The sequence below is a fragment of the Lotus japonicus genome, chromosome 1 (genome assembly GCF_012489685.1).
Source record: "Lotus japonicus ecotype B-129 chromosome 1, LjGifu_v1.2".
NCBI lineage: Eukaryota > Viridiplantae > Streptophyta > Magnoliopsida > Fabales > Fabaceae > Lotus > Lotus japonicus.
The window spans coordinates 86,101,914-86,246,092 of NC_080041.1; the positions used below are offsets into that span (position 1 = coordinate 86,101,914).

The 144,179-nt window shown below is 36.9% G+C and overlaps 9 protein-coding genes, 1 long non-coding RNA gene and 1 pseudogene across 15 annotated transcripts in view; 5 read left to right on the forward strand and 6 right to left on the reverse strand.

Annotated features, from left to right (window-relative positions):
• Positions 1-1,854: 1,854 nt before the first annotated feature.
• On the reverse strand, positions 1,855-5,305 carry LOC130727016 (probable receptor-like protein kinase At1g80640). 2 transcript variants are annotated; one of them, XM_057578354.1, is made up of 10 exons: positions 5,054-5,305; positions 4,805-4,972; positions 4,456-4,703; positions 4,228-4,360; positions 4,075-4,138; positions 3,908-4,004; positions 3,716-3,815; positions 2,803-2,921; positions 2,616-2,705; positions 1,855-2,410 (listed from the first exon to the last, which is right to left on the reverse strand). In XM_057578354.1, the coding sequence occupies exons 1-10, from the start codon at positions 5,172-5,174 to the stop codon at positions 2,231-2,233; spliced, it is 1,320 nt and encodes a 439-aa protein (XP_057434337.1). In that variant the 5' UTR covers positions 5,175-5,305; the 3' UTR covers positions 1,855-2,230. The 2 variants fall into 2 exon arrangements, with proteins under 2 accessions (XP_057434337.1, XP_057434329.1); XM_057578346.1 differs by having other exon boundaries at positions 4,456-4,709.
• A 2,332-nt stretch (positions 5,306-7,637) lies between these two features.
• LOC130709872 (uncharacterized) lies at positions 7,638-19,124 on the reverse strand. Its single transcript, XM_057559007.1, has 4 exons — positions 18,264-19,124; positions 17,794-18,187; positions 17,407-17,682; positions 7,638-7,677 (listed from the first exon to the last, which is right to left on the reverse strand). The coding sequence occupies exons 1-4, from the start codon at positions 18,544-18,546 to the stop codon at positions 7,638-7,640; spliced, it is 993 nt and encodes a 330-aa protein (XP_057414990.1). The 5' UTR covers positions 18,547-19,124.
• Positions 19,125-40,710: 21,586 nt separating this feature from the next.
• On the forward strand, positions 40,711-44,145 carry LOC130727182 (uncharacterized). Its single transcript, XM_057578377.1, has 5 exons — positions 40,711-41,283; positions 42,971-43,033; positions 43,169-43,231; positions 43,336-43,404; positions 43,492-44,145. The coding sequence occupies exons 1-5, from the start codon at positions 40,966-40,968 to the stop codon at positions 43,729-43,731; spliced, it is 753 nt and encodes a 250-aa protein (XP_057434360.1). The 5' UTR covers positions 40,711-40,965; the 3' UTR covers positions 43,732-44,145.
• Positions 44,146-48,773: 4,628 nt separating this feature from the next.
• Positions 48,774-56,670, reverse strand: LOC130727214 (uncharacterized). The gene is made up of 5 exons (XR_009015241.1): positions 56,463-56,670; positions 56,221-56,338; positions 50,539-55,374; positions 50,297-50,414; positions 48,774-49,450 (listed from the first exon to the last, which is right to left on the reverse strand). It is a non-coding gene; the product is annotated as an uncharacterized LOC130727214 (long non-coding RNA).
• A 1,563-nt stretch (positions 56,671-58,233) lies between these two features.
• LOC130709893 (uncharacterized) lies at positions 58,234-59,157 on the reverse strand. Its single transcript, XM_057559025.1, has one exon. The coding sequence runs from the start codon at positions 59,155-59,157 to the stop codon at positions 58,234-58,236; it is 924 nt and encodes a 307-aa protein (XP_057415008.1).
• Positions 59,158-89,500: 30,343 nt separating this feature from the next.
• LOC130727295 (homeobox protein knotted-1-like 3) lies at positions 89,501-93,076 on the forward strand. 2 transcript variants are annotated; one of them, XM_057578410.1, is made up of 6 exons: positions 89,501-90,571; positions 91,098-91,218; positions 91,576-91,769; positions 91,885-92,016; positions 92,397-92,533; positions 92,621-93,076. In XM_057578410.1, exons 1-6 carry the CDS (start codon positions 89,942-89,944, stop codon positions 92,625-92,627), a joined length of 1,221 nt encoding a protein of 406 aa, XP_057434393.1. In that variant the 5' UTR covers positions 89,501-89,941; the 3' UTR covers positions 92,628-93,076. The 2 variants fall into 2 exon arrangements, with proteins under 2 accessions (XP_057434393.1, XP_057434388.1); XM_057578405.1 differs by having other exon boundaries at positions 92,710-93,076.
• Positions 93,077-95,424: 2,348 nt separating this feature from the next.
• LOC130727328 (uncharacterized) lies at positions 95,425-105,157 on the forward strand (annotated as a pseudogene).
• Positions 105,158-105,244: 87 nt separating this feature from the next.
• Positions 105,245-108,437, forward strand: LOC130727335 (uncharacterized). 2 transcript variants are annotated; one of them, XM_057578442.1, is made up of 4 exons: positions 105,245-105,566; positions 106,099-107,064; positions 107,150-107,910; positions 107,999-108,437. In XM_057578442.1, the coding sequence occupies exon 2, from the start codon at positions 106,104-106,106 to the stop codon at positions 106,926-106,928; it is 825 nt and encodes a 274-aa protein (XP_057434425.1). In that variant the 5' UTR covers positions 105,245-105,566; positions 106,099-106,103; the 3' UTR covers positions 106,929-107,064; positions 107,150-107,910; positions 107,999-108,437. The 2 variants fall into 2 exon arrangements, with proteins under 2 accessions (XP_057434425.1, XP_057434424.1); XM_057578441.1 differs by lacking the exon at positions 105,245-105,566 and having other exon boundaries at positions 105,719-107,064.
• Positions 108,438-132,126: 23,689 nt separating this feature from the next.
• LOC130709926 (uncharacterized) lies at positions 132,127-133,029 on the reverse strand. The gene has a single exon (XM_057559061.1). The coding sequence runs from the start codon at positions 133,027-133,029 to the stop codon at positions 132,127-132,129; it is 903 nt and encodes a 300-aa protein (XP_057415044.1).
• Positions 133,030-133,615: 586 nt separating this feature from the next.
• LOC130727333 (alkane hydroxylase MAH1-like) lies at positions 133,616-135,327 on the reverse strand. Its single transcript, XM_057578440.1, has one exon. It carries the CDS (start codon positions 135,317-135,319, stop codon positions 133,817-133,819), a length of 1,503 nt encoding a protein of 500 aa, XP_057434423.1. The 5' UTR covers positions 135,320-135,327; the 3' UTR covers positions 133,616-133,816.
• A 4,221-nt stretch (positions 135,328-139,548) lies between these two features.
• Positions 139,549-144,179, forward strand: part of LOC130727311 (uncharacterized) — a 9,183-nt gene continuing 4,552 nt past the window's right edge. Inside the window, exons 1-10 of one of the 3 annotated variants that reach the window (XM_057578418.1) lie at positions 139,549-139,705; positions 140,561-140,656; positions 140,741-140,927; positions 141,010-141,172; positions 141,503-141,639; positions 141,780-141,883; positions 142,027-142,122; positions 142,611-142,704; positions 143,703-143,823; positions 143,907-144,106. In XM_057578418.1, the coding sequence (XP_057434401.1) occupies positions 140,654-140,656; positions 140,741-140,927; positions 141,010-141,172; positions 141,503-141,639; positions 141,780-141,883; positions 142,027-142,122; positions 142,611-142,704; positions 143,703-143,823; positions 143,907-144,106 (1,105 nt within the window). In that variant the 5' untranslated portion in view covers positions 139,549-139,705; positions 140,561-140,653. Of the gene's footprint in view, positions 139,711-139,764; positions 139,904-140,560; positions 140,657-140,740; positions 140,928-141,009; positions 141,173-141,502; positions 141,640-141,779; positions 141,884-142,026; positions 142,123-142,610; positions 142,705-143,702; positions 143,824-143,906; positions 144,107-144,179 lie in introns of those variants that run through there. The other 2 variants (XM_057578433.1, XM_057578424.1) reach the window with 2 other exon arrangements.

Here is a 144,179-nt window from a genome sequence, read left to right on the forward strand (position 1 = left end):
GTTCACGGCGGAGGTCGTCGGAATCGGAAATTTCTTTGTGGGTTTTGTTGCGGACGAGGAGAGGAGCACAACGGTGGTGTTGGTTTGTCGAGATCGTGAGCGGTTCGCCGTAGATCGGACTTTGAAGGCGGCGGTCCTAGGTTTTCATGGTGGTGATGGCTTCCACGTGGTGGCCATGGTGGCTGCCCTTTAGGTTCGCGCGAGGATGATGAGGAGGTGATGGTGTGACCGGCGGTGGCTCTCATGGAAGAAGAAGAAGAAGGAGGCGCAGTGATGGTGGGCAGTGGCTCTCATGGAAGAAGAAGAAGAAGAAGAAGAAGAAGAAGGAGGCCCAGTGATGATGGTGTGGCCAGCGGCGAGCTCGCGTGAGGAAGCTCGCGGCGGTGGTGGCTTGGCCGAAGAGCAGTGGCGGCGACCATGAAGAAGAAGATGAAGTGAGAAAAATGGAGAAGAATGGAGAAGAAAGTGAGAAAGGGAGAGATGTCGAGATTGAGAGAGAATCTGGGGGGGGAATTTTTGGGTAAAAAAATAATATTAAAATGAAAAAGAAAATCAACGTCACTAGTTCCGTTAGTCAAACTAACGGAACATAACAGAAGGGCCCCGATCGCACGTTTTTGAAACGTTGGGGTGCCTGACCGCTACGTTTAAACACGGGGGGCCCCGATCGCTCATTTGTGAAAGATCAGGGGCCCAAAGTGGAATTAAGCCTAGTTTTTATTATTCACAATTTATTTAAAAAATTCAGATTTTCTAATTTTTGCATATTAAAGTGCCATTGTGTGTTTTTTGTTTTTTTATGAATATGTTAAGAAATATTTAAAAATTACAATAATAACATAAATTACTAAAAGTTTAAGATAGTATTATTTAAAAAGAGTTGCATATATTATCATTTTTATGTTTAAACCTTTTTTCTGAAAGCTTTAAGTTTAAACCTTGTTTTTGAAAGCTTTAAGTTTAAACCTTTATTTGGCGGTAGATCTATGTTTTAGGTAGATTTGTTTTGAAACAGATTGTTTCGGTCTTTTTGAAGCTGAGGAAAGCGGAGGATGGGATTTCTTATTTATTTTCCATTTTTCGGGATTGTATAGACTTGACCTCTTGTTATGTTTCTTTTAATTTTACCTTTGTTCATAGGAGTGACAATAAGGTGATTGATCACCTTGCAAGGAACTCTGAAACAATTCAAAATTCAGTTTGGATCGAGGAAATGCCAACCGAGGCTTCCTCAATAAAGAGGACATGAATGACACATAGCTCAAGAAGGAAACTCTTATTCATAGGATGACATTGAAAAAAAAACCCCTCAACTAAAGTGGGTAGGCCGGTAGGGAAGCCCCTTCCATGAGAAGGGACTTTTTCCCCTTTTTTTTGGTCAGAATAGAGAGAGACTAATTTTTTTTGTCCAAGCTTCCAAACAGATGGTTCCTATAAAACTAATATATTTTTGTCCAAGCTTCCAGACAGATGGTTCCTATAAGGCACTTGACTTGCTTCTTGATCCAGCAGTTGGGCCATTTATGTTAAAGATAAACAAAGTGGGTTATGACTTATGACCACATGTGTAGCCTGGGAATCACAAAAAAAACTTGATAAACTCATCGACAAAAACCAACATATTTTTCATGGACAAATAAAACTAATAAATTGTCAATCCACACCAAAATTAATCTAAGTCAACCCATCATAAAATTCCTTCAGCAATAAATAAAAAAGAAGCAGGAAAATATGTCAATGACAGGCTGAAAATGTAACACCATATTAGTTGTAAATTTCTTTTTGCCAAGTTATTAGTTGTAAGTTCAAATATGTCATCTACAAATCACTTTGAAGCCTAGAACTTTCATTGGATCTTAAGAAAGCACACTCTGGTTTGGTTTTCTAAAGAGGTGCTGTCTGAATTCATTATTTAACGGCCGGAACAATGCTTTTACATTACAAGTGAGTTATTATTTTTTAAGTGTGAAAATCTCTATACATAGTACCATTGAGCACATACATTACCTAATAGCTAGTTAATCAGTGATTTTGAGTTTGAGCCTGAACAAAGAGTTGCACTCAAGACTCAAAAGAAGAGCTTTGTCACTCAAGTAGGATTGTCTCTTACATTTGTTATCCCCGATCCATTGCTCTTCTCGCCACCATATATGCCAGCATCATAATCACAAATCATGTCCTGGATTGACAGTGGATTCTCACCATTTAGCGTGTATCAAATTGCTAGGCTTCAATCAATGACTGGAGTCAGAGGTGGATCATCAAGAGAGCCATGTAGTGTCACTTGTGAAACTCTCAGTGTTCCTCCAAGCTCCATGGGAACAAGAGGGATAAGCGAGTGCAGAACATCTTTTATCAAAGGGCGGTAACTGGGCTCTGGTTGCACGCACAGCACTGCTACCGCAGAAGCCTGCAAGATACAAAGCCCACAAAACTGAAGACCATGCAAAGTTCATAATTGAGACAATTTTGCTTTTACAATTGATTCTAAAGTCACAACCAATTCAGGGGATAAGTTTATATGAGTAGCTCCTAGGTTTCGGAGATTTTTATATAAAAATGGAAGCTGATTCAAACACATTCGGTGTGTCTGAGTTCTGACTTCAAGGACAAACCTGGTATAAGTGCTTGAGATCCATTGTATTCTTAATCACTGGATCAACAATGTTTGGGAGCTTGGACCTATCTGTGAGTTGCGGCATGGCCTGCAATCATAAATGGTTATGTCACCATCATCAAAATCCATTCTTGGAAATGCAAACTGATTGAATTAGACTTCATGGGACTAAAAGCAGCCCGTACCCATGTGACAATGGATTGGCACTGAGATGGTGCTAGTTTTTCCACAGGCATCCTTCCTAATAAGAGTTCCAGGAGAACAATCCCAAAAGCATAGACATCACTTTTATCAGTCAATTTACCTGCAAAATTATTGAATTGCAATCTCCTTAATAAAAAAATTTACCTGCAAAATTATTGAACTGCAATCTCCTTAATAAAAAATTCTAGAGGTTTTGGTATAGATGCTATGTTTCACATTGTCACATGGATTAAGCTTGTACAGGTGTAAGCTATTTCTCCATAATATCTACTGTATAATATTATGTCAATGGAATAATGATCCATTTCATTATATAATATCTACTTCAATTAAAAAAATCTAGAGCCACCACCAAATTATTTCTTGTTTCCCATTTATCAAACAAGAATTAATTTCCAATTCGCAATTATTTGCTGATACTTTTATTGAGCCATAACTTTCTGCTCCCAACCTCCAGAGCAAACTAGACTTATCAGCCTATGAGATTGTAACATGTTAGTCATATCATACTGAATGTTTGCAAAATCTCTTACAACTGATTCTGCAGGAAAAATCAATTCTAAGGTGAAGTTTATATGAGTAGATTCTGAGTGTCATAATTGATTATGAGGGGAAAAATTGATTCAAACATGCTAAGAGTCCATTCAGATTAATATAGATGATACGTTAGATGGGCAGGTATATCTGCCCAAGATGAGAACAAAATGCATCGATCATATGTTTCAAATTCAATACCACCCTAAACTCATGATGTCATTGAATTCAATGAGGCTCCAAAAGAAACAATATCTTGGGTATGGTTTGTTGAAAGATTAATAACAATACATTAAAGATATGGCAACTTGTCAGACCAATGTAAATGGCGTGAAATCATAAACAAGTTAGTTGAGATACCATCTAAAAGATATTCAGGTGCTACGTAGCCCAAGGTGCCAGAAAGCTTCATGTTCTTGTTTTGGGACCCATCAGTTATGGCAAGGCCAAAATCAGAAAGCTGAATCCACCACCAAGAATAACCATTTATGAAAACAATTTAGAATAGAAAGGGGAAATCAATTTCATAGCAATTTCAATACAGATTCTTACCTTGGCATTGAACTTTGCATCTAAAAGAATATTAGAAGATTTCATGTCTCTATGTATTACTGCAGGGTAACAGTGCTCGTGCAGATATTCTAATCCTCTGATTAGAGTCCAAAAGTATGTTAACAAACATGCAATACAAAGATTGAGAACTTATTAAGGAAGATTACCTTGCTGTATCTAGAGCAATCTTCATCCTCATATGCCAATTCAATGCTGAACCATGAGATGGTCCTTCAATATCAAATTTTGGACAAAAAGAAAACAGATGAGTATAATTTCACAATTGAAAATAATGTGTCTTCTCCTATGAAATATTTTACCATGTAACTGAGCTTCCAAGGATCCATTTTGCATCAACTCACACACAATAAACCTCGTATCGCCATTAATGCAACAACCTAGTAAAGAAACTATGTTTGGATGCTGAATTTTTCTTAACAAATCCACCTCATTCTGCAAATTCATCAAACTATTCAACACAAAATAGAAAAAAAAAAAAAAAAAAAAACTAAAATAACACAAACAGGAAATGTATAATAAATCTTTACCTCAAATTCTCTTTCAGCATTCTGATTTTCGCAGTGTAGCTTCTTGACAGCAACATCCAATTTATCATCCAATCGAGCCTTGTAAACGCGGCCGAAACCGCCCTCGCCCAAGATGTTACTTTCATTAAAATTATTGGTGGTTTTCTCTATTTGCTCATAATCTATTACTGGAACAGAACCCTTCATAGTACCAACCAGCTTGACAGAACTGAATTTACTCAAAATTGGTGCTAATGTTAGCCCCTTCTCTGCATCTTCACATTCAAAATCAGAATGTAGGTAGAAGTTTGTTGAAGACAAAAAAGTAAAAATCTGAGAAATGGGATAGTGCAAAATTGATTATAAATACCCGGGGTTTGAACATTGTTCCTAGTGGATTTTGTTCGATACTTCCTATGATAAATCCAGAAGCATAACGAGCTCAAAATGACAGTACCAAGTGCAGTGCTGGCTACGAGGATTATTACAACATTCTTATTCAGTTTTTTTTGGTGGTGGTGCTCCTCCACCTGAATAACTGATAACAAGGTAGAAACAAAATACTATTAAGCTAACGTAACAGAGATTAAGTAGAGAATGAGAGATGATAAATGAGTACCTGAGGAAAGTGGAACTTGTGCGGAGGAAACAAGAGGGTCTGCGGCAGCGACGTGAACCGAAATGGGTTGGTGGAGAATGGGAGGAAGCATCAGAAGCATAAGAAGAAGCTTCATTTTCATGGTGTATTGTTGTGTGTCCTAATTCCCAAAGAAATAAGAATACGTATGGATAAAGATATGCAGAGGGAAGAGAAAGGAACAAGAAGCACAAGCAAGACCCAAAGAGTGTGTGTATGTGCTAACATTTTTATTATGTAGACATCTAACATTTTTATTATGTAGACATCAATATAAAAAGAAAATAGAGAGAAAAGAAAGGGATATGAAAAAAGGTTTATCTAAATAATCTATGTGGGCTATGAAGTATTAACCCATAACTTAATGAATCAATAAGATTTTTTTATAAATAAATAAAATATAGAAATTTCAACTCACTTATTTTTAATGTGATTGGATGATGAGTTATTTAAATCAAAATTTATCATAAGTCATTTAGACAACCCATGAAAAAAATAGTGTATTTGAGTGTTGTTTCTCTTATGTGTATATAAGAGATTGTTGTAATTTCTAGTCACCTGTGGCGTGTCTCCTTCTGGCATATTCAAAGAGAGGCTAATTTCGTGCGCTAATAAGCTAGTCTCGTTGTGATGTGTCTCCAGATTCCTCTCCAACAGTGTCCTTTACCCCTAATGAGCTGCATCTACTTTTTGTTTCTGACCGATGTTGTTGTACCGGCTTAGTGTAGTTTGTCTTTTAGTTCAGTTCTTAATAAAAACTCTTATGTGCGTATAAATCGGGACTAATTTTAGAATGATTTTTATCCAATAAATCCTTTTAGCTTAAATATAGTTTTTTTCCTCTCTAAATCTAAATTGGCCCTTTAAAAATAAGTTTAACGATTTTGGTCCCTTTAAAATGCTTCATATATAATAAGGAATTATGATGTCATTCTAAAATATATTTTGGTCCCTTTCCGAAATAATAACATAGCTTATATGATCTTTTTTTACAAGTGTTTAATATATGCGGTGGACCTAGTCAGATAAAAGAGGTCATCGAATGATAGTTTAAATAGTAAGAGTCGGGGACATGTGGGTTAAGGAGGAGAAGGTTCATGGATCAATCCCTAAAAAATGCAATTTATCTTTCCAACAGAAAAAAAAAAAAAAGTCAGATGAAAGAGTGTTGAGATGGACTTTTTCATGGGATTGTTACTAGCCTGGCACTGCCACCTTCTTTTTGAAATTCCAAAACTGCTCCCATTTATCTTCAAAAAATCAGTATCTTAAAAACTTGTTTCTCAAATTTTTGAATTTGTGGTATGTATATGTTTAAATTTTGGTTTCTAAAACTTGGTTTGTTAAAAGCACATTGTCGGGCTTGTGAAAACACGGTAATAAGAAGTTGAAAAAAGAAATTAGTCAAATTACCGTGTATTTAAAAAATGTATTATTGAGTATACGAAGTTTGGATAAATACCGAGTTTTTAGAAATCATATAGATGAGTTAAAACGCATTACCGACTTTTTTTTTTACAAAAAATGGTAGAACTAAAGAAAGCACCTCTAAATTAATGGGTAGGACAATGATGGCAGGAGGCCAGCGGAGACCCACTCCTAGAAGGAGTGCCGGGGAATCTCTTTGAGGGTACGGACTTTTCAAAAATCTAATGTGTAAGAAGTTGTAAAAAATAAAGTATTTAGTTTTTCTAAAATTTGATATATGAGTTACTAGATTTTAAATCTTGGTAATATTAATGTATACTAGTGGGTTTTCAAAAATCTAATATCATTAGTAAATTTCTTGAACTTAAATTTCAAAAGTTTAAATCACAAAAGGTTGTACCGAGAATAAGAATCTGGTAGCAATTTTAATTATCTAGTATGTTGTTAATGTTGAGAATTCAAGTGCGGAGTTGGAGTTTCACATTGGTTAAGTTTGAGTGAGGAGAAGACTTAATAAAAGATGTGACCCATGACGCCTTAAGATTTTGGGTTAAGATGTGAAGTTGATATCTCCTTGTGTCTTGCTCCTCGGCCCTGGACTCCCCCTATCTCCCCCAAAACTTAACAGTGAAAAAGTGCAGTGAATTTTAGAACCCGCTAAACAATGAAGCATAAGGAACTTTAGGAAATTAATATTTTAAGTAGAAGTGGTTAAATCAACTTCCCTTTTTCACCAGTTTTGATTCCTTGAATTTTTTTCATCAGTTTTATCTCATATCTTCTCATTTGTCATTTTCATCTTCCTCCTTTTATCCACCACATCACACTCACCCCTCTCCCCAGTGGCGGATCCAGGACCGGGGGTCAGGGGGTTCAAAATTTTCAAATGAGCACATCGATAAAAATATAATTAAAAACAACTGTAATATACTAATATGTTTATACATCAGAAATTATACAAATCATAGTTACATTGTCCTTTACACGATTTCATATTCTGAAATCGTTGAACAATAAGCTTAGAGTTAATGTTATTGAATACATCACTCTCAATGTAAGTAACTAAACAATCATTCATCCATGTATCTCCAATTCGGTTACGCAGTCTCTTCTTCACAATATTCATTGCAGAGAAAGCTCATTCTACAGTTATTGTTGCAACATGCAAGTTATCATGACTGAAATAAGCATTAGAACCACCAACATATTGAGATATAACCAGGTTTATATCCATCACATTCTCATGGAAAAGAAGTTCCAGAAACCTATCTCTATTTGATTACAACTGAGAAGCAAATCCTCCTGACTGACTTCTGATGCAACGATATTTCTCAATGTTTGTAGAACCGGACCAGTCATCAAACCGGTAGGCGTACCAGTTTAAGGTTTAAAGGTCAGATTGGGGTTGAACCGATGTCGAACCGGTGGTAATTAAAAGATAGTTTTTAAATAAATATATAAGATATGAAAATAAATATTCTTTTTTACCACTATTTTTTTTTGGTTTTAAATATATATATATAAGAAACAGGTTAACGTAAACAAAAAAAAGTTCCTAAGAAATTCTACTTTGACAGCCCAATAAAATTTGATAGTGTGATATGGCCCATCCCACAATAGATTCAACCCTAAACTTTCTTAACTTTCATATTCACACCTTTTTTTATTTTAGCCGCCACACTACCAGCGAAAATGAGAAAAGAGGCTTCCACTTTCCATTGTCTTCTAGATCTGACTTCCACTTTCGATTTCCTTCTCCTTTCTACGCCACTCACCACCCTATCTCCTCCCCTCCAACGTCTTTCACAGAGGCTGAGCGCGTGCCGGCATTGGAGTCGTCGACGGACTATGTGATGAGGAGAAAAACGGTCCAGTTATGGGTGTCTTTTTCCTCCAACAGCCAACAACCCAACGTTAAAGGCTAAACTACTTCTGTCCTCTTCAATACTTATCATAACAAAGCCTTAATACTCAGTTCATTGTCCTCAAAAACAGTTGGTCGGGCAAAGGAATGTAGGCATAGGTGTGAGAGAGTAAGGAGAAAGGATATGGGTGCAGTAGGAATTTTTTTTTTTCAGGAGGTTCAACTGAACCCCCTAGGCTCCATGTGGGTCCGCCCCTGCCTCTCCCTTATACTTCTGATCAGCCACCTGCAGCCGCAACCTCCATTCTTCAATTTACCCAACCTTCCCCTCTCTGTCCTCCAAACCTCACTATTCACTAAAGGGATGTGTTGGTTGTATGGCCAAATTAACCCCAATTCCATCCACCATATCCACTGATAGTGAAAGAAAAAAAAATACACAAACCCTTCAACTAGTGAAATATTGCCAAGGGAGAAATATTGAGAGAAAGAGTGAGAGCGGTGCTGGCAGAAAGGGCCACCACTTTGATAAACGGTGGAGATTTAATTCAAGGCAAGGATCAAAACTAAAATTTCTCTAATTGTGCGGGATCAAAATGCAACTTTGCTCCGGTGAAAGATTAAAATTAAATTTCTCTATATTTAAAGGGGCCAAAATGATATTTAACCCGATCAAAATTTATGAAAGTTCAATTATCTCTATGGTTATAAATAAAATTTTAAATTGATTTTTATCTTAAATTGTATTTTTCTGATATACCAAAAAAATTATTTTTTTTAACATCTAAGTTGTTTTTTTTACAAGAGGAAAATGTATCTTTATTCAAATATCTTTTGCATTAATAAACATAAATCTGATCCTTTAAAAAAATCAAACATAAATCTTATATCGGTTAAAAAATATATAAATATTCACAATAATAAAATTCATAAATAGATTATATGTATCTAGATTTTGTTTTAATTTAGTTAGATCGATTTGTATGATTCAAAAAAAAAAAATAGATCGATTTGTAAAACTACCTTAGAAGTCTGTAACAAAAAAAAACTATCTTAGAAGTCTTATCCAATTCAAGGAAAAAATCATTATTTTTATTTCAGTTTATTTGCTTTTTTCGAATATCTTTTAAAAAAAAAAATTTTTTTTTGAAACTTTCGAATATCTTTTTACCGTAAACTATATACTAAAGATATGGATAAAATGATCTTAACAAATTATTGGATGAAATAAACATTAATTACCTAACTATTGTGAACAATTTAGGTAGATTCTGTTTGGATTTATTTACGAACTTCTATCCAAACTCCAACGTCGCTTGCACCAATTATATATACTCTTACCCATCTCTTCACTAGCTCTCATGAAATTTCAGCTACTCCTTATTGATATTGATTTTACAATTTTACTCCTTTCTTCATCTGATTTCTCTTCAATTTGATAGACATGTGTGGTGGTGCAATTCTTCATCTTGATCATCAGGATGGTGTTAAAAGCAAACCTTCCATAAACTCTCACCATCCCAACACGTCAATCCCCATTCCCAAATATATACCTCCTCACTCCCGCCATAGCTGCCAGAAGGAGAACACGCCGAACGCAGCTAACAAGATCCAACACGCGCGCATCACACCTGATCCATGCCCCAAAGTGAAGAAGCTTGTAAGAGGTCAAGTTAAGAACGTGAAACGCACTAAGAAGGTAACTAAAACTACAACGCACAAATCGAAACTCAAGAAGAAGATCAAGAAATCTCTTTTACTAGAGAGAACAAGTGGGTTGTACGCGGGATCCTCTACCGACTTGTCACCCTCTCCTAGCTCCGTTCCGATACCTTCTTTCATAACAAGATTGCAGTTGTAAGCCGCACTAGTGAATTTCTGTTGGAGTCAATATGAATTCATGTTGAAGTTAATGTGTTATAATTTTGCTTATTCAATTCATGTTGTAAATCCTAAATTCTCCATCAATACTTGTATACATACATAGTTGTGTTTGCACAGTGCTTATGGGTGATTAGGGCCTCGATCTTCTCTTATTTACTCAGCGGGAAGGTCAAGTGTAATTTGTGAATAGCTAATTGTTTAAATGTTCACATGCACCTTCAGAGATTATATATGTTCAGATTTGTAATAATTTATTGATAACAATACATGACGTTTATTTAGTAGTAGATAGTTTCTATTCAAAATCAGAACAATGTGAAGGAATCAATTTAAGTAGGGGTTTGTTGAATAAAAAAAAATCTGAGAAATGGGCTAATGCAAAATTAATTATAAATACCCGAGGTTTGAACATTGTTCCTAGTGGATGTAATTTGTTCGATACTTCCTAGACTGGGCGGGACTTAAGTATCCCTTATTCCCGCCCAAATCGAGCATTTAGATGAACGAAAGCAGCCATGGCAGGGTTTGTGGAACAACGTCGAAGCCCGCCCTTCTTTTGGATGGGTCCACGCGCCAGCTGGAAGATTCCTTTAGTTTTGTCTTATATGTATAGAGGCTTGGGCCCCGGTTGTCAGGCCCAAGTACAGAGAAAGTCCACGTTATGATCATTCCCTCTATAAAAGGAGAGGTCAACCCCTTGTAAAAAGTACCTTTTGAACATTTAATGAGAATATTCCTTTTATGATATTTTTAGTACTCTGCTAGGGTTTACTTTCTGTCAGTTTCCGACGTCAGATCTCCCTAGTACAGAACATTGGCGCCGTCTGTGGGTCTTGCTTCGATCTACTACTTGACATAGAAGGTGCGATTTAAGATCCATGGAAACTCGTTCGTGTGGTGGGGGCCGCCGCGATCATCGCCGGAGGGGTGGTGGTCGTCACGGCGGCCGCGGCGGTGGACGGTACAACAATCGTGAAGTACCTCAAGAGCCGGAGCAGGAGGCTTCTTCGGCGGGGGTTCACTCGGTGGCGCAGTCACCGACGTCGTTGGTGAAGGCTGCTCCGGGAAAACCTTCAGATCTGATCGCTAGATCAGATCCAGGAGTCAGGCGACGATCAGCACCGCCTGAATATGTGAATCTAGACGACTACAAAAGCAGCGTTCCGAGAAAAGCACCAGAAGTAGTGACGGGAATCACTCCGGCGGCCTTGCAACAGATGTTGGATACTTTGCAAAAAGTGCAAAGTCAGAATGAACAATTGCAAGCCCAGGTGGAGTATTTAACCCAGCGACAAGACTATAAGCAAGAACAATGGCTCGAGGCTGAAGACGTTGTTGAGTTCCAGCCTTTTGTAACCGCCATCACAAGGGTGGGCATACCAAAGCATCTGCAAACGATGGCTTTGGACGCCTTTTCAGGCGACTCAGACCCCATGGAACACTTGCGTTACTTTAATACGAAAATGGTTATTGGAGGAGCAACAGATGAGGTGAAGTGTAGGTTGTTACCATCAACATTCAAGGGGATGGCGATGCAATGGTTCATCCGTCAACCGCCCTTCTCTATCGACAATTTTACTGATTTGTCCACAAAGTTCTTAACTCAATTCTCCGCCAATAAAACTACCAAGGCAACCATGTTTGATCTTATCAGCATACATCAACAGCCAGGGGAGAAGCTCAAGAACTACATGGCGCGATTTAGTAAAATGGCGGTTCAATTGGAGGAAGACAATTCGGATGTTTGCCTAGCGTCTTTCAAAAATGGCCTTCGGGCAGGAGATCTGAATCGAGACCTAACAAGGCGACCGGCGAAGGATATGATGGATCTTCGTGCTCGTGTTCAGGAATTCATATTGATTGAACAAGATGATCAGAAGAAACAAGAAAGAGAGGAAGGGCGCAAGCAGTCTCAATCTGGCGGTGTTTCACAAGAGAAACCCAAGGCGGGGAAGGAAACCAGGGTAGCGCAAACCCCCCGTGTACCAAGACCGGGATCATATCAAAACTCCAAACCCGGATTTCAGAATACATGGCACAGAAATTCTCAAGGTCCCACGGCAGCCACAACCGGTCAGCATGGTGTTCCGCCAACTCCAGCGCCACTCACTAAGTTGAATGCACCCTTGAGTGCCATTTTAAGGGCAGTTGGGCAGACAAACATTGTACAGTATCCGGCACCACCACGGCGACCGCCAGCTAATGTGGATACCAATAGGTGGTGTGAGTACCATAAAGCGTTGGGACATACGACAGATAATTGTTGGAACTTAAGGCGGGAAATTGATCGTTTGATTAAGGCTGGTCATTTGGCAAACTTCGTTAAAGACACAGCAACGCCAGAGGTCGCTAGGATCACCCAAGGGGACAAAGGCAAAGGCAAGGAGATAGTTGAAGAGTTGGGCGATCCTGTTGGGGAATGTTCATCTATTGCAGGAGGATTTGGCGGGGGTGCAATTTCAAGTAAGGCTAGAAAACGCTATGTGGCGGCAGTACACTCAGTACATGAGGCGAGCGAAAGCGAGTGTGGGGTGAATCACTCCCCTATCATATTTACCCCTCAGGACTTTGCGCATGTGATTCCCCATGACAACGATCCAATTGTGGTAACAATCAGGGTTAACAATTATGTGACGAAGAAATTGTTTTTAGACCAGGGGTCTTCGGCGGATATCATTTATGGAGATGCCTTTGATCGCCTGGGTCTAAAAGAATCAGACTTGAGGCCGTATAAAGGAACCTTGGTAGGATTTACATGGGACCGTGTCACTGTACGGGGATATGTGGAAATACCAACTGCCTTTGGCGAAGGAGAGTTTGTAAAGAAATTTCAAGTGAAGTACTTGGTCTTGGCGTGCAGAGCCAATTACAATGTACTCCTGGGGCGAGACACCCTCAACAAACTATGTGCGGTCATTTCAACTGCTCATTTGACTGTTAAATATCCAGCCTGCAATGGAAAGGTTGGGGTATTACATGTGGACCAAAACGCAGCAAGAGAATGTTATTTAAAAAGTGTGGCGCTCTATGGGCGTAAGGCCGCCAAAGAAAGTCACAGAATCACGGAAATCTTTCCACAAGAAGGATTTAGTTTGGATCCAAGAGACGATGCTGATGATTTCCGCCCACAACCTTTGGAGGAAACCAAGCAAGTACAAATCAAGGGTAAATTTTTAAAAATTGGCAGCAGTTTAACAAAGGAGCAAGAAGAAAGATTGATCACCCTGCTGGGTGACAATTTGGATCTCTTTGCGTGGACCATCAATGACGTACCAGGGATTGACACCAACGTGATCACTCACAAACTGGCCATACGACCAGGGGCGACCCCAATCATCCAACCAAGGCGAAGAATGAGTGAAGAAAAGAACAAGGCTGTACAATTAGAAACTGAGAAACTGATCAAGGCTAGCTTCATCCGTGAGGTGCAGTATCCAACATGGCTCGCCAATGTTGTGATGGTCAAAAAAGTCAATGGGAAATGGCGGATGTGCACAGATTACACAAGCTTGAACAAAGTGTGCCCCAAAGATTCGTATCCACTTCCCAATGTTGATAAGCTTGTGGATGGAGCTTCCGGGAATGAACTTTTAAGTCTCATGGATGCTTACTCGGGCTACAATCAAATCATGATGCATCCCTCGGACGAGGAAAGTACAGCATTTATGACCAATCAGGCGAATTATTGTTACAAGACAATGCCTTTTGGTTTGAAGAATGCAGGAGCTACGTACCAACGGCTCATGGATAAAATCTTTTCAAAACAAGTGGGCAGGAATATGGAGGTGTATGTGGACGACATGATCGTAAAGTCCGCCAGGGCTAGTGATCATGGCGGCGATCTTAAGGAAGCGTTTGCTCAATTAAGAACATATCAAATGAAGTTGAATCCTGAGAAGTGTTCTTTTGGGATCCAGGGAGGAAAGTTCTTGGGATTCATGTTGACATCGAGAGGAATAGAAGTGAATCCTGATAAGGGTAGGGCGATCTTGGAGATGAAAAGTCCAACAAGTGTCAAAGAAGTTCAACGTTTGACAGGCCGAATGGCCGCCTTGTCACGTTTCTTGCCAATGGCGGGTGACAAAGCGGCCCCATTCTTCACATGCTTAAAAAAGAATTCAAAGTTTCAGTGGACAGAGGAATGCGAACAAGCTTTTACCAAATTAAAAGAGTCATTGGCCACATTACCAGTACTTTCCAAGCCAACACCAGGTGTTCCATTAGTGCTCTATCTAGCAGTTACTGACAAGGCGGTGAGTACAGTGTTGCTCCAGGAAGAGGGAAAAAAGCAGAAAGTTATATATTTCGTGAGCCATACTTTACAGGGGGCAGAGTTGCGGTACCAAAAAATTGAAAAGGCTGCATTGGCGATTCTGAAAACTGCGAGGCGCCTCAGGCCTTATTTCCAAAGTTTCCAAGTCAAAGTTAAAACTGATGTCCCCTTAAGACAAGTACTTCAGAAGCCTGATTTATCAGGGCGATTGGTTAGCTGGTCAGTGGAATTGTCAGAATATGATATACAATATGAGCCTAGGGGCCAAGTCACAGTTCAAAGTTTGATCGACTTCGTGGCGGAATTAACACCCACGGAAGGCGAGAAGACTCGAGGAGAATGGATCCTATCTGTGGATGGATCCTCTAATAACACTGGAAGTGGGGCTGAGATAACAATTGAAAGTCCAGACAAAATGATCATTGAACAGTCTCTAAAGTTCGAGTTCAAGGCGAGCAACAATCAATCTGAGTATGAGGCTTTGATCGCCGGCTTAAGGCTAGCCATTGAGCTGGGGGTCCAAAAGTTATTTATCAAGGGAGATTCGCAGTTAGTGGTTAAACAGGTGAAAGGCGAGTACCAAGTAAAGGATCCGCAACTTTCCAAATACTTGGAAGTGGTGCGCAGATTGATGATGGAGGTCAAAGAAATTAAGATAGAACATGTCCCGAGGGGACAAAATGAGAGGGCAGATGTGTTAGCGAAATTGGCAAGCACAGGGAGATTGGGCAATTACCAAACAGTCATTCAGGAAACCCTGCCTCGCCCGAGCATTGATTTGGTAGAAATAAAGTTGAAAGCAGTCAAGTCAGTAAGTGAGGGCGAGCCTTCTTGGATGGAGTCAATCAAGATCTTCCTAGAAAACCCTCCAAAGGATGACGATGTGAACACAAGAGCAAAACGAAGGGAAGCCAGCTTTTACACAGTGGTGGATGGTGAGTTGTATCGGCGGGGAATTATGTCCCCTATGCTCAAATGCGTTGACACCAAGGACGCCCATGGAATAATGGCGGAAGTCCATGAAGGTGTTTGTTCAAGCCATATAGGCGGGAAATCCTTGGCGGTAAAAATTGTGAGAGCTGGATTTTATTGGCCGACAATGAAGAAGGACTGTCTGGAGTATGTTAAGAAATGTTAAAAATGCCAAGTCTTCTCTGACTTACACAAGGCTCCGCCAGAAGAATTAACAACCATGATGGCGCCTTGGCCATTTGCTATGTGGGGGACTGACATTTTGGGACCATTCCCAGTAGCGAAGGCACAAATGAAGTATATCATCGTGGCGGTTGATTACTTCACTAAATGGATAGAAGCCGAGGCAGTGGCAACTATCACGGCCGCCAAGGTCAGGATTTTCTTGTGGCGAAGAATTGTTTGTAGATTTGGGGTCCCCATGGCATTAGTAATGGATAATGGAACACAATTCACAAGTAGTGTTACCCGGGAATTTTGTACAGAAATGGGAATCGAGATGCGATTTGCCTCTGTAGAACATCCACAAACCAATGGGCAGGCTGAATCGGCTAACAAGGTTATCCTGAAAGGTTTAAAGAAGAAACTGGATGAAGCAAAAGGGCTTTGGGCGGAGGAACTACCAGGCGTTCTTTGGGCATACAACACCACTGAACAGTCAAGCACAAAGGAAACCCCGTATCGTTTAACTTATGGGACTGACGCCATGCTCCCAGTGGAAATTGAAAACCAAAATTGGCGAGTGGCTCGGTTTAATGAGAATGACAACGGGGAAAATTTAATAGCAAATCTAATCATGCTGCCCGAGGAACAACGTGAGGCTCACATAAGGAATGAGGCGGGAAAAGTGAAGGTTGCAAGAAAATTCTCAACGAAAGTAGTGCCAAGAAAAATGAGGGTAGGAGACTTAGTGCTCCGAAAAAATACAATACCTGATAAACACAACAAACTTTCACCCAACTGGGGCGGGCCTTACAGGATTATAGGCGATGTTGGAGGAGGAGCTTATAAGTTGGAACAACTAAATGGTCAAAAGGTTCCACGAACATGGAACGTCTCTCATCTAAAGCAGTATTTTAGTTAATAGAAACAACCAAAGGTGAATGAAGCCGCACTCTTTTTTCCTTTCTTTGGAGAGGTTTTTAATGAGGCGGCATGTAAAAAGAATGGAGACAATTGTTCTCATGTATGAAAGAGAAATGAAGATTATTTCAACAGAAGTTACTTTTTAATTTTTTAATTTATATTACGAGTTTATGCAAAGTAAATCGTATCAAGGTATATAATACCGCGAATAAACCTTTCGGAATAAGAAAGTATCGCCATCCAATATTGCAAGTCTTGGCAATTCTAGTGGCCACTAGAAACCAAGCCTTGTCGAAAAATCGACTAAGGTATATAGACCTAAGTAACAACAAAAGTTGGTAACAACTCAAGATAACAACGACTAAACTTAAAGTGGTCTTCATTAAAGGTAAGAAAAAGGGGCGACGCCCGTACATGATTGAGATTGATGACAAACAAAAGGGCAAGGCCCAAAGAAAAAATTGACTTAAACAAAATAAAAATAAATTACAAATTCAAGCTACATTATCATTGTTGGCGTCGTTTCCCTGGCTTGCTCCAATTTGAGGGTCTTCCTTCTCTTGATCCTTATCCTTGTTCCGCTCATTCCTATCCCCGCCATCACTTTCTTCTTCTTCAGACTCACTTTCATCATTGAATTGAGGAAGGAGGTCGAGGCTAATGTCGTCATCACCAACCACTTGACCATCCTTGATCTCCTTCAGCCACCCAATGCGGGAAAGATCAAAGCCCGGCTCAACCACACTAATCTGCTCTTTGGCCGCCAGAAAGCCTTGAGCAAACTGAAGAGAAGCACGCCCTAAGATGGAAGCATTCAGGCGTTCGTACTTCTTTTCCAGTTTTTGGCACTTGGCTTGAACAGCAGTGTGCTTATCATTGATTGCTTCTTTTAGAGACTTGGTCTTCTGAAGAAGCAGGTCAGAAGCCGCCAGATCAACAGTTAACTTAGTGCACTTTTCCTCAGCAGATGTCAGCTTCTTATTGGCGGTCTCAGCATCAGCCTTAGCTCGCTCATAGGCGGTTTTATAATCGGCTGCCTTCTTCTCGAGACGATTCTTGGCTGAAATCACTTCTTTCACGCACTGGGCCATTCCTGCCACCGTGCTGGCAGCGGAAAGTGCATGAAATATGGCCAAGGAAGCAATGTTGGGGGGACCTTGACCGGAAATGTCTTTGTGGACCCGATTGTCAAAAGTACGGGTCATGAAGTCCAACCCGTTGAAGTGAGGATCATTTAAACTCAGCAAGGGGGGAGGTGCCTCGCCACCAATGGCTGAGCTAGTGCCAGCTTGGCTAAATGGAGTTGGCGGGCGGTTAATCAGCAAGCTTGAATCCTGGTGAGGTGGCGGGACAGCGTCGTGTCCCTTCTTTTTCTCTGCAGGCTGCCTTTTGGAAGCCTCGCCAGTTGATTGATGAGAAGGTTTACCACCAGCAGCGCCTGAGGTTCTTTGGCGTTTGGGGTCCCTGACGGTATCAGAGCCCGAGGCATCTTCATTCTTTTTCTTCTGTTCATTATCGGCGGCCCTTTTCTTGGCCGCCGCAGCAGACTGGGCGAGGTAATCCTTCAGCTTCAAGGGGTTAGTGTCAACCTTGCCTTTTCCCATCGTAGCTACATGGAAAGTATTAGTTAGATAAAGCACATGCACAAAAAGAAAGGCAAATTATGTGCAAGATTATAGACTTACTAAAAAATTGATTTAAAGTGCCGGATTTCGACGCCTCAATCAAGTCATGACCAGAGATTACTGGTAGTGTGCGAAGGTAATCGGCGATGCCTTGCTCAGATTCATCCAAGGCGTCATATGAAACGGATATTTTCCGGCGAGGGTTTTTTGTCCAGTAAAAAGGGAAGAGGGGATTATTGTCAGAATCTCGGAACAAGTTCTTTATCTCGGGCGATTCCATAACTTTGAAATATTTTTTCTGCCATACTTTGTAATGGCTTTTAAGGGCGGTGAACCGGCTCATGTTCTTACGGGCCAAAAGGGGAACCCATTTCACCGAAGTCGGTTTAGTGGTGACTGACTTATAAAAAAGGAAAAACAAGGGGTAGGTCGGAGTGAAACTCAAATGTTCACAAAGAATTTCAAAGCAGCGGATAAAACCCCAGGCGTTGGGTTGGAGTTGGCAAGGCGCCACATTTAGAAAAGAAAGAATGTGACATATAAAAGGCGAGAATGGAAGCTTGATATTCAAGTCTAAGAAGAAATAACCATAAACAAAAAAGAAATCAGGCGATCCATCGGCTGGCTCTTTGCGCAAAAGAACGCAATCATCCTCGCCACATGGAAGAACATTCAACTGAAGGTCTTCATTATTGGAGGTGGCGGGGTTTATTTTCGTGAACCCTTGGGCAGATATTCGAAGCGAATTAATGCTCCCAACGCTGCTCCAGATAGAACGCCAGAGACACTTATCTTCAACTAAATGCGCGTTTGAGCGCCATTCAGGTGAAGACAACTCTCCATTAGAGGAGAGAATTGAGTCTACGGAGCCGGCGGGACCGGAATCCTCGTGAGTGGAAGGAGAGGATTGAATTTCGATAACGGTGGGGGCAGAAACTTCCCCCTCCGTGGAAGGGGAAGTGAGTTCTAAAGAGGAAATGCTAAAATTTTGTGTCGACATACTAGGTAATTTCATAAAAATAAAAAAGAAGATGAACAGGTCCAAACACAAAAAAAGAAGAAGACACAGTGTCAAGAAAAGAGAAAGGGGAAGGACTCACCGGAGGAAGAAGCGGAGGATTGAGTAAAGAGAACGTCGGTGTAAGACCTGGATTTTCAGAACAAGCTAATTTCCGACTCACGCGTAGAATTAGTGTAAGCGTGACAGGAGTTTGATATTTGAGAAAGATTAATGAAGAAGAAAGTTCAGGAATTGCTTGAGGAATGTTGCGTAGTCATTTTAGGAATTAGAGCGAGTCGTCTGCACACCCGCCTTATGGCAAGCGTGTCCAGAATAGGCTAATTTCGCTTTAGAGCAACGTTTTAAGTGAGATTTCGAATCCTTGGAAAATTTAAAGATTTTCTTTATTTTTCCTTCGACCAGCGTTTCATTTCGGAACTCTAGACTGTACGCACGATAGTATTCACTTTTCGGAAGTCCGACGACGCTAATTTCCTTGCTTCGAAACCCTAGATTCGAGCGATGGATGAAGACTTTTTCTATTCGGGACTTCTAACGAAGTTTCCGTCCGCGTTGCCAGATTTGTTTCGACATTTCCAATCTTTCTTCAGAAGGAAGTTTTGTCGTCTGAGCATCACAGCAAAAAGTAGTTTAACGGGACAGATTAACTTACACCGCCTTTGGGATTTTAGATATCGTTTTTCCCAAATCATAGATAATTGTTTTGAGTTCTGGAATTCTGACGCCAGAATCTCTCTTAGAATTCCTCGGTGGACGTGCTGCAAAAATCGGAATCGCGAAATTTTCATTTTCCCGCGATTTCACCTGCCTATAAATAGCTCGAAAAAGCAAAATCTCTTCATTCTCACCCATTCAAGGCCGCGAGCAAGGAGAGAGGAGGAGAGGAGAAATTTTCGCGAAAACTTGACCAATCTTCGTGCAGTTCGTCCCTACTTCTAGGTATTGAGGTAACTAGCATGAATCCTACCTCTGTTTACTGTTTCTGTTGCGTTTCTGAAGTCGTTTCTGTGCTCACAGTTTTGAGCTTTTTCTAAAATTGTCCGATTTCCTTGATTTCTTGGTTGGGTTATGTTCCTTATGTTCCCATGAGTCTAAAACCTCTGTCAGTAATCGCCGATTGCGATTCAGTTGTCCAAGATCTGAAAAATTGATTCAAAACCCCATTAGTCGCACATTTCGAAACTTTATTGTCGAAAAGCTGTAATCTGACTTCGTGCCTTTAGGATTTGTTGTCACGGATGTCATGAGGATCAATGCTGTCAAATTTGTTTTCCGAACTGATAACTTTGAAGTTTTGAGCCTTTATTTTGGACCAAAATGCCCCTGGATAGTCGTATTTCGACCCGATTGTCCGAAAATTGTTCCGACAATTTCTTTGCCTTAGTTTTACCCTAAAACTACCTTGTGAATTGATTTAGATCGAAGAAAAAGTTCGAAAACCCTATTTTCCATAGTGGCCGAAACCTAATTGCTTGGGTACCGTGTCCAAAAATAATTTTTGGGTCTCTATGACCTGAGCCATTGCGTAGCTCTTTCAATTGTCGAAATTTTGGCGCCGGTTTCGTGTCATTCTGAGTTCTGTAGCTCGAGTTATGCTCGTTTTAGCGAACGAAGTCTCCGTTGTCAATTTGTGCCTAAATAGGAACTCTGAAGCTTTAGAGGCTTTCTTTACGATTTCGATTAGTATTAGTAGATCGTGTTGCTCCTAGTGAAGCTTGTGTTGATGATTGTGTTTTCTTTGTTCTAGGTTCGCAATTTCCATGCCCAACTTCTACTCACGAAGGTAAGGGTAACTCGGTTTTAGAGCGTCTTTGAGTCTTGCATGCTTTTATCGCACTGCCTGTGTTTGAGATGAAGATGTTTATATTGATTGGCAGATGATTATGATTATTATGCTGAATTTGGAAAATGTTTTCTGAGAGGCTTCGGCCGTTTACTGGTTTCTGTCGTTACTGCTTCCTAGTGGATGGAACATGTGGTTACTTTGGATTGGTCCTTGGGTGGGCTTTGTTATTGTCTGACTTGGCATATAGGGCTTGAGTCAAGTGGCGATGAGGAGGTGTGTCCTATCATTGTCCCATCTTGCGAGGTGCTAAGTGGCGATCAGGAGGTGTGTCCTATGATTGTCCCGTCTTGTGTGACGTTAAGTGGCGATTAGGAGGTGTGTCCTATGATTGTCCCGTCATGTATGACGTTATAAGTGGCGATGAGGAGGTGTGTCCTATCATTGTCCCATCTTGAGAGACGATATTGATCGATCCATTTTGTTAGCAGCATATAGTTGCATTATAGGGAACTAACACCTGACCCTATGTTGTTGGATTTTCGTATTGGTTTATTGATATCTGATTTGATGTTACATTGTTGAGGTTATTATTATCTGAGTCCGATTTATGTTTAAGTTGTTGATATATGAGTTGAGTTATGTTGCTAGTTATTTACCATGCCAGGTAATTAAATTCGAACAGCATGATTTTTCTCTTTTATACATGGTAATTGCATGGAGTTAACCCTTTCTATTTGCTACTTGTTGTTTGGGCGCTTAACGCTATTAGGCGATGGAGATCCTTCCGCCGAGGCATAGCTACTCGAGTTGGAGATCGAGTTGTAAGCGGTGGAGTAGAGGTATGAGAAGCAGCTTTGCTTCTCTTCTTGTGGATTATGTTGGAGTCTCTTTTACTTTATGAGAACTCTGTTATTAAAGTCTTGCTTCCGCCACTGTTAAAGTGCGCATGTTCATTCTGAACCTTACTTATGGTATTGTAAACTATTATTACTGTATATCGGGAAACAAGTTATCTAAATAAAGTTATGGTATGTTTCCAACCTTTTAGCCGAAGTGTTTAGTTGTTTTACAGAAAAAAAATTCCCTTGGTTTTTAGGGATTGCAGATTGGTCCTTAGACTTTGTTAGGTTACTAATGTGACTCCTCAGTTGAGAAATTGGGGTGTTACAGTCGGCGATGGGGGAGCACCGCGCAATGACGACGGCCGGAGTGAGCAAGGTTCACCGGAGAACAAAGAAGAGAGGGAAAGCTGCGATGAAAAGTTTTCGGAACGAAGGTTTCCAGAAAAGTGAAAAGTGAAAGGTGAAAAGGGTATTTATAGAAGAAAAAGGAAGAGAGAGAATGAGTGGGAAAGATTGTGAAAGGTCGTGGGATCGTGGGATTTGAAATTTGAAAAGGTATGAAACGAAAAGACATAACTCCTCGAGACGCACAACTGCATTTATGGCAAATGATAACAAAATCCCGGAAAAGAAGGATACGTGTGTCAGTTGAAAAGACGTGATTGACAGGTGTGATAACGGCGATGTATCGACAAAGATAAAAAATGGCGACATATAAAGGAACATGAAAAGGGCGAGAATTCATAGGCAAGAATGCGACGACAGGCCCATGACTACAAAGAATGGCGATATACTGTAAAGACGTCTCAGCTCAAGGAACCTAAGTCTCATGTCACCTACACAAATGAAAGAACGGCGATACAATTATCAGAAGAACGAGGTAAATGATAAAGGCAGGCGATGAAGCAACGTATAAAGACATTTCGACTCAACTTACTTAAGCCTCATGTCTTGGGGGCATGTGGACTGGGCGGGACATAAGTATCCCTTATTCCCGCCCAAATCGAGCATTTAGATGAACGAAAGCAGCCATGGCGGGGTTTGTGGAACAACGTCGAAGCCCGCCCTTCTTTTGGATGGGTCCACGCGCCAGCTGGAAGATTCCTTTAGTTTTGTCTTATATGTATAGAGGCTTGGGCCCCGGTTGTCAGGCCCAAGTACAGAGAAAGTCCACGTTATGATCATTCCCTCTATAAAAGGAGAGGTCAACCCCTTGTAAAAAGTACCTTTTGAACATTTAATGAGAATATTCCTTTTATGATATTTTTAGTACTCTGCTAGGGTTTACTTTCTATCAGTTTCCGACGTCAGATCTCCCTAGTACAGAACACTTCCTATGATAAATCCAGAAGCATAACGAGCTCAAAATGAGAACAGAGTGCAATGCTGGCTACGGTGATAATTATTACAACATTCTTATTCAGGTTTTTTTTTGTGGTGGTGTGTGTTAAGTTCAAACACATCATAACGTTGTTAAAATCTTATTTTAATCACAAATTTTTTTATAGAAATATTCCTACTGAAAACCAAACTAATTATAACACTTGAATTTCAGGAGAAACTCAATTCATGTTATACTCTTCAACGTTCAATCATCACAAAAAAAAAGAGAAACTTCAGAATTCACAAGACTGTTTGGCAAGCAAACTCATTCAAGTCAAGACACAACTCTCTGACCGTCCAATGCCACACGTCATCAGTCAGAAATATTGAAGACAAATTTTGAGCGCCAAAGTTAAAGTCAGATTGCAACCAATTGCCCTACTTTCAAATCAAAAGACAACCAATTGACTTACATCCAAATCCGATCACGTGAAGACTAGTTCACTTTAGCTAAAGGCACGTTGACCAACAAGGGAAAAGGACAAGTCGTCAACATCATATTTATCAATTGTCTCATGTCTGAAAAGAAGCCTAAGTCTATCGTCACCTACTAGCTGACAAACATCACCTTTCCGGCTAAAGGATAGATTTGCCTCTGAGCTTGCATTTAATGAAGCTACCAACCGAAGCCATTTGAATCAACGGTTTGATCTCATTACATAACGGCTAGAGCAACAGTCAAATTGTGTCTCACAACGGCTACAACACTAGCAAACGAGTATATAAGGCGCTCTTGAAAATTAAAGACCGAGAGAATTAACTTCTGAAAGACTAGAACTCAAGCATTCATTTCAAGCTTCTTCAAAACATTCAAAGCTCAAGCAGAAATTTCCTAAGAGTCAAACCAAAGCTTTTATTTCTGCAAGTGAAATAGAGAACCTCGTACCTTAAAAGAGTCAAAGTCAAATCTGACCTAAGTGAATCAAAGTCAAATCTAAACCCAAACACTTAGAGTTCCAGTGCCATAAATTCTCTAACATTACTCTTGAACGAAGAAAAACCCTGTAGAGTGATATAATCTTTTTAAGATTGTGGGAGAAGTCCTGAACAATACTTGTAGGAGGAGTCTTGTAGAATACTTGGAGAAGTCCGTGATAATATTTGTAGGAGATCGAAGTCCTTGAGAATACTTGTATTGGAGAAGTCTTTAATACTTGCTAGTGAAAATCTTGGTGGTGGCCAAGTACTGAACGTAACCCAATCATTTAGGGTGAACCAGTATAAATCTCTGTGTGTTGATCGTCTGCCTTACTTACTTGCTTATATTTCTGCTACACTAAACGGTTTACAAAAACTCACACAAAACGTTTTCTTAAGAACTAATACTCTTTTCACAAATCAAAATTTTAAAAAGCAATTTTCAAGTACACAATTCAAACCCTCATTTTCTTGTGTTATTTACTTGCATCTCAGTGCCCCTCCACCTGAATAACTGATAACATGGTAGGAAAAAAAAAACTATTAAGCTAACAGAGATTATGTAGAGAATGAGAGATGATGATTGAGTACCTGAGGAAAGAGGAACTTGTGCGGAGGAAACAAGAGGGTCTGCGGCGGCAACGTGCCGACGTGAACCCAAATGGGTTGGTGGAGAATGGGAAGAAGCATGAGATCGAAGCATAAGAAGAAGCTTCATTTTCATGGTGTATTGTTGTATGTCCTAATTATTCCCAATGAAATATGAATACGTCTGGATAGTGATGTGCAGAGGGAAGAGAAAGGAACAAACAAGAGCACATGCAAGACCCAAAGAGTGCGTGTGTGTGTTTATTTTAGAACAATATAGATTTCTGCATTATTTTTTACGTAGACATCAATTTGTAAAGAAATTGGAGAGAAATAATAGATAATTAGATATAATGTGATTGAAGGAAAGGGATATACAAAATTAGCATATCTGACTGTCAGTGGCGGAACTTAGTGTGTGCACAGGGGAGCCTCGGCTCCTCCGAAATTTTTGGAAAAATTTAATATAGTACCCTTCATATTTTTTTCTTGAAACATAGTATATATATCATAATTTGCAAACATATTCTTATACACGGCTTTGTTCCGGCGGTAATTCCATTTGCTTTTTCAATTGAGATGTTGGGTTCGAATCCCACCAATCTCAATTTTATTTTCACTCCCTTTTACTCTTTTAGCAAGCTAGGTTTTTATTTTTATTTCTTTTTCACTTCCTTTTTTTTTGTTACAGTAGGAAAGTTTTTTCACTTCCTTTTAGCCAACTTTAAGTATTCATATACATCTTTTTATTTATCTTTAATATTGATAGTTGTTTTTATGCTATTAATTATTAGTAGATCTATCATCACACAAGGTCAAAATGAATTACAATGATATTTTTATTTTTTTTCTTCTTTTCATAGAAAAGTGAGAGTTTCAAATATAATAGTTTAGAACACAAATATTTGTATACCATAAAAAACAATATACAATTGAGACAAATTTCTTTTAGAAAACTAGTCATCAAAAGTAAAAGAATAAATTCTTTTTTCCGACTCGTAAGATTAATGAAAAAATGTTATTTAAAGGTGAAAAATGCATCAAGAATCTAAGAATTGAAAAAATGATAAATAAATTTTCAAAATGGTTGACATTACTTATAATAAATTTTAATATTCAAGTATATAAGTTAGTTTAATCTTTATTTTCTTCGGTATAAATATGGCTGATAAAAACATTTTAATTTATGTTTCAAAATTTTATTTCGGCCCCCTTGAAAATTTTCTCCAAGTTCCGCCACTGCTGACTGTTGTGTGTATATAAGAGATTGTTACAATTTCTATTCGTATGTTGCGTGTCTTTTTCCGGCATATCTAAAGAGAGGCTATGATTATGTTTGGCATGTCATTTCAGCTAGCTTATAACTTATTTGACTAGCTTAAAAGCTCTTCAAAAGTGTTTGGTGAAGAAGCTTATTTCAGTAGCTTAAAGCTTTAAGCTATAAGCTATCTCAGGTTGCTTATAGCTTAAAGCTTATATCTTATTAAATTTATTCTCATTTTTATCCTTATCATTTTATTAAAATTCCACCATTACCCTTATATATTTATATATTTATAAAAACACTAAACATATTTTCCCCTCACACTTACGTATGCAGTTCTCGCTACCACTTCCACCACACCGCTGCGCACCACAAGCATTAAAAAATATTACATTAATAAAAACAAGTAAAAATTAATATTATATTTTTAAGATTATACATAACTTGAGTTAATAAAAATATTTAAAGTGATAATAATTTTAGGTAAATTCTGTGGTACCCTCAATTTTTTTTTGGTATGGTACTCCGACTATATGAAATTGTGAAATTGAAGGGTAGAGAAAGAGAGAAGCTTAGACCTTTTAACTTTTATTGGAATCTTAGACTTTAAGTCGGTTGTTGCAGCTCTTTTTAAGTTAGAATTTAGTGGTGTAAGTAGAAATGTACGCGATGTTAGAACAAGAGAGTTACTGACCACAATAAGGGTGAGATATGGAAATTGTTGTCTGGTGAACGACAAGATAATGAGATAATCTACTAAAATGCTCATGAATGATGGTGCTAGAGCCTTTTAGAAGTTAAAAAAATTGGAGATAAAGAGGTTTTACGTCATTTAAGGTATGATACCCTCATTTAAATTAAGGTACCACAGCAAGCACCATAATTTTAATATCAATATTATATAAGTATTAATGTGAAAATAAAGTAATGTTAAATATAAAAATAATTATACAAGTATGTCCTTTTACAATTTCAGCTTGTTTAACAGCTAGTTTTACCAAACATTTTTGTTTAATCACGTAGCTTTTCAGCTTTCAACTTTCAGCTATCAACTTTCAGCTATTAGCTAGCTTCTAAACTTTCAGGTAGCTTTTCAGCTTTCAGCTAGCTTATCAGCTAAACATGTCAAACATAGTCTATATAATTCATGTGTTGATAAGCTATTCTCGTTTGGATTGTGTTTTCATACTTATCTTCAATAGTGATCTTTACACCCTACTGAGTTGCATTTACTTATAGTTTCTAACATTGTTGTGCCGGCTTAGTGTAATTTGTCTTTTAGTTCAATACAAATTTAGAATGTTTTGTATACGATAAATCCATAGCTTATATTTTTTTATTCCTCTCTAAATGTAAATTGGTCCTTTAATAAGATCTTGGTCCTTTAAAATGTTTTACATGTAGTAAGAATTTATGATGTGATATTGCTTATATGATCCCTTTCCAAAATAAAACATAGCTTATGTGATTTTTTTTTACAAGTGATTAGTTTTTTTTTGGAATGCTTTACAAGTTATTAGTACATGTGGTGGAGCTATAGTCAGATGAAGGAGTGTTTAGATGGACTTTTTCATGGGATTGTCATTAACACTACGACCTTCTTCTTGAAATTCTAAGACTACCCTCATTTAGCTTTGAAAATCCAGTATTTTAAAAACTCATTTCTCATATTTTTAAATTCTTGGAATATATATGTTTAAATTTTGGGTTTTAAAACTCAGTATGTTAAAAACACATTTTCGGAATCACGGGGTTGAAAAAATAAATTACCCTATATTTGAAAAACCGGTAGATGAGTTAAAAACATATTGTTGAGTTTTTGAAAATCTGATACATACGAAGTTTGGAAAAATAAACTATCGGGTTTTCAGACGTCCTATAAATGAGTTAAAAACACTTAAAATCTAATATCATTAATTAATAAGTTTCTTGAACTTAAATTTCTATAATGTGAATGACAAAAAGTTGTACCGAGAATAAGAATCTGGTAAGAATTTTAATTATCTGGTATGTTAATTAATAGCAAAAAAGTGCAGTGAATTTTAGAACTAAACAATGAAGCACAAGGAAATTTAGGAAATCAGAATTTTAAAGAGGGTGAAATCAAATTGGTGGGAGTGGTTACATCAAATTCTCATTTTCATCCCCGTAAGATAACTCAAGTGGTAGGAGCTGGGAACATATGCAGGGACGGAACTAGGAAAAATTGTTTGAGGGGGCAAAATTTTATATAAGAGTTTGAACAAATTTTAAAATGAGGGCTTCTATTAATAGTAACTGTAAAAAATTTATTCAAATAAGAATTCATAATGGAATAAAAATGGAAAATACGTATAGAAAATTAGAAAAAAAAAAACACAACACATCTATGATAATAATATTGCCATAATATTGAAAAACATAAGGATGCTTCCATGTTCCTGGTTATGCCACGTGGGCTTTTGGGGTTGGTAGTGTTCTTTGGGTTGTTTCTCTTAGACTTTAGGGTTTTTTTTTTTTCTGTCTTTTTAATCCCTTTGAAGAGGGTTGTGAATTATATCAATTTTCTCATCATTATATCAATATAATTTTGCTTTCTAAAAAACACCTAAAAATACATAGAAATAAATAAATACCATTAATATAAGTCAAAAACAAAATGCCACGTACTTTAAAATTATAAGAAGAACCAACTGATTTTGTTTGTAGTGTAATGTGTATAGTTTATTTCTCTTCCATCTCATTTTCATCTACTTTTTTTCATTATATTTTTCTTATCACATTATTTATTATATCTCTCATTTCTCTCTCTTCCATTCTTATCTCGTGCATAATGAAATGTCACTCGATATTTTAATTATAAAAAAAAAGCAATTTTATGGTACCCATTTAAAAAGGGAAGGGCTTTAAACCTTTTAGTTTTAATTTTCTATGATTTTTTTATTAAAAACATTTATAATTTAGTTATTTATATTCTAAATGATTAATTGAAAAATTACAAATCGTCCCATTAAAAGGGTGCTGGTGCAACACCAGCAAAAAGATACTCATGATAAAGCTCCTAACAACTATTAGGATAAACTTTGAAATTTGTTTCTGAATATCATAAAAAAAAACTAATAAAGTCAAAATCCAAGCAAAGCCTTATTATTTTAGGGGCCAATCAATACTACTCTAGGGGTGAATAGATTTTCTTTATAGGGGGCGAATACATTTTTTCTTAGGACATATACTGGGAGCTTTGTATTTTTATTGGGGGCGAAGGCCCCATTTCACCAAGGCTAGTTCCGTCCCTGAGCATATGGGTTGGGTAGAGGGATGTCCAGAGATCGATTCCTGGCAGGTGCAATTTATGTTTCCGATGTACAAAAAAAAATCAAATTCCCATTTTCACCAGTTTTGATTCCTTGAATTTTTTCTTTAGTTTTTGTCTCAACTCCTCTCATTTATCATTTTTCTCTTCCTCCTCACATCCACCATCGCACTCAACCCTCTCCCTTATACTTCTGCTCAGCCACCCGCCTCTGAACCTCCATTCTTCAATTTACCCTATATATCACTCCTCCAAACCTCACTAAAGGATGTGTGGCCAAATTAACCCGAATTCCATCCACCATCCATTGATAGTGTAGAAAAGAAAAACACAAACCCTTCAACTAGTGAAATATTACCAACGGAGAAATAATGAGACAAAGAGTGAGAGCGGTGATGGCAGAAAGGGCTACGACTTGATTCAAAGCAAGGACCCAAAAAAATTCTCTAATTGTGCAGGACCAAAATGGAAATTTGCTCTAGTGAAAGATTAAAATTAAATCTCTTTATATTTAAAGTGTCCAAAATGATATTTAACCCGATTAAAATTTATTTTTTCTATAGACAAATGTTAGTTGTTAACGTAAATTAGTTATTTCACGAGGGTTTGAATCCTAACTCTGCATCCTTCAATACCCTTCATTTTTCTAATTAACTCACCAACCCTACCCAATCAAAATTTATGAAAGTTCAATCTCTACTAATATATATATAGACTTTTAACTAGATTTTTATCCTAAAACGCATCTTTTTTTTGAACGTCCTAAAACGTATCTTTATTCAAATATCTTTTGCAATATTAACAAGCATATATCTTATAACGGTTAAAAGATATATAAAATTCGCAATATTAAAATTAAAATTCATAAATAGATTACTTTTTTTATAAGCCATAAATAGATTACATATCTAGATTTTTTTTTTATGGAAACATGTATCAAGATTTTAATTTGTTTTAATTTAATAAGATCGATTTGTAAAACTATCTTAGAGGCCGTTTTTTTTTCTTCTCATTTTGTGCTTGTTTCTTTGTCTTGTACTATCTTTTTTATTTTTTTGCTTGTATGTTTTCATTTTCCTGTTAGACTCTTTCTTACTTGGGAAATATTTGTTCCCAAGAGTTCCTTTCCTATTTATTCAATATCTTTTCTTTTAAAAAAAAAAAACTACCTTAGAAGTCTTATCCAATTTAAAGAAAATATCATTATTTTAATTTCAGTTTATTTGCTTTTTCAAATATCTTTTTACAGTAAACTACATACTAATGATATGGATAAATCATTTATCAAAAAAAAGAAATGGATAAAATCATCTTAACAAATTATTGGATAAAATAAATATTACCTTATTTTTGTGAACAATATAGTTTAGGTAGATTCTGTTTGGATTTATTTACGTTCTACTTCTATCCAAACTCCACGTCGGTGGCACCAATTATAAAATACCCTTACCCATCTCTTCACTCTCATGAAATTTCAGCTGCTCCTTGATATTGATTTTACACTTTCTACTCCTTTTTGATCTGATTTCCCTTCAATTTGATAGACATGTGTGGTGGTGCAATTCTTCATCTTGATCATCAGGATGGTGTTATAAGCAAACCTTCCATGAACTCTCAGAATCCCATTCCCAAATATATACCTCCTCACTCCCGCCATAGCTGCCAGAAGGAGAACACGCCGAACGCAACTAACAAGATCCAACACGCATCCACACGTGATCCATGCACCAAAGTGAAGAAGCTTGTAAGAAAGAACGTTAAACGCGTTAAGCAGGTGACTAAAACTACGACGCACAATTCAAAACTCAAGAAGAAGATCAAGAAATCTCTTTTGCTAGAGAGAACAAGTGGGTTGTATGCAGGATCCTCTACCGACTTGTCACCCTCTCCTAGCTCCGTTCCGATACCTTCTTTCATAACAAGATTGCAATCGTAAGCAACACTAGTGAATATCCGTTGGACTCAATATGGATTCATGTTGAAGTTAATGTGTCAGAATTTTGCTTATTCGATCCACCTTGTAAATCTTAACTTCTCCATCAATACTTGTGAAACATATATAGTTGTGTTTGCACAATGCTTATGGGTGATTAGGGCCTCTCGATCTTCTCTTATTTTCTCAGCAGGAAGGTCGAGCGTGATTTGTGAAAAGCTAATTGTTTAACTGTTCATAACTTCACATATTATGTTCAGATTTGTAATTTTATTGATATCAATACATGTAAATACATGTATGTTTATTTAGTACGTAGTAGACAGTTTCCATTCTTTATAGTCAAATGTATTGTTACTTATATATATATCAGCAGGTACGTATTTGGATAACTAATTAATTTTTTACCTTTGATTGAAAATAATTACATTATTTGAGCACCTAAGTTTAGTAAATGAAGGATGAGACTTACTTTTCAATTTAGAAACTTTCATTAAAATCAAATTGTTGGTCCAAAAACAATTATTTTATCTGCTTTACAAGTTTAAAAAAAATCAGGTTGGTCAAAAACAATTAGCTTATTCACAACAATGACATTAGTAGATCTCATAATTTAAAGTGGAGCATTCAACCTATAAGTATGTATTAATGCAATTATTCTAAGTTAAATAATTATTAGTAGCGTGTCTCTTAAGTCTTAAGTAAATCAGGTGCGTATTTAAAGGGTCTTACATGCACGATCCTCATATGATAGATCAAGTGGTAAAAGTTAAGAAATATGATATAATGTTAAAAAATGTAAGGCTTAAAAGCATTTGTTGCCCCTGATATTTCATGTTTGTGTAAAAGACACCCCCTATTTATTTTTGTCTATATTTGTACCCTTGATGATTATAAAAAGTGTAACGGGTACCCTTCTGTCAGTTTGACGTTAGAAAACTAACGAAAGGACTGACGTGGATTTTTTTATTCTCCTAATTGCCACATGTATTATAGTAGCTAAAAAAGAAAAAAGAAAGAAAAAAGAGGGGAATTTAAATATCAGTAAAATAACCAACCCAACATGAAATAAGTAATTTTTTTTAATTAAATCTTTTAAAAAACCCTTAATCAATTTGTTAACTCTAATCTTTCATCTTCATACTCTTAATTGCCATCATCAATAACTCTTCTCAGACGGGAACAACAAAGGAAAAGAGCATAAGTTAGACCAAAAAAATTAACATCTTCATATTCAACCAAAAATCATAACATTAACCCAGAAAAACTCATTCTCAACCATTCATATTCATCTTTTAAACACATGAAAAAACCCAGCAAGAAAAAGAAACAGAGCAAACCCAGCAAGAAAGAGAAACAGAAAACCCAACCCCAACCTCCCTCCCTCACGCTTCCCAACCCCAAACCCAACCTCTGAAAACCCATCAAGAGAGAATCAGAAAACCCAAAAGGCAAAGCATCGATCTTGCCTTCTCTCAGGGACCAAGAAAAATTTCGGTCATAAGAAGAAGAGGACGAGAGAAGAATGGGAAGAAGAAACTGAATGATGATAAACATGGTTTGGTTCTTGCAGCACCCTCTCTTCTTCTTCCTGAGACAGAAGAGGAGAAGAAAGATGAAACCCATCCCTAAACAAAGGCCATGCCTGAAACTCATCCATGAACAAAGGCCATGACTGAAACTCATCCCTGTGGTCTCAATCTCTTCCAGTTCTCTTGATCTCTTCCCGTTTTCCCGTTCTCGATCTCGATCTCACCTAGATCTGTTTATTTCTTCACACACATATGAAGTGTTTCAACCAAAACTCTACTACTCCAATCCTTCTCCTCTGATATGAAGTGTTTCTTCCACCGCATCCTTATCCTGAGGTGAAGAGAAAGAAGACGAAGATGAGGGGTTTCGTTTTGGAAGGGATGATGAAGAGATTTTCATGTTGTGGCACCAATTTCATTAATGGGACATGACCCAAAGGAAGAAGAAGCTGTGGAACTGGATGTGTTCAAAGAAGAAGAAGATGAATCTGGATGTATTTTCTGATTTAGGGATTTAAGAATTTTGGGATTTGGGTTTTTTTTTTTTAAATTTGGGGATGTATTCTTTATATGATTATGTACTGATTTTTTAAGAAAACCCTGATTTTTTTTATGGAACACTGATTTTTTTTCTAAACAAGAAGAAGATGCTGATTTTTTACGGAAACGCTGACTTTTTTTCTTTTTAATTATTATTATAATACATGTGGCAATTAGGAGAATAAAAAAAATCACGTAAGCCCCTCTGTTAGTTTTCTAACGTCAAACTGACGGAATGGTACTCGTTGCACTTTTTAGAACTATCGAGGGTACAAACATTGACAAAAATAGATGAGGGGTGTCTTTTGTACAAACATGAAACATCAGGGGCAACAAATGCTTTTAAGCCTAATAAATGTAAAATAAATTATCTTTCCGATATATTAAAAATGTCTCACCCGGACAACAGCCTACAAAATTTTCATTTACTTGTCCATTATATGTATTTTACATAGAAATTTATTTATTCTTAGTCCACTTCCAAAAAAAGTTGTCGATTTTTTATTAGAACTCATAGTCCCCAAATATTTTGTTGGCATCCATGGTTCACATGGTAATTGTGTCGAAGCAATATTCCATGATTCCATGATTGGTCTGGGATCGAATGCTGACGAGAGAGAAAGAGAAGCAGTCCCCAAATATTTTTGTAAATTCTTAATCTAGCTCCCTCATTCATTCCAAAAAATAATCAAATCAAATCAAAATTTGAATGTCTACTTGTAACCAAAAAATAAAAAATTGAATAAATTCACGTTTGATTAAATTTAGATTTATTTCAAATTTTGAGAATTGAAAAATATATAGATCCATTTTTTATAACAGGGATAAATATTATCTTAATAAGTTAAAAGTCGATCGATTTTTTTTATATAAACAATATATTATTAAAACTTTTTTTTGACAGCAATATATTATTAAAACTTATCTTAATTTAGAACAATAAGATAGATTAAATGGGATAGTAATTTGATCAAATGAGAGATAAGATTTTGCAAAAGAATTTTTTTTTATCTTATTTTGCAAAAGAAGTTGAAATCTTATTCTTCAATTAAATCTTTAATAGATTTTAGTTTAAATTAAAATACTTTTTTCTTAGTAGTTAATAGTTTTTAATCTATTTGGGATGCAGTGACTTTTCTATGATTCGATTTTATGATTTTACTCTCACGAGAATAGAGCTTGCTTACCACTGTACTTTATTTTAAAATAGAGTATTACACAGATATATAAGAAATAAAAATATAGTATACATAAAATTAAGAGTTTAATTTCTATGCACCAACGGTGTAAAGTTTTTTTACACCTTCAACCAATCAGATTTCAAGGATGTGAGAAATATCTCTTTTTATTTAATTTCATTAATTGACGTGGCACATTCTTGAAATCTGATTGGTTGACGGTGTAAAAAAACTTTACACCGTCGGTGCATCATCTTTTTTCTCTAAAATTAATATTAATCTTTCTTTATTTTTTCTTCTTTTCACACCAATTTTTCAATCAAGATATCGCCTAACTTTCATTCTAAATCGAAACTAATAAGTTGCATTGCACTCCACAAGCTTCATTTTAGTAAGGCACGAGTCATCCTCGTCCCCACATAACCCACTTTTATCATCGAAGCCTCTATAAAGTAAAACCCGAAAACAGATACACCAGCCAAAACCACATTTGCAAAGGATGACGCGGAGAAAAACCCAAGATACTTCTCTTCATCCCCAAACTACCCACCAACATAACCCTTAAACCTCACACCTCACGGCCAAGGAAACCACTGTGGCAAACGCACCACCACAATCAACCCCAACCATAGATCTATGACATCGAAGTGAGACAACGATAATGGGTGAGCATATCAGAGCCAAATAAAGACACATAGTCGATGCTCAATCATGGAGGGACAAGGACTACACAATAGTGCTCGAAGGACAACACAATAGTGCTCGAAGAACCACTTATGGGCTGTTGTTGTAGGGGGAAGAAACCCCTAGCTGCCACACTCAGGGAAAAGAGCGTGAAAAGAAAGAAACATTTGAGTGTTATCAAGAGTTAGTTTGATTTGGAAAAGCAACGATACTTCCACTTTTTGATATGTTGATACACCTTATTCTAACACCTTGTGTTTCAACAACATCTACATTGTTAAGACTCAGCTTCACAACTAGACGAAATATGACTTCCTTAAAATTGTATCATTAATGAGGCAATTGTTTTTTTTTTTTGACAAAGAGGCAATTGTTGTTGATGCAGCAATAAATAAACTTAGGACATTTTTTGTGAACAACATATTATTTAAAGCATATAGAATATTAATTAAAAATTCATTACTCCAATTGTTTTCCTAGTTTACCTTTTAAAGTGTACTTTTATCTCTCCTCATTTATTCTTCTCATAATGACATTATATGTAAAAACATCAATTAATGCTCCATTAAAATTTTAAGTGGACAATTATTGTGAAACTAACATTTTCTCTTTAAGTTGAGAGTTATTATGAAACGGAGAAAAAAATATTATTTTATTTCAATAATAAGGATAATTTAATTATAAGCATTGAGAATGAGTGGGTAGAAATAAACCAGCTGTTTCACAAAGGGCTTATGGCCTAGCGTGCAACATGCTCAAGTCATGTGTTACCAAATTAATAAATAAATCCTATCAAAATAATAATAATAAATAAATATATAGGATCAAGATTTTTTTAAAAACCTATTTAGTAAAATAAAATAAATGCTTGGGCCGGTCAGAAAATATTTTTAGCTCAATCGACTAGCTAGCCTATGTAAATAAGTTCAATTAATATAAAACTAGTGTTTTTTACCCGCACGCGTTGTATGGGGAATATGTTTGTTATATTCGATAAGTCAATCAATATCTTGATTATTAAAAATATATTAAACAACAAATGAAATAGTAGAGTCCGAAATGCTAAGCAAAGTGGACAAAAATACTTCTCTTGTAAGGTTGATCTAGATCAACATGAACTCGTTTCACATTCTTCTTGGACATGAAGACAATAACACAAATCATAGATTTAAGAAATCACCAATAAAGCAGATGATAAACACATATTAATCATGGGAAAAAAAAGAATCTGATAGTAGCACAAATGAGGATTGTGAAAGATAAATCATAAAGTATGACATTATTATGTTTATATCAAGTCATCCAAGTTTGTGCCAATATTGCATAGTCCCTACAAAATTTATGATATATATCAGACTTTGTACATACCTGTATAATTTGTACAAAAAAATGAAAGTGGACTATATTATACTCCTTCCGTTCATATTTATAAGAACCAAATAGAAAGTGCAATTGGTCCTTTTTATAAGAACCAACTTGAAGTTTGTGGAGAATTAATTATTTTTTGACAAGAATGCCCTTATTTAATTGAATTTCTCTCTTTCCACTTGCTATAGTATTAATGATGCATATAAATTAAGAATAATGGGTGGATGGTAACTTTGGAAAGTTGATATAAATTGAGAACAAATTTAATGCAATTATCTAGATTAGCTAAATTTCTTAAAGGGTGTGAAGTGGATGCTTGGTTCTTATATTAAGGAACGGAGGGAGTAATGTAGTATAAATTTAACATAAAACTATATTGTAAACCACTAAAACCTTGTTAAAATTTATTTTTATATGGAAATATTTTCAAGTAAAATATTATTCCCCGTGTGAGATTTTAACCTTTTAATTTAAATATAAATTTTTTTTGATAAACCAAATGTGTATTATAAATGGAGGTACAAGGGGTACCCAACCCATAATGCATAAAGAAGGAGATAAAACACATACAAGAACAAATGCCAAAACAAATCTAAAAAGAGAAGTACGGGAACTGATTGAGTCAAAACCATGCACCACTAGACTATGAAGCAAAACAGCAGACACCTTCATCCAGTATCCAAGATACGAAGGCTGCTGTACTAGACTAGGCCAGCAAAACCAGCACCAAACAGATCATCATCGAATGCCTGAGACACACAATAGAGGTTGGGCATTCCACTCATAACAAGAACACACAAAGCTCTTCAACCTGGCCTTGTTCCATTGCCACGAACGCCATTGAATCAGGTCCATAACAGCAGACACATCCTTCTCTTTGCCCCTAAATGCACAATCATTCCTCAGGATCCAAAGTGACCAAATAGCAGCCATCCAAATAGAGAACAAGACACGTTGTTGAGATTTATTACTCCTAACTTTGAATTGTAGTAAATGGTCTTGAGCAGACAAAGACGGAGCAAAGGAACACCCCACCCAACTATAGCAGCGGCTCCAAACCTCGCGAGAAAACTGACAATCAAAAAGAAGGTTAAAGGAAGTCTCTTCCTCCTGCTGACAGAAGAAGCAAATTACCTCAGCCATAGGTAGAGGAACTTGTCGTCTCCGGAGGCTCACCAACGACGCAATGTGATTCAACACCACCGGCCAAGCGAAGGCCTTGACGTTCGAAGGGACTAGGGAATTCCAAATGGCAGAGAAAGCGGAAAAGCTTGGTCCCTGTAAAAAATAATAAAAGGACTGAACAGAGAAATTTCCATCACCACTTGGTAACCAAATCCACTTGTCAGGAACACCTTGACAAAGCCGGGCAGCAAGAAGATCATGAAGTAGTGACTGTTCCCATATCAATTCACGACCCCGAAGCGGGCGCCGCCACGTAAACATCCAACGCCAAGACCCATCAAGCCATTCCCCACAATCACTCACACGGGCCAGCTTCAGCTTGGACAAATTGTAGAAGGTCTTCTAATTTCTGCTTTCATCGAGACATTAATAATGGCTGATTTGATGGAGTAATATCCTTTCACCCTCCATAAATGTAAATCAAACCTTATAGGACATCACAAACCCCTCCAATAATCTTAATTCTATACAGTCTGGATCTCACCCATCATGATCCGATTCCTACAACATTAATCCACAAACTGAAGGACTCGTGGCCTTTTATTATACCCTAATTCCCTTTAGGGGGTCATTTAGTCTGGTCATCATCCTGTGTATATGCATGTGGTCATTGTTCATGTCCCACTCCACAAATCACTTGGATATGAACTCTTATAAGGATTCATGCTCCATCAACTACCCCTGAAATTTAAGTATAAAAGCAGAAAAATATTCAACATAGAAGAACAAAATCATATGCATGAAGAGATTTTCAGCAGACACTTTGCTCAGCATAAGGTTGTGAAGAGCGTGCTAGATAAGTGAAAGGATCATTGTTTTTAAAAACTTTTTAAACTTTCTTTAAAATAGACAGTTTAATCTCATACTATCAAATAAAAGTTCGGGTTATACTTACATATAGATCTTTGATTTAACAAAGTTTCAATCTAAGGTTTAAAAGTTTGAAAAAACCATAAGGTTTCTTTAAATCCACTTAGTTTAAATATCATATTTAAACTAAAAGAAACAAATAACATTCATATATAATTAAATTTACCTGTCATTAGAGTCTCTGTTCCTCTCATAGCTTAATTGATAAGACCACCTAAACCATGCAGCCTAAAAAGGAAAGTGCAGGAGATGTAATAAAGGCGTACTAGAGCACGCATGCTAGAGGCGAGTACAATGTGTTTTATACAAATCGTCATAAGGCGGTCACTAGAATGTAAGGGAGTTAGGTTGAGCGCGTAGCAAGGCCAAACAAGCCCATTTTGCTTATGAATTAATACTCCTTGTATTTACCCTATAAAATGGAGTTTTGGTATCATGTAAAGGGACTTTTACATCTATCTAAAGGATTAGACTATTACCTCACCTTTGCTCGCTAGAATTTGGGGCCTATACCCTTCAAGAATGTTCAACTCGAAACATAACATTCTCATCAAATTTGTTCGTGAGTGTATATATACTAATATTGATCCTGTGTCATGCACGGATAAAATAAGAGTACTTTGTTAGCAAACATTAGACTTTTTCATATTTTCTCTCTCGTTTTTATTTTTTGAATACGTATATCCCTATTTAAGCTTTTTTTCTAATCTTAATTAATTTGTTATCCTAATTTTTCAATATAACAAAACAATTTTAATCTTCCAAATGTATATACGAAAAACATAAAATACAAAATTTTTGAGTTAATTTCTAAGTCAATCATTTCAAACTATTTGATATCAATTTTGTATGACATATTTTATATCATTTTGAACGTAAGATATTACATTCAATTTTTTATTTTATTATATAAAACATAACCATAATAATTAAAAAAAGACTTTGTCACCCTCTATATGAATGGTAAAAAATTCACAATTGACTTTTATTATTCTAATATCATTTAAAATCATTAAATGAAAATTAATAAAATAACTATTTTCGAAAAAAGTCACAATTGACTTTTGTTAATTTTTTTTGGTTACAAGAGGAAAAATGATATTTGTTAATTATTTTAATGTCATTAATAAATATTAAATGCAATTTTAATACATTAATTATTTTTGAAAATATGAAATTATTTAATATTTAAATTACTAAGAAAATCAAAAAATATAAATATGACATAATCTACCTACTAATCATAGTATGAGAGAGAAACTTATAAAAAAGACATAAAATAAAGGGGTAACACTCGTCGAAATTGTCACTTTTTTGTTTCAAAAATAATATAGGATATGATATGATATGATAAAATTGAATTTATTTCATTGATAAAATTAGTTGACAATGGTCTAATATAAATTTATCATGATTGTCTTATTGAAAAATGGAAGAATACTCGTGTTTAAAAAAATGTAATTCTAAATAATTCGTTAATTACTACAACATCTAGAATTACAATTTTTTTTTAAACCGCGAGTATTCTTCAATTCTTTCAAGAAATATATAACTAGGATTAGTTTGATTATTTAGTCACATACTCACACATAAAACATTGGAGGTGATTAATTTTCGATGTATAAAAAAACATTGGAGATGATCATAAAATTTGAGTATTTACTAAGATACATATATTTCTTTAAAAAACTAATTTTGCACATATCCACTAGTTTGATGTCATGCTTTTGGCCAACACATCAATTTTTACGACAAATCCTTGGCTTATTCCCCATCATCTCCGGCTATAGTAGAGTACTACATGTCCTTCAATCAAGGGCCAATATCATTGTACTCATGGTGGCTAGCCAAGTAATAAGAGTGAGTAGTAACATAAGTCTCAATGAACTCAATGAGTAGAAATTACAACAAACAATTTCAAAGAGTAATGCCAATCACAAACAACATTTTCAACAAATCAAAATCAATCATTTCCCACTAAACATTGAAAAACAAAAATTGAATATAATTTGAGGATTAGAACCAAAAATAAGGAAAGTGAATAATAAATATTAATTCGTAATGAAGGTGGCGCATGTCAGCAAAAGTGGTTCCGAAAGAGAAGAGAGTAAGAAAGAGCATAAAAGAGTGAAGACCCCACCATGACCACACCCACCCCTACCTTCTTCGATCATCTCTCAACCCTTCCTTCCTCTGCTCCATTTTTATTCCTCTTCACCGCCACAAAATTTCACTACCTCTTAATTATTTATATATTATCAATCACAATTCACACATATATATAAACCTCTCATTCCCTTTCTCTTTGTCATTTTCAGTTTTCACCCTCCGCCACTCTCTCTTCTCTCTCTCTCTTACATGACTATCATCTTCCACCGATGACTGTCAACGATTACTGGGTGCGAGTTGCCATGGCGGACGACGCCGTCGTCGCCGAGCTTCTGATTCGCCTCAAACAGCAACGTGCTTCAACCAAATCTCCGGTTATGGCCGCTCTGCCGTTCTCCTGGGGGCAAAAACAGCCACGCTCAAGATCGAGACTAACCGCTTCCGTCTCTCGCTGCGACGCTGCCGGCGCCGTTTCCACCAGATGCAGTCCAACCACTCCTCTCTCATGGAGCGGCGGCGCTTCTCCCTCCGCCACCGCCGATGGTTACGAAGACTCCAGCCGCCACCACCACGCCTCCAGATCCAAGGTACTCTCTCTCTATACATCTATCTATCTACATGAATTTGTCAACCTCCGCCGTCGGAGCTTTGTGGCTCTCGGCGGTTGAAACGGCGGCATCATGAGATTCTTACCTTCGTAAAGACGTTTTCTTACAGTTTTGACAATTTTGCCCTTGATCTCTTTTCTCACAGTCACAGGCCTTAAGGCCAGTAGCGTTTTTCGTTTCCCAATCGCAAATCGTTTTCAGTTTTGCGCTGACACCAGACGATGACGGGGCAAATCTGTCAATTTCTCCATTTTTTTGTTTGTTTTTTCAACATAGAAACTGACTCTTCTTCCTTCCATCAACTGCTTCTGGATTATCGAGTTTGATGATGCGTTTGCGGTTTACATGTGTTTGTTTCTTCGAATCTGAACTCGTTTTTTCATCATGGTGACGACGGAAACTGCCCTGAGAAATTTGTGGCGTTGATGTCAGCAATGAAAAACGAGTTTGGCGTTTTGTTTCTGCTCGCACCGGTTCGTTGAGTCATTGACGAAAATACCCTCCATGGGTACAATTATCTAAAGAAGATTCCACGACACGCTTTTCTTCTGCTGACTGACAAAAGTTGAAAATCTGTATTCCTACTACTACGAGAAAAGAATCAGCAACCCTTTTTACTTTTATTTTCTATTATAAGTAAAATATAAAAATCGCACTGGGAGCGTGAGGGGTATTTGTGTCAATTTACATCATGGGTGGTGGGTCCTTACGCCCTTATGGTTTGCGTCGTGACGGTTGTGCGGTTCGTTGAAGTTAGTGTCCCGAGTTAGTGGCTGGTTCTATACAAATAGACTTGGATTGTTGGATTCATCGCAGTCGGTAATCCTGTATTCGTCGCAGTTAGGGTTCTTTGTCATCCTATGATCCTAAATTATGATAGGATTTCAGAGAATTCTAACTCCAACGAATACGAATAGACCGTATGCATTTGTTGCTATAGTACCCACCCCTTTTTTTTCAAAGCATTAAATAGTTGTAACCAATGGTTTGAATACATTTTGCATTGATGGGGAGAGGGATTTCTCGTGTTAGAGATGTGATAGGCGCATAGCACACACAGACACGCATAATTCAGAAGCAGCTACACCACAGAAGGAACCATTATGATGAGGTAGATAGGGAATCACGAGGGTGACAGTGAAAGCGTTTAACGGTAGCTAAAGTTGGTGGCATAAATAGGAAAATGAAATCCCTTAGCTTATGGATTTGGTTGGGTATGGAGTGGTGTTGAAAACAGGCACCGCCCAGCTTCTGCGGCACGAGGCCCACTTTCACTCGAGTGTGTGTGCACCCTAGCTCACGTGATCCATGTCACGTGAGGAGCAGATTCTCACGTGCTATCACGTGAGTAGTATGTTATGCTATAATGCTAGCTGTCCTGTGCTGATTTGTTTCTGTGTGTATGAATTAACAATATTCAATGGGCCTGATGGTGGGTGAGGGATGGGTATGGCCTTCGTTGTCATTCTCACTCATCTCAGACGTGTCCCATTCTTAATGCATAAATCAGGTGCGGTGGGACCAACAATTTACCTACTGCCTATAAATTTTAGATGTTATAATATAAGATGCATTGCATTCCTCAAGTTGTGATGGCTGATTTGATTTGTGTCTATTGATATTGTCACTGTTTTGCTAATGCTTGATGATCGAAACAAAATTTCAGGCTACTGCTACAAGTGGATACACCGGCAACTCTGCCTCTGCCAAGAAGTGTAGAAAGAAGAAGGTAAAGCTATTCATTTCATCTTGGTCAATTATGATTTATGGGTTGAGTTCTGCCATTTTCAATGGCCTCTGATTGGCTGCTGATATGTTACATATGAATGTTGATCATGAATATTATTTTATTTGTCATCTCCAGACATTTGCACAATTACAGGAAGAGGAGACCTCCCTGCTGAAGGAAAGGGTATGTTTAAAAAAGGTATCTTTCTGATCTTGTGCATATTTTTTTAATAATCAAGAATCATGATTAAGATGCCATGTTTGATTAATTGATTTAATAATAATGTCACTATTGTCTTACAGGAGATAGCAACTACAAAAGCAAGTTTTGAAGCAGAGAGGGTTAAAAATCAGAGTTTGAAGAGGATGAAGGTCTATACACTTTTCTCAAACTGTATAGAATAATTTTCTGAAATGCCCATTTTGTTTCTGACCTCAATTCATTTTGTATGTTCTCAGCTTGATGTAGGATCAAAATCTCATGCCAAACCTAGTCCAGCATCTGCTGCACTGAAGAGTACACTTGCTGGTCAACCCCACCAGAGAATAGCCCCTGTGACACGTGTCACCCAGGATGACACTCATTCACAAGCATCAGAAACCAGGCCAAACGGGATGGAGTCAACAGGGGATAGCTTTTTCTTGATACCTGATCTAAACATGATGCCCTCTGATGATGCTTCCTTCACTGTGGTATGAATTAGTTCAGAGACTTGAGACCTACCTGCTTGTTATCATCCTCCAGAATGGAGGAGGACTCTTGGAACGGTTGGGGAAAAACAACTCTGAACAATGTACAGGGCCAGAGAGAGCATTTTGAAGGCTCTAATCCAATGGAAAACGTCCTGCAGGAGAAACATCTCTTCATGCTACTACCAATTCTCAGTGAAAGGATAAGAACTGGTGGTTGATGGTAATGGAAATTGTTTCTCAAGTTAGTTCTAGCCTTTAGGCTTAGAGTAGAGAGATATATCAACGTGATTCCTCATTCTGAAATTGCTTTAGTTTTAAGGGGCTAAAATAAAGCCTCTGAATTTCTGATTTGGGGATTCTTCAATCATGTAAGATGTAGAACCATTCTTTTGTGGCTTAAAGCTCTTTTGGATTCCTTTACATGATGGTGTTTTACGTTAATCTAGTAAAAATTTATTGGCGCACCTTCATTTCTTTAATATCTAGGGATTTCCTATGTTGTGTCTGTGAGTCACCTCTTTGAGGATGTTTAGGGTTAATGGTCGAATTGGTCCCTGTGTTTGTAGTAAATTTTGATTTTAGTCCTTCCCCGGAAAAAACTTGTCGATATCTCCCTGCAGTTGCAAGAATTTTGGTATTAGTCCTCGCCGGAGGGCGGAGCTCCGACGATAGTGCCCAGTGGCAGCTCAGAGTTGACGTGGCTTTATCCACATCATTTTTAATTAAATTTTAATTTCTAGATATTTATTTTCTAATTAAAATAACAAATAGAAACTGAAAAAAATTCAAAAATTGAAATTAGTTTCATTAGAAAGAAAGATAAAAAAGAACCTAGAAACCCTAAAAAACGATAAAAAAATGATGTGGATAAAGCCACGTCAGCTCTGGCATGCTATTGGGCACTCTCGCCGGAGCTCCGTCCTTCGGCGAGGACTAATACCAAAATGCTTGCAACTGCAGGGAGATATCAGCAAGTTTTTTTCGGGAAGGGACTAAAATCAAAATTGACTACAAACACAGGGACCAATTTGACCATTAACCCAGATGTTTATTGGTTTGAGAATGCGTTATGGGAAAGCAATATCTGTTCTCGAGGAACACAGAAAACAATGTCGGCAGCCCAGCCCACTATGTATGACTTTTGTAGGATTTTTCCTCACTGCCATGATGGTTGTGGTGTGTAAGATTCGCTGATCGCGGTGGTGGATTCAAGTTCTTCTCAAACTGAACTATTTGTTTTGTTGGTAGTAACTAGTAAGTATTATTCTATTTCACAAATGGCTTTCCCAACAACTTAGAAATAAAATTCCCTGGATCATGAGATGTGGGATAAAAAAGTATAATATCCAATTGGATGAACATAACACTAGTGGTCACGTGCTCTGTATACACTGGGGGGACAGCTATGGTCATGTGAGGAGGAGCTTGATCTTTCACATATTCATTTACCTAAAGTTCAAATTCAAATTGAACACATTTGTAAAATATAAACAGAATCCTGAGCCAATACAGACTATTCTCCCATGTCGGTTATAATGAACCCTGATGAGTGATGACCCTTTCATAACTAGTATTTTTCTTTTCCATTTTGTTGTGGTTTTGGTTGTTGGCTGGCAAATATGCCTTTTGTGTAGACTTATTCTTTTGAACAGTTTTATGGGGTCCCTCCCTCTAGAAACAAAAGCTTGCGGCAAAAAGAAGGTCAAGTACTTTACCGTCCCGTAAAGAGGAGTGTGAACCGGTTCCTTGTCATTATGTATGGGATGACAAGAAAAGATGCTTGCAATTGCGTCTAATCTTGGTCAAAACTCAAAAAAGCAACGCCTCCTGATTTAAACTGTGTCTGTATCTCATGGTTCTTGCTCGCGTGCATTGTTGTTTTTGCAGGACTAAACAGAACTTATAATGCTCATCATTGTTAATTAGCAACACTATTGCGTGAATTGTTTGTTATGAAATACTAGTAAATTGTACATATGACAAACTGCATTAGGTTTTATATTGAATAAGTTAAAGATTTGAACCTGAAAATTTTTGTGCTTGACTTCGATTTGCTTCCTTTGCCGTTAGGGGCTATTTGGTCTTAGACAAAGTTCGATAATTATTCCTCAAAATAAATGGCAAAGGCTTTCGTGGCTGTACTTGTAACTCCAAGACTTGGAAGGTTGTAGACTGTTAAGTTTTTATATGGCCGACGAACAGGTGGCCTACATCACGTCAAAGCTCTAGCCAACTCTCCAATAAAAAATTCAAAGGCTTATGTTGCTAACTTAGCTCCAAGCCTTGAGAGGCTGTGAATCATTAGAAATTATTTGGTCGACCGAGCTGTAAACATCTCGCTAGAGTACGAGCAACCACCCAAGCTATTTTGAAACTAAAACGAAGTAGGAAATGTTGAAGATAATTTATAGCATCAGAAGACACTAACTCACGATCAGAGCTCTTAACCAAGTTCAAACTTCAATTTTTTTTTTTAAATTTCAATGCTCATTTGATTAAAGATAAGGCAGCGTCTACAAACAAAGCATTATCAATCTCAGTTGGAGGTATATCCCACCATAACTGGTCTTGATACTTACAAGCCAAAGAGGAAAGCAAATGGGCAGGCATATTTGCCTTACGAATTACATGGAGAAAAGAAATATCATAGAAACTTTCAGCTAGAGGCTAGAGCTAAGCAATCAAGAACAATATCCTGAATAGTCCACAAGCTTGATTCAGCTCTTATTGCTTTGATCACTGCAAGAGAGTCTGATTCAAACAGCACACTATCCATTCCTAGATCCAAGGCTTGTTGAATGCTCCATCTTAAAGTCACAACCTCTGCAATGAGCGGGTCCAGTCTTTGTTCTTCCAATTGTGTGCCCGCCACTAGTAGAGTTCCAGTGTGAGAGCGTGCCACAAAACCAAAGCCAGTGGAGTTTGTTCCAGTCCATCCTGCTTCAACATTAATCTTGATTCTCCCTTCTCTTGGTGCCTTCCATGCTCCTGTCGTCTCTTCTTTGCTACTTTCTCCCTTTGTTCCCTGTGCTTCTTGCCATTCTGAGAGCCAATTCATCGTTGGTCCCATTATTGCACTCGGGTCTGGTTTTGTCTCATTGAACAGGGCATCATTTCTTGCTTTCCAAACCGCCCATGTTCCTTGAAAAATTTGAGCAGTTATCTCAGTTGGTTGGCTGTTGCAGATATTACTCAACCAGTCTATTACATTTGAATGTGTCGAGTTGATCCTCACTCCTAAGGGATGAGCAAACCATGAGGCTCGAGTCCATGGGCAATTGAGGAAGAGATGAGCTTGAGATTCAGGCACTTCTTCACCACATAAGATACATTGTTCTTGAACTTGGATGCCTCTCCTTTCCAGGTTCGCTCTACACGGCGTGATATTATTCACAGCTCTATAGATAAAGTGCTTTACTTTGTTGGGTACTTTGACTCTCCATAGCTTCATCCAAGGGAAGTTTGTGGTGTTGGGTCCACTCGCAGTGTCAGAAATTCCGCTGCTTTGGCATTGATAGTAGGCTGATTTAACTGAGAATCGTCCATTTCTGCTCCACCACCACATCATTCTGTCCTCAGTATCTCTCCAGCTGAGTGGAATAGTTTTGATGATGTTTGCTTTAGCGGGGCTGAACAAGCTCTAGAGCTTTTGACAATTCCAGCGCCTTCCACCTTCTTCTATCAGATCAGCTACCTTGTAATTTTCTGTCTCAGGTATAGGAGGTGATATGATGTTTCTCGGTCCTTCTCCAGGTAGCCAGGGGTCTTCCCCGATTCTGATTTTTCTGCCATTTCCCACTCTCCGTTTGATGCTAGCTCTAATGAAATTTAGTGTTCCCCATATGCTTCTCCACGCAAAGCTTGGTTGATGGCCTATATTAGCACTGAGCAAGGTTTTAAATATCGGTCGCGGACACGGTTGCGGTCGCGTTTCGGTTTTCACAGTTGCGGTTATTACGGTTGTTGCGATGTGTGTTGCGGCTGTTGCGGTGTGAATGATTCACAACTTATACTAAAATTCTCATGAATTAATTTTCTTATTAATATAAGATATTTAAAGAATAAAATGAATTAAAAGTAATAAAATATGAACCAATATAATAAATTTCTCACCTTAACATAATCAATAAGTATTCATAGTTACGAAAACCAAATTGACAAGGTTTTATTGGGCCAGATTTGATCAATGAATTATGCAGACCCATTTTATATGACTTGAGGCTCTTTTATCTTATCCCCTCACACCTCCATTTGACTCATTTACTTTTAGGTGTCACTGTGTCTGTTTCTTATCCCTTTCCTTTCTGCATTTCCTCTCTCTTTAGCCGCTACTTGACCAACCAAAACTAAAACACACGGCCACACCCTAGATTCGCAATACCACCAACAAAAACCACAGATCTGGCAGCGAGAAGACAGAAAATGTGAAGATCAAGTGATGTGAAGACCACGAAGCAGAAAAATGATGGTTGAGTTGCAGCTGTACCTCCTTTCCAACAATGAAAATGGAGTTTGGAGCAGAGGGAGCCTCTGTTGCGGGGAAAACGGAGTAAAGTTGCGTCCGTTGCGGCCGCGATACCGTTCCGTTGCGAACGATATATGTGATTTCCCTTCCCACCGTGATATCGTCCTGTAACGGTATCGGTGGCCACCGAAACCGATATTTCGCGGACGATATTCATGTAACGGAGCGATATTTAGAACCTTGGCACTGAGCAAGTCCTTCCTGGGAAAGTATTTTGCTTTCCAGGTTTTGTATAAGAGAGAGTTTTCAGAATTGAGAAGTCTCCAAGCTTGCTTTTCCAAAAGAGCTTTGTTGAACTCTTCTAGGTCCCTAAATCCTAGTCCTCCTTTGTTTTTGGGTTTGCAAAGATGCTTCCAAGCCGCCCAATGGATCTTCCTTTCAGTCCCTTTTTGGCCCCACCAAAAGTTTGCTAGGTTGCCTTCTATCTTTGAGCAAATTCCACTTGGGATTTTGAAACAGCTCATGATGTAATTAGGGATAGATTGAGTCACAGATTTGATCAATGTTTCTTTTCCCGCCCTTTGATAGTGTCTTCTCTTTCCACCCTTGGAGCTTCCTCCAAACTCTTTCTTGTATCTTCCCAAAGATTGCCTTCTTTGAATGTCCAATAACAGTAGGGAGACCCAGGTAATTATCATGGATAGTCACAACCTTTACACCCATCCTATCTCGGATCGTTTCCATACTGGTTTCTGGCACGTTTCGGCTGAAAGAAATTTCTGACTTGTCCAAGTTAACAAGTTGACCTGAAGCCTTCTTATACTCTTGTCACGACCCAAAAATCCCAAGCCGTGACCGGCGCACGGACTATCACCCCAAGTCCGGCAAGCCTTTTACACATAACCCATTTATAACCAATTCGCCATGATAAATACGTCCGCATAAATTTATAAAAAAAACGACAAAGTCTCCTCTGTATTTCAGTAATCTCAAAATAACACAACCTGCTAAATAATATTCTCCAAAATCCAAAATTTCAAGAAAAGGTACAAAACCAAAATTCGACGTTCAATGTCAACCTTTAAAATTAAAAGATACAGTCAACCCCAAACTAAATTCACCTATGACTCCCTATAGCTGCAGATAACTAGAATCAAGAGAAATAAAATAGCAATGAGGCCACCAGCTGATGGAGGCCTACCAGCAAGACCACTGACAATCTGAATCCAGGAACAACTTGTTACTCAGCTGCTGAAGAATCTGTGGATAAAATAATAAAGGGGTAAGTCACAAAGACTTAGTGAGGATTTAACAACCACCATGAACAGGAAAGGGGAAACATATGAAGCACGAGTTTTTCACTATCAGATCAGAGTGTATAATATATATAATATTAATAAGAATCATTTCAAATAAGAGATGATCAAACTGTCAAGTTTATAAATAACCATTTCAATGAAACTGAATAAAAATCATGTCGATAATATGAAAGCATTTCAAAATCAGAAATATAATTTAATAGGGTCACACATGTAGAACCGTGAGGCGGCTCCATCTCGTTGATAGCCCTCTCCTCCTAAGGGATGGCCTCTCCGATAGGGGCGGCTTCATCTAACGGATAGCTCTTTCCTCTCTCATATCACATGTCGCATCGTATCATATCATCGGGGGAAGCTACATCTCGTTGATAGCCCTTTCCGTGCACTGGCGGCTCCATCTAACGGATAGCCCTCTCCTCCCGGAATCAAGCTAGCTAGGTGCACCTAGGTCGTTACGTCCGTTAACGGCTACGGGGTTCTATCAAGGATCCCCAAAACCGTTTTCTCAAACCAGTTCACATCTCGTCAAAAGTCTTATAATCAACTTTCCAAATTCACAATCACAGTTTCACATAATTTCCAAAATCAAAGCAATATAAATGGTTTTCTCATGTCAGTTCATAATTAGATTCCAAATCAACTTCCTAAAACCAGTTTCCAGATAATTAAAGAATGGTAACGGTAAAACATGTTTCCCCAATTTAATAAATAGTGATATGATAAAATAATCAAATCAGCAATTATATAATTATTAAAAATAAGCCACAATGATTGGAAAATCACTCACCACTACAATGAATCAACCACTATAATGAATCAAGTGGATTGCTCCAGCCACATCATAATACTCGAACCAGCTAAATCCAAATGCATCCATTTGCATCTTTCTTGTGTATCATCTATATCTAATTATAACCAAAATAAAATAGATTTTACTTTAGGTTCATGTGAGAGAGCACAGCAAGCTAAAGCACCATGATTTATGGTCTCACAATCATTAAAGAGACAACGCACAAATATAGAGTGCACCTGACATTGTATCCTTCCATGACTTTGTATCCTTCCATGCGCTGCAACAATTTGGTTTGAACAACAATCGGTTCTAGACATTGCAAGGGAAAATATTCCTCACCAAATCATAGAAAACTCCATTCTTCTCAATAGCTCACCAAATCAATGGGAAATTAACGGGCCACAACAGATCTTTGTGCCAAGGGCTTCTCCATCTAAGACATACCTTCCAACTACGGCACAATGCAATGCATAATCTTTGCCATGCTTGGGTGCTACTGTTGAACTCCCCTCTGAACGTGACACAACTAAAGAAGGATGGAGGTTGGAGTGTGTCCAGGGAAAACAGTTTTGCTGCTCTTGATAGCGAAGACGTTATGTGTGGGGAGATCGTAACATGCGTGGGGAAGATTGAAGGGGATGTTAGGTTTCTTTTTGTTTTTGTAATTGACAATGGTAATTGGGGTGTGGGGCTGCAACGTGGGTTAGGGTAAGTTAGGTTTAGTGAATCCTTTTTTTTTCTTTTCCAATTTTCTAATAATAATATAATTATATAAAACGGGTTGTTTCAATCTTCCCCCCTTAGAAAAATTCGTCCTCGAATTTTAAAGTCTTGTGCATCACTCTACCTTGGTTTCAAAGTCATCTCTTCACCAATTGTTCATTGCCAGGGTACTATCATTAAACCAAGGTCCTTAGAATGTAGGCATCTCACCCTTTCTATCCACTATTCCTACCATAAACTCCATATAAGATAAAGGTTCATCTAACAATACATTCTCATTACAAACAACGAGGGAAGGATCATAGAGATATTTCTGAAGCATATAAACATGAAACTTTGTGAACTATATAAAATTCGGTAGAGATGTCAATCAATAATTCATAGGGCCAACTACTCCTATATATCAAATGACTCAATCAATCATGGACTCATTTCCCTTTTTACCAAACTGCACCACTTCTTTTATCATAAAAACACTTAAAACATAGGGTCACCAACTGCAAACTCAAAAGGGTGTGGCCTCCAATCAACATAATAATTTTGTTTACCTTGACCTGTACCCAAATGACCTAAACTAGTCTAACTTTCTCTATTGCATCTTGGATAGGGTATGGACGTACAAGTTTAGTTTCTCCATATTCAACTAATCTATCGATTCCTACATCCCCTACCATATATACAAAGCCTCAAATTGTACAATATTAATGCTAGGCTGATAGTTGCTATTATAAGCGAACTTCGTTAAAGACAAATTATGCTCTCAACTCCTTCTAAAGTCTAAAAACACATGCACAAAATATATCTTCCGAGATCTGAATAATCCTCTTAAATCAGCCATCAATTTAAGGATAGAAAGTTGTACCCAAATTCAAATGGGACCCCACAACAACTTTGACAGTCTTCTAAAATAATGCATTCAATTAAGCTCCTTGATCTGAAATTATAAACAAGTTTACACCATGCAAACAAACAATCTCAACCAAGGTAAACCATACAATGTTGTAGTGTAAGTACTTTTATAGGCGAAAGTGTTCATGCTCAACCAGTTAATCCATAATCACTGATACAAAATCATAACTCATTATATTCCAAAGCAAACCTCTCACCAAGTTCGAAACAACACCTTCTCATTTTCCCTATGGTATCTTAATAGACTGAAGCAACATAACTCGCTTTAATGCTCAACCTTCACTTGCTAACATGCTGAACATTCATAAATCAATTTTCGATGTCTTTCTTCATTCTTTCCCATAAACAAAATTTCTTCATATCCTAATGCATTTTATTAAAACCCAATGTATGATTTTAAAAAATAATGATAAGCATCCTATGTTATTTTCCTCCTCATACTAGTATTAGGCTCACACAACACAACCAACATCAAAGTCATAAAATGTCATCGAGAGTCTACCTTTAAACGTGGAACCTTTCCACATTAGAAATCCTCTACCACCTTCGTCACCTACGAATCTTGACCTTGATCATATTCAACATCATCAACCAAAATAGAATGAATTTTTAGATGAGCCAACAATGAGTTGAAACAAGCAACCCAAACCAAACTCTATTATCAACAAGCTTCTAGTGTTTTTCCTTATCCTTAGGAATATACAAGACTAATCAATAAGTACAATCACTAAATATTTCAAGAGTGATTTAAAGATGTAGCTCATTAAATCCATATAACAACAGTGGCATCACTAAATCCAAAAACATGACTAATATCTCGTTATGGTCACAACATATTCTGAAAGTTTTCTACTAAATTATATCCTTCTTGATATTCCTTTGATGGTACCTAGATCACAAGTCATATTTTCTTTTCTAACTATTGAGCTCATGCAACCAATCAACAACTCATCTATATAAGGTACTATTTTTTTTTTTGCCACATTCTCCAACCGCCTGTAGTCAACACATAACTACACAGTTTCTCTTTGCTTCTCCACAAACAAGATTGGTATTAGGAACCAATTTTTATGGAAAACTCTATTCGCCTATTGTCTATTGATTAGTACATCAAGAAATTCATCACAAAGTCGCACACTATTTCTTCTATTTTTTCTTTCCAGCTGCTTGAGTATCCTTTTACCCAAAGTCAAGTATCTATGACAACCTTTCCTTAAGAACCTTCTAACTTCGCCGCTGAAATTGGATTGCATTGTTCCTAACTTCACTCTCTCTAAATGAGAAAGATGACTCTCTAGGTAATTCAAACTTCACTACTTTGTCCTTGACCTTAACCACCAAATACTTTACTGCTCTTCTAAGATACTTCATGACCTTCTCATCACATTTCCTTCAAAGCAGCTAAAGGGTATAATAACAAGATTAATAATAAGTATTAAGTAATATTAAAACTTTAAAACAATAATACCAATGTGTTTTTTTGTGTATATTAAACAATACATGTCTTTCTCAATATTCCCCAAAACAGCGCGATAGAAGTATTAAGCCAAGAGTCAATTTCACTAACATGCTGAAACTAATCCAAGGTAATTACATTTTCTATAAGAGACAAGGCAACTTTATGCCAACTGTTCCAACAAAAATTGTAACAATGATCTTACACCACACATCCACACTCTCATTTTTATAAACTCACCATCTTCCTTCAATTGAAGTTTCAAAGCCAATTCAAATTAGACTAATCTGGTTACAGAACTTCTCTTGATTCTATTCCCGAAGATTATGAATGCCCAAAGCATCATTCGCGTCACAACCAATTCCTAAGGCCAACTGCCACCAAGTGTTGTAAGGGTCAGAGAAAATGCTAAAGACGCTGCTACTAAGGCTTATCCACGACTAGAGGAAGTTGCACCACAATCACAAGACAATCCTCCATAATATTACTTGTCTGACTGCGCTAATATCACACCCTACTATCTCCAAAGAAAGCTACATGATGATCTTTTGACAAGCAAAACAAGGTGTAGATCTCATGCAAAAATGCATTTGACGAAAAATGGATCGTAAGGACCCCTTAAATCTAGTCTATGACTCTACATAAAGTTTTAAGATTATCTACTATAATCAATTTTCTCCAGCAGTTCAAACTTATAAGTCAAGTCATATCAAACAATTTAGAAGAAAAAGATTTATGAGTTTCTAGGAAAATTCGTTCACGTTATCAGAGGTGATCCAATCGCTCACGTACCATAAAGTCATTAGATCAATCATGTGCTACAATCCTCCAACTGGATGACATTAACTTTACCGCCCTTAAGTGTGAGCATCTTAATGCTCTCTATAGCTTCTCCAGAGCATTAATAAACCTTTGTGGATTCTGCCTTGCACTAGTACTAGAAAATTAGGAGATTTAAGCTGTATGTGACTAGTTAATATGACCTCAATCTGTCTAGTGGCACCTACTTGTTGTTACTTTCCTCTATCTAACCTCTAGTTGACGCTCATAAATTTTCTTATGTGGGTTCCCTTGTTGCTGCCCAACAACCAGTCCAACACGTTATTTCAAATCATGTTAAAATTCCTTCGTACCAAATGTAAGCTCTGACATCCTTGTATTTCATTACCTCAACATAAGCACGTTAATATTGGCTACAAAACCGAGCAACCAGTGCCTACCGGCAATGGTCCTTGGCCTAAACCAAAACGCCGACCACGACCTCCTAAGAGAGGGTCCTAATAAGTTAACTCATCATATGATGAAAATCCTAATTTAGGTGGCATCCCCACTGAACACAGAATATTCATGGAATATATGACATGACTCGGAACACAATGAATGAGGAACGAACTCAAATCACACTTGGAAACAACTTTAGGACTCTCATGAGGCGTTAATAGCATCTCTAAAGTAAATTGTGCCGCGGTTCACCATTTACTAGAAAGATTCTATCTCTACCTCATGTCTGCAGCTAATAGGACCTACAGCCAAGGCTCTGATACCAACTTTGTCACGACCCAAAAATCCCAAGCCGTGACCGGCGCACGGACTATCACCCCAAGTCCGGCAAGCCTTTTACACATAACCCATTTATAACCAATTCGCCATGATAAATACGTCCGCATAAATTTATAAAAAAAACGACAAAGTCTCCTCTGTATTTCAGTAATCTCAAAATAACACAACCTGCTAAATAATATTCTCCAAAATCCAAAATTTCAAGAAAAGGTACAAAACCAAAATTCGACGTTCAATGTCAACCTTTAAAATTAAAAGATACCGTCAACCCCAAACTAAATTCACCTATGACTCCCTATAGATGCAGATAACTAGAATCAAGAGAAATAAAATAGCAATGAGGCCACCAGCTGATGGAGGCCTACCAGCAAGACAACTGACAATCTGAATCCAAGAACAGCTTGTTACTCAGCTGCTGAAGAATCTGTGGATAAAATAATAAAGGGGTAAGTCACAAAGACTTAGTGAGGATTTAACAACCACCATGAACAGGAAACGGGAAACATATGAAGCACGAGTTTTTCACTATCAGATCAGAGTGTATAATATATATAATATTAATAAGAATCATTTCAAATAAGAGATGATCAAACTGTCAAGTTTATAAATAACCATTTCAATGAAACTGAATAAAAATCATGTCGATAATATGAAAGCATTTCAAAATCAGAAATATAATTTAATAGGGTCACACATGTAGAACCGTGAGGCGGCTCCATCTCGTTGATAGCCCTCTCCTCCTAAGGGATAGCCTCTCCGATAGGGGCGGCTTCATCTAACGGATAGCTCTTTCCTCTCTCATATCACATGTCGCATCGTATCATATCATCGGGGGAAGCTACATCTCGTTGATAGCCCTTTCCGTGCACTGGCGGCTCCATCTAACGGATAGCCCTCTCCTCCCGGAATCAAGCTAGCTAGGTGCACCTAGGTCGTTACCTCCGTTAACGGCTACGGGGTTCTATCAAGGATCCCCAAAACCGTTTTCTCAAACTAGTTCACGTCTCGTCAAAAGTCTCATAATCAACTTTCCAAATTCACAATCACAGTTTCACATAATTTCCAAAATCAAAGCAATATAAATGGTTTTCTCATGTTAGTTCATAATCAGATTCCAAATCAACTTCCTAAAACCAGTTTCCAGATAATTAAAGAATGGTAACGGTAAAACATGTTTCCCCAATTTAATAAATAGTGATATGATAAAATAATCAAATCAGCAATTATATAATTATTAAAAATAAGCCACAATGATTGGAAAATCACTCACCACTACAATGAATCAACCACTATAATGAATCAAGTGGATTGCTCCAGCCACATCATAATACTCGAACCAGCTAAATCCAAATGCATCCATTTGCATCTTTCTTGTGTATCATCTATATCTAATTATAACCAAAATAAAATAGATTTTACTTTAGGTTCATGTGAGAGAGCACAGCAAGCTAAAGCACCATGATTTATGGTCTCACAATCATTAAAGAGACAACGCACAAATATAGAGTGCACCTGACATTGTATCCTCCCATGACTTTGTATCCTTCCATGCGCTGCAACAATTTGGTTTGAGCAGCAATCGGTTCTAGACATTGCAAGGGAAAATATTCCTCACCAAATCATAGAAAACTCCATTCTTCTCAATAGCTCACCAAATCAATGGGAAATTAACGGGCCACAACAGATCTTTGTGCCAAGGGCTTCTCCATCTAAGACATACCTTCCAACTACGGCACAATGCAATGCATAATCTCCGCCATGCTTGGGTGCTACTGTTGAACTCCCCTCTGAACGTGACACAACTAAAGAAGGATGGAGGTTGGAGTGTGTCCAGGGAAAACAGTTTTGCTGCTCTTGATAGCGAAGACGTTATGTGTGGGGAGATCGTAACATGCGTGGGGAAGATTGAAGGGGATGTTAGGTTTCTTTTTGTTTTTGCAATTGACAATGGTAATTGGGGTGTGGGGCTGCAACGTGGGTTAGGGTAAGTTAGGTTTAGTGAATCCCTTTTTTTTCTTTTCCAATTTTCTAATAATAATATAATTATATAAAACGGGTCGTTTCAACTCTCTTATTACATTCATCAAGCAATCAGCCTCTTCCTTTGTGGCTCTACTAAATATGAGGCTATCGTCGGCGGAGAACAAATGGCTAATATGGGGAGCACCGCGAGCAACCTGAATCCCATGAAGTTTCTTTTTCTGGATTTGATCTGAAATAAGTCCCGAGAAAGCTTCCACACACAAAATGAAGAGGTATACTGAAAGTGGGTCTCCCTGACGGAGACCCCTTGCCGGGGAAAAAGGAGGGGTAGGCTCACCATTAATAAGTAGTGAGTATGAGACTGAGGACACACACTTGAGGATTATATCAGTGAAGGGAGTTGGGAATCCCATGGCATTAAGGACCTGCCGGAGGAAACACCATTCAATTCTATCATAAGCTTTGGACATTTCAAGTTTTAAAGCTAAATATCCCTTCTTGCCTTTCCTTTTTTTTCTTCATGTAATGGAAAACCTCAAAGCCGGTTAGTGCATTGTCTGTGATTAGCCTTCCCGGGATGAACACACTCTGCTCTTCTCTTACAATATCCCCTAGAAACTCTTTCATCCTATTTTCTATGCATTTCGTCACAAGTTTCATGATGACGTTGCATAGGCTAATAGGTTTGAATTCGTTTGGAAGCTCAGGGATTTTAACCTTTGGGATAGGCAGATGAAGGTTTTGTTAATGCTTGAGGGGTCCTCCTTTCTACTCAGAATACTCAGCACCTTCTTTGTGACTTCATCTCCTACTTTTGTCCAATATCGTTGGTAAAATAGTGCCGGAAAACCAACCGGGCCCGAAGCTTTTAAGGGATGCATTTGTTGGAGTGCATAGCTAACTTCCTCAGCTGTAAATTCTGATTCCAATTCCTCTACCTGTGCATGGTTGATTCTGCCTTTGATTTTTTGACAAACAACATCTACATTTCCTGGTTGGATGCTTTGAAAAATGCCCTCAAAATATTGCTTAAAAGCTTATGCAACTCTGTCCTTCTTGTACACCCAGTTTCCCCTTTGATCCTTCACACGAGATATCCTGTTTCTTTTGTTTCTTTGGTTTGCTTTCCCGTGGAAAAAACCTGTATTCTTATCTCCTTTCTGCAGCCGTAAAGGATCAAAGGGGATATCTACACGAGCTTATGCAACTCTGTCCTTTTTGTGAGTTCTTTTGCGACTTTCTTCGTGTTCATCATGTTTTCTGCGGTTGGTGGTCTATTCTGAGCTTGTTTTAGTTTCTGTTATGTATCTGCTATCCTCTTTTTTATGCTTCCATACTCAGTTCCTATGGCAGTAATAGTCTCCTTTACCCTTTCCAGCTTGCATTCAAAACCCTCACCACCCTGCGTCCAGGCATCTTTCAGATGGTAAGCCATATTGTGATCCCTGGTTAGATGCTCCTTAAACCTAAAAACTCTCTTCTTTTTTCTATTATCTTCATGTTGTTGCCGTGAGACATGGATTAAAAGAGGGGAATGATCTGATTCGTGTCTATGCATGTGTCTCACAGTCGTTGTTGGCCATTCATCTATTAGGGATTGAGTGGCAACACCCTTATCCAACCTTTCCTGAATATTGGCCTCATCTTGTCTTCCATTGCACCACGTGTATGATTGTCCTAAATAGCCCAAGTCCACCAAACCACATTGATTGAGGCATTGAATGAAGCTATCTAGTTGCTCCACTGTTTTATCTACTCCCCCTCTTCTTTTTTTTTTTGAATTTGAAGTAATTGCATTGAGGTCACCAAAGCAGATCCAATGACCATTTACCTCTGCTTTAAGTTGAATGAGCAAATCCCAAGATCGTTTCTTATTTTGTTCCTCTGGAAATCCGTAAAATCCTGTTATGAATGTGGTATTATTCTCCACATCCACTAATTTTTCCAGGATGTGATTCAGAGAGTACGAAATAATTTCTAGGTTTGTGTCCTCCTTCCAGAACATGGCAAGGCCTCCGCCCCTTGCTTTACCTTCACCTCTACAGTCCACTGCTAGTATATTTCTGTACCCCATGTTTGTTCCAGTTCTTCTGATTTCGCTTGCTTTTCTACGTGTCTCCATCAAGAAGACTATTTCAGGATCTTCTGTGGTGGTGAGCCTTTGCAAGGTTCGAACTGCATTAAGGTTCCCAAGCCACCTGCAGTTCCAGCTGATTGTTTTCATGGCTCTCGGCTGTGCTGGTCCTCCAGCACTGTCGATATATTGTCAATGACCATGGTTGTTCTGTTTCTCTTCTCATCACCATACTGCTGAATTCCCTCTTCATGTATCTCCATTTCTGTCCTTTTCCCTCCACTGATACTTTGCTGATTTGTAGTAGTTGTTTCCTGGCTGGTGCGTGCTGCTCTCTTCCACGACTTTAGTCCCCTACTTGCTATCTTTTGTTGGCTTTTGGGATCTGGGGATTGTTGTTCTGCTTCGTGGACTAAGGGATCCTTGCTGTTCTCCTCCAGCACTGTTTTAGTGGTCCCCTGGGTGATGTTGAAAAGTTGAAACACCTCTGCTACTTTATCCAAGCTTTATGTCTCCGTTTGGGTATTTTCCTCCATGGTAGGGCCAGAGCTTTGTGGGTTTGTCTCCTCTGGGGGGTTCTCCACTGTTGTTTTTTAGGGCACTTCACTTTGTTTATTTGTTGTGCTCTGCTCCTTGCTGAAAAATGACTTCTTTGTAGTTGTGTTCCTTTCTGCATACCCATCTTTCCTCATCAATGTGGTTTTCTTTGGGGACACTCTCATCCAGGCACCATATGGTAGGTCTTTGAGTTCTTCTTCTTCTTGTTCATCATCTATCTCCGGGCATGACTTTATTGTGTGGCCCATCATACCACACACGAAGCAAAAGTCCGGCAATCTCTCATATTTGAAAAAGATTTTGCCTTTTCTGTTGGGGGATGGGGATTCTCCTCTTGAGGGGTTTCAGCAGGTCCACAATGACCTTTCTCCTTGCATATTTCCCCCTTAGGCACTCCTCTAAGATGTTTATTTCCATTACTTCCCCCAAGCTTCCTCCAATCTTCCTGGTCGAGGATTCATTCCTCAGATTCAGAGGTAAATCGTATATCCTTACCCATATGGGGCAAAGGTGAGGACTTATCTCTGAGGGTTGCTCTCCTCCTGTGATTTGTTGCAGAGCCGAGACGTGTCCATTAAAGGTCCAAGGTTGGCCTTTCAAAATCAGATCCTTGTCCCTCTGCGATTCAAACTTGAAAGAGAAGGTTTTTTTCCAGATCTACTATTTCTACCGCTCCTCTTGTCTTCCAGATGTTCAACGTATTTGTTTTGAAGGCCTTCACATTGAAGGATTCCAGTGCCCACATTTTCCCCACTACAGTGTTCTTGATGGGGTTCTGTGCTTCCACTTCTTCTCCCAAGTTCAACACTTCATTCTCCTCCTCTGAAAACTCCAGCCTTCTCCATGTCTCCATCGTCTTCCGGCACTAAGGTCGGACTCAAGGGAACAAACACTCCACCCAAGGGGGAGACAAAGCCAATACAAAGATTGGAATTCCGACCACTCCACACCGTTTCTATAGAGTCAAAACCCTAGCAGAGACAAAAGGGTGAGACTTTTTTTTATGAGAATCAGGATAAAGCCTACTTCATTTCAAGTTCAAACTTCATTGAACGTAGAAATAGTAGCATATAAATATTTTATGTTTGTCTCTACTCTCTAGGAGTTAGCAAGCAGTTATGTTCATGTGAACCTTATAAATAATAGATTGTAATTCGAAATCAATGTTGAAATACGAATATTAAAACACTCTGAACGCTATGGTTTACAAGAAAAAAAATGACTATCCGGAGTTATAAGTAAATGAATCTTTCATCCATCTTTTACTATTTAATGCAATTTGATTTTCCTTATTCTTACCTTTCCTTCAAATTCCTCTATCATTTTTGTATTTAGATTATACTCTCTTGAGTGTGTTAGTCCTTCAAGTTGTCTCCAATAAATTTCTTTCTAATTTATTTCTAATTGCTCTTGTAGTGCTCATTGGAGCATTGATCTTTCAAGTTATCAACAGATAACTTTTGCTCGTAATACTTTAACTTGTATACAAAAAAATATAAATAGAGGGACAAGACATAAATTATGTATATAAGATCGATTTTTTTAATTCAAACTATTGGATATACTTTTAGTAGTAGACTAGTAGATAAATCCATATATTATATGTAAAAAAATTGCGCCCAATATGACTTGAACCTATACTAAAGGTTTAGAAGACCTTTGTCCTATCCATTAGACAATGGACGCTCACTCATTTTGTTGGATTATGCTCAAACATTAAAAGACAAAAATATTCACTCTTAAAGCTCGGATCCATCGCCACACAAAGACAATAATTTGTTTCTTTAACACTTGAAAACTAGTATTCGTACCCGTGCCCTGCACGGGTGAAGGGTGAATAATGAAGAAAAATAAAATTTAGGGTGTATGTGTATCTACCCAATGTTGTGCAATGTACGAATAATTTTTTTCATATAATTAAAAAAAATCACTTAAGAAAAAATTGGTAATAAAACTTTTGAATAATTTTTTAAATTGAAATAAATCAAATGGTTAAGGTTAAGATACTAAAACAATTATTTTGAAATGATTAAGGTTAAGGAACACTTTTTTGAAATTTTATTAAATTTTATTTTTCTATTAGTTCTAACATTTTTATGTAAATTGTTCCTTCCCGTGTGTGTTTTGTATCCTGAAATTTGAAAATTTAATAAAGGATGAGAATGTCAAGTGAAATATTATGTTTATCTTTTGTTCATTAATATGAAAGGGTCACACCTATTTAATAAATATGAAAATAGATATAGACGTAAAACTTCAACTTGACAAAGGTGGAGAAAGTTTACACTTGAGAAAATCTACATCCTTTAATAAACGTAGACTATATATAACTATTAATTTCTAATTCTCGTATAACATATTTTCACTATCAAATTTTCATACTTCAATAAATAAATATATATATATATATATATATATATAGACTCCTAATATTATTTTAAAAATTAAAATATGTTCTTAAATTTTAAATAGGAAAAAAATGAAAATAAGTAATTTATTCATATAGATTAAATATAGTGAGTATATTAGTCATGAAGATTGATAGCAGGTCTGGTCTAGTGGTTTGACTAATGCAGGGATGAGGCTTTAGAAGAAGAAAGTTTGTTTTTTTTTTTTCATTGAATGTGTTGCTTTAAGCAATGTCTGATTTATGGTCTTGTGAGTGTAATAGTGTCGCACCTGTTTAAATAATATAGATATGACAGTTACAAATTTAGATGACGCGATTTTAGTTAACTTGACATAGTTTCAAGGGTGAAACAGAGAAATATGAGACACTAACACAATTGAAGTAAAACATTAACATATATATTTAGCATTAAAATAATCATCTCAAAATTGAATATAGGATACATCATTTAGAGCGATATGATGTAGCACTTGAAATTCAGATAATGAAAATCAAAATGATGATTGTAATTGAGAAAAGATGCATCAAGAGAAACAAAAGAAACAGATATATTAAAATGCAATGCCAAAATCCAAGCTTGTCTACCCAGTTAGGTCTGTGGGAATTCCTTTGCCAACCTTCAAGACTTCAAGTCTTCAAAGTATAAACTAACTCATGACTTCTGATAGGTGAATTCTACCATACCCTCATTGTATGGTACACGACTGACGCGATTTGACGTGTACCAATAGGAAACCGATATATGACAGTGTATTTTTGAATTTTTGTTTCATTTTAAAACATATATGGGAAAAAGAAGAAACATCCACTTAAATGTTATTGGTCAACGTCACGTCTTGTATCATACCCCAAATAAGTGTTGTGGTATCCTAGCAAACACCCTTCTGATATGCTTTGATTCCTTCTTACCTATAATGCACAAAGTAACAACACCTATAATGCCAAAAATCAATCACGTTACCAACAAATTAATCATAATGAAATTGATGAACTATCATGGACCCAATCTAATAATATATAGGAGATAAATGGTAAATCTATAGAAACAACCTCTATCTTCCTTCGAGTTTTTGCAACATCTAGGAGACCTGTAGCTCTTGCTCCTAGTGTTCCTGCAATAAAACCAACTGAAAAATTTGCACCAAGACACTCAATGCATTTTCATCATCTCCTCCAACCAAACTAAGAAGCAAAAGGGACATGACATATTCAAACAATATTGAATAACTATTAATATATCATTGCCTTCAGATAAAAACCTTTTAGTTTTTTTGCAAACTGAACAATCTATCCCTTTCTATCAATTGTTAACAGCTCATAATCTAATGCATGACTGCTAGATACATGACAATTATCAGCTCCAATATAAATATATAGTAAAATAAAAATCAATATATAGTAAAATAGACTATTGGTAGTTAAGGTTTTTGCCCTCTTGCAAAATTGTGTGGTATATGCCTTACTTGTGCGATAAGAATCATAAGATATATATACCTTTCATCCATGGGTACACTTGAAACAGTGATATCACATTTGCCCCAATAGCATACCCTCAATGTTGGGACTTGCAAGATATTTTGCAGCAAATCATATGCAGTGCAAACCTAAGAAGCTGGGCACATGAGCATTAACATAAGAATCATAAGATATAAGGGCACATGATGAAGGAGTCACAAAGAAAAGTGTTTACTAACATGCACTAAAAACCAGATACCAATAGCATAATACAACCAAAGTCAGTAATCAAGTAGAGAAACATAAAAACAATATGAATGTATGATACTATGAGTAGATAAACCAAAAATAGAGACTAAAAGGAGAAGCACATAGAAATAGGCTAATATCTTTTGATTATGAATTGTTACTAAGAAAAAACACTGGTATCTAAAGTATAAATTAGATTACAAAACACTTATAGATGTCATTTTCTCAGTTCATGAATCTTAAAATAGATTGTGAAGCACACATGAATAAAATCTCTCAACCCTTACACCAGAAAACAATTGTAAAGTTTGTAAATATACCTATGATGAGCTATCAATACCATGTCAATACTACATATATCTGATGGATTATCAAAGGAAGGTAGAGTCCATATACCTTGTAGCAAAGGAACTTGTTGCCTTTTGAAAGACAAATATCTGATATGAGGTCTGTCATGGTTGAGAGGAAGAAGGGGGAAGTAGAGAAAGTTGTGTGAGAATTTTTTAGATGGAGAACGTGAATTCTGAAGTGTGTGATAATGATTTTTAATAATGAAGGTTTTTTTTTTTAAATTATTTTAAATTTTGAATTTTGAATTTGCCTCTTTTTTTATGAGTTGAAGATGGATGAATATAAGACCAGGTACATTGTTAACCTCAAATACTTCTTCTTGATTAAATCTAAACTAATCCACAAATTCAAGTTAGTTAAAAAATCTAAATTCAATTCCGATTTTTTTAAGTTTTTGAATTCATAAATTTTGAATTTTAAAATTTTGAAAAAAAGAATAGGATTAATGTATAATTAAAATTTCATATTGATTATTTGTTGAATTTTGATTGATTGACACGTGACCATTAAAGATAAAGCTCTATATAATTAACACGTAGGATTCTGATGAGTCTTAAACTATATAGTATTAGATGCATGTAAACCACTAAACTTCTCTACCAAAAAAAAATCACTAAACTTAAAATCTATATATCCACTATGTTATCTAATAATTTAGAGATCTCAACTTGGAGAGTGAGACACTCAATTTCAATACTCTCTTTCACATTTAACCACGTCATCTATTTTTAAAAAATCTTCATACTCTCTCTCTCTCCTTTTCCTCTGTCCGTAAAACACACGCGCCCTCTCCTTGCTTGGTTTTTTTTTATTTTACTCAGTTAGTTACGTTCTTCTCTCATTCTTCAAAATCTCTTTACCAAATCCGTTTTTTTTTTCATTAAATCTCTATTCGCTCCTCTCATTTTTTTTTTCAAATCCCTCAATTTCTCAAAAATCAAGCTGTAGAGTGTAGATTCACCGAAATTCTTATGTCTCTTTTGTTTTTAATTTTTAATTTTTAAATTCAGTCTGCCTTTAATCTACCAAAAGTCATGCTCTCTCCCATGGTGCGTTTTCGCAGGTAGAAGATGAATTCATGCACTCTACCGCTTCATTAGTATCGGTAATTCTGATCTTGGCTTTGGATTGCATTTGGGGTTTTAGATTGAGTTTTATTATTTGTGGTGATAGGTTGGTCTTCTAAATCTGAAAGTTCTCTTTTTATGTTTTTTTGCGTCAATTTGGAATAGAAAACGAAGCCCTACGGAAAGAGTCACAATGACCTCCAGCCAAACGTTAAGTGTAATTTTACCTTCAGTTAATCTAGAATTCCATAGATTTATGACTTATTACTAGTAATATATATAGATGATGTATCATATGAGAAAACATTTTTTATATGAGAAAATGAGAATAATTTTAAGACCATTGAATTTAAATAAATGGCCAGGATTAAAACATCATACTAATGAAGTCACATGCTTCCTCATCTAAAAATTATATTCTACGCCTTCACTGTTCATGCCCAAGCCAAACGTCGAGTGCCTGAGTTCGTCGTCTTCTCCATTGAAACCACCACCCACCCCTTATATAAGATGCCATCATTGACTACAAATCTACAACTAATCTCGTATTCCTCTTTGTAGATAACAATCAACCCATTACTATTCTAATGTGTTGGAGGTTCATCAAAATTTAGGAGGACAAAAACAAGATAGATGCGTGGTGTTAATTGATTTATGTGGGAATTTACTTTTCAATGTGTGGCGTTGATCAAGTAAAAGTATTCGGCACTAATTACAGGTGGGATTGGCAGGCGGTGGAAGAACAGTGAAAAGGCAAGTAATCGGAATCAGTAGCAGAGCGGTAGAGAGTAAACCTAGTTGGGAGGAAGATTGAGAGTCTAATCACGTGACTTAATTAGTGTCATGTTTTAATCTCAGCTATTTATTTAAATCCAATGGATCTAAAATGTTCTCATTTTCTCATATAAAAAAGACTTTCTGATATGATACATCATATATATATATATATATATATATATATATATATATTATAGCATAAGTTAGAGTAAAATGTATAACATAGAGAATATCACATTTATTCTCCAGAACATACATCAAAACATTTATCATGCTCATAATAAATTTATAAATTTCCAAATTTAACGTCACAACATCATATGCATAACACAACAGATTTATTTCAACTCCAAGATAAAACATAATCCAAAAATAAATAAAGAGAGTTTATAAAATAACTCTTAACATCAAGGTACAAAACTAAATGTTTCCCCGGTGTTACATAACAAAGCATGACTCTCATCACTAAAAGCATATTTAAAAGACTAACTCCTCCGACTAACCCTTGCGAGAAGTTCCATTATCCTCGGTACATGAGCGATGTCGTATAGAACATCATGCCAACAGAAGGGTGAAAACTCATATCATATGGATAAGCATAATAATAAGTAATGCAAAAGCTTATAAAAATTTATCCATAAATCCCTCATACATAATTAAGAAGATAAATCATGAAATTTACACAATCAATTAATATCACAATATGTCAATACTTCATAATTATAGCTTAGATAAAGCAAATATAAATATCTCCAATTACTACAACAACAAATTCCCCAAAAATATCGCAGTTATCATTATTTAACATCAAAAGCTCCCTATAGTAACATGTATGACTCAAGTTTTACTCCGTGCAAATGTCTTTGGTACCAAAGTGTTATCCTTAGCGGTATCCCCCGTCCACTCCAGACAGATAACCACCAATAAAGCTCGTCCTCTAGGCTTTCAAAATCATCTCCAGTTTTGTGGCGAGTCACTAGCATCCACGAGAACTAGCAAACACTGCATCTTGACAATTATGCAGTGTATTGTGCAAAACTCAACTAACATATGCATATTTAGACCATCTCCAAGTCCTAATTATTTTAGCATATTCATCTCCAGTTCAACAATACGAATCATCTCCAATTTCATAAAACATAGCTTACATGTTATCAATTACACAACTTGCAGTCACAGTAACTTAGCAACTCAAACATAACTTCAATTCAGAAACAACATCATATAATGAAATATTAAACAGATGTAAATTAAATACAATTCATATATGACAAATTCTGCAACTTATTATACAAAAACTGGATTTTTTTCCTAATTTTCCCCAAAAAAACGGCCATCTCCCTGCGTCGCGCGCCACCATGCGCGCCCCAACACCATGGCGCGCGCCACTTCCCTTGCGCGCTGCCACCCCATGGTCGCGCGTCGCCTCTTTTCTTTTCCACCCCACAAATCTTGACTCTAAATTCAAACCTATATACTTTTAGTTTAGAAAATTATGCATCGCTGAAATAACCCTACAACTGAAAAGAAAAAAAAAAGAAAAATAGAAAATAGAAAATTGCGAATTTGACCCTCAAGATGAAGGAATTCGCCCAAAAAACGTATGATCTCATGACAAAGTGTTGAGTTTTGGCTCAAAAGCCCGTTTCTACGCGAAAAACTCTGGTTTTTCGTCAAAAACAGACACTGCAATCTACGTAAATTCTTCGGGTGTTCCCGCTTTTGCAGATACTGTAGCTCCACTTGCTCCACATCACTAGGGTTCCTAAATCACGCTTTCTACCACTACCAACTACTATACCCATTCAAGAATTCAAACCCTTACCTCTTGAAAATCAACTCTAGGTTTTCTTCACTTTTCTCCTCGTCTTTCTTTCACACTTCTCTTCTCTTTGCTCCTCTGATAATCCTTATTTTCTTTCTTTCTTTCTATTTATTTCACTCATAACCCTAAACTAGTACTATTATTCTCCACTCCCAACTACTCACACTAAAACACAAAAACCTTATTTAATTTAAATCTTATCTTATAGTGTCACTCATATACAATTTAAATAAATTATTCACTCCATATATAACATAATCACTTAATTATCTAATAAAATCACTTAATTGTCATATATTATAATAATAATTAAAATAAAATAATAAATAATCTAATAACGAAAAGTTGGGTGTTACAAAAGTTACTAGATACAATTATTGATCTCACACGCAAAGAGCTATGTTCTTTGACATTCAAAAAAAGCTATGTTCTTTGAACGTTTTCAAATTTAGTTAATTTTGTTTTTGTAATCTACCTTGATTGGAGGTAACTCTCACTAGTTCTCATTAATGTTTCTACTTTCGCTCTCTAATACAACCACATTGACTTCTTTGTTTGGATGGTGCTTTCTATTGCTTGTGGGTGATATAGTGTGGGTTTTTGTCTCTTTCACTAGGTGTTTGGTGCTTGTTTTGTTTGCATCTTTTCTTTTTCTTCTTCTCTTGAATGGAATTTTGCTACTCTTCTTCTCATATTGATTTCCTATTTGGGGTGCACTCTTCTGACTGTGGGCATTAGTTTGTTCAGTTTCTACTCTCTAGACTCTAGAGAGTAGTAGAGTTTTTATAAGTAGAATCAGTTGCTTGCAGCTGAATGTGTTTTTCTTTTTCTTTCTTGGGCCGTCAGCGTCAGCTGAAGGTATTTTGGATCAATGTACATATATGTATGACTCAATAATTTAGACTGTTTTCATTGGGCCTATATATTTGTGTACTCAAGACAAAAGAAAGGCCTGCTTACTTTTGAATCACATACAAAATTCCAGTGTCTGCATCACCATTTATAAGAATCTCTAGGACTCAATTATCAAAAACAAAAAGGCTTAATTGCACTTTTGGTCCCCCAACTTTGCCCTTCTTGTGAAAACCGTCCCCGAACTACGAAATTAGCAAAAATCATCCTCAACGTTTACACTTCGTTGCAAAAATGGTCCGCCGTTAACTTCCGTTTGAAAACTTACGTTTTCTGGTTTAAAACCCAGAAATATGATGAATATTTATCTTCTTCATTCATCATTCCAACCCAGGTGGAAAAAAAAAAATCCCTGTAGTCAAATAATTCAACCAAAAATTTCATTCATCATTCAGCAAGAAGCATCAGTTGACAAATTTCAATTGGGGTTCTTAGATAACATTAGATCTGATTTGGCACTTTGCTTTGTGTATGCGAAGAGCGAGTGTGAGAATAGAAGTAAATCAAAATTGCATGCCATGGATGCTTTGAGAAAACAAGCCAGCAAGCTCATAGAGCAAGTTGCCAAGCAACATCAGTTGCAGGTTCGCCTTTCACTTCTCCGACCCATTTTTCAAGTTCGGGTTTTTATGTGTTTAAGTTCCGTGGTTTTCTTCTCAATTCTGCATCTGGGTAGGCCAGAATTTTAGATTTTGATGATGGGTTTTGACGTTTTATTTCATTGTTCTGAAATGCATTTGGAAATGGGTTTTGCTTGGTGATTTTGTGCTGTCTGAACTGAGTTTAGGTTCAGCAAAATGCATTTTTTGTTAAGTAAGGTGTTAACTTCAACTAAATTATTGAACTTGGATGGTACTGCTTAATGTTTTCTTACTAGTTTAAATTCACTGTTTCCAATTTGTGATCTGAGTTAATGCACTTGTTTTTTTGTCAGGCTGTAATAAAGCAATTCAGCACTAGTGGTTATGAGAGCTAAGATGTTGTGGTCATTGATGAGGGTGAAATGCAGATACATCAATAGCTGGAAAAGCTGTACAAGGCACCCGTACAATGAGGGTACACATTTTCTTCTCATGTTTATACTTGAAAAAAGGGTTGGATAAGTGAAAGGAAAACCTGCAACTGTTGTACGTTGCTTGGCAACTTGCTCTCTGAGCTTGCTGGCTTGTTTTCTCAAAGCATTCATGGCATGCAATTGTGCTTTCCTTCTATTCTCACACTCGCTCGTCGCATACACAAATCAAAGTGCCAAATCAGATCTAATGTTATCTAAGAACCCCAATTGAAATTTGTCAACTGATGCTTCTAGCTGAATGATGAATGAAATTTTTGGTTGAATTATTTGACTACAGAATTTTTTTTTTCACCTGGGTTGGAATGATGAATGATGAATGAAGATGAATATTCATCATATTTCTGGGTTTTTACCCAGAAAACGTTAGTTTTCAAACGGAAGTTAACGGCGGACCAGTTTTGCAACGAAGTGTAAACGTTGAGGATGGTTTTTGCTAATTTCGTAGTCCGGGGACGATTTTCGCATAAAGGGCAAAGTTGGGGGACCAAAAGTGCAATTAAGCCAAACAAAAATAAAAAATCTAGAACTCTAAGTCAGTGATCCATTTAAAAGAAATTTTATTTTTGTTTAAATAATAAGGTAGAATGTAAATTAAGTTTTGTTTTAAAAAAATATGAGTCTTGTACTCAAAATTAGTTTCATTATTTTCCGAAGGAGAAAAAAATAGTTTCACTAAATTAAAAAAATAGTTTCAATAAAAAATTACTTTCTCAAAATTAATCGACCATGTGCAGAATTAATTTAGAGAAAAAAATTGATCTGACTATCAATTATATGTTCCCAGGTTAGTTTTATAGATGCAAACGTGATATCGAATTTTATCTTACTAAACTGCTCTCATAATTCGAACTTAATCTGGTTAAGACTAAAAATATACTTAAAATTGTAGCTTTCGATGATCAAACTTTCGGCAGAGTTAAATCAATCAATTTTAATTAACTTTTGTGACCAGTCCCTTTTGGGTTGAAGCAAGTACACATTTGTTGTTGGAGTGGATACTGATAGTTGCTTCTAAAATTATTATTCATGCAGCAATATCCTGTTGTTTTAATTTATTTTTTAATCTTCTATCTCTTATTGTGATGGGCTGGATTAACATATACGCATTTGGGCCAAGTTTGGTCAGATAGCTCTTTTTAACTAACGTGATGAAGTTAAAAATAGCCTTGCTGGTGGGTGTGGTGGCATAGGGAATTAGGTAATCTCTTCAATTTGCACTGTGTTTGGGGAGAAGGGAAACAGGACACTGTAACTAACTTCAATGGAAGAAGGAAAGTGACCTGTAACAAATTAAGGCACACGCTTGAAAAGTGATTGAATAATGTGTCCAATTCACCCTAGGTATATATGCATGGTTAGAAATTAGTAGAGCAGGAAGTCTCAAGTATAGAGAGTTTAAACACTTTCCTCAACCATCATCAAATTTTGTCATATTCTAGTTGCTTATGCAAATGGGGAAACAACACAACTCCACATTGACCTTTCACTTGTCCTAGCCTCTAATAATGTATATTTTCTTTATTTTGTCATTTAAAATGATCATATATTCTCTATCAATTTTTTATTTATCATATATCCACTTTCCATTCTGTTTTTGCCACATGTCTCCATTTCATAATTTCATTCACCCTGTTATAATATGCTTTTTCACATTGACCAATTTCCTTGCCATAAGAATGATCGAAAGGTCATAAATCATAATTGTTTAAACCAGGACCGTTTGTATTTATTACTAGTATTATATTCAAGTGTGTCCAATAATGCCTAGTTGCAAAGAATCATACACTTCATATGTATTTTTTCTTCTTCTAAAAACTTATACTAATATAAATAAAGAAAACTTGGATTTCATCAGCAACAGTGGTAAAATATATGGACAGTTGGAAACTGATATGACAAGGCAGTGTTCTTTCGAAGCCTTGAATTGTCAAATTGATGCTCCAAGACATCCTTCAAAAGAAAAAGGAAAAATAAACCTTTCATCATATCTTTTTTACGGGTGAGAATTTGTGATACAAACCCTCCTAATTAGTTTTGCAATGATTTATGATAGTAGACTGTCAAAAAAAAAATGATTTATGATAGTAAATAAACGGTTTGGGGTGCCATTTTATAAACATAGAACCACCACAAATTTTAGTGACAGTTAAAAATCATCAATAATATGTATGTCTATTGAATGATAGCTAATATGTTTATATAACATTTTCCTTTAACAAAGGAAAAAAAAATAGTACTACCTTGCAATGATAGAGAAATCCAACAACTTAACCCAATTCTTCATTTTAACTCATGAGGGTAAATTTTTTGAAATAGGCACAACAAGCATCTTCAAACGTTTATGGCATTTGATTCTAATTACTTCTTCTTAGGTTTCTTACCGTGTGTTTATATTCCTGTCATGCATATTTTTAAACTAGTTTATATGTGTTTTAGTCAATTTATTTATGTATCTGATATTATTAATGTGAATCAATTTTTTTACAAACTTGAATGTTTTTTTTTTGAAACTTACAAACTTGAATGTAAATTGCACACAAATGCTCAAGCAATGCATAACCAATTTTAAACAAGAGAGAGGAGGTTGGTGTGACAAGACGTGAAAGAACATGTACAACATGAGAATCAAAATTCAAAGCTGATATTGTTCTAAACGAAACAAAAACAGAAATGAAATTTGAAAGAAAGAAAATAAAACAGGGAACCATGGAGCAAATATGTGAAAAGTCTGAGTCTGAATGCATGCTTTGTTTGCTCGTATTATCAAATATGTGCGGCTCTTGTGCTTTTTTCCCCTCTCATCTATCATGTCATGACCTACAATGCCTTGGCCCTTGGTGTGGGACATTAATTAGACCCCTGTACTTATTATAGTTGGTGTTACTGTTCTCAATATGTTTGGTTTACCAACATAAACCCAACTTTTAAGAAATTTAATTAGAGTTAGAGATCTCTTTGACGTTTCTTGAATCGGAACTTTTCCATTTTATAAAACATTGAAAAATGACTAAACATGAATGAATGATAGAAATAAGTATTTGGATCATATATGCAACACAGTTTTTTTTATAGGTAATAAGAATTATATTGAAAAGAAGTAAAATGGATAGTTCAACCCAATACAAGTAATTAAGGAAAAAAGAAATAAAGGTGTAAAATCATTTACATTGACAATGATCCACCTCATGGCGGAACCAGAAATTTTGGAAAGTTGAGACAAATTTATTATTGAGTCCCTAAATTTTGTCTTACCTTGTAAATTTTGTCTTTTTTTCTCATTTTTTTGGCCCAAAAACTTACTTGGTCCAAAGAAATATTCTCTTTTTTTTGTTTGAGCTAGGGCAATGGACCCACCAAGCCTGGTGGTGGATCCGCCACTGATCCACCTACTACCCATGTTAACCCAACCCTCCTTCGAATAAGTCTTTCGAAAAAATGCATTATTAAAACCTTCTTAGGAAAAACCCTCTTGGAAAAATTTAATGAAGGAAAAAGAGTATCATTTTCTAAAGACAAGAGAGGTAATTCCAAGGAGGTCTACAACAAACAACATCCAATTGTCACCAGCAATATAAACCCAAAGAGATATACAAATCAGAGCTTTCCTCCCAAAAAAGGGAATTGTTATTCAGACCCCCCCCCCTCCACATCTATTCGGATCCAAGGAAATTCTAGATTCTCGGAAATACTCATTTCGAACGCACTCTGGGACAACGTGTTGGTCACACTTTACGAAGAGCGGTGAAGACGAACCATGAACAAGCATCGTTGACGCTCGTAGAAGGTGCGCTAAGTTATTACCATCAAGTTTTATCGCACGTTCTAGTTACGTCTGAGACGCATGGTCAAAGTGCGGTTGAGACGCACTTGCAATACGCGACAAATAACAGAAACTTGACAGACAGTAACAGAAACAGAAACTAAAACAGAAACACACACAACCTCAAAACAGAAACATGATAATGACCATCTTACATTATTATAATAATGTTACATTGTTACATTGCAACAACGATCATCAGCGATTTGCAAATCTATTACAACATAAATAAACTAGTCATCAGCGAGATCTACAACTTCATTGCTCTGCGGTATGTTCTCTAGAAATCTGGCTATGTGATCCAGGTATGGTCGCTCCCTACCACGAGCTTCAACGGTACAATGATAGCGCCATTGTGGAGTAATCACCGGCAAAGGAAAGTCACTTGACATATGCGCCTACAAAATGATGATTTATATTGTTACTTAGCTTATAATGTTATGTAATGTGAATGTATGCTAAATGTAATAATGAAAAGCACTTTCACCCAATTGTTGTTGTTGACAAGGATCAAACATACAATCTGGTGCTCTAACGGATGTGGCACTGGATCGGTGAGAGGAAGGTATGTGGAGCACCCCTTAGGTGACAATGTCACGAACAGAATCAGGTACAATGTAGCAAAAAATGTGGCCCATATCAAGCATGTTTAACCACTTGCCCATTGTTGCAACCTCCCTCGGAGCAAGTTGCAAGGCTTGCAGTACCTGATTGTAATGTTTGTTTGTGGTATACAAATCAATGTAAACTGCCTTGCGTGACGTAAGCTCCGCTATCATTTCGCGCCGAACTTCATGCCAGTTATTTTCCCCCTTGCCCATTAAAGAAGCAATGCATCTATATCCACAATTCTCATCGTCGTCAACATTCACCATGTCAATTACATGTTCACGGAGGAATTCGGGCACATCATGAATATAGTTGGCTGAGTAAACTTTGGGTTTAGGGGCCGGTGGGGGAGCCCAGGTGACTTGCTTGGCATCCTCTGTTATGTTATGTAGTCTATTTGTAGTCCCACATCGCTTATGTAGTCTATTTGTAAGTCCCACATCACTTAGAATAAGGAGGAGGTTGACTTACTCCTACTATATATAAGCACCTCATTGTAAGCATTATACACACCAAAAGAAATATTACTACCTAGTGTAGCCGTGGACGTAGGTACACACATTGTGTTCCGAACCACGTTAAAAACTCCTGTGTTATATTTCTTTCTCTTTTCTCTCCTTTCTATTATTGCTCCCAACAACTGGTATCAAGAGCTTTAGGTTCGTGGGATAGATCCTCAGTTTAGAGGAAGAAGTGGGAGCAATGGCGCTAGAAGAAGGGAAGGTGAAGATCGAGAGGTTCGATGGCAGAGACTTCGGGTTTTGGAAAATGCAGATGGAGGACTATCTGTACCAAAAGAAGTTGTATCAACCCTTGACAGGGAAGAAGCCAAACGACATGAAGCAGGAAGACTGGGATCTGTTAGATCGACAGGCCCTTGGTGTGATCAGATTGACGTTATCCAAAAATGTTGCCTTCAACATTGTGAATGAGAAGACTACTGCAGATCTGATGAAGGCATTATCAAATATGTACGAGAAGCCATCTGCCGCCAATAAAGTACATCTGATACGACGTCTATTCAATCTCATAATGGGAGAAGGTAACTCTGTAACTGAACACATTAATAGCTTTAATACAATTATTTCGCAGCTATCGTCAGTGAAGATTACCTTTGACGACGAATTGATGGCCTTGAGTCTGTTACAATCCTTACCGGATAGTTGGGCTGCAACTGTCACTGCGGTTAGTAACTCCGCAAGGGATAACAAGCTGAAGTTTGATGACATCAGAGACCTGATCTTAAGCGAAGATATTCGCAGGAAAGATTCAGGAGAGTCTTCAAACACTTCCGGTTCAGCATTGAATACTGAAAGTAGAGGAAGAGGTAGCCAGAAGAGTCACAATCAAAGCCAAGGCCGAGGCAGATCAAAATCAAGAGGCAGAAGTCAGACAAGAGTCAGGAATGATATCACTTGCTGGAATTGTGACAGAAAAGGTCACTTCACCAATCAATGCAAAGCCCCAAGGAAGAAGAAAAATTACCAAAAGAGGCAAGATGATGATGAATCTGCTAATGCAGCAACTGAGGAAGTAGCAGACGCATTAATTTGCAGCTTGGATAGTCCTGTTGATTCATGGGTTATTGATTCAGGTGCATCTTTTCATACTATTCCTTCAAAAGAATTATTATCTAACTATATATGTGGAAAGTTTGGAAAGGTTTATCTTGCAGATGGAAAACCACTTGATATTGTGGGAAGAGGTGATATTGATATCAGATCCTCTAATGGAACTCTCTGGACATTGCATAATGTCAGACATGTCCCTGGAATAAAGAGAAATTTGATCTCTATAGGCCAGTTGGATGATGAGGGTTATCACACCACTTTTGGGGGTGGAGCTTGGAAGGTGACGAAAGGCAATCTGGTTGTAGCTCGAGGAAAGAAACGAGGCTCCCTTTATATGGTTGCAAAGGAGGACATGATAGCAGTAACTGAAGCTGTCAATAGCTCATCTATATGACATCAAAGACTTGGACACATGAGTGAAAAAGGAATGAAGATCATGGCATCAAAGGGTAAGGTGTCAAATTTGAAGCATGTTGATCTTGGTGTTTGTGAGCATTGCATTTTGGGGAAACAGAGAAAGGTTAGCTTCTCAAAAGCAGGCAGGAAATCAAAATCAGAAAAGCTCGAATTGATGCATACAGATGTGTGGGGTCCAGCCCCAGTGAAATCTCTTGGAGGTTCACGCTATTATGTCACCTTCATAGATGACTCAACAAGAAAGGTATGGGTTTATTTTCTCAAAAATAAATCTGATGTGTTTTCTGTGTTTAAAGGGTGGAAAACAGAAGTTGAAAATCAGACAGGCTTGAAGATTAAGAGTCTGAAATCTGATAATGGCGGGGAGTATGACAGCCAGGAGTTCAAAAAGTTTTGTTCAGAAAATGGGATCAGAATGATCAAGACAATACCAGGTACACCTGAGCAAAATGGTGTCGCGGAAAGAATGAACAGGACCTTGAACGAAAGGGCTAGATGTATGCGAATCCAGTCCGGGTTGCCAAAAATGTTTTGGGCAGATGCCATTAATACAGCAGCTTACCTGATAAATCGAGGACCATCTGTTCCCTTGCATTATCAGTTGCCTGAAGAGGTATGGTCTGGAAAGGAGGTAAGTCTTTCACATTTGAAAGTCTTCGGTTGTGTCTCTTATGTTCTTATAGACTCCGATAGGAGAGACAAATTGGACCCCAAGGCCATAAAATGTTTCTTTATTGGTTATGGGTCTGATATGTATGGCTACAGGTTTTGGGATGAACAAAACAGGAAAATCATTAGAAGCAGAAATGTTACTTTTAATGAAAGTGTGCTTTGTAAAGACAGGTCTTCTGCAGAATCTATGAGTTCAAGTAAACAGTTGGAACTTTCTGAAAGAGTGGCATTGGAAGAAATTTCAGAAAGTGATGTAGCCAAAAGAAACTAGATTAATCCTGAGAACGAGGATGATGAGGTAGAAGTTGAGCTGGAACAAGATCCAACAGCAGTAATTGAAACTCCTATAACTCAAGTGAGGAGATCTACAAGAACGCCGAAAGCACCACAAAGGTATTCTCCTTCGTTGAATTATCTGTTGTTAACTGATGCTGGAGAGCCAGAATATTTTGGTGAAGCCATGCAGGGGAATGACTCTATCAAGTGGGAGCTAGCAATGAAAGACGAGATGACGTCCCTTCAGAAGAATGGAACATGGTCTTTGACCAAGTTACCAGAAGGAAAGAAAGCTCTACAGAACAGATGGGTCTATAGACTGAAGGAAGAATCTGATGGCAGCAGAAGGTACAAGGCAAGACTTGTAGTGAAAGGGTTTCAGCAGAAGCAAGGAATTGACTTCACAGAGATTTTTTCTCCAGTTGTCAAAATGACCACTATAAGAGTTATCCTGAGTATTGTAGCTGCAGAGAATCTTCACTTGGAGCAGTTAGATGTTAAAACTGCATTCCTACATGGTGATTTGGAAGAAGAGATTTATATGACACAACCTGAAGGTTTTGAAGTTCCAGGCACGAAGAATCTTGTATGCAAGCTTCACAAAAGCTTGTACGGTCTGAAACAGGCACCGAGACAGTGGTACAAGAAGTTTAATGAGTTTATGAGCAACTCAGGTTTTAATAGATGTGACATGGATCATTGTTGCTATGTTAAGAAATTTGCTGACAGTTATATTATTCTTGCTTTGTATGTTGATGACATGTTGATAGCAGGATCAAATATGACTGAAATTAACAGGTTGAAGCAACAGATGTCAGAAAACTTTGAGATGAAGGATCTTGGTCCAGCCAAACAAATCCTTGGTATGAGGATTTCCAGAAATAGATCAGAAGGTGTTCTGAAGTTGTCCCAAGAGAAATATGTTGAAAAATTACTGGACAGATTCAATGTTGGAGATGCCAATACCAGAAGCACCCCTTTGGGAAATCACTTAAAGTTTTCAAAGAAGCAGTCCCCACAAACAGATGAAGAAGAAAGTTACATGTCAACAGTTCCTTATGCATCTGCAGTAGGGAGCTTGATGTATGCTATGGTTTGTACAAGACCTGATATAGCACATGTTGTGGGAGTTGTCAGCAGATTCATGTCAAATCCTGGGAAGGAGCATTGGGAAGGTGTAAAGTGGATACTGAGATATTTGAAGGGTTCTTCAAGAATGTGTCTATGCTTTAGAAGAAATGATCTCACTTTACAGGGGTTTTCTGATGCAGATCTAGGAGGAGACTCAGATGGTGGAAAAAGCACCACAGGTTATATTTTCACCTTAGGAGGAACTGCTGTGAGTTGGAAGTCTAAACTTCAAAATAGAGTTGCTCTCTCAACCACTGAATCAGAATATGTTGCCATTTCAGAAGCAGCCAAGGAGATGATATGGCTGAAGAATTTTCTCAAAGAATTGGGAAAAGAACAAGATGTTCCTCCATTGTTTAGTGACAGTCAAAGTGCTATTTGCCTTGCAAAAAATCCTGTCTTTCACTCCAGATGCAAGCACATACAGATGAAGTATCACTTCATCAGAGAACTTATCAATGATGAAGAATTATCTCTGTTGAAGATCTTAGGGTCAGAGAATCCAGCTGATATGTTGACCAAGACTGTTACAGCCGATAAGCTGAGGCTTTGCATTGCCTCAGCTGGCCTTCGAGGATAATTGAAGACGAAGGCGCTACACTAGGTGGAGAGCAGATTAGCATATTGCTTACAAGAAGTTACTACAATTAGACTCCAAGTGGGAGAATTGTTATGTTATGTAGTCTATTTGTAGTCCCACATCGCTTATGTAGTCTATTTGTAAGTCCCACATCGCTTAGAATAAGGAGGAGGTTGACTTACTCCTACTATATATAAGCACCTCATTGTAAGCATTATACACACCAAAAGAAATATTACTACCTAGTGTAGTCGTGGACGTAGGTACACACATTGCGTTCCGAACCACGTTAAAAACTCCTGTGTTATATTTCTTTCTCTCTTCTCTCCTTTCTATTATTGCTCCCAACATCCTCTTGGGTTTTTTTTTTTGGGAGTCTGAATAACAATTCCCCTCATAAAATTATACTCCCTCCTCATGCAGATACACAAAATCTCTTAAAATGTGCAACACAATGCTCTCTCTTGCATAATTATAGACTATTAATCTTCATAATCCATGACTATGAATAATTTCAATAAAAATTAAATTATAAAATTACATAATTTATGTTGATTTATTGGCCGTTAGTAGAGAATTTTTTTTTATTCATTGCAAAATAAAAACAAGAAAAGTAAAACTAAGGAGCTAACACTAAATTTATCAAATAAAAGAGTTTCAATATGGTCTGGAACAATAATATTCAACCTACAAGAAATATTGAAGTCAACATCAGGTTAAGTCAACCAGTCAACTTTATTACAATCTCTCATAATCCAATGAACGAAGACCAACCAATCCCGCCAGAGATTGATGTGCCCCAAAATGGCTAAGGATTGTGCAAAATTCACCTCCTACAAAGCATCAACCAAATTTCTACACTCAGTTTCACACACCACTTTCCTAAAGCCCCGGTTCCAAGCCCTGGAGAGGTCCCCCGTAACTTTCCCTCTCCCCAGCGGTAGCCTGTTGAAGGAATTCTCCTTCTTTTTCTTTGGCCAGAAATGGTGAAAGAATTACCCCCTGACTCATGGCCAACCAACCCCAATATCCTATAACTAGCTTCATCACGAGGCACACACTCGAAACTCATGCAAACTCATCCACAAACTATTTTCTTCACGGTAGCTCTCATCCACATTAAGCTTGACATGATTCTTATGAGAGGGTCTCTACCTGCAACTCAAAAAAGCACTACCAACATCCAGAAAATTAAGATTCAAATATCTAACTATGTTATCATGGTCTTGGTAAGTGTGTCTCCAAACTTTTGTCACACTCCACCGATCCTCGTTCAAGACAATATTCTTAGATGAGAACTGATGGAATGTGATAAAAGTTTAAAGACGCGCTTGCCATGACCATGATGACATAGTCAATAGAGAATGTGAACTCTAGAAATAAACATGAAGTAAGTTGTTATAACTTGCATGCTTTAGTTGTGGAGTGTGACTAGTTTGTGTGTTTATATACACAATTAAACATATTTTAGAATTACTATTTCACTCAAGAAAGGTACAAAGATAATAATACAAAAGTATAAAGTTTTTATAAAATCATTTATTACATTTAAAATAGGGTTAATCGTCTACTTGGTCCCTGTCTTTGTCTCGTCGTCTGAAATTAGTCCCTCCCCGGAAAATTTTCAAATTTGGGTCCTCTCGTTTGCAATAAGTCTGGAGCAAGTCCTCGCCGGAGCCCGGAGCTCCGGCGAGTGATGAATTGGCTAGCTGATTGGATAAATGAGGCTGATGTGGATTTAAAAAAATTAAAAATAAATAACAAATCAGATTTATTAATCAAATTAATAAAAAAAAATTAATCAAATGAACTAATATTAAATATATTAACAAATCTAACCTAATCTAACTAAAAAATCAATTTCCCACCAAATAAATAAAAAAAAAACCTAAATCAATTGCTTCTTCTTCCTCTCAAACCCAGAACCTTCTTCATCTCCAAAGGACCAAGAAATTCACAAAATCAATTCTCCCTCCCCTAAAATAAGCCTACAGTTGCTAATACACTTGATATTTGATTGTGCTATTTCAATTAAAGAACATGATATTTTTCTAAACAAAGAACCACGTTTACGAGAAAAAAAAACAAATCTTGGCCAAAACAGGGTCACCGACAGTAAAGAAGCAAAGGGATAGCAAACGCAGAGGAGGGGGGAACGAGATCTGGGCGACCTGGTCGTTCGCGATGGCGGAGAGCGTGCATAGGTGGTGAGGTCGAAACAGAGGGAGGGAAGCGAACGAAGATAGATGGCAGAGAAGGACATTCAATCCCGATGAGGTGACCATTGTTGGTTCATACTGGACAAAGACGCAGGCTTTCTGGGCGATGACTGCGGCTGTTCTGGAAGCGACATGGCGGATTAGAGGTACGGTGTGGGTTTGGAGCGGCTTTTGAAGGTAAGGGTGAGGTTGCGGGTTGGGGTTTAGGGGTGGGTGAGGGTGAGGTTACAGCGGGTTGGGGTTTAGGGGGAGAGGGTGAGGTTGCAGGTGGCTGGGTTTAGGGTTTCTAGTAGAAGATGATGATGATGAAGAGGGTAATTTGGGTTAATTAGGGGTTGGTTACGAGTGGGGTTGGGTTGCAGGTGAAGGTGGGGATGGGTATCTGGAATGAGTTTCTGGGTGAGGGTGTTTCTTCCTTTGTGTGTGATGTTGGAGTGAGGTGATGAGGAAGAGAAATGAAAAACTAGAGTACATCCCTAACCCACACAGTAAGAGGAACCTGACACAACCCACACTAGCACCGTTCGCACCCAGCCAGTAGAAGCAATTCGAGAGAAGAAGATGCATCAGAGAGTACTCCAAACCTTGTCCAATTGGTGCTGCAAGGAACGAAAAGAGGAAGATGAAGATGTTTTGAAATTAGATTTGAGTTTGGGTTGTTTTTTAACTGGGAAGCTTGATGATACCAGGTTGTTGTTCATACGTTACTTGTTCTTCTGAAAAAGTATGAATTCATCTTGTATTTTGGTTTTTAGTATTTTAGGTGGGTATGTTTCTGGAATTGATTTGGAATGAAGAGTTTTTTTACTTAATCATTAAGAAGGTTTGCAAACGAGAGGACTCAGATTTGCAAATTTTTCAGGGAGGGACTAATTTCAGACGGCGAGACAAAAACAGGGACCAAGTAGACGATTAACCCTTAAAAATATAAAAGTGCAATTAGTATTTCTTTAATTTTTCAATAAAAATTCAATGAAAATTCTCCATTTTATATCCTTATTTTACATAATATGACACGTATTAAAAAAAATGATATTTATCTGCTTAATTTTTCTCACATGATTAGCTTTTCCTTTTATTGGCTGTAAGCTAGCTAATTTGACTCATCCATGTAGCATCCCAATTGAGGAAAAAGTTGTAGCTAAGCTAAGGAAGAAGTGGTGGATACTAGAGTAGAGTCGATGAGTGGTCTAGCGAGGAAGGAAACAGAGGACTCTTAATTAAGTGCTTTTGTGGTCCTGGACTTGAGGAAAGCCTAATTTGGAGGCAGCTGAGAGGTAGCAAAGGAACATGATATGATGGGTGGAAAAGCCTTATATATGAAAGTTTCAAACATTACCTTATCCCAACTTTTTTAATAAAATCTGCTGATCTTAATTGAAATTTGAAAGAAACATTCTCTATCAGAAGAAGAGATAATATAATATTTTTTCTTCTGGACCTCTTTTAACCTCCAGCTTATACAAGTCATAATTAAGGCCTATAAACATAAATATAGCACTAAAAAAATGTTGTTAGTGCCATTTATATTTTAAAATTGTAGCATTTTATAACTATCACAAATACTATTATCGTCATTTAACTAATATGTCACTATTAAAGGTGCTACAACTAGTTTGTCGCAATTTTTTGTTAAATGTCAGTTATGTGTGCCAGAAATCGCTTCAACTATATATTACTAGCTAGCAACTTGTAAATGCCAGAAAAAACACTTAGTGAGTGTTTCATTTTTCATTGTACTCATAGAAAAGTATTTTTATTCCAAAAAACCATCTTGACATATGAATTTCCAAAATAAAAATGCTTTTAAACCTTGTTAACCCCAAATCCAAACAACACATGTAAGTCTTGTAACATAAAAACAAAACGCAGGTCCTTTTTAAGTCCGCAAAGAGCGTTATTAAGGTACCACTTTTGGTGTCAAATTCCCTGCTCCGAAACTGTTCCATCTTGATAATTGATAATAATATATACTAGCCTATATACTATTATCCTTTGACTTGAACAATCATTTTCCAGGACAAAGGGCAACTCAAAAAGTGTCCAAGGCAATGGATATAAAAACAACGAGGTTATGTTGATTTATAAAGAAGAAAAATATGGATACAGATCCAGGGACTGTCTTAATCTGGATAAGGGGCTCCGCCATAGTCACGCCTATATAAACTTTGAGTTATAAAACACTTCCAATGTCCAATTAATGCGTTTATAGACACACACTTTAGAAAATTTGGGGATATTAAAGTTTGTGATTAGAACTGGTGGTTGTTAATTTGTCCACATTCGACACTTCATTCATTCCCTTGGATAAGAGCATAAAGCAGTAATATATAGTTTACACTACAGTGACGAATATCCCTAAGGTACCGGAAAAATCTAATAATACTTTTTCCCTTTCCACTTTTAAAAGTCTTTGCGTGAGCATTTGGAAATGCTATTTGTGACGTGGTAACATTGTGGTGAAGTTTTTTGAATAATGGTTCTTGTATCATTGTATGTGTGACTTTAGGGACATAGGAACAACATATTAAGATTTTAATTGAGTAAAAATGTGATTGTGGAGGTTTCCAACCGTCTTAACTCCGACTCAGTTCTTGCACGAGAATTAATTTTTAACTTTCTTTTAAAACTTCGACTCAGTTCTTGCACATATGAAGAATTAATTTTTAACTTTCTTTTAAAACTTTGAAGGTTGTACCGGTAAAAAACCGTCATAATACACGATGCATATCAGCTTATAAAAAAAAGTTATCAAACTCAAGTTTTTTCTTTCTTTCCAAGAAGGTATGTATTAGGTATACCATCTAATATATATGATCACTAGAGAAAGATCCAAACCAACTAATTTTTTTCTAACATATTTTAGATGTTTGAAATATCTTAAATTTTCATGCTTAGGGAGATAATTTAAAGAGGGGCAATGATAATGGATTTTTCACTTTTTGACAAACATTCCATGGATATATATTTTAGTGACGGTTTTCAGCTACTGCTGATGTTTGTGGCAATTAAAAGCCGCTACTAAACCATATGTTTATTGAATGTCAACAAAGATGTATATTTATGCATATAACGTTTTGTTTGAAGAGACAATCATGTTTTGAGCCTGATGTTACTATTTTATGGATATTTTATTACCACCTATTTTTTCATTATTAATATAAACAACTAATGGGTTATTTGAAAAGTAAAAGCTCCATAATACTCCTATCAATCAGCATTAATAATTGTTGTTATACAACTTTTTTAGTAATATTTTTCAATAACTTCACTTTATGAGACAGGACATCCCTTGTTGAAAAAGATGTCACGCGGGAGAAAATTGAATTATTTGATTAAAAGTTTTGAATTTTGCTAGATCATATTTTTTTCAAAATAGCCAAACAACAAATGGAATTAAATTGAGAGTGTATTTAAATTTCTGTCTTTGAAGCTCATTCATGCAAATAGAGGATATTTGGTGCTGGGGTCCCAGCAGCTATGTGTTTGGATAACGCGAAGCAGTATTTGTTCTGCGCGTGACAAGTGAGGAATTTGACAAAGGAACACATGTGTAGTTCTTCCAAATAATTTGTGATGTTCTGATCTAATCTTGTCAAATACCGTGATTCAAAGAAGCACTAACAGCACGGGTCTGATGTCTACTATCTCTGGTCTTTCATGCTTCCATGTGGCTCATTTATTATCTTTTCCATCACTTCAATTGATGTTGATTCCATCTTGATCGTTCCTACCAGTATATATATTTTCTGAAAATACATAAACAAGCTTTCTCTTTCATAAGCGATAACCCTAGCTAGCAGGATGACTATGAACAATGAGAAATTAATTGGAAGTAAATGTTAGTTATCTTAGAGGCAGGGGCGTATCCAGAATTTTCTTGTTGGAAGGCGAAATATAAGATTAAAAAAATCTTGATTGAATATTATATAAACTTTAAATTATAAAGGATTATTCAAATACAACTATTCGTTCTTTTATAGTACTAAATTTACCTATTATCAACATAAAATGTTTCAACAATTTCTCTTTCGATATATACAACTAATAAATTTATAAGAAGATCATCTTCAATTTTGTTGCAAAATCGAAGTCTTAACAACTTTCATTGCATAAACATATCGCTTTGAAGATGTTGTTGAAATAGGGAATGTCAAAACAAGACGTAACAATCTATCAACAAGTGAAAATATTATTGTTTTTTCAGTTTCAACTAACTTCTGGTAATACTCGAATAAATTGGAAATTTTTCCTAAATTAGGATCTCGGGAAACATCTAAATGATAATGTCTTAGTTGGAAGACAAATTTTTCTTTTCTAGCTCGGAAAAATCATCTGCATAAAACTTCTCAACAAACTTACAAATTTTCTCATTATCAAATGATTTAAAATTTTCCTTAGGATCTAAAGCTGAACTAAGTATGAGAAGTTTCACTGTCTCTACATTAAATCTTCCATTTAATTCATATAGTTGCAAATCAATTGCAGAATAAAATACATGTATCTTATATTGATGTTCCATATCTCCACCTTGTTTCTTATGACGACCATTAGTCCATTACTCATAAAACAAAAGGTTTTCATGTCAGGAACTTTAACTTGATGAGCATCACAAAATGTTATAGCATTTTCTATATAAAAATACCTATAGTCGGTAAACATTTAAAAATTCTTGGGGGGGCGATGGCCCCTGCCTGCCCCTACCTAGATACGCCCCTGCTTAGAGGGTCAGATTAGAGTGAATTATTTATATTTTGATCAATCGGTACGTAATGATTATACTTTATTGATCTGGATATTTTGGGATGGACTAATCGATCACTACCAGAATAGGGTGATTTATTGACGATTTATTGTTGATGGTTCGAAAATCATGGGTAAAGGACTTGATTACCGACGTCTGAGCCGTCATAAAAGTATTTTTGGAAAAAATGTAAAAAGAAATTAAAAAATAGTAATCAATTATTTTAAGGGAAAATTTAGAGCGCAAATTACCGACGACCCAACTTGTCGGTAATTCTACGGGTAAGTTTCGTGCGTCACTATCGACGATTATTTTTTGAACGAATTCAAGTATTTGTTTGGCGAGAGAATTAACTGACAGAATGCAGATAGTTTTTTTCGTCGGTAACTTATAAATACTCGTATTATATTATAACATATAATTAGTCTTTAAAATTAAGTTTTTTTCTTTTCAAATACTCACCTGAGATGTTTATTTGACTTAAATCATTGTATATTATTTATATTCTAATTGTGCAAAAAATTTGAGTCGGTATTTGTTGTTATGTGAAATGCGCGAGAAACAACAATCATAAATGGCTAGCCTTAGAGATAAATTTGCATCTTTAAAGGCACAAAAGAACGATGAAGAGAAGACTAATTGAAAATGAAAATGAAAAATTAAAGAAAAGAACAAGAATTTATAAAAGTAGGAATAACCGACAACTCAAACCCTAGGTAGTTTCCCATGGAAATAACTGAACGGTAATTATTGACAAAGCATATACTGAAGGCTCGGGGGTAGTAGGTAAAACCTCACTACTAACGGTTTTTTAGTGTGTACTGGCATTTTTTAGCTGTTGGTAATATGTTGTTTTCTTGTAGTATGGTGCATGTGTTGGTGTGTTTTCTTGTCTCCAAACGTGGGTAGCTTCTTGAAGCCCACAATTTGGTAGCTGTCGGTAATTGTCTGACAATGGTGAAGCGGTTTGTGTGGAAATAATTACTTTTGACACGCATACTTAGGTTAAAATTTATAAGTATTTTCCACATCACTTGTAACCAACACTTAGCGTGATTTGAGTTACTCATGACTTGCTAGCGCTGAAACCACACACTTCACTGATCGTGGCTTGTCGCATTATGAATCTTCGAACTCCGATGAACCTCTTCCGAGTGCGTCTGCTTCATCGAATTCGTGTTATTTGTCTGATTTGATCCGACTTTCAGAATTTGACAAAAGTGAATTTTGCCAACATGTGTATATGAAGAGCAATTCATTAATAGAGATCTATCACCTTAATTGATCTCTTGCTGCGAGAGAATATCTAAGTAAATGTAATACAACAACAAAAAACTAATAACAAGAGAGGGAAGAAAATACGTGGTATAATACTAGGATAATAGAGGGGGACCCCGAATGATGAGTGGTATAGGAGGAGACAAAATGGCGTGAACAACGAACAATATTTACCGAAAGTGGGACCGTGAGGAGTGGGGACCAGTGGTGGCGTGTGACCACATTGTTGCCGTAGTACTAACTGAGCTCCTCCGTCGTCCACATTGATTGAGGCTGAGCCGGCGGAAGTCAATAGAGTTGGTCCCCACACACACACTCCTCCTCCTCCACGGCAATTTCTTCTTCCACCCGCGTGCTTCTGGTCCCCCCCCCCCCCCCCCCACGCATTTCCCTTCCTTTCTTCCAACACTAGTGGTCCAAGTTATGCTATCACAGCAGTGAGTGGTTCTCAGACTTGCGACGTATATCAACAAGCATAAAAACCACACACACATACACATAACACACGCACACACATATATATATATTTATATAATGTTTTTTTTATAGGCACATATATATAAAATGTAATTTGTTGATAATGGATAAGCAGAACATTATTTTCAAAATATTTAGAATTGAATATATACTTTGTTTTTCGTCAATTGATCAGTGGAAAAAGAATATGAAAAACGTAAAAAGATAATTGTTTTAGTTGACATTGTGAATATAATTCTTAGATAAACAATTCATTCCCACCGCTTAATTTTATTTTTACAGTCCAACCCTATATAATATTTGATCATACATCATTCTTAGTTAATTATTATTGATTAATGTTAAATATTTGTATGTCCATGTAATGTAGGATCATTTTATTTTAGTCACTCACCTAATCAAACTTGTATTTTAGTTTCTATGACTAGAGACATGTTTAATTTAATCCTCTTCGGAATATAAGTTGTTTGCATGTTTGTGTGTGGTGTAGTCTCGTGCACCTATATTTTTTTCGGTACATCGAAAAATTAAACGACGGGAAGAGAAAACTACAAGGCTAATAAATTCCTAGCCAAGATGGGAGCAGCCTGGGGAGGAGGAGCCTCCAAACGAAGGGGTGTACATTGGCGATCCACACCCATACTAGCCAAACAATCGCCACCTCGTTGGCACTCCTGGGAACATGATGAAGCTGCACACTCCATTGCCGCTGCAACAACTGCATAATTTCCAACAAATCTGGAGCAAGAGCATGAAAATGAAATGAATCACCATGCAAAGCCTCGACGATTTCCAAGCAATCAACTTCACAAACCGCAGCCCGAATCCCAGAATCCCAAAGCATAGAGAGACCAATCTTCAAAGCTTGAATCTCAGCTATGAGCGGGTTCCCACCACCACCACCGCCAATGAAACCAAAGACCCAATCTCCAGCTGGCCCTCGAAGGACACCACCCATACCCATTCGCTCCACAGTATGATGAAAGACACCATTAGTGTTTAACTTATGCATACCAACGGCCGAGGCTTTCCACCGATCGACACTAGTCGCAGAATCAACTGAATCAACACTGAGGCTCAAATAATTATCATAGTCCTTACTCTCCTGCAAAATCCACCTGGTTGCCACTTCCACTGACCAGTTGTTGTCTCCTAACACCGCAATGTTCCGCCAACGCCACAAACCCCAAATGCCAGCAAGAAACAAACTACTATGCTCTCCACGAAGCTGCGAACAAACCCAAGTACGGGGAGTGGTGGCACCGAATTCAGGCCAAGACAACGCATTAAGCCTGAGCCAAACCTACTTAGAGAAAGCACAATCTCTCAAACAATGTAAATCATCCTCCACTGAATGAGAACAACGAGGACAATTAGGCGAGGAGGCAAGATGGCAACGAAAACGATAGCTATTAACTTGATAGTGCACATATATTAGTTAGCTTGTGTGACATCTAATGATTTTAATTGAACTTTACATTACTAATTAACATATTTAATTCCTAGATTAACCTAACTAATCCTAATTAAATCCTATATCAGACTAACCGAATCCCCTCCCCCAAGAAAAAGGTTAGATTTGCTTCCTCCCTCCACGTTCTATCATTCAATGAGTGCTAAAACTTTCAGGCTTTGTTTCGTCGCTCTCTATCCATTGCCTGCCTTCTTATTGTGAAGCATTTGAATGCTCTTCAACCTCATGCTCTGTTGATCATTATCGCAATGCCTATAGCTCCTATCTATATTTCTTGCACGAAGGTACGTGGCATTTCATTTCATTTTCATTTTCATATTTATGTTATCTTGTGGTTATCCGTTGATGATTATATTAAAAAAGAGACAGTGAAAAGTTTACGTGCGGTGGTTAACAATTGCTACAAGATGAGTGGGCCACAGTCGCTCGTCCTCTCATCAATGTTATGACATGATACGATTTATGACCATAAATGTAATTAGAGGAGACCTCAATTATATAAGAGACTCTCCTCTCACCTAAGGTTCAAGTTCATCTTAACAAAGAATCCTAGGGCATTTGTATCTAATGACATATGTACTTGTGTGATTTTATAATTTTTTTTTACAATGTCAATAATTAAAGTCTTGTTTTAAACTCACTTACTCAACATAATGAAAGCAGTTTTCCTCACAAATTTCTCTAGTGAGTCACCGGGAAACCAGTGCTTGTGATAAATAGAAAACCCGCCTCATCTCATTTTCCATCCAGTCTCCTTTTTAACCATTTATACACACACATACACGCTCAGTGTAGCTCACTGCACCCTCTTTTCCCTCCCTTTTCTTCTCCCTCTTTCTCCTAGCTCACTTCTTTGTCAAACACGCCATTCACCAAACACAAACACTTTCTCCATTTCCTCTTCCTACCGTTATCAATGAACCAATAGTCACTTACACACACACAGAGATTGAGAGAGTGAGAGAGAGAGAGAATCAGTTTCTCTCTATGGCGTACAACCACCACCACCACCTCTCTCAAGACCTCCCAATTCACCATTTCTCAGACCAACAACAACAGGACCACCATAACCACCACCCTCTATTGGATGACCCCACCACCAAACCTAACTCCTCCGATCCTCACCAAACCGCACCCAATTGGCTCAACAACGCCCTTCTCCGCCCTCACTACACCACCACCACCACCACCACCACCAACGCCAACACGAACTTCCTCAACCTCCAAACCGCCAATTCCGACTCCACCGCCGCCCAATCCTCCTCCCAGTGGCTCGCCCGCCCTGTTCTACACGGCAAGGTTATCGACGGCGGCGCTGATATGTCTCACGACTCTACCGGCGGCGAGAAGACCGAGCCGGTGACTGAGGGCGGAGCTGACGGTGGTTTGATGAGCTGGCAGAATGCTAAGTGCAAGGCGGAGATTCTGTCGCACCCGCTGTACGAACAGCTGCTTTCTGCACACGTGGCGTGCTTGCGGATCGCCACGCCGGTGGACCAGTTGCCCAGGATCGACGCTCAGCTGGCGCAGTCGCAGAATGTGGTGGCCAAGTACTCCGCCTTTGGACACGGCTCTCAGGGTATGCTTGGCGAGGATAAGGAACTCGATCACTTCCTGGTATATTGAAATTTTCTCAATTTCTTCCCTTTTCAGATTAATTAAGTTTTTGCTTTCTGGGTTGCAATTGTGTGTTGAATTTGACATTTGAAATCTATCATATGCTGCATTTTGGCCATGGAATTTGTCTTTTTTAGTTATTGACTTTAATTTGTCTACACATCCTTAGATATTTGCTTTACAGTAGGTTTTTCATTCATAGCTAGTTTCTTTCAAATTTTGATTCCTGTTTTCAATTTCCTTTCACATGCTTTTTGTGATTCATTTTGTAAGCATGTGCCCTGTGCCCAGAAATCCTTGCCCACAATCTAGTGATATTTTGAACAATTTTCATGCAACTATTTTGGGCTGGGTCAGATTATTCCATACCCTTATGGATCATCATTGTATCTAGAGTTCTGTTCTTTATTTTGTCATGGTGTGTAATTCCAGCTATGGTGGAGAAAGATGGCTCGCTTGTGCTAGATTTTTTTTTTCTTTCTGTGATACAGTTGCAATTTTGACATTTTCCTGATTGTTTCTGCAGTCACACTATGTTTTGTTGCTCTGTTCTTTCAAAGAACAACTTCAACAACATGTCCGGGTCCATGCAATGGAAGCAGTGATGGCTTGTTGGGAGATTGAGCAGTCTTTACAAAGTCTGACAGGTGCAATAGTAGTCTTCTTTTGTTGATTGTTACATTTTAACAACGTATAAGGTCGGTTGCTTGAACAAATGGAAACATAACTTGCTCTAAGGGTTAGTTCCTATCATTTGATGTTCCCTCAATTATGTTCCTGGTATCAATGAAAAACCTGTAATTCACCCTCCCTAACACAAACAAGGTATTAGTTGTTTAGGAGTAATTTCCCCATAGCTACAAGGGCCATCTTGGTGTTTCCTTAAAATTTGGCAAAATTGTGGGTAGCTTTATATGTAAAATTGTATAAAAAAACCTTTTTTTTTTCCTCCAATTGTATGAGTACTAATGTGATAGTTTTTCCCACATGCTACATGATAACAGGAGTTTCACCTGGGGAAGGTACAGGAGCAACAATGTCTGATGATGAAGATGACCAAGTAGACAGTGATGCCAATCTGTTTGATGGTGGTTTGGACGGTCATGACAATATGGGATTTGGCCCTCTTGTTCCAACAGAGAATGAGAGGTCCCTCATGGAGCGTGTGAGACAGGAACTAAAGCATGAATTGAAACATGTAAGGGTTATAAAATCTCTCTTCATATAAGTTAATAGCTCTTAAAATATTGCTCGAGTCCTATCATTTTAAATCTCTCATCACATGATCAACCTCAAATTTTTCGGTTGTGCAGGGTTATAAATCGAAAATTGTGGACATAAGAGAGGAAATCATGCGCAAGAGACGAGCTGGGAAACTTCCTGGTGACACCACCTCTGTCCTTAAAGCCTGGTGGCAATCACATTCCAAGTGGCCTTACCCTACAGTACGAACTCAATACTCTGCTAACATTTTGTGGAAACCCTTTTTAAGATTCAAAATATGGTCATTCTTTGTGCATTTAGTGCATGTTTGGAAATCCTTCTAGTATTGATTCTAAAGCTATAATCAATTATGGGAGAAGCTTATTCGAATAGCTTTGAGTTTCAGAATTGATTTATGAGAAAAGAGAAACTGATCCAAACATGCTATAGCCTATAAGTCCACATGTTAGCGCAACAGTAAGCTTAGTGCATGTGGTTCTGAATTCAAGCTACTCCAAGAGACTTGCAAATGATATTTTCAAAGATAACATTACCTGCTGCCTCACTATTCACTCATCAATTTTTTTGGTTTGCTCATCTCAATCCTTGTCATGCCTTGCAGGAGGAGGATAAGGCAAGGTTGGTGCAGGAAACGGGTTTGCAGTTGAAGCAGATCAATAACTGGTTTATCAATCAAAGGAAGAGGAACTGGCATAGCAATGCTTCAACTTCTACTGCGTTGAAGAGCAAGCGCAAAAGGTATACATATATTCAAATATTAAAATGAACTCCTTTTATGGACTTAAATTCACATGAGTCAGTCCTAAATTGAAAGAGCCAATGCAGGTCATAATAGTGCTGATGGTTACATATAAATGGAGAAAACCTCAAGACAAATCTCTGATTTTTTGTTGTCATGCTTTGCATGGAAGCAGATTCATCGAAAGTCAATGAGCCAAAGTTACAGTTTTCTTAAGTTCAAGGAACAAGGTTAACAGAGATGATCGAGTTCCCACGGTGCAACAAAATCAGAGATTTCTATTAGGAGTTATATACAGAAACAGAATTGGTTAACTCCATGGATGTGTTTTAGTTACATTGTAATGTTAAATGAAATATATATTGTAGTTAGGGGTTGTGGCCTGTGGGTGTACAGTAATAAACTGAGCATTCTTCCTTGAGTCTCAGTAATTTTGTTCTTGTTCTTAAATTGGGTATATTAACCTAATGGGAAAAGTTCTGGTGTTTTGATTGTTGTTGTATACAAATAAGAATATGAAGTTCATTCTGGAGTAGAAACAATATTAGCAAGTTAAGACCTTGTAGACTTCATTTGCCCCATTGACATGATGCTTCTTCAACTCATCGTAAAGTCATAATCATGAGATGGAACAACTTTCTCGGGTGAAAAAAATTAGGAGGGTGAAACAGAGTTCGTAAATTCTTATGACAATGCCTGTAGTCTGTTGACCTATTTACAGTTTGGAAAGCTTTGGGTGAAAAAGACATAACAGATGGAAATTAACCTTATGTTTTATCGGACTCTGCGGGAGTGTACTTTTTCTTTGTAGGAGTGTCATCAAATCAAAATTTAACATTGAAAACACTCTTCATAGAAGTGCATTTTCTCTCTGGTCCCTCGTCCTTGAATTCAATGATCATGAGTGACATTTGTCCTATGGTCTCTGTTTTGATGAGTGAAGGCAAGTAATACTAGTAACTAAATTACACATGCATGCTCCATGACCAAAGACACTAATTAGTCACTAGATTTTTTACATTTTCCTTAACTAACTATTACTCGTAATAAAACAATTTCAGGACGAAATCATTGATATTGCTTGGACTATTAATTCTTTTCTTTTTGTTTTTAGAAGAAGTACATAATCTAAATTAATCATACTATATTTTACTATGGGTGTGACAAGTGATGGTGAAAAAACAATGATTCATCATTGCACTTGCACGCTTTATATATAAAGCAAATACTTAACAGATAAAAAAATCTACAAATCTGTATTAAAAAAAAATCTACTAACAAACTGAAATTAGTAATTTTTTTTGAAATTAAATTAGTATCATTAAAAAAAGTATCTAAAATACATATAAATTTAAATTTAAACATAATTTTGACTTTAGAAATAGCTGATATCATTCTAATTTGAAAACAAACACATACATCAAAATCTTAAAAGAAAGAGATAATGACATACTTCAGAGAATGTGTTTTGATGACCCGAGATTTATTCTATGTTTATCGAGTCTTTTTTGCTTCTTTATTCTTTTTTTTAAATCCTTCATTGAGTGTTGAGTCAAGTTGAGTCCCTTTATAGTTCATAATTGCATTTGCATTAGTTTAAGTATTTTTAATTTATTTATTTGGTCTTTTTATTAGTTTTAGTTTGAGGTTAATTCTTATGTTCAGATTTGAGTTGAAATCTTGTGAGAATATGAGAGTTGATTGCATATTAGGAGTTTTATTTGATGAATTGAATGGATGATTTCTGAATTATTGTGATTAAATGAGTATTTCCATGAGTTACATTGGTGGAATGATGGCTTGTTGAGATTCTTTGAAGGTTTCAGGTGTTTTTGATGGCTAATGAAGTGGATTGAAGACCAAGTAATGAGCAATGATGATAGTTGAAGAAGGAGTTACAAAATTCGGAGAGGAATCTGCTGAGCCACGCATGTGCGCCCCCTTGGCCACGCACATGCGTGGTGGACGAGCATGGGAACTGTTGTGGGGCAGATTGGCCACGCATGCGTGGTGGTTCTGCTGGAAATTGTGAAGGAACGAGAAGACCACGCATGTGCGCCGTTTTGGCCACGCACATGCGTGGTAAGCTGACCTGGAAGTTCTTCTTTGACAGATGATCCATGCATGTGCGTGGCGTGGCGGGCCGCTGGATTTCTTTCAACTCAAATTAGGATTTTGTGATTTAATCTTTGTACTTTTCTGAGCAAAACTTTAGTTCTAGTTTCTTGGAGCTTGTGGGAGGCTTCTTGGCACTCTTATTTCAGGCTTTTGTTCTTATAATTTGCATTATGAATTCCATAGCCATGCTTGGCTAGTTTCTCTTTGTACTTTGGGTGAAGTGAACCTTAGTTCTGATTATGGTTTAAACTTCTTATTTTCTTATATGAATAAAGTTTCTTTTCCATATATCTTTTCTCTGAATCAATATTCTCTTGCACACAAGTGTTTTGTTTTCTTCTTGCACAACGGAAGTTGGTGCGGATTAAGGGACTTGGGATTAGATTGATTTGTTTGCTATCACTTAGGAATAAGGGTAGGAACTTATTGTGTTAGCCTGAACTTATAAACTTCATTCTTCAATTGAATTGACTAGGCACTAAGGCATTAGGTTTGACAAATGAAATTGAATGATTTACTTGATTAAAGAATTAACAAGTAGAGGTAGAGGCTATAACATCATGGATAAAGATTCTGAACTACATATAAGAAGTTGATTTGAGAACCATAATTGAACTAAGTGGAGCTTTGCCCAGGGTACTTATTTTCTGAATTATAATTCTAAGCTTTTACTCACAAGTGTTTTTCACACAATCAAACTTCAAACATATATTGCTTTTTCCCTTTTACAATTCTGAATACTAAAATCCTTGAACAATTTGATAAACAACTATCTTTGTGGTTCGATATCTTTTTATTACTTCGATCAATCCGTGCACTTGCGGAATTGCTATCATGTTTTGGTAGAGTTGTACTTGTATGCAGTTTTAAATGTTGTGGAGATGGTTAGAAGTCTTGAGATACCTAGAGTTGTTATTGAGAGTGATTCCACGGAGGTGGTTCAGTTTCTCAATACCTCCTTTGATGACTCTCATCAGTTAGTAAATTTAGCGCAATATATCTATCATTTGCAGGAATTCCATAGGTCAATGCGGTTTCAACACGTTCATCGTAATTCATGAAGGCAACTCGCTTGCGGATTATTTAGCTTGTGTGGCTACTGGTTTCCCCTTTGGGATGCATATTTTTTCCTCTCCCTTTGGGGAGTGTCATAGCTTTATTGCTCAAGAAAACCTCTTTATTTTACACACGCATCTAATAGCATTCAAGTTGTTTTGTGTTGCATTTTAAAACAATTTTATTTAATTAAAAGTGAAAAAAAGGGGCGACGATGAAAAGTGAAAACAGGGCACTGTGAAAAACCAGGGCACACGCGTTCCAGTTTCGCCCTCTGGTGCACCACTGCTACCTTCCGTTTTCTCTCCACCGTTTGCAAAGAGAACACGAACAAACGCGAAGGTGCTACACAGCAGTACAGTGCTGCGGCAAGGTGTTTCTTCTTTGTATGAATTTTGGAGCTTGGGTGGTTTGACTACAACTCTACAACGAGTAGAAAAGAGGAGAAGCAGTTCCAAAACTCGTTGAGGTACACACACACACACACACACACACACACACACACATTGTAGTGTTAGTTGTTGAAGTAGAATCACGACAGCGTATAAGAATTGAACGCGAAATAGGGGAAAAAGCATAAGAATAGAGTCTTGGCAAGGTAGAACACAAACTGAAGATGATAGGGGAAGTGGGTATTTCATTTGGAGAAGTTGGCAGGATGTAGGAAGATGTTTCCACCATGTTGTTAACTTGTTTCATAGTTGTGCTCATAAGTTGTTTGTGAAAATGCCTCAAAGAGATGAGTTTCTGGATTGGAAGTTTCATGTTTAATTATAATTGTTATGTACCCACTTTGTTTGTTAGAATAACAGGAACTTTTGTTTAGGAGCTATTTTATAGAGATAGAAGAGGCTTAGGGTGGGTCATATTCGGACTTCGCTATACTGCTTTAATATCCTTTCGATGATTTAGTTTCTTAAGTCCTTTATCCATGTTATACCATGTGCACTTTTGATTTAGTTTCATGCTTTGTGATAAATGAAAAGGATCCAAATTTCTATTTTAATTTTGGTTATTTTTGCTTTGTTATGTAGAATCTTGTTTGACACTGATTGGACTAGATTTTAAATTGCTTAAAGTTTGGCACCCAGTTTGCAATGGTTAACATGGGTTTTCTAATATCTTAAACTATTGGGGCCATGGCTGTTGTGCTTAATAAATGAACTAGAAGAATCCGTTATTTTGATTTATATAAAGGCACTACCGATATGTAGTTGATAATATTGCTATATCTTTACCTGTCACTGCATGCTTTTGCAGTTTTTGATATTCAAGGAAGTTTTGAAAACCTAAAGCCTTGTGCTGAAGCTGAAAGTTCTGTTTAATTCTCTGCAGCGCAGGCGTAAGACTTTCAATGGTAAGCAGTGTCTTGTTCTTTTCTCTACTTTGATCCTCTTTTCCCCCTGCTTTCGATATTTGAAAATTGAATGGAATTTATATAGGAACCAAATCAAGAACAGAGTCCGAATCTGGAGGAGTGCTTGAAATTGCTGAAAGGAGAGCAAGACGAACAACGTCTTGCTGGGCTTCTTCTGGTCACCAAGTTCTGCAAAGCTGATGATCGCTCCTCACTCTCCAGGGTTTATGATGCTGTTGGCCCTGTCTTTCTTGATCGGCTTCTCAGAACTGGTGCTTGCCCTCCCATTCTCTACTGATTTCCTGGTATATTTATATTTGAAATGAAATCCTGACTTTATCTTCTACCAATTAGGCATGGGAAGAGGGACCATATCAAGTGGCGGAGGCAATAATCGTGATGCATATTTGAGCGTAGCGGTTACAGTTCTTTCTACCTTTTGTCGTGTTCCAGAGATTGCTTCCTCAGAAGACATGGTTGTCAAGATCCCACTAATATTGGAAGTAATGTCCACGCAGTATGGTGTTTTTCTTTTCTTTCACATTTATTGACTTATGCTACTTTTTTTTTTCTTTTTAATTTTAAAGGTCCCACTTATATTGGAAGTTTATAATTTCATCTATTTCCTTTACTTTTATTCAAATATTATTGTGAAGCTATTATCTTGATCTTGTATTATCAATGCTCTAATGATAGATTAGCTATGCATAGATGAAGGGGACACGCCTGGGAAGGGGAGTGTCCACGTGTCGGACACGCATGCAAATGTCTAAAATTAAAAATAATACATAGATGAAGTACTGTATAAAATTGTTAGTTTTGAGCTTTGTTTTTGTTTGTTGACATTTATCCTAAGCTTGAAGACTTCATGACCCACACTTTGAGACTTTTTTTAAATGGGCAACCAGTCTTTCATTTTACTTTGTTTTGAGGAAGTGATTTTTCATTACCATTTTTTTTGTTACATCTCTTGTTTAGATCTGGCTCGTCTGCTCTTGAAGAATGCTATGAGTTTTTATACTTGGTTTCAACTGCTTCAGAAAATGGACTCATGAGATTTTATGAATCTAAAGGCATCAAGATACTAGCTTCTCAGATGTCTTCTCTGCAAGATGGTATGATCTTTTTGTCTGCTAGGGTAGCTTCTATTAGCCATCTTACGGTTGCAAATACATCTACAGACATGGAAATTATGAACTTGTGCTCCCATTTTTTTTTTATCTATGCATCATAATTTACAACAGTCAAACATTATGCAGGTTCGCATCTGGTGGAAATATCTGTTAAGCTCTTGCAATTGATTCTAAGAAGGATATCCTTGGACACAATCCAGAATAATTACTTAGCTGAGCTCTCAGTTATTGTGAGTGTACTTTTTTAAATTCTTATATTTCAGAGTTAAATGTTTTCCCATTTCGATAGGGTAGTCTTTGTTCATGCTAAATAAACTTTTAAAACTATAGCATGTCTTAAGTAAAGCAATATCTTTGGTATGTCTTCCTGCAGGTGGCAGTAATAGCAAGGCAGTTTGCTGTCTTGCACAATTCCTTGAAATTCGAAGCTCTCCACTTACTTAATGCGATTCTTTCTTCAAAAGATTCAGTACGTAATATGTTCTTATTCTGTTGCTTTCAGTCATACGGTCTCTATACTTACTTAATTTCATTATTTCTTCAAAAGATTCAGTATGCAATATTTTCTTATTCTGTTGCCTTCTGTCATATGGTCTCTTTAATGTAATGTAGTAAAATTCTAAATTGATTGACAAAGAATGCTCTTTGAAGTTACTATGCCACTGGAATATGGCATGCATGGCACTGTTGTCTGTTTCCCAATTTACCCAGATGCTTCTGAATTAGAAATTAGATGATGTTTTCCATATTCGCGTCATCCATTTTCCAACATTCAGGATGACTTTCCTGCTATGTGGATCACCCACAAAATTGCATAACTCGAACTGACTTATTAGGATTTTTACTTTATTAATTTAATTTATAATTTGATTCATTTGCCTTGCAATTGACTACAAGTTCATGGCTTTTTCAGTCACAACTTCGTGATGCACTGCAATTACTTCCTCTAGATAGCTGGTCACATAATATCCGCGTTGGTGTCATGGCAATTTTGCAGAATCGTGTTGGTATGTTGAGACAATTTGCTTAATTATGTATATTATGCTATTTTTCCTTTTATTCTCAGTTTCTTTTTCTTTTTTCCATCATTTGGCTCTTCAGTTTATCAAAAAAAAATTAGGCTCTTGAAAGTTGTAAATGTACTGGTGTCTCAACTGAGGTTTATCCTAGTGGTGTGATCTTACATACTGAGTTTTTAGTCTGCAAGTTTTGTAATATTAGCAAGATTGTGGTAGCAATTCAATATTCAGTTTCTTAGCATAGAATAGAGACTTAAAGAAAAACTGAATATAAAAGAAAACAAAAAGTATAAACTGGTATTAGAGAAAAGTGATTGATGTTATTCAGATACCATTAGCAAACACCGATTGTTGTACTGGCAATTTTTTTTAGTAATTTAGATGAGGCGGTGTTGAGAAGAACAGGCTAAAACTTAAAAGATATAGTTGAACCTAGAGATGATGTGACAGTGAGCAGTGGGGATTGTATTAAAGGAATGGAGCAATAGAGGTAATTTTGAATCAACTCTAACATGGTTCTTGCTTACTTTTGAAGTAAAAACTGATTCTAATATTAGTGTCATAGCTCTTAGGGAGGGGATATTGAATGAAGTAGCTAAAATAAATAAATCATGCAAAGTAATTTGTTGTGGTATCTCTTTCATAGCGTTCTCATCCGATTCTTCTCTAGCTGTTACACTGCACAATTAATTAGGACTAAGCCCTGTTCTAAAGTCTGAAAAGTCTGTTTGAAGATTTTTTTTTCCGGGCGGGTATGGTTGTGTAGATGAAAATGCTTTTCATCTATGCTCTCATGAAAGTCTAAGCGGATAATCTGACATTTTATAAAGCCAACAAATATCCTTTTATCTCAATATACTGCATTGTGGTCTTGAGACTTAAAGTTGAAACAAGAAAACACTAAACTAAATGCATTGCTTAATTTGTCATTTATATGCCTGTCCTGCTGAAAGGCTTCAGGCTCTCATTTTAGCCGAGTCTGTGATTTCCATGTATGGAGAAGATTGGTTGATTCGCCAAGTTAGCACAAATGACGCCCAAGATCCAACTCCGGCAGACATGTAATATGTGCTTGAAATGCTAGCCCTTTTACATCATCTGCATTATGCATTAGTTGCTTCATTTTCTCACCTTTCCTCATTAGGTGCCCGTTGCTTGTCTTGGAGCAGTCAAGGGTTGAAATTGCTGTTCTTCTGAATGAGCTGGCATATTTAAAATATGAAGCACCTCAAGATACTTCATCTACTGCTGAGGCATATTCTTTAAAGCGTCAAAACGTGGTGGTTGCCTACTCTTTGGTTGAGAAGATAATAAAACTAATATCAAATGTTGGTGAAAATGATGGTATATTCAAATTCAATAAATTCGATTCAGTTAGCCTTTATATTCTGTTTCTCCGTGAATATGGTTGCTTTGCTAAAATTTGGTCCAGTTGGCCTACAATTGTGATCATGCATATTGGTAATACAGATAAGAGACGAGGGCTAATTTTCTCATGTATATTGATGTTATATGATGTTATGAAATATTTTCTAGATAATCTAAATGACTAAATGGTTCACGTACAATGTATTCTGTTTCACACTGATTTGGGCAGGTGTAGGGATGGATTGTGTCAGATTTTTCCCTTTTACCTGGGGTGGTGGTCAATATTATGCAACTTTTAGCTATACTGGTTTCATTGTCTGTACTCATATAGGGAACAAATAGAGTCAATATGTGGATTTGCTTGAGAATGTGATTCTCATCTCACATTTGATACTGGTTTTGTCACTGTTGCAAACCTGTGTTTGTGTGTATGATCTTGTGAATTGGGCATAGTGCATTTTTATTACTAATTCTCTTTTGCTTTACAGGGAACCTCCTTGATGAAAGCACATTCACACAGCTGATTCAACAACTTAATGAGACGGTTGCTGTTATACTAGAGTATTTAGAAGATGCAAAAGTAATTCTTGTGATTGGTTATCTATGTAATTGTAACATTTAATATACAGCAAAGTATAACCTTGAAATTTTACAGGAGCGTGGGCAAAAGAAAGGCGATGATTTACTTGCTTCGGTAAGAATTATTGGGAGGTATGATTTTTTATGCTTGCTTCCTTTGCATTATTATTTATTCATACTTTGACCCTAGATGGATTGGTTCGAGGTTACGTATTTCATTAATCCCGTTAATGATTTAATTCTAATCATGTATTGAAGACATCTTTCATCCAACTTATTTAGGTGACACTTGATATTGTGTGGAATGGGCATTTTAACTGGTATATTGTACATACTTTGACTAAACTTATGTTATTATATAAAAAAATTGTTGCATCAGGAAAGGAATTATGCACATTCGATTTATTTTGCAAAGGCTAATTGTAAACAGTACGAAAATCTTAGCTAATTTAGGTACTTCATGTTTCTTCAATCTCCATCAACATCCTCCAGACAAGAGGTGCTTTTTGTCGAGGACCAACTACTGTAGAAGCTTACATTAGGTGGAGGTTGAAGAATGCTTTTATATTTAATACACTCTTCATGCAAGGGCACTTCAAGCTTGACATGTGGGCCTTGATAGCATGTCAAGGACTGGAGACTCACAATTTATGACTTTGCACAGTAATTACTTCATGATGAAATTCTCTTATATTTTCTACTTTGTAGAAATTTACCTAGGTAAGATGATGAGCTTTTCTTTTATATTTGTTTCAGCTATCTTGCAGAAGCGCCACTTGCATGCAAGGAGAAGGTTCAAGATCTTTTAGGGTATATGCTTTCTGTTGAAGGGGAAGATGAACAAAGGTATCTTTAAATAAATAATTATTGGAAAATCTTTTATACAGGGTGTATTTTAGAGCATGAATATTTATATGATAGGTACCAGAAAATTGATAATGAAAATTGAAGAACAGAGGTTTTGGCTTTGCTTGCAAATAGGCTTGAATAAGCTGAATTAAGTGCCCAAGATATAAATGTATACAAATATGAAGCAGAAAAAAAGAAATTCTAAGCAATGCGAGAGTGCCTCTTGCAAGTTCCGTCCCAATTTCCAGCCTGACCATTCATCCCTCTCTTTTCTACCCGCATAGGAAGGTAGTTACTAAGTAGAGCTTCTCCCTCCTTTTCTCTATCCTGTCTAGCATGAAATCTTTTGATAACACAGATTCCTATTTCTCAATGATGTCTCACTATCAAGATATTGGGTTGAATCACATGAAACCATTTCATAGAAGTTCATTGATTCCCTTATTATGTGGTAGGAAAGGCTGTTCAACAAAATGTACTTCTAATTATTGGATTGGGATCCTCTCCAGCCCAAATCCCTAATTATTTCCTCCATAGATTCTATATCTATCTATATGAAGAAGAAATCATGCAACGGGGGGAATTATTATTTGTGCAAATAATTTTTGAACTTGGAATGAACATGAAGAAATTAACGGTACTTCTTTATCCTTTGAGTTGTACTTCTGGATCGGTCGCTCAAGGCCTTTTGTCTCTACTCAGAGTCCCAGACCAAATGAAAAAAATGAGATCACTTCTTTTGGACTCTTTCCCTAGTTTCGAATTTAGCCAATATATCATGACAAGTAAAACGGGGTATAGTAAATTTGTGTCTGATGAGGTGTATCGCACCTCTTCTCCCTCCTTAGTTTATCATAGGCCTTGAGTCCGCGTCAGAATAGCTTTTGGTTAAATTAATTCTGTGTTGCAGGCCTTTCTACTCTGTCTGCTTTCTGCTACCTATGTTGTGTCAAATTACTATGAAGGTTGAAGGGTGCAAAGCTCTAGCTTCTTGTGGAGAACTTAAGGCTGTAAGTTTTCGTCTGGGTCCGATATTTATATTTTTAAAATTTGCACATTCTTTCTTTTCCGTACTTCTTTGTTGGTTTGTAACTGCATTTTAACTTAAAGTTGGATCTTTACGTATAACTAAACAAAATGCTAATGGTTGCCTGATCATTGCATAATTCTTTTTATATTATATGCAGTTTATGTATGTTCTCTAGCATTACTTCTACGATTGTTGCAGCAGCATCTTTCGGTAACATTACTAGAAAAACTTTCTTTTTGGTAAAGATAATGGGTCTATTTCGCAGGTTTTAGATTGCCTCAGTAATTTAATTGGGTCCAATGGTTATACGGTTGAGGATAGCAGTTGCATCTTCTTGGCATGTGATATAATAATGAACCTTCTAATGAAGGTGATGTCCTCTTTCTATTAATTAGCCTTGTTGTACTATATTGGTTATGCGAAATATGACATAAGTTTTGGACTGTAGAAAGACAAAGTGCAGTTGACATTAGATGGATCAGTTTTTGTAGATCTTCTTAAAGCATTGGCTTATTGGTCAGGTACGACACTGGTTAGCAGCCATTAGAATTAAGTATATTCATTTGGTCTATCATATTATCAAAAAATTTGCTTGTTCATCTTCTTGTTTGCATGCATTTTTATAAAAAGTGCTAGGTGCTCTGTTGCGAATGGACTAGCAAATATCTAGAAAAACAAGTGATTTCTGTTTGTCATATTGGACCACCTGAATGCTTATAGGTGTATTTCAGTTCAATATTGTCATATATGTGTGGGAAATAGCATTAGGGTCAGAGTCCTTCAAAAGTGCAGATGAACATCTTCCACAAGAATTTTAACAGAGTTGTGAGAGGAGGATATGGAGTTTTTTGTCTAGAGATTCAGTAAAGGAGACTATAGTTCTTCCTTGTTGAGGAACCTTGTTATCTGTTTCCTTTTGGGTGATGTGCAATATAGAACGAGAAAAAACTCTTGATGTCAAAACTAAGTATTGTTTTATCGATTTGGAAAAAAGACAACCTTAGATAATTAGGTCCCAAGAAAAACACACAAAATTGAGTCTTGAAAAGTAAAACCAAGGGTATTGTTCAGCAGTGCTAAGATAGGATGATCAAGACTAAAAAGAATAGGGGAAGTCATCTTGCATACTTTCTTGAAGAGTGGGGATTTTGGAAATAATCCCCATTCCCCTTCTTTTCCTGGGATATTAAGTGGTTATGCTTGGTCTTGTCCTTATCATGTGTCATTGCACCCCATGAGAAAATTATGATTTTTAAAATTGGAAAAAATTGTAGCAGATGCGATTAAATGATTAGAAACATTTGACCATGGAATAAATTTTATAGATCTTGCTGACTGGTTCTTGTACTGTTGATATAAATCTGGCAAATAACATCATTGCTAAACCTAATGTTTATTGAAACATGTTTTGTAGAAAATACTGATGACATGTCAAGTATGATGATGACTGCAAGCATTTGTGCACTCATTTGATTTTACATCAGAAGAGGCTCTTCTAAACCATCCTGATTTCAACTATAGCACTCTTAGCAGTCTATATCAGCTCATTGCAAGATGTCTGGCTTCATCAGAACAGGTGAATTCCCGTGTTCATGTTAGTTTTGACACTATTTCCTTCTGCTCTGTACTTTGTTCAGTTAAAATTCTCACTTCAATTCTAAATCATGCTTTAAAAAGCTTGCTATACTTAGTAAGAAATTACTACATGTTACAGTGGTGAGCTTGATAGTTGTATTTTAATTTCATAATTTCTATCGCAGGATACTGAAACGGCTATGGATCTTTCTGAGATTATCTCTGCTGGTATGTTACTATTTTCTAGTGATTAGAGCAATTATAGAGCACTACATGCTTTGTGAAGTAGTTCTTGTATATATTGTAACACTTTTTTGTTGTTGTGCAGGATTCTCTCGATGGGCTCATCGTTATCCGCAAATCAAAGTCGCAGTCAAAATATGATTTTGGTATTCTCAATATGGATCAGGTGTACATGGATGCTTCACGTTTGACATAGAAGACCTGATTATAACTTTATGTTGGTTTGTAATGAGCTTAAGTAAATTGATTGTTACTGTAAAAATATCTTATATTATTATTAAATCATGTGTTTTCCATAGCAATGCATCAGTTTGTACTTTAAATTGTCAGTTAGTTCTTATCATTTTTAAACTCGTCTATGGATGTGCCGATACATAAAGAGGGGAGTTGGGTTTGGGGCCCCCCTATGGGGCTCCCCGCCCCACTTAAAGTGGGGAAATTACTGGAACGCCCCCCTTTAATAGAATACGGAAGAAACATTTCCGTATTCAATACGGAAGTCTTATATCCGTATTATATTAGTATGTAAACCGGCAAGGGTTTATTCAAACCCATTTCAAACTTCATTCCGTATTTTGCCAAGCTCTTCTCCCCTCTTCAACCTTCGATCTCTGTCGCTCCCCTTGCTTGAACCGTGTACTTGAAAGGTTCCATCATCTCCATCAAAGCTCTTCACAACCCCATTCTCAGAATTGAAACCTAGAGGTAAGGATTTTTGGATTTTCCCCATTTAACTTGAAATTATGTTAATCATTGAACCCTAGGGTAGTCGATTGTTGCTTGTGTAGAGGTATTGTTGGCTGAAATGTCTTGAATGTGGTTTGGGTTTAGGGCCGATAACTCATTGTCGTTAATGGCGTTTCTGGGTAAATACGGATCACAGGTTTCTGTATTGAATATGGAAAATGGTATTCCGTATTCAGTATGGAACATGGTTTTCCGTATTGAATACGGAAAAACGTTTTCCGTATTCATCTCAGAACCAAACCCAACACTTATAATTGATTCTGGGTTCAGAATCAATTATAGAAGGTTTCCAAAGCATTTGTGAGTAGTTTCTAGATGCCATAATTGATTATTAGGAAAATAAAAGTTGATCCAAGCATGCATAAACCACAGAAGATCCGATTATCATCTATGTACTTATAAAATTCTAGGAATTTTCCATTTGCTTGCATCATGTTTCTGTCTATGGCTGAAATGGTATATATAGTGAATGTTTGCTCTGAATATATAGTGAGAATGAAGAACAGAAAGAGGTCTCATGCTTCTAGTGAGGATGTCGGGGCTACTGAGGATAGACACCGGCGGTTACATGCTTCTAGCCGGCGCGGCGATCATGCTGCAACCTCTCAGGCGGTGGAGGCTTCAGCTCCAGTTGTTTCTCCGCCGTCTCCCATGATTGAGGTTCCTCTGGTTGATTATCCGCCGTCTCCCACGGTTGAGATACCTACAGTTGATTCTCCGCCCTCTCCCATGGTTGAGTCATCAGGCGAGGAGTCCTCAGGCGAGGAGTCATCAGGCGAGGCCTCATCCGGCATGGGAGGATCTGACGAGAATAGTATTCCTCCGCCTACTGTTGATGCTGATGTCCTGCCGCCAGAGCAGGGGGAGCAGGGGGCACAGGGTGGCGAGGAGGACCTGATCCAGAGGTTGCCGCCGTTTCCGGGGGGGCCTGTTGAGCTATCGCTCCTCACCCATTATGCTGATCACAAGGCTCCCTGGGCGTGGCATGCACTCCTACGCACAGACGAGCGGTATGTGGACCGTCGACAGTTGAAGGTGGCCACAGCTGGGGGGAAGGTTTGGAACCTTGCTTGTGATGGTGATTCAGACAGTCACAGGCGGGTTCGAGAGTTGATTGAGCAGACGGGTCTTCATCAGCTACCCTATTGCAGCTACCCGGTGACAGATGCAGACCTTATTTTGGCCCTTGTGGAGCGATGGCATGAGGAGACTAGTAGCTTCCACATGCCGTTCGGGGAGATGACTATCACCTTGGACGACGTGTCGGCTCTTCTCCATCTCCCCATGGGGTCGAGGTTCTATACGCCTGGGAGGGGGTAGAGGGACGAGTGTGCAGCGCTCTGTGCTCAGTTGATGGGAGGATCTGTTGGTATTTATGAGGCTGAGTTTGATACGAATAGGTCCTAGACTATTCGCTTTGGAGTCTTGCAGACCCGGTATGAGGCTGCGTTGGCGGGTATGTCTTAATTATTATTGTATTGTCTTTGTATCTATTATTATTGTATTGTTATAAACTATTAACTTAATTCACTTCATTGTAGAGCACCGATATGAGGACGCTGCACGGATTTGGCTGGTGAACCAGCTAGGCGCCACGCTCTTTGCTAGCAAGAGCGGAGGCTACCATACGACCGTCTACTGGATAGGGATGTTGGAGGATCTTGGTCGAGTGTGCGAGTACGCGTGGGGCGCGATTGCGCTCGCTACGCTATACGACCAGCTTAGTCGAGCGTCCAGGAGGGGGACGACCCAGATGGGAGGTTTTAGCTCGCTCCTGCTAGGATGGGTCTACGAGTACCTTTCTGACCGCGTCATTATCCGTAGGGCGGATCCGGAGTACTCGCAGGACCAGCCTAGGGCGCGGCGGTGGGCTATGTCCCGGGTCGGGCATGCAGGCCTTGATGAGAGGCGAGTCATGCTCGATGAGCTGACGGTGGATGACATTATATGGACCCCATTTGAGGACCATCGGGCTCATCGACCACGGGATCCGAGGGCCATGTATTCTGGCTACATCCGGTCGCCATTTGGCCGTGTTGTTCGACGGCATCTACCAGAGAGGGTTCTGCGCCAGTTTGGCTTCATACAGGATGCCCCTTGACACCCCTCTGAGATCCAGACGTCTGGGTCCCTTGCTGAGACCGCAGATGCTGCCTTTGCTGAGTTTGCGCCGCACCTCCGCCCTCAGGGGATCCCCGCTACATATCCGGGAGAGGCTGTGGAGGATTACATGAGGTGGTACAGCGCTGTGTCCCATCGGTTCATCATCCCTGATGATAGGAGGGAGGAGTTCAGTGCGGTGGTAAGTTTGAATTTTATTTTCCATTCAATTGTGATTTTTTGTTCATGATATTTTATTTGTATCTAATGTATCTACATTATTTTTGCAGACTGTTATGCGTCGGGCCGTGGACTTGTTGGAGCAGTCACTCGAGGTGCCAGATGCTCCTGCAGAGGGCACGCATTCCCGATCCCTCACTGAGAGGGCGCTGGATCTTATTAGATCCAATGCCTTCATTGGTACCCAGGGGGTAGCCTTTGCTGCTGTCCGAGGAGCTAGAGCTGCAGGAGGCAGAGGTCGTGGAGATAGAGCGCGTGGAGGCAGAGCCCGTGGAGAGGGTGCTCCTGCAGAGGATGCGCGTGGAGGCAGAGGCCGTGGAGGCAGAGCCCGTGGACCTAGAGGTCGTAGAGGGGTCGGTAGGGGTCGGGGCGAGTGATTGACTGTATATTTGTATATTTTTTTTGTATTTTTATATTATGACATGTGACTCTTTGTATTAGGACTCTCTTTATATTAATCATGCTTTCTATTTTCACTCATTATATGCCGACTCTTGTATTGAAAAAAACCCGTATAACTACACCGTAAATAATCAAAGGCAGGATAAGTAACATAAATAATTCATGGCAAACAGTTTAAAGGGTACACGAAATTATTCAGAAGCAACACGAAAACAAAATTAATCATCAGTGATATCGATGAAGTCGTGGGGTCCGCTATCCTGTGGAAATACTTTGACTATGTTGGGCAACGTTATATTCAGATAACGAACAGATTTACTCGGTGCAAACACAGCAACCTGCAAGTAAATTGCAAATTTAAAAGATTAATGCGTACTTGTTCAAAGGAAGCAAGATTAATGTTTAAGGTAATAGACCTTTTGGAGAACAAGAACAGATCCAACAGTTATGACATTCCTAAATTCCCCGTCAGTGAAGGCCTTGCGATGGACGCTAGCGTCAACGGTGCCCGTAGGGTCCTAAATCAATGCAATCGTGAGAGAAAATGAGACAACAAATTGACGGTTAAAGAAGCTGGACAAAAGCGAGCAAATACCTTGCTCCTTCTCTCCGGGTTTTAGACGACCAACAAAATTGTGCCCAAGTAGTAACCTAGCTGGTTCATGGTTGTGTATACCTTCCATCACCTTTAGCCGCCAATCTCTATCTATGCCATTTTTCCTAGGTCGTCCTTTTAGTCTAAAAGGACAACCTGTCTTTTGTGATCTCGTCCCTTCAACAAGGTCAGGGTCTCTATAAGGAACATATTTACCATGCTTCTCGCACCCCAACATGACATAAGCTTTTCTGCTTCCATTCCCACCATAATCTGACTTTGTGATCAACGTAACATACCCATTTTCAATCGCAATTCCATGAACCCAATTGATAAGATCATCACGGGTAGGGAAAATCTGTTATAATAATAAGAATTGATTACAAGGGTGATCAAGACATAATAAGAATTGATATATTACACTCTCAAAACAATGCAAAAATATGTTCAAAGAATACCTGATCAGTTGCAAATAAATGCGAGACATCTATACTTATACACGGGGGAACAAATGCTGGTGGTGGCACCTCTGTAGTGGCCTCTTCAGGTTGACCATTGTGAAATCCAGCTTCAATCAATTGTGACTCACCAAAGAAAAATGAATCTGTCATCCCTGGAAGAGAATACGGAAAGTTACATTCCATACTCACTACGGAAAGCTACTTTCCATACTGAATACGGATTGTTACTTTCCATACTGAATACGGAAATTACCTTTCCATATTCAATACGGAAGATAACAATCCGTATTATATCACGACTCAGAATTCAAAAAACCATCCTTCTAACTACTTAAACTACTTAATCTAACTACTTAATCTAACTACTTCCACTACTTAATCCTACAAAATAACAACAAATAAACACATAGACTTACCTCTACTACAACACTTGTTGATAGTGGTGGAGAGCTTGGGAAATGAAGGAGTGGATGGTGGTGGAGAGCTTGGAAATGAAAGTGAGGTAGGAGAGGGTGAGAGAGAGGGTGGTCTGGAGGCATTGAGGAGGTTCAGGGGGGCTGGTCAGGGGTTGGTGAAGGGGTTGGTGAGGGAGGAGTAATGGTGGAAAAAGGGGGAATCCTGTCAGAGTTAAATACGGAAAATACCTTTCCGTAGTCATCAAAATATAATACGGAAAGTACCTTTCCGTATTAAGTTAAATTGAATACGGAAAGAACCTTTCCGTATGGCACTTTTGGGTTTAAAAAAAAAGGGTGGGGCGCGCAGCCCCATAGGGGAGGCCCCAAACCCAACTCCCCATAAAGAGTAACATGTTGGAAACCTATGATAGCACGTCATAATGTGGATGGTGAAACCTTACACAAAAATATTTTGTGTGCATCGGCTCTATTACATCAAAGCTCTATTACATCATTGTACAATGCAAGTGCCGAAGTATAGCCACTCGAGTATACCTCAATCCTTGACTTTTTAAAATTTAACCTTATTTGAAAAGCGAACCCAAGGCAAATCTCGCCCCATCAAGCATTTTCACTTGAGCGGAAACAACACTAATGCTTTGTTTGGAAGGACTGAAAACACGCGGAAGGGAAAGCATCAGGCTGGGAAACCATTGGAAAATCTGTTAATTTGTGTTTGCTTCATGTATAAAAACTGAATCCAGTGGAAAACCGTAACAAAAAAAGCAAGTGTTAGAAACCATGCCAAAGATGGTGAGAAAATTATAACGAAGATCTCACTTCTTTCTTATACCCTTACTTCATCTTAACACATTTTTAACAATGACTCACTTTACTATTAATAATAAATAATAATAATTAAAATGCTTAAATATTAAAATGATTTTTAAATATTACGATTATTATTTCAGTTTTATTGTAAAATATCAAAATTTAAATTTTAGTTTAAATATAAAATGAATATTATTGAAAAATAATTTGAAACATAAAATAAAAAATATAATAATATAGTATAATATTAACAAGTTTTATCATTTAAAAAAAACAAGTTTTATAATTTATATATTATGTATTTAGTTATATAGTAAAAGGATAAAAAGGTAATCACATATCATATATACTTTTATTTTTCTCACTTTTCATTGTATTTTTTTTTTCACTTCATCTAAATAACTCAAAAATCCTCTCATTTTCTTTTTATTTTCTCCTTCTTTCATCTTCTTTCTTTTTCTATTCTTTCCAGAGTTGTCTAAATGATCCATGTGAGTTACTAACCCACAACCCCATGGACCAATAAGATTTTTTATAAGTAAATTAATAAATAAAATATAGAAATTTTAATCCACTTATCTTCAATGTGATTGGATGATTGATTATTTAACCTAAACTTTCTCATGAGTCATTTAGACAACCCATTCTTTCCTCTTATTTTTACTTCATCTAAATAGAGCATAAGAGTTATCTTATTAATGGGGGTAGGAGCCGAAGATTGGCAGAGCTCATCAAGGCACTTAAAGAACGTTATCTAAAACTGTGAAGCGTTAAAAAGGAAGCATGGCTTACAATAATGAGATTGAAGTTGCATTAAAAATGTGGGAATCAAGGATATGGAGATATGGATAGGGTACCAAATGGAAAGTTGGAATACTTAAAACTAGAAATTAAACCCGTGCGTTGCACGGGCTTATTTTTAAGATTTTCTAATTATATATCTTTGTAAAACATACATAGTTTTGTTTAAAGGTAAACTAATTATTAAATTTATATATCTTTGTAAAACATACATAGTTTTGTTTAAAGGTAAACTAATTATTAAATGAAAGAAGATTAAGAGTATATAAATATATTAAATGTAATAATATTTACAAAATTCATTATTTAACAATATATTTAACAAAATAATACATTTGTGGCCAAAAAAGTATATTGTGCATATATTTTATCTTACTCAATAATATTTTCATCCTTTTGGTGAATTATTCTCAACAATAATATATTTTTTGTTGTAACATTTTTTATTGTGAATTATTTTCTTCTTAGATAAAATGCCACTTACATAATTTGTGGTAAGAGCTATCCATGGGATAAGGGTTTTGGTATCGATGTGATTGCTTCTTGTAAGTATTTTTCATCTATTATTATCCATTCTTCTATATGTTTGATAATTAATCTTTTACCATTGCGCCTTCCTATGACTGGATTAATGTTCATGAGTAACATAATTAATGTTCCTATTTTTAGATGCATACAATGTTTTAGATATCCTATTAAATATCAAGATCTTAAGAACTTCACCGAATACATGAATTTTTGTTCGATTATATTATGTTTTCCTTTATCCATCTCACACGAACTCTTGTAATAATATTTTGTCCCTTAAATCATATGAATAATATAACACTTGATGTCATTGATCAACTATGTAATTTAAATTTAAGGAGCCCGTATTTCTATTTCTCTAAGAGAATCTTCATTATAAAACTGATTTGGTAAATTTAGATAAGTTCTATCACAACTTATTTAAGTGAACCACTTGTAGGCTCATATAGATGTTGAAATGATATATATTCTTGCTGTTATTTTATATTTATTAAAAAATTTCATAAGACATGAAATCGTTTTACAGCAATAGAATATGAGACAATGCATGCCTTGACATAACCCTTGCATATGAAAAAAAAACAACTATATATATATATATATTTAAATCGCTAGGGAGCGTATCAAGTGAGAACAATGTTTATTGTGAGAGATGAGAGCATTAAATCGTGACAATTTGATCTAAGATCAATGGTCAATATTAAAATACAATGATCACGATTTAATGTTCTCATCTCTCACGATAAACATTGCTCTCACTTGATACGCTCCCAAAATCGCTAATCGGGAAAGAAATAAATATCAAAAGAGAAGTAAGAAAATGGAGTAATAGAAAAGAATCATATCCTTAACGTAAGATGAATTTGAAAACCAAGATTGCTATAAGAAAAAAAAAATAACAATTGACTTAGTATCTTGTACATACCAAAACATAGTAAGCTCCCATGACAACCCTATAGTGCATTTGGTCCATAAAAATTTGAGTATAATTATTTACTAAAAGCAAAAAAAAGGTGAGAATATAAGTCAAAGTATACAATCAAACTCTTCTTTTAGATATATTATAGAGAAAGAGTCATTTGCGACACAAAATACTCCAAATATCAAAATGTAATGTACTGATATTTTAATTCTATGTTTATTCATGGGTCATTACTTTTAATTTTGGGCAACAAAATTTACAATCCAAATAATATCAAAGCACTATGAAGGGGATGCATGTATATGTATATATATATATATATATATATGTGTGTGTGTGTGTGTGTGTGTATGTATATATATAATAGTAGCATATATACATGTTTTGATGAAAATATGAAGTATGAAAAATGAAAAAGATCATCATATCAATACTCAAAGACAAAGATTTGAATAAAACTCAATCCTATTTGAATAAAATCCATATTGTTGCTTTGGATCTTTGCTCAAACACCTCCGTAAGTACGTTGCAACGATCATCAAACCATATGGTCTTATTGTCCGCTGAAACTGATCAGGCTCCATTTCATCAACCAATCTATATCACTCCTCACGAAACCTAAATTTGGCAATAACATAATTCTAAAAGTGAAAAAAACTTATGATTAGAAGCCATATTTGAGGGTTGAATGCAGTAAAAAAAATTCAAATTATTTGGGGGGCGAAATCAAGATAGAAGAATTTCTTTTCTATACTAATTAATTAGTAGCAGAGCTTTAATTTAATTCTTCTTGTGTTTCTAGTATGATACATGCTTTGAGCATTCAAGAGAGATGGTCATTGAACCTGCTACTGCTTCTTCTTTCTCCTGAAATTAAAATGGTGAATTGAGTAGAGGGTAGACAAACCGTGTATGAAAAACAGCTTGAATATTATACAAATAATTGACAACGCAAGTTGAGAAGAGGATGAATAGAAACATGAAGGATTGACAATTGATATAATTAGCTTAAATAGCATGAGAGTGAGAATAATAAGAATTTTTGAAGACGAAAGGATTGGTTGGAGTTTCAATTATTATTATTACTCCGTATTAATTATTTTTTTTTGATAAGCGGAGTTTCAATTATATGGAATTCCAACTGCATTCTCAATGACCATAGAGTAGTGGAAGAAGAAAAGACTCACCTCTAAGAATGAGCTATTCATTAACGGATAATGGAGAATGGAAGTTTTTCATTTTTAATTTATTCTTAAAGCAATTAAATTTATAAAATTACAAAATCCTTTTAGAAATTGATTATTTTAAAATGGTGGTTACAGGAAACCAAGAGTTTTAGTTTATTGTATTTAAATGATCATCACAATGATCTTATATCACATAACTTATTTTTATTTATATCACATAACTTATTTAATGCTAAACATTTCTTTTGCAATAAGCAATTTTTTTAGTAGTCATACAATCACTTTAAGCAAAGTCACAAATACATAAAGATATAGATGGGTAGATATTGATAGATATAATTTTTTTATTTTAAATTTTTTTATCTAAATTATTTTTTTTAATTTTAATTTTTAATATTTGTCAAATGCAAAGTCCAAGTCAATTTTAAGTTTATGAATGTTGTTATTTTATTTTAGTAGTTGAATAGTTTTTTATTATATAATTTTTTTTTCAGTTTTTAATATATTTAATATTTTTTTATTTTTTAATATATTTAATATAAATGTATGGAAGCTTTATGGTTTAATGCATTTAATACATGCAAAACCTCAAGTCTCCTTTACATATATATATATATTAGAGAAATGTGAATATTTCAATTCTATTTTCCTATTTACGTTATTTTTTCATTTAGTTGAAATGCTAAATGAGTATTGATGTTGGTATTCTTATTTGTAGACCTTAAAATAGTAATGATGAAGTTAAGTATTTATTTTTTTCCTAAAATGGCTGGAAATGAAAACTGATGTACACAACATGCTTAATGATAAAAGCTTCAGGAAAAAAAAATAATAAAGTGGACGAGTTTTTTAATGTACAAAAAACAAACTAAAACAGTAGATGAAAGTTTAAGCTACATGAAAAAAAGTAGTACCTAATAAAGTACTACTAAACTTGGCTATAAGAAATAATGGTGGAAAAATATTATGGAACGTCAAGCATTTTTTCACACAACAAATGTTCATTTACAAAGGGGAATTTTGGAAAAGAAAAAGTCATGTTCATGTCATGTGACAAATTTTATTAAAATTTAACGAAAATATTAACAGAATGTTAGATTTGCACATTTCAAAAAGCTTAAGGTTATAAGTGCACCTTTTAAAATGTGAAGGGTTAATTTGCACGGAAGCTAAACGTTAAGGTTAAGGTAGTAATTTGCACTTTTCCCTTTTTTTTATAAGCTTCAGTTATAAAATCTGAAAATTAATTATGTTTAACGTAGAAACAACTACTTTGACATGTAAAGTTAATTATGTAGAATTAATTTTGTTTTACTGGTGCACCAAAATCATTTTGAGAGTACATTGGAAAAATACGACCAATTCTATAGAATCAATTTACATGAGTAACCATAGTGAGGTTGAGAAGACTTAATGCATATTTCACAAAATGAAGGAAAGGGTGGAGGACCAAGGCAGGTTGGCGATGGAGGAAGGTCGCAAAAGATACTAAACTAATAGGAACTGCATAAATGGACACAATGAAACTAACCTGAGAAGAGTGAGTGAATGGGGTGCGAGGCGGTGCTGGTAAGGGGCGCGAGACGACGACAAGAGGGGCGCGAGACATTCATTATACATACGCTAGTTTTCTTGGGCATTCAACATTACCTATTTACAATTTTACATCCAACCATTACTAAACATTTTGGTCTGATTGTCTCACTTCTCTTTAAGGTTTGTATTTATGATATATCCTCCAAATTAATGTACTTCTTTATAAGAATATGAGTGCTTATAACTTCTATACTCGGGTAGCGTTTGATCCAGCTTATTTAGAGCTTAAAAGTTATTTATAAGTAAAAGTTAAAAATAAGAGCTTTAAAAATAAGATTAAAGTTGTTTGGTGGTATTTACATTTTTACATTGAAAAAGCAACTTTTAAGCTAAAAGTTGTTTGATAAATCATTCATGTTTTTTCGAAGTTGAAACACGGATGGGATGAACTGATGAAGGCGGAATCGAAAGCACAGAGCGGAGCATCCTGGAGAGTTGCGAAACAGGGGCGAACAGAGTGTGATCAGAACGACTTATATTAGTGTCCCACGAGGTACAATGGCGCCGAACGACGAGGCATTGGAACTGCACCCCGGTGATTTCCGCGTACGTGATGCAATGCCCACCGTCAAGGAACCCTCACCTTCATCCTGGAGTTCTGATTACCTCACACGCTCTCTCAATAGAAGAAAAGGCTCGTGTCCAGGACTTAATCAACTAGCTACGCTTTCAGACCACCGCAAAACTGTAATCGGTGATGAAGGCCATCGTGGCGTCTCTGACGTAGAGCGCCGCCGTTGTCCATCAGAATCGACATAATCCACGATCCGATCCTACCTTTTCCCAACAAACTAACCTTTGGACTGAACTCAACACGCGTGTTCATGGTGGTGAACGTGTTTCAGAGAATCGCACAAAGCGGAAGCATTGGATCTAATTTGAGATGTCGTTGGAGAAGGAAACAAGAAAAGGAACGAGAACGAGATGGAAATTCTATCGTGTGGGGGGCTGCAAAATAAGTTACTTTTAAGTAAAAAGCTCCCCTCACTAACTTATTTTAAAAAGGACCTTTTCTTTATTTTGCACTACAAAAAATAAGTCCCTTAAAATTTTAGACCTTTTTTAAAATTCTGTTTGGCCCAACTCTAACTTATAAGTAACTTAAAAGTAAAAAAAAAAGTTGGGCCAAACACTACCTAGGCTGGAAATATAGAAATCTGTTTGCTTTTAAAAACTGTTCTCAATTTCAGTTTTTAAAAGCTAAAAAATGTTTTCTTTTTCAATTTTAAGTTTTCAGATTATAATTTTCTTAAAGTTAGAAAACATCTAATTCAAACAGTTTTTTCTTGAAATATAATTTTTAAAAACAATTTTTATATATAGTTACAAAAATTGCAATCAAACATACCCTAACCCTATCTCTTTTTAGGTCAATTATAGTTCTCCCTTGTTGTGGTGGTTGCAGTCGCCACAAAGTCAAACTATAACTCCAAGAATAGTAAGGTTACCTAGCCCATTAGGGTGATGATCAACTTTTATTTTGGTCCACCGGTGCTCCATGTGCATTTTAGACTTTACACTCAGGATTTTTAGACTTTTCCCCTTCTCGCCTTCTCCCTCCTCTCACTTCAATCATCTCCAATAGCACCCTCTCATGGACTCTCTGTTTTCTCAAACCCAAAACTCTGATCATTCAATTGATCATTCAATTGCAGTCTCTCCAAATTTCAATAAACAAAAATTGATAGTTATTAATTAATTATTCATAAAACGAAGAGAATTAATAATTAAAAAAAACTTACAAGCACCAGTATCACGAGCGTTTCTAACCAGTGTCACGTTCACCAGAAGCCTCTGCTCCGAGCGATACGCCACGACGCCACCACCGCAGCGGTTAGATAGAACAACGCGAAAGCTACGACGACGGCGTTCATCTTCGCTCACTACTTTCATAGGAAGAAGATTGATAAGTGTCAAATTTACGTGTTTTTTATTATCATTATAGGCACTTATTTGACCAGGATGCTTGCATTATTGATCATTTTATCCCCAAAGTAGCTTGTTTAGAAAATATTTAGTTTTAGCATAAAAATAATGTAAATATTATGCTTTTAGTATTTAATGTCTTAATTTTGATGTAGGAGTGAAAATGAAGATTCACTTGAAGAAGGCTTGAATCTTGAGCAAGAAAAGCAAGTGAAGAAGTTGGCTCCAAGTTGGCTTGAGCGGACTAAAAACAGAACAGAAAAAGAGGCAAAGGAAAGAGTTCGCTCAAGGTTGGCTCAAGCCACCATTTTACAGTAGATTTTCAACATAGTTCGCTTGAGCCAACTTGAGTTAGCTTGAGCCAACTGATGGCGGTTTTAACTACTTCAACATGAAGAAAGGTTTGCTTGAGCCAACTTAGCTTGGCTTGAGCCAACTAAGGTCGGCCAGAAACTCTATAAAAGGCCAGACCACGAATATTTTGAGATCTCTTCCATTCTTCACCATTTTTCCTCCCTAAAACTTTCAAAGGAGGCTGGGCTTCATGGGGGAAGGGTCCCTGGGTCTAGGATTGACGGATTGAAGCTCCGGAGCGTGGCGGCGACCGCCGAAGAACCGTGACCACCTCTCGGAGGCGATGGAAAGCTTGGGAAAGCTTCTATGGTCGTGGTTCCGTCGCCGTGCTTATGAGTTTCATCTGTTCTCTCTCTATCCCTTGTATATGTTATTTTGTATTTGTGTATTTAGATTGTTGAAACTTGATTGTTTGATTTGTTGTAAACTCATTCATTGATGTAAAGTGGAAATATTTCATGTATGGTGTTTCTCTTTGCACTTCATGTTTCCAACCAATCAATTGATAATCAAATGAGCTTCACTAATTTGTAAACAGATCGAGAGGTTGATATGAGTTGGTGTATGCTTAGATAAATTAAATTAGAACGCCAATGTCGTAGGTCACAACACTGTGTTAAAGTTTTACTTTCTTCGCTTCAAGTATCGATTGATTTGTGTTAGATTTCAATGGACTAGCATGAGATCGGGAGATAATTGCAGGTCTGGTTCAAGAGAGAAACCACTTAGTGAACTAGTTGTCATAAAATGAGAATATCTTGGGTAGGAGCAATAGTGGATTTCCACGTGATAGGTGGGGTTCTTAGTTCTAACAGGAGTTTCTGGAGTAACAACGAAGATTTGCAAGCCTAGGGTACCTTGTTTTAGGATAGATAGGTTATTGGGAATGTCTTTGGTTTTCTAGATGGTAAGAGATTACGTCTAGGAATTTCAACTGATAGATTCACCTAGGCTAGGGATAGTTAGGTGGATAGCTCTCAGCATCATAAATGAAATGAACCATTACAAAAGTGTTTGAGTTGAAAGAAAGTAGAGGATTAGGAGAATGCATTCTAAATATGTTTTCTTCTTCATTGTCTCTGTAAACTTTCTTTTACCGCTTTCTTAATATTGAAAATCACAAAAACAATTTATCAAACATCTTTATATCCGCTCAGATTAATGTTTAATTGGTGGAACTAATGTTAACACAATTTCTGAGGACGCTAAACCCGTATCTGCTTTACTACAATTGAATCATAAGGGTTTGGTTCCAAAGTAGTACAAACAACGAGGAAAAAACCTTTATCAAAGACCGAGACGACGTGCATGATGCGTGTTTGTTTGGAGTGGGGCCCTCTGCAACACAAAACTATGGGATCTGATGAAATATCTTCTCTCTGAAAATGCCTCCGCTGCTCTTTCCTCTCCTACCGTTGCCGCCGCCGCCACCCTCCACCTTCAGCGTTGACAGGATCGCGACCCCACCGACCTCTCAATCTTCTTTCATGTTTCTTGCTTCACCTTGCTTCAACCCAGATCTTGCTTCAACCCTTTTTCTCTTTTCCATCACCAAGCGGTCTCGTCTATTTCTTCCTCTATATTGACTCCCTGATCTCATCTCTGTCTTTCTCCTGAATCTCTCCTTCTCTCATAGTGTGTCTATATTGCAGATGTGGTGGTGAAAACCCTGGTTCTCTTCTTAATCTCCTCTTTGTTTGGTTGAGGTTTGGGGTTTATGTTGTGGGTTGTGTTGGAGGCTGAGATGTGGATTTCTAGTGTCTGATTCACATGGCTTTGGTATTGAGGTTGGGAAGTGAGGTTATGGTGGGGTATATGACAAGATTGATGGAGGCGAAGAACCTGGTTTGGTGGTTGGTGGTTTTTGGGTTCTTTCCTTCTTGGTGATTCAGAGACAGAGGAAGATTGGTTGGGAAAGATGAGTTTGTCATTTACATTTTTACCCTTTTGTCATTCATTAAATGCTGACCATTCAATTAAAGAATATTCCAAGATGCTAAGATCTAATGGTGATTAATGATGGAGCACCGATGGACCAAAAAAAAAAAGTTGTCCACCTATAACTTATAACTGTCACTAAACAACTTTGTCATCGTAGCTTACGAAACCGACGATAGTCCTGTATCTTCTGTTTTTCTGTGTGTTATTCCCTTTCTTCTTGTCCCCTATGTGTAATTTCTTTTGTTTCTTTCACTTGTACTTGGGTGGCACCCCTTGTGCCTTTTAATATTATCATGGCTTATCTAAACAAAAAATACCACCATTGCTAGTTAACAGCCGCATAGACTCTGTTTTCTAATCACACCTAGAGTTAGAAAAAAATATTATGATGGAAGAGACAATGATGTAAATGTATTAAAGTGAGTTATGATATATACACACATTTCTCTACTTCTTTTTCACCTTCATTTTCTATATATTTATCTTTTCTCTATCAATCAAATCACCTATCACATCTTTACCTTCTCTCTCCTTTCTTCATATCTCTCTCTTTCTCCATCTCTTCACACCTAAAAAATGAAGTGTGAAGATAGAATTATTCGGCGTATAAGATAAGACTTTACATAAGTCTCAAAGATATTGAGAGTGCCTGGATTCTGGTATTAAGAAGGAATAATCGTAATGTTGTTATTTGAATTGGAGGAGGAGGATGAGTTTCTGTAGCTGTAGGTACTGAGTAGGGTGTACATAAGCCATGGAGAAGAGACCAAGATTATTATTATATAATGATATACTTATACATCTAATTAAATAGTTTATACATTTTATATACACCTCATTTTTCTCTTAATCTTTGTTTTTTTATTATATCACATCTATTACTTTTCTATTTTCATCATATACCACTACTGACAAATGTATTTCTATCACTACATTACATGATTTTTAGTTATGTCTTACTCTGCAGTTGTGTAGGCCAAAGTCGAATGCTTTGATGAATGCAGGACCTTAATTTTTTTTCATATTTCCTGTTTCAAATTCAAACAGAGAAGCAGAAGCCATTAGCTATATATATTGGATGAAGTATTTAAATTTAGCTTAGTTTATCTAATTATCATTAAGATAGAATTAGGAAGTTAGTTTCTTTTTTATAGGCAGAATTAGGAAGTTAGTGAGTTACATGTTAGAATTTTATTCTAATTTGGGCTTATATTGATTGATGACTTTTTTATTTTATTAAAATGAGTTGAATGTTACCTGATATATTCTTTCTCTGTGAGCTCTTTTATTAATGTGATCATTTTGAGCTATTTTGGGAATCACCATGTGCATATAAGTTTATTGGGTTGAGCCCAATTGACAAGTGTGCGTAAGCTTTTGTGTAGGGCCCAATGGGCCTAATATCCATGATGGATGGACATTAGGTTTTCCATGTTTTATTAATAGGGGGCAGGATCCCCACTTGACTCTGATGTTCTTTAACGGCTTGTGCTCCATCGAACGGGTCAGTTTGCAAGAGACGAGAGATCAAGTGGAAGATCCTGTTCTGTCGCATACAGTTGTGTGTCGGCTTCCGCGAATTAAAAGGATCTTCAAGAGATACGTGATTAATAATTCTATTATATCTCATGGTGTTCTAATTCCTAGTATTGATCCCGTTAATGTAATTCCTACATGTGGTATCACAGCAGGTTATACTAGGATTAGAACCCTAAAAGTTTTTAATTTTGAAAATTTCTGAATGAGATGAAATTTGCGTATTTATACTTTATATGGATTCATGAATTTTAAATCCGTCTCTATGTATATTTGATTGCTGCAAATTGCTATCATGGTTTTGTCGTTTCCTCTAGAATTGCAATCTGGAATGGAAGAATGGATTGATATATGATTTTCAATATCCAGAGGCAGTGTTTTCTTTGAAAGTTTCGGGAAAAAAAGAAAGGCTACGAGAGTTTGTTGAGACACTGCAAGTTTATTAATTTTTATCAAAAGGAAGGAAAAGGGGTTTTTCAAAACAGTACTGGATTTTGGTGTTATTCAAAGTTCAAACTAATGCTGTTATATTTTGTTCTATATCACATTTTTTTTATTGGTTTCAAATTTTTTGTTTAATAAAAAAAAACGTAGAATGATCTGGGGGCTGTAGGCTGTGACTTTGTGTTAGTGATGATCTTGATCCTTATGAAATTAACTAGTGTTATACACATGTTCTTTAAGTATATCTTTTAGATATATTTATATTATATTAATTGAATAAGGTCACGTATCCTGTCCTGTCTCACTTTCATTAGTGTTATACATTATTTGCTTTTCCTCTTAATTGAAACAAAAAATGATGCTAACATGATGTGTTCTCATATGGATTAGTATATATAGTTTATACGTGTTCGTGTGTTTGGAAAATTGGAGGTGAATGAAAAAAAAAGAGCAATTATATATCCCAGTTGGAGCTCCATTAATCTAGTAAATGTCCCATCACAGTGTGTCATTTACAAAATTAATGGGGTTAGCTGTTGTTTTGATATGTTTGGGATATGATGTCACTTGAGTTAAATTGTGTTTTACCTCACTCACAGAGAGTTAACTCATAACTAATTTGTGGTGACATGTTATTTTGTGGATGAGCATGACAGTAAAATTCTCACTCACAAGTGTAGAATTTTTGTAACTGTTGATTTTGTATAATACATTCTCCGCCCACACGGGAGTTTATATTATGTGTCATCCTATAGAATTTGGGTAATTGTTATTACCTGAAATTTGCCTATGTTAATAATTTTCTAGATTTGTTTTCAACTCCTGTGACATTTTCCATGAATAATTATGTGAACTATATAGAGTAATTAACAAGAAATAATTATAAGAGGTGGAATGATGATTTTGAGTTGACCCTCAACTTGTTAGATATTGACATGACAATTAGTGAAACTGAGCCTGTTCTAATCAAGTACTACTAAGCAAAAGACATATCATCAGGAGTGGTTGATGTGTCTTCACGTAATTGTAAACTGTTGTTTGGTATTTTAGTGAAGGACATGTTTATATTATTTAATATCCTTCCAAAGGATGAGAATTAAATTGTTTGTTTTGACAATGTTATGAGCTAGTTATTTTTCATTAAAAATTGCATTAAATAATGTATTATGTTGATGTATAATGTGGATACGAATAAAAGTGATGCACGATTACGTGTTTTAAAGACACAGAAGATACATTTCTTTTGCAACTGTGTTCCATTCGAGGGAGAGAATTTGACTTGGGTCATAAAATTTTGTTATTTTGACATGCAACAGAATGTGAAATTTTATATATTCAACTTAGTTGGATATTACTATATTTATACCATGTCTTACAGTTTATGGTATATGGTTGCATGTTTTGTTATAAGTTTTATGATAAGGGTGTGATGTTAATAGAGATTAACTGAATGTTTGCTGAAGTGTTTCTTGGGAAACATGATTTTAGGAAAATATGTATGAAGTTGAGAATGACTGTAATTTCATCTTTGGTTTCTAAAGTGCTTTTAATGGATATGAATGACCGTCACCACAGTGACTAGTTCTTGATGTTAATGGAAGGTACTTGTCGTTTTAACTTGAAGATGATTATGTTACTTGAACCAAATAGTGCATTAGGCTACTCATAAGAAGTTTATTGCATGAGTTCTTTTGAGTAACATGAAATTTTATTTTGGGATTTTGTGACAGTGGAAATTATCTACCCACAGGAGATGAATTTTCAGAAACTGTTGTATGTGGTAGATATTCTACGCACATGAGAACTTATGTTCAAAACTTCTTGAATCCTTGTTACGGGGACAGTGAAAATTTTACCCACAGGTGTTATACTCCTCCACAGGGGAGTTTATATTCATATAGTGTTGAATCATTTTAGTAAATACATATTGTCCATTTTGATCAGTCAATAACTGATTATGTGTTTACTCTCAACTTTATATCATAATTTTTCCTTGATATATGATCAGGTAAAGATGTTTTAAAGTTAGATTATAAATTTTTCAAGGGATGAAAATATATAAAGTGATTATATTTTGCCATGATGGATATGAACATTTATCCATGACAATATGTTTAAGTTTAAACTTAAGTGGATTTTCTTATTTACAAGAAAATGTTAATTGGCTTGAAAAGTGGGAGCTATAATATGCTTTATACATTTTACTCATAATAGGTTGTACATGCATATGTTTGAAGTTTATAGAGAATATGATTGTGCCTAATCAAGTATTGTTAGATCATATTCTTGTTTTTTATTTTATTTATGTCATGCAAGAAGTTTGACAACATGAATACAAAGAGAAGCCAATTGTTTTGGTTCCGGAGTGAGAGATATGCGAAACACTCTCTTCTTAAGAAAGTGTGATAGTTTAATGATATTGTTAATTTATTACTTATATAAACCTATGTAGTTTATGATTTCTTGATATGAGGGGTTAGTGGGAGTTGATTAGAAATTGATATTAAATCTATCTGAAATTGTAACTCCCAAATATATCATGATTTTGTTGTTATATGCATATGGCTAAAAATTATGATGTTAGAATGATAATACCTTGGTATGATTATAATATCTGGAGATGACTATGTTTTCCTTGAAAACATTGATATTTCACTAAAAGATGATTTGTTCCTTTTAAGGAATGATGTTTCTTTAAGAAACATGTTTACTGTCTCCTTGGGGGAGATGTGATGTTTTCTTGGGAAAACATTGGTCTTTAACCAAAAGATGTTTTGTTCCTTGTAAGGAATGGTGTTTCTTATGAAACATGTTTATTGTCTCCTTGGAAGAGATGTTGATGTTTCATGTGAAATGGGAAACATGTTTATTTTCTCCTTGGGGAGATGTTGATGTTTTCTTGGTGGAAAATATTTGATCTTTCATATGAAAGATGTTGGTTTCCTATATGGAAATGATGTTTCATGAGAAACATGTTTGTAATCTCTTGGTGAGATTGATTGTGTTTTCTTGGGAAGATACAATGTGGATCTATACACGATAGCATGAAGATGATGATCACATACTATGCTATGTTGTGTACCTACACTGCGCACTTGTGTTATGATCATGTTAATGAAATTGTTGGTTATGTAGTTATAGGTGAACTAAACTTCGAATAGTTTATCTTTGCTTATGGCTCTTAGCTAATGATTTTGTTGGCTGTGATGGTCATATATTTTTTTGGTGATTGTATCAGGTTGTTTAAGTGGCCACAGTTGTTCAACTCAAGAGTCGTTTTTTTTTTAAAATGAATTTGAAAATAAATAAAACTCAATCAATATCGCCCAAGTGGGAGAATGTTAGAATTTTATTCTAATTTGGGCTTATATTGATTGATGACTTTTTTATTTTATTAAAATGAGTTGAATGTTACCTGATATATTCTTTCTCTGTGAGCTCTTTTGTTAATGTGATCATTTTGAGCTATTTTGGGAATCACCATGTGCATATAAGTTTATTGGGTTGAGCCCAATTGACAAGTGTGCGTAAGCTTTTGTAATATCCATGATGGATGGACATTAGGTTTTCCATGTTTTATTAATAGGGGGCAGGATCCCCACTTGACTCTGATGTTCTTTAACGGCTTGTGCTCCATCGAACGGGTCAGTTTGCAAGAGACGAGAGATCAAGTGGAAGATCCTGTTCTGTCGCATACAGTTGTGTGTCGGCTTCCGCGAATTAAAAGGATCTTCAAGAGGTACGTGATTTATAATTCTATTATATCTCATGGTGTTCTAAAATCTAGTATTGATCCCCTTAATGTAATTCCTACATTACAATCTGTTTTGTACAGCTGTAAAGCTACATTGTATATAAGGTGTACTTTGTCTAACATTCAATACACTTTTACATTTCATCCATTCTTTACTTCTAACAATATATGTGATCTATCCTTTCGTCATTAAAACCAAGGGACCAACGATCATCAATTGTAAAACTAAAACTTGTTGTGCGAAGACCCAGCACATTAATTTGTGGTTATCGCTATCGTTTGTTGTTGCTTGACTTGTCTCATAAAATTGCATTTATCTCTCTGCGACTTCCAGACCTGGGTAGTAAACCTGTAAAACCACAAACCTAATTTGGCATAACAATTGATGAGAAGGATAACTTTTAACTAAGATTGCAACCCGTATATAAAGATTCGTGTCCCGTGTATTGCACGAAAGATATTTTTCTTGTGTTTTAGAAATGTATCAATACATAGAGTTATTAAAAAAAAGTGAGACAAGGATGCTAATTTTTTTGGGTGAAAGTTAAAACTTTGAAATAATTAAGATGTGGGAAGTGATTATGGTGCTACCTCTTTACATTTTCTCGTCATCCCTATGCTGAAAATATCCTCAACGTTTCTACATTCCGCACTTTAGAAAGTGATATTGCTTTTGGACGAATGACATTTTAAGAAAGCAATCTAGACATGGATCTTGTCCATGAACTGCCAGAAGATGAAAACTCCCAGCATCATCGCAAAGTACAAACGATTCAGGTAGAGACGCTCTTATGAAAATTGGAAGATCTCATTTTTACAGAGTGACTACATATTATCCCTGTCTATACTTTCATCCTCTATTACTACGACCTATTAAAAATGTAATATTTATCTATACTGTTAGAGGGAACCAATGAATATAGGAATGGGTACTACTCACAGTGTGACGGCGCATAAATGACGGAAGTGTGTTTAGTGGTTATGGAGGGAAGTTAATGGTAATTACGAAAAATAAATGGGGGAGTGGGTTTATTGGTTATAGAGGGAACCAAATGGTGATGGAGAATTCATATTGTGCCGCGTAGGCGAATTGCGTAAGGGAATGACACGAGGCAGGTAGGAGCCAAGAATCATTCGTGGAGCAGAACTCTTGTGATGATGCCACGTGGCGGAATAGTTCCAAAAAACAATGAGAATTGCAATGCCTTCATTTTCTTGTTCGCTAATGTGGTTCTTACGTATCAAGGTTTTGATTTTGCAGGTTCTAATGTGATGTAGAGAAGGAGACCACAAAAAGTTGGAAGAAAGGAGAAGGTGCCAATCTGAAAGAGGTATGAATGTGGAAGAAGGGGTGAGGGACAAAGATAGAGGGGAAAGTGGGAGGTAGAGGGAATAAGTGAAGGTTTAGGGAGGGGAAGGGTGGAAAAGGTGACAATAACAACTAGCTGAATACAAAGGGGGAGAGGTGGGGGGATGGGCAGTGGCGGATCCAGGACCCCAGGGTCAGGAAGTTCAAAATTTTTAAATAAATACATCGGTAAAAATCACAATATTGAATTCCACTTAGTCTTCAAAATCACAATCTTGAGCTACAAACTACAAAGTATGTCATAACAAATGGATTTCACAATATCAAATGATCAAACTGCAGTCTCAAAGGGAGGGTGATGTGGGGGTGTTCAAACTGCAGTCTCACTGCGATTACCACCATTTCATGAGAGTTGAGAGATATGTAGGTACATGGTAGCTAAGCCACTTTTGCCTCAATTATTGTACAATAACACCACATAAAAAAAACATTAAGCAAACTAAAGCATGCTGGTTCAACAGGTTTAACTTTGGAAGCATTTTAAATCACAGACATCACAGCAAACTAGACTAAGAGAGTTCATTTTAATCTTCACCAACTCAGGAACTCTTCACCTGTAGTAATTATGAGTGCAACCAAAGAATTCATGTATGAGGAAATCATTGAAAGCCAAAAATTATGTTAAAAATGAATACAGGTGCAGATTTAAGCCACCACAATAGATGATATTATCAATTCAATTCAATCCAGATCCTATAATATGACACAGACACATTTGCTCTGCTTTGCTACACTTGCTACTTCAATGCTGGTTGCAGATTTTAAATGGCACTCTAGAAGAAACCCATAAAAATTCTAATTGATTGTGCCTCAGCGAAAAATCCCAAGCCAATCCACTATCCCCACAGCAGCAACACAAATTAATAAAAACCCTCCTTCAATACACCCACCACATAGTACCAGGTGTGTACTACGAACAACAAAAGCATAGGAAAAGTAATAGTCACAAAAAGCAGGATGTTGGCAGCAGCATTCCCCTACTGATAGAGCCACAATGCACACATTAATTTAGAAACTTTATAGAACAGACATGATTCAAATAGGCATAGTGCAGTAGCTTCAAAGAAATCACAGAAGAGCTTAAGCAGAGTTAATTGTTCCTTGTTAAAGAGCTAGCAATGGAGAAGAACCTATAATTTCCTTCTTTTTGTGATATAAAGACTTCAATATTTCCAATAAAAATGTCAATTAAGCATTTGTAGTTGTAGACTCCCACTGTGCATCACACTCAATGTCGAGGGTTACTACAAAATTATTACCAGCCTAATGATAAACTTTGTAGAAACATGGAAGAGAATAATTGAATAAGTTTAGGGATAGGAGAAGAGAAAGGAAATCAATTTAGGGAAATCAAGCTTGAGAAAGGAGAAGAGAAAGAAAGGAAATCAATTAGGGAAATCAAGCTTGAGAAAAGAGAAGAGAAAGGAAATCAATTTTGCCATTTAGGGTTAGGGAAATCAGTCATACCTTTAGTATGTAGAACCGCAGAGCCAGAGGGAGTGGGACGACTGGACTGGTCTGGTGGTGCGGCGGTCGGCGTGGTGGTGACCGGTGGTGGTGCGCGTTGATGATGGCCAGACCTAGGTGAGAGTGCTTGTGGTGTATCGTGTGAGAGAAATCAGAGAATGAGAGTGAAGGGCGTGAGAGAGAGAGAGAGGAGTTGGGGTCAGGGTGCAAATCCAAATTCTCAGGGGGTTCAAAAAAAATATTATAGGGGGTAAGTGAGAATTGTTTTCTTTTCAGGGGGTTCAAATGAACCCCCTGGGCTGGCTGTGGGTCCGCACCTGGGGATGGGATAGTGGGAAGAAAGACATAAGGCAAGAGAGCCCTAGAGCAAGACACTCACACCACCAAGGTAGTAAGGGTCAAAAGTGGAAAATCCATAAAGGAGAAAAGCTACATTAGGTAGAGACAATCTTCACAGGGAAGAAGAAAACTCCTACCCATAAAGGAGAAAAACTTTGAGAATTTGTTTAAAAAGGGGGGAAAGATATTTGAATTTAAATTTACATCCTTATATTGAGGTATTTGGATACACGTTTAACTGGCGTAAACATTTGGGAATTGTTATTCAGACCCCCCACATCTATTTAGACCTTTAATAATGCATGAAATGTCTAACATACCCCCTTTAAAAAAAACTTCCCAACACCTCCCACTAACTACCCCCTTCTTCCGACTTCTTCAAAACTTCCCAAACGCACCCCCCCAAACTCATTTCACTCTCTTAACTCTCCCGCTCCCTCAATCTCGTCCTCTGCATCTGTGAGAGTCGTTGCGTCCGCCACCGGCACAGCAAGCGAGTGGAGCCCCCGCCACCCCATTTGTTCTTCGTCACGATTTGGTAAGATTTCGACCCGACCCATATGTTTCAGTTTTTAGTCGCACCTACAACGTGTGTTTGAGTCGCACCTTGTAGGTGCGTTCGTATCACACATTAAAGATGCGTGTTCATAACACACGTACCTTGAAGGTGCGACTTAAGCGTACCTTGAAGGTGCGCCTTAGGCGCACCTTTAATGTGCGATTTAATGAGTATCTGTCAAAGCTGCAATTCGTTTATGTCATTTATGTTTTGTGTCTTATGTTTCCCATATTGGTTTAGATATGACAAGAACAAAGAATCTGGACAACCCCCCCCCCCCAAGTAAAGCCCAGCCTAGAAAGAAGAGTAGAGTCCCCCCTACGACATTAACACGTAGGGAGCGTCAAGCCGCCGCCCGTAAAAAGAAAGAAGATGCATGTAAAGAGCGTGAAGAGGCAACCCATAAAATGCGTGCAGCGAATGCAGTACAAGAGCCTGAACCAGTGGTTGAACCAGTAGCTCTGATTGCTAATGAACTTGAGGAAGATGATGATATGCTTGATGCTAGACTTGATAAAGAGAAGGGTTCTGGTGAAGAGGAGGAAGAAGAGGAGGAGGATGAGGAACAGGATGGACAAGGTGATAAAGAGGTCCAACAATAGGATGATGATGACATATTCTTTCCTGGGGGGCCTTATGAAAATACATTGCTGAAGACCTTCAAGGGACATATAGCACTGCAGGTGTGGAAGCATTACAAGAAACAAACTAAAGTGCTTAATCGGGGTGTCTTGAAGACCTACCACCATGGTGATGCTATGATTGGGAAGGACAAGGAGAAACAACCACAGGTGTTAAAATGCTTTTCTAAGTATGTAAAGGGAAGGGTTGAGGTTGCTGGTCTATTGCCTTTGATGACATGCAACCTTCCCTCGGTGGACAAGATCATTCTATCGATGTTTGTGGAGAGATGACAGCCGGAGACTTCCTCTTTCCATATGCCATTTGGGGAGATGACCATAACACTGGATGATGTTAGTTCTTTGATACACATTCCTGTGGAGGAAAAATTCTCCACTCTCCCAAACCTGAGTCGTGAAGAAGTAGCCATTGTATTGCATAAGCAGCTTGGTGTTACACGAGCATATGCTGAAGAGGAGATCCGGAAGTCCTTGGAGGCTACTTAAATCTGTTTCAAGTATGAGTAGTCTATATCTCTTATTTTAGTTCAATTGTAATTAATGTATAAACTATCACATTTTTGGTGCAATTTGATTACATGCATGAATATTTGAGCATTTTCCCACCTCATTGTTTGATAGAAATCTGAACAAGAAATATGCTGAGAGAGAGCCGAGAGCTTGCAAATGGGTCACAAAGAAGGGGAATATGGAGCTGCATGAGAATAGGCTTATCCTGGATGACCTTACAGATAACAGTGTTATATGGACACCATATGACGGGCATAGAGTGCATTGGCCCTTTCAGCAGGTGTGTCTTTATAGTGGGTGGATTCGGCATTCAGGCATGATCCGCCCATATCTGCCAGAGCGTGTGATGATGTAGTTCCAAATGATGTAGGATCAACCCAATTTACCACCAGCCAACATTCCCCCTGTTGAGGAGATTGATGAGAGGTTTCTTAATTTCACTCCTCATTGCATGGCTGCTCAGCATACTCCAAGTCCAATGATAACACCTTGCCACTTCGACTGGTACAAGACAATCTCACACCGCCTTGTGGTCCCTCCTAAATCAAGAGGTTCGGTGGCAGTAACTATTTTGGTAAGTAACAATAATTTCCCCCCAACTTGGTTTTCTTACAATTTATGCACTAATGTTTATTTTTATTACAATTGTTGCTTTTAGGGTGTTCTCGAGCAATTAAATGAGTTGAGTGTTATCACAATTGACCCCAGCGAGACGCCAGAACAGATCCTCGATGTAGACCAGCATATGCGGGCTATCATACTGCAGAATTTGGAGCATTATGCTGATGATGATGATAGTGGCAGTGGAGATGCAATTCATGGTGGAGGTGGCCTTGACAAGAAAAAGAAAGGAAAAGTGTCAGAGGTATCTACCTCCAAGAGTAGTTAGGACTTGTAACTTAGGATGAATTTAAGGGATGAATGTAATATAAGTAGAATGACTTGTGGCTTAGATTGTGTTCAAGACAATTAGCTCTGTACCTTGAATTTTTAGTACTTTTAGCACCATGTTATGAGGTGTTTAATTATGTGGGTATGACAATAATGATGTGTTTAATTGTGTGGCATTTGTTCTGTTATGGGTCTGGTTTTGTTATGAGTCCAGAATCTAATTCTTAATAACATGTTTCAGTTGCAGGTATTGTGGATAATCGCACCTTTAAAGTGCGTCCAAGTCGCACCATGAAAGTGCTCGCATCACGCACTCTCAAAGTGTGATATCCCAAACGCACTTTGAAGGTGCGTCACAATAGCACATTGAAGGTGTGTATAAGACGCACCTTAAGGGTGCGAATAATTTCAGACAACCCGAAACAATAGTAGAAACAGTAATAGAAACTTGAAACAGAAGCATAAACAATAACAGAAACAGAAATAGAAGCAGAGATAGGAACAAAAATAGAAACATAAACAAGAACAAAAGCATTGAGCAACAAACAAATACAACATAATTTGTTAACAAAATTTTAATAATGGTTTGATGATACATGATACATTACAAAATTTGTCAACATACAAGTACAATGACCCCTAAACCCTAAGCCCTAAACTTAGTACTTGAAATATACAAGTACAATGAACCCTAGGCGATATAATCAGGAGGATTTTAATCTTCCTCTACTTCAAGTCCTCTTCCTTGACTTCTGCTCCTTCCGATCCTCCTCCTCTTCTGGTCCAACCATCTTCTTCAAGGCCCAGTTGTGGAATCCAGCAACGCCGCCAACTAAGCCTAGATGTTTCCATCTTACCAAGTCTATCACCAAACATAACGCCCACCGAAAACAACCCGCTTCCGCCAGAAGGTGAAAGAGAAGCTATCGGGCATGTCGTCGTCGCCGATGCCAAAACTTCGCCTTCATAGTCACGAGCCACTACTCCATAACCAGTTATTCCCCCACTGCCATATGATGCATCAAATTTAACTTTGAACACCCCTTGGATTGGTCTTCTCCACGTGGCCTGCACATTGCTATGGGACGGAATTTGCACTTGCACGTACATTTGTGAAGTGGACAGCAACATATTAGCACGATGTAAGGCAACTGATGGAGAGAAAATGACATGATTGAATCTGCAATTGTTCCTTGCTTCCCATAGAGTATAACACAGCGTCTGGACCAACCCAATAAAATCGCCATCACCATCCAGTAAAACGGCCTCCCAGAAATCATGAAGTGAGGAAAGCTGTTCAGTCCTCAAAGCCAAAGTCGATCCAAACCAGAAACTTTTTGCTGTTGTATAGTGAAGGAAAACATGCTCCAAAATCTCGGATCCCCGACAGCACCATACACATGCTTCATCCACCTCCAAATGCCTACGTTTGAGCTCCATATTAACCGGCAAGAAGCCACGAACCAACCTCCAAGCCATCTCCTTGCAACGGGGCAGCGCACTAGAGCTCCAAAACCGTTTCCATTGCTGCGTAGAAAGGGACGTCGACATGGACGAAGAGACTGCATCTTCCTCCCAAGCTTGTTGAATGAAGCGATACCCTGTTTTCACCATGTACCGCCCATCCATTGTGGACGACCAGCAAAGGAAGTCATCATGAGCATGAGGTACTGCAAAAATACGTTGCACTATACCTAGATGAAAATTTGCTTCCACCACCTCTGAATACGTCCCTGAATTTTTTTTTTCCGATTCCAGATCGCCATTCCGCCGCCATCGCCACCTGTAAATGGCTTTTCCGGCCAATTCCTGAAGCCTTTGAAGAAACGAACACCACCACGATGATCCCCACCACGAGTAGAAGAGGTTCCAAGCCTAATTTCTTCTCCGACAAATTCGCCGACGGACCGCACGGTTGTGAAGGAAGGGACGACGGCTGTGGTTGGATTTGTCAGATCTTTCTGGAAACTTAGAAGAAAACCCTAAGATTTGCACATTAAAATTTTGATTATTGAATATGTTTTTGTAATTTTTTTTTAAAACAAAACATGAAAACCTGTTGCAGCAGGTCAAAAGCACATGGTGCAACTATGTGTAATAAAATAAATTTATAAAAGCTACGTGGAATCAATGACTGTGCAAAAAAAGAGCCACATAAGCTGGTAACACGGGTAGGGACCTATTTTGATTAAATAAAAATTCCAGGAATCCGAAATCGAAAAAAAAAATTCAGAGACTTATTTTTGTACGCCATACAATTCCAGAGACCTCCGGAGTATTTAAGCCTCAAAAGAAATACAACATATCACACTTCAAAAGACATATTCAAGTAACTTGACTTTCAAAGGTGCACTTCAAGAGAGATCACACAACATATCACAGATCATTTAGAAAATCACAAAGCTTGAAGCTTCAATCAAATGCATCTTTTAGTAACTTGGACCTTCAAGCCAAATTTCATGCCCATAACTATAGAAAGCCTCGGGGTTATAGGATGATCTTCCATGACATGTATGCGAAATTGGTGTATTATAGCAGCTGCAACCATCTTTAACATAATGAAACTAATGCCCTTTCCCAAACAACTTCTAGGCCCTGCATTGAAAGTTATGAACTTGTAAGATGGCATGTGTATAATGCGCCCTCTCTCTGATATCCATCTCTCAGGCTTAAATTCCAAGCAGTCATCTCCCCATATATGTTCCATCCTTGCCATTGGATACAACAAGTACAATATCTTCATATTTGCACTAACATGGTGTCCACTTGGGAGCGTATCATGGTTGACTGCACACTTGTGCTCAAAAGGTACAGGAGGAAAAAGCCTTAAGGCTTCACATACAGCTCCATGGAGGTAAACTAGCTTATCAAGGTCGTGACAATTATCTTCTTGGATTATACAATTATCTTTGATTTCTTGAATAATTTTACCTTCCACAATTGGATGAGTTGAGACAAGCCACAAGAGCCAACTGAGACCTGCAGCGAGTACGCTATCTCCTCCTGCCAAGAGGTTCATAGCAATGTCTCTAAGAAACTCATCACTCATTTCCCCCTTCCCACTTCCTTCCTTCATTACAGCTTTCAGCAAGTAAAAATCTGATTCCTCCACCTCTTCTTCACTCTGCTGATCTTCACGTTTGGAATACGCTATACATTGACGCACGAATTGGTCAAGATTTTCTTGGGCTACATTGAAATTTCTCTCTAGACCAATTTGCAGCCATTTTTGTAGCTTCCATATAAATGTTGGAGTGATGTGCCTGTAGAAAATTGCATCTTCCATAATAGGCAAAGATTTTACACAAGAAATCTCTGAGAGCTCCTGGAACCTGCTAGGGAGGCAATGAGGATCAAATCCAAATACAGTGGTGCTGCTGATGTCAAAGGTGAACCTCTCAAAGATATCTTGTAAGTCCACAGTGGCTCCTACTATGGATATTTGAGTTAGAATTGGTAGTAAGCAATTCTCCACCTTCTTCTCAATGGTTTGTTGAATGAAGATCAGATAGCTTTTCTTTTGGAAAATGGAATGAAGCATTGCCCTCTGTTGTTTCCAATCATGAGAATCAGAATTGAAAATACCATTTCCAAGAACTTCAAATATGTCGTGGAAATTGGGGCCTTTCCCATAGTTACCAAAATTCTTGCTTGTGATATGGTTGACATTCATGGAATCGCTGGTGAAGATAAAGTTTGTGTCTGTGAACCATGGTCCTTGAAACTTTGCAGTGCCTCCATTGTGTTTCAAGACCAAAGTTGCAAAATCATTGAAATCTGACACATTACGCCAAATTGCTGGTAGCATACCAAGTATTGGCCAATTTGGGAGCAGAACATCTCTATTGCGTCTCCAAATGTGGATGAATATGAAGAAGAGAGTGGCTGCAAATACTGCAATACATTCTATTATGGTCATTATCAAGTACGTTTCAGATTGTGTCTATGGCTCTATGCTGCAAGTAGCTAGATGATTTTCTTATATAAAATGTGCATGCATCACACTTTCAGCCATATGACCCATGGTTAAGTGGTTGAAGAGTACAGTTCTTAATGGTTGGTATATAAAACGTGTATTTCGAGTTTAGTTACTATGCACACTTATGTAAAAAAACAAAATTACACAACCATACAATTAGAATCAACTTTTCATGTCACAATTGAACTAAAATAAAATATTTAAAAAATTGAATAGAGATGTGATTGAATGTATGTATAAATTTTTTTACTGCATATAAATTAGATTCATTTATTTTTTAATAAAGATCGGTGACCATCTCCTGAGTGTAAACATCTGAAATAAAATAGGAAGAAAGGAAAATTATTTATAAATGTGATATATGATGTGATAGCAAGTGAGAGATAGAAAAAAATGAGGTACCAAATATTGTTACTTTTAAAAGTGCTTAATTTATGAATAATGATTGTTTATTTTTAGTGAAATTGTACAACACACTCTGCATTGAAGTGATGAAATTGTAATTAAGAAATTATAATTCAACCACTTTGAATACCACTTACATACCGGTGCCCACTAGGGTGGACCAATTATATTTTGGTCCACCGGTGGTCCATTGCTTAAGACCGTTGGATGGAAGAATCTAGAAATATTCTTAAATCAAGTGGTTAGGATTGAATTAGTGTTAGAAGGGTAGGATTGTAATACCACCGTGACCAATTTCTCTCTTCCTTAACCCAGAAATACCACCACCGTGTCTGACCCTTGAAAAAAAACCACCACCGTGCAACCTTCACACCGTGGTGGTCACCGCCGTTTCGACCCACGACGCCACAACTGCCGCCACCAACGGATCTTGTCCTTCACACCTACGATGACAATGTCTTCGCCAATCTAGCTCTCCCTCTGTTGCATTCTCAAATCTGGATATTTTTGTTGGGATCTTAGGTGGGTGAGGGAGGGATTAAGTAAGAAGATGATGAAGAAGAAGGAGGAGAACAAAAACATGGTGATTGGTGAAGCCCAAGTTCCGATCTGCTTCTCTTATCCATCGGTATAGACGCAGTTCGTGCTCTCCAAGATCAGATCTGAGTGTATTTGGTTGACTCGTTTCTGCAATTACTTTTAAAGTTGAGGCAGTAAAAAGGCCAACAGAGAAGGCGCCAGAGGGTCCATCTCCTATCCAAGTAAATGGGTTCCATACAGAAGCTGCAGAACTAGCAACATTAAGGTCATTGGTAGTTTGGTACCCGTGGCAAGCAAAAATAAGTAAAATAGAAAAGGAGGAGGATTTTTGGAGTCAGCCATCATGAATGAGCGATGCTATTGGTACATGTAGCAGTGGTGGCTGATGAGAATAACTTGAATGCTCCTATAAAATTGCTTATTGTCATTGCTCTTTAAATTCTAAGTTGCCATCGAAATATTGATACTAAATTCGCATTTTAGTTGCTTTTTTCTTTTGGCACTCATTATATGAAGTTTATAGCAGCAGGGTATCTGTTCTTTGCAAATTTTGTATTTTATTTTACGTTTGTATTGGTCGATATTCAATCATTAATTTTATAGTCAAGAGCTTGAACTGGGTTTTTCATATCCACGAATTTTTTATTGCTCACCAACATTTCATATCCATGAATTGGGATTTCCACTTCTTCTTCCAGACGTCTTTGTTTGATTTTTAAAATTTGGGATTTAGCTCAGCAAGTTCCAATCTGGTTGGAAAGAAGTGAGAGGAAGAGAAAAAGGGAAAGGGTGAAGAGGAAGAGGAAGAGGAAAAGGAAAAGGAAAAGAATAAAAGGAATGGGAATAGTCAAAATTACCCCCTGGTCCACCGGTGGACCAGAATATAAGTAGTGCACCCTAGTGGTCATCTTGCTACGAAGTATGAGAGCCTCACCCTAACTTTGTATGTAATTAACACATGAGAATTGAATTTGAAGTTATACCACATTTGAAAAAAAAATAAAATATGCACGAAAATAGTTAAAAATACAAATTTCGCTAGATGAAAAAAAATTAGAGATCATAAGAGATTAATAGAATTTCATAAAAAAAGTCAAATTCTTTTATTGTAATATTATTGAAATTTATTCGCTTGAGACGAGAACATATAGATGTCATTTTATACTAGAATATATATTTTTGTTTTACTGCTGCATGACTTTATATTTAAAATTCAATTTTACATATAGGAATTTTTTTTTTTGGCTTAATTGCACATTTGCTTCCTTATCTTTCACCGTTGTGCGAAGTATCTCTCCCATGTTTAAAATGAGCAGATTCCCTCCTCCATGTTTCAATTTGTGCTGTCGTTAGCTTTTCATCCAATTGCTAACGAAGTTGTTATTTTCACCTCTTCTTTTTACTAACCACACCCTCGATGAGAAATAAAAATAAAGGAAAAAAGTTAAAAACAGAAAAAAAAAAAAATTATAAAAGAAAAAAAAACTAAATTCATCTTCATCTCCACCATGATCTTCATCTTCTTCTACACGGTAAAATAAAAAAACCCAGAAAAATAAAACTTCAAAATAAAAACCCACTCTTCCATCAAAATCTCACGGAGCTTTTTTTCACACAAACACATGGGTTCCAGGAGCTTATGGATCGAAAGAGAGAGGGAAACAGAGAGAGGAGTGCAGATCGAAGAGGAGGAGGAATGAAGACGGTGAAAACTCTGCAGCCAGGGGCGAGACCTCTGCTCTACCTTCGTCGTGGACCTCCGCCTCATCTGCTGCCCACCGTTTTGCCGCATCACACTTCAATGGAAGCAAGGAGAGGAACAAGATTTTCGGTTTTGCTTGCTGAAGAAGATGAAATTTGGGGTGGGTAGATGGTGGTGGTGCGTGGGTTTTCTTCTTCCCCCTTTGTATTGAATCCCTTCATCATTTCTCACCTAATGTTCTTGACTTCTTGTAGAAATTGGATTTGCTTTTCAGTAGATTAAAAATCTGGGTTTAAATGTCTACCATAAAAATGCAAATCTGGTGTTGGTGCGTGAGTTTGTATTCCTCACCTAACAGCGTTGATGTTGCTGTTTTGTTTTTGTTTTGATTATATATTATATTTTTTGTTTTTTTTAAGAAAAAACTGGGTTTAAATTGCTTTTATCAAGATTTAATTGGGTTTATGATTTGGGCATTTTTAGATGTTGTTGTTTGCTACTTCTTATGAAGATGAGAAGATGATAGAAGAATGATGAAGATTTTAAAGATAGAGCAAGAAGATGAGTAAATCTGGAAAAAAAAATTGTGGTTTAATTTTTTTGGGTTTGAAGAACTTTGATTTTCAGGAATTTTTTTTAAAGAAGATGAAAATGATGGAAGAAGATGAAGTTGTGTATGAATATTTCTGGATTTTCCATAAATTGTTAATTTTTGAAGATAGAAATTACTTTTTTTTTAATTCAGTGTAGGTGGTGCAAATAGTAAAAATGATGGGTGAAAATAGCAACCGCCGTTAGCAATTGGATGGAAAACTAACGGTGGGACCCAATTTGCAGAAAATAAAACATGAGGAACGGAATCTGCTCATTTTAAACATGGGGGAGGGACTTCGCACAAGGGTGAAAGATAAGGGAGCAAATGTGCAATTAAGCCAATTTTTTTTTATTCATTTGATTTGCAAGAAATGTGACATTATTTCAATTTATAGTGTGGTACACAAGGACAGGGTACATTCTGGTTTAATGCACTAAATTGTCACTGTGATATATGCATTAAATTAGGGTGTCCATTCACAAATTAGAGTAGGTGTAACATTCACCTAATACCTAATGGCTTTATCATTTATTAACACTTTGACTTTGTTTGTGAAAATATTTTTTTTGGTACATCGGAAAATTAAACAGACAAGAAACAAAAATTACAAAGCTATCAAATCTCTAGCCAGAATCGACTGAAGCTCTTGAGGAGGGCTCTCAAGACAATTCAGGGGGCAAAGGAGGCTAGCTCCAAGTCCTGCGAGGCAATCAGCTGCTAAAATAGTGATTATTTATTTTGGTCCCTAAAAAAAATTCTTTTAAATACGTCACTAATTTATGTAAATATCCATGTTTTGATCCCCGGAAGGACACGTAAAGAAAATGTTATTTTAATTAAAGGCTGCTTTTTTTAGTATTTTTCATTTCTTGAAATTGTATTTTCAGTCCTCAAAGGCTGGTTTTAATCTCTTTCAACTCTTAAGAACTCAAATATATGCATTTCTAAAATTAAAGGCTTGTTTAATTTGATTTTAGCTTTTATATATTTTTGTTTTAAGAAACAGTTTTGGAAATCATTTTGAGAAAAATCTCTTGCTCGAACAAAGGCGAAGGTGCTACACATAGAAGTGCACACTGCTACGGTAAGGTGTTTCTTCTGTGGTTTGACTACAACTCTGATTTTTCGATTCCCCTTCAACCCCGTCACTAAAAGCTTGGAACTTTGTGTTGTGTAATGCTCTTAGTAACCATTGTAGTGTATATTGTTGAAGTAAATTCACGACAACGTATAAGAGTTGAACGCGAAATAGGGGGAAAAGCATAAACATACTCTTGGCAAGGTAGAACACAAACTGAAGATGATAGGGGAAGTGGGTATTTCATTTGGAGAAGTTGGCAGGATGTAGGAAGATGTTCACACCATGTTGTTAGCTTGTTTCATAGTTGTGCTCATAAGTTGTTTGTGAAAATGCCTCAAAGAGATGAGTTTCTGGATTGGAAGTTTCATGTTTAATTATAATTGTTATGTACCCACTTTGTTTTTAGGAGCTATTTGATAGAGATAGAAGACTAGAAGAGGCTTAGGGTGGGTCATGTTTTGCATAGATGGGCATAACTCCAGCTATATATTTGGACTTCGCTATACTGCTTTAGTATCCTTTGATGATAGTTAGTTTCTGAAGATAGTCATGTGCACTTTTGATTTAGTTTCATGCTTTGTGATAAATGAAAAACATCCAAATTTATATTTTAATTTTGGTTATTTTTGCTTTGTTATGTAGAATCTTGTTTGACACTGATTGGACTAGATTTTAAATTGCTTAAAGTTTGGCACCCAGTTTGCAATGGTTAACATGGGTTTTCTAATATCTTTAAACTATTTACTTAGCATACTAATTCTATTGGGGCCATGGCTGTTGTGCTTAATAAACAAACTAGAATAATCCATTTTTTGATTTATATATAGGCACTAAATCTTTACCTGCATGCTTTTGCAGTTTTTGATATTCAAGGGAGTTTTGAAAACCTAAAGCCTTGTGCTGAAGCTGAAAGTTCTGTTTAATCCACTGCGGTGCAGGCGTAAGACTTTCATGGTAAGCAGTTTCTTGTTCTTTTCTCTACTTTGATCCTCTTTCCCCCTGCTTTCGATATTTAAAAATTGAATGGAATTTATGTAGGAACCAAATCAAGAACAGAGTCCGAATCTTGAGGAGTGCTTGAAATTGCTGAAAGGAGAGCGAGACGAACAACGTCTTGCTGGGCTTCTTCTGGTCACCAAGTTCTGCAAAGCTGATGATCACTCCTCACTCTGCAGGGTTTATGATGCTGTTGGCCCTATCTTTCTTGATCGGCTTCTCAGAACTGGTGCTTGCCCTTCCATTCTCTACTGATTTTCTGGTATATTTATGTTTGCATTGAAATCCTGACTTTATCTTCTACCAATTAGGCATGGGAAGAGGAACCATATCAAGTGGCAGAGGCAATAATCGTGATGCATATTTGAGCCTAGCAGTTACAGTTCTTTCTACCTTTTCTCGTGTTCCAGAGATTGCTTCCTCAGAAGACATGGTTGTCCAGATTCCACTAATATTGGAAGTAATGTCCACGCAGTATGGTGTTTTTCTTTTCTTTCACATCTATTGACTTATGCTACTTTTTTTTTTCTTTTTAATTTTAAAGATCCCACTTTTATTGGATGTTTATATTAATTCATCTATTTCCTTTAATTTTATTCAAATATTATTGTGAAGCTACTGGATTAAGCCTTTTTAAAGCTTGTGCTTGCAAGTACTGTATAAAATTGTTCGTTTTGAGCTTTGTTTTTGTATGTTGGCCCACACTTTGAGACGTTTTTTTTAATGTGCAACCAGCCTTTCATTTTACTTTGTTTTGAGGAAGTGATTTTTCATTACCATTTTTTTGTTAAATCTCTTGTTTAGATCTGGCTCGTCTGTTCTTGAAGAATGCTATGAGTTTTTATACTTAGTTTCAACTGCTTCAGAAAATGGACTCATGAGATTTTATGAATCTAAAGGCATCAAGATACTAGCTTCTCAGATGTCTTCTCTGCAAGATGGTATGATCTTTTTGTCTGCTAGGATAGCTTCTATTAGCCATCTTACTGTTGCTAACACATCTACAAAATGGAGATTATGAACTTCTGCTCTCATTTTTTATTATCTATGCATCATAATTTACAACAGTCAAACTATGCAGGTTCGCATTTGGTGGAAATATCTGTTAAGCTTTTGCAATTGATTCTACGAAGGATATCCTTGGATACAATCCAGAATAATTACTTAGCTGAGCTCTCAGTTATTGTGAGTGTACTTTTTTAAATTCTTATATTTCAGAGTTAAATGTTTTCCCATTTCGATAGGGTAGTCTTTGTTCATGCTAAATAAACTTTTAAAACTATAGCATGTCTTTAGTAAAGCAATATCTTTGGTATGTCTTCCTGCAGGTGGCAGTAATAGCAAGGCAGTTTGCTGTCTTGCACAATTCCTTGAAATTCGAAGCTCTCCACCTACTTAATGCGATTCTTTCTTCAAAAGATTCAGTACGTAATATGTTCTTATTCTGTGGCTTTCAGTCATACGGTCTCTATAATTACTTAATGTCATTCTTTCTTCAAAATATTCAGTATGCAATATTTTTTTATTCTGTTGCCTTCAGTCATCTGGTCTCTTTAATGTAATGTAGCAAAATTCTAAATTGATTGATAAAGAATGCTCTTTTAAGTTAACTATGCCTCTGGAATATGGCATGCCTGGCACTGTTGTCTGTTTCCCAATATTTACCCAGATGCTTCTGAATTAGAATTTATATGATGTTTTCTATATTCGCGTCATCCATTTTCCAACATTCAGGATGACTTTCCTGCTATGTGGATCACCCACAAAATTGCATAACTCGAACTGACTTATTAGGATTTTATTCATTACCTTCCTTGGTTCAATGCTATGTACATTTAACTTTATGAATTTAATTTACGTATAATTTAATTGATTTGCCTTGCAATTGACTACAAGTTCATGGATTTTTCAGTCACAACTTCGTGATGCACTCCAATTACTTCCTCAAGATAGCTGGTCACATAATATCCGCGTTGGTGTCATGGCAGTTTTGCAGAATCGTGTTGGTATGTTGAGACAATTTGCTTAATTATGTATATTATGCTATTTTTCCTTTTATTATCAGTTTCTTTTTCTTTTTTCCATCATTAGGCTCTTAAGTTTATCAAATAAAAATTAGGCTCTTCAAAATTGTAAATGTCCTGGTGTCTCAACTGAAAGGTTTATCCTAGTGGTGTGATCTTACATACTGAGTTTTTAGTCTGCAAGGTTTGTAATTTTAGCTAGATTATGGTAACGATTCCATATTCAGTTTCTTAGCATAGAATAGAAGACTTAAAGAAAAAGTGAAAAACTGAATATAAAAGAAATCAAAATGTATAAACTGGTATTACAGAAAAGTGATTGATGTTATTCAGATACCATTAGCAAACAGATTCATATTGGCAAATATTTTTAGTAATTTTGATGAGGTGTTGTTGAGAAGAACAGGTTAAAAGATATAGTTGAACCTAGAGATGATGCGACAGTGAGCAGTGGGGATTGTATTAAAGGAATGGAGCAATAGAGGAAATTTTGAATCAATTCTAACATGGTTCTTGCTTAGTTTTGAAAAAAAAAAAAACTGATTCTAATATTATTGTCATAGCTCTTAGGGAGGGGTATTGAATGAAGTAGCTAAAAGAAATAAATCATGCAAACTAAGTAATTGAATGAAGTAGCTAAAAGAAATAAATCATGCAAACTAAGTAATTGCTGTGGTATCTCTTTCACAGCGTTCTCATCCGATTCTTCTCTAATTGTTACACTGCACAATTAATTAGAACTAAGCCCTGTTCTAAAGTCTGAAAAGTTTGTTTGAAGATTTTTTTTCCCGGGTATGGCTGTGTAGATAAAAATGCACTTCATCTATGCTCTCATGAAAGTCTAAGCGGATAATCTGACATTTTATAAAGCCAACAAATATCCTTTTATCTCAATCTACTGCATTGTGGTCTTGAGACTTAAAGTTGAAACAAGAAAACACTAAACTAGATGCATTGCTTAATTTTTCATTTATATGCAGCTCCTGCTGAAAGGCTTCAGGCTCTCATTTTAGCTGAGTCTATGATTTCCATGTATGGAGAAGATTGGTTGATTCGCCAAGTTAGCACAAATGACGCCCAAGATCCAACTCCGGCAGACATGTAATCTGTGCTTGAAATTCTAGCTTTTACATCATCTGCATTGTGCATTTGTTGCTTCATTTTCTCACCTTTCCTCATTTCAGGTGCCTGTTACTTGTCTTGGAGCAGTCAAGGGTTGAAATCGCTGTTCTTCTGAATGAGCTGGCATATTTAAAATATGAAGCACCTCAAGACACTTCATCTACTGCTGAGGCATATTCTTTAAAGCGTCAAAACGTGGTGGTTGCCTACTCTTTGGTTGAGAAGATAATAAAACTAGTATCAAATGTTGGTGAAAATGATGGTATATTAAAATTCAATTAATTTGATTCAGTTAGCCTTTATATCTATATTCTGTTTCTCCGTGAATATGGTTG

Bases quoted from the DNA above. Each gene is read 5' to 3' on its own strand.
- LOC130727016 (XM_057578346.1), bottom strand. From the start codon at position 5,174: ATGAAAATGAAGCTTCTTCTTATGCTTCTGATGCTTCCTCCCATTCTC. The intron at 4,973-5,053 runs GTACTCATTTAT...CCTTGTTATCAG, and splicing joins ACAAGTTCCACTTTCCTCAG to TTATTCAGGTGGAGGAGCAC. The intron at 2,922-3,715 runs GTATCTCAACTA...ATAATTTTGCAG, and splicing joins ACCTGAATATCTTTTAGATG to GTAAATTGACTGATAAAAGT.
- LOC130709872 (XM_057559007.1), bottom strand. From the start codon at position 18,546: ATGAGCCGGTTCACCGCCCTTAAAAGCCATTACAAAGTATGGCAGAAA. The intron at 18,188-18,263 runs GTAAGTCTATAA...CTTTCCATGTAG, and splicing joins CACTTTAAATCAATTTTTTA to CTACGATGGGAAAAGGCAAG. The intron at 7,678-17,406 runs GTACGAACGCCT...TGCTTATTTCAG, and splicing joins TGCCAAAAACTGGAAAAGAA to TCATGATAACTTGCATGTTG.
- LOC130727182 (XM_057578377.1), top strand. From the start codon at position 40,966: ATGACTGTCAACGATTACTGGGTGCGAGTTGCCATGGCGGACGACGCC. The intron at 43,034-43,168 runs GTAAAGCTATTC...TGTCATCTCCAG, and splicing joins AGAAGTGTAGAAAGAAGAAG to ACATTTGCACAATTACAGGA. The intron at 43,405-43,491 runs GTCTATACACTT...GTATGTTCTCAG, and splicing joins AGAGTTTGAAGAGGATGAAG to CTTGATGTAGGATCAAAATC.
- LOC130709893 (XM_057559025.1), bottom strand. From the start codon at position 59,157: ATGAAAACAATCAGCTGGAACTGCAGGTGGCTTGGGAACCTTAATGCA.
- LOC130727295 (XM_057578405.1), top strand. From the start codon at position 89,942: ATGGCGTACAACCACCACCACCACCTCTCTCAAGACCTCCCAATTCAC. The intron at 91,219-91,575 runs GTGCAATAGTAG...ACATGATAACAG, and splicing joins GTCTTTACAAAGTCTGACAG to GAGTTTCACCTGGGGAAGGT. The intron at 91,770-91,884 runs GTAAGGGTTATA...TCGGTTGTGCAG, and splicing joins TAAAGCATGAATTGAAACAT to GGTTATAAATCGAAAATTGT.
- LOC130727335 (XM_057578441.1), top strand. From the start codon at position 106,041: ATGTTTCTGTCTATGGCTGAAATGGTATATATAGTGAATGTTTGCTCT.
- LOC130709926 (XM_057559061.1), bottom strand. From the start codon at position 133,029: ATGGATGGGCGGTACATGGTGAAAACAGGGTATCGCTTCATTCAACAA.
- LOC130727333 (XM_057578440.1), bottom strand. From the start codon at position 135,319: ATGACCATAATAGAATGTATTGCAGTATTTGCAGCCACTCTCTTCTTC.